We start from the raw sequence: 144,179 nt of genomic DNA on the forward strand, positions 1-144,179 counted from the left end.
TTTACTGTCTCAGCTACCAGCAGAGCCCGTAAGAACTACTTCTTAGGCCTATAAAAATAGACAGCCAAATCTTTAAAATATTTTCTTGTGAGAATAGAATTCACATGCAATTTGCCACAGAATAGTTATTTCTGCTACTGCTAACATATATAATTAAACCTGAGAGTTTAAAATGTTTAATATAAATTAAGCAACCACATTTGTCCTACAGTTATTCCATTTTGACAGTCAGCTCTATGGAAAACCTAATAATTCTACCATAAACATATATGATGCTTTAGTCTTCAAAGTGCTTTTATATATTTAATTGATAAACAGGCTATTTACATATAGTAAAAATAGTAGTTTTGCTGCCCATTTATTAAATAGAGTTGCATTTGAAAAATAAGATTTTGATTTTAAATATAAGGAGTGGCTCATAAATTGCTTTTTCTAAAAAAAATGTCTATTTGGTGCTTTAGAAGATATAATTATTTAATGTACTCCATTAATAAGATTGTAACCTGGATCACTCTGATCATGTTCTGGTTATCTTACAGCCAAGGGACTCCCAGGGCTGGCTGGGAAATTCCTGTAAAACAGGCTTATTCCCAGGGTTCTAGTGGAACAATTCAAATGCTGCCTAATCTGACAATTTTAATACTTATAAATTACCAAAATTATCAGTCAGTTGAGTTCAGATTAACTCCTCACTCCTTTTTTTGGTGGACAGTGATGCTCCACTGCAGGCCACAAACAAAAGTAAGTTCAGCCTCTCAAGGAGGGCTAATAGCTGATGGTTTGTAATCACGAATGGAAGACTTATTTTCAGTAGAAAAATTTAGGGATATTTTGTAAAGAAAAATTAAGCAAAATAGTTAAGTATTGTTTTACGAAGATAAATTCTGTAAATTCTGCCTAGAGTGCGTGCTTTGGGATACTATTTGTGGTTCTTTGGTGGTAACCATCTAAGTTTTATTCTTCAGTTTGTTATGGCCGACAAAATTTATCCAAAATACTTTCTTATAATTCTCTACTGAATGGCTTCACAATTTCCATGTTCAGTCTAGAGTGTCCTTTCACATAATCCTGAATAAACAATATTCATGAGGAGGAATTGGTGTAAAAACCGGGATGTGTCTATTTTCAAATGGCGAATTCAGTACCAACTTGAGTATTCTTCAGGGTTTAGAGACAGCCCATGATTGAAGTTAAGTTTGTGTTGTTGCAAGAGAGATAAAATATATTCTTTCAAAATATTTTTGAAAATTCCTTGCTGGCCTATGGAATGCTTTAAAATAAAGCTCTTTTTTTCTCCTGTTTTTATCAGAGCTTTTTGAATCCTGGAACTCTGGGGAGTGAGGGGTAAGTAAGCTATAATTTACCTATATTTTGTTGTTGTTACTTGGGGCAAGGTTCAAAAAGTGGTGGGTTTTTTTTGCCACGTTGAAAGGCTTGTGAGATCTTAGTTCCTTGACTAGGGATCAAATCCAGGTCCTTGGCAGTGAGAGCATGGAGTCCCAATCACTGGACTGCCAGGGAATTCCCAAGAAGGATTTCTTTTAAGATATCTCTCAGATCAAATAATTTCGAACAATATTTACCACTCTGGACTTGAAAAATCTATTTTGCTTTCCCTGGTGGCTCAGTGGCAAAAGAATCTGCCTGCAATGCAGGAGATTCAAGTTCTATCCTTGGGTTGGGAAGATCTGCTGGAGAAAGAAATGGCAATCCACTCCAGTATTTTTTCCTGGGAAATCCCATGGACAGAGGAGCCTGGAAGGCTGTAGTCCATAGGATCACAAGAGTGGGACATGACTTAGTGACTAAACAACATATACTGTAATAAGCTTGAAAACACAATAATACAGTGTGAAAATATTATTTCACTTCACTGATATATTGCTTTTGTTCTGCTTTAAGCACAAGTATTTTTAAATGTTTAGTTTTCTAGTCTTCTGTTACGAATGGTTTTGTTCCTTGGGCATATAAGGATCTTGCTTGTTATAACCAAGTATGAGATTGTTGTGTTTTTCTCTTCAGGTAGTACAGAGGTAACTCAGTAGTAGTGTGTTGTATAATAATTTACCAACAGAAACCAATACCTAAATCTAAGTCAATATATTTGGGTTCAATTAAATCACACTGCTAGCATTTCAAATAGTGGCTATTCTGTTGATGCATTGTGGAAATTTCTAGGAAAAGAGAGATTAAAAAGGGACAAATAAGAACTATGTAAAATATCAAAAGTCAATACTAAACATCAAGTTTTCCCAAGCTTTCTTTTTATAATTTCTCATCTAATTACTGCCACATTGGGGTATTTTGGGGGTCAAAATGAAAATAGCATTATAAAAATCAAACACTACTCCAGTATGTGGTGTCATGCATGCTCTGTATTCCAAAGCAAGGAATGGAAGTAGGCACCCCTGCTGCAAGCACTGAGGGGTACATTATTTGGAGAGAATTTAAAACCAATAAAACTTATAAAAAGTCAGTCTACTTTTTTATTATCAGCATCAGGGAAACAATGACAGTGATAAAATACTTCTCCCATTAGACCGATGCTCCCACACACACTCTTTGAACACTACTGCCCAGATGAGCTCAAAATACTGCATACCCAATGCATTTATCATGGAAGGATCTCACTCAGCTTCACTCTCAATTTTTGAAAATAGAAATGTTTTATCAGTATTAGTCAAGGGAGCCGGCTATAACTTATAATGTAAAATACACATGAGTACTTTAAAAGTTTCCAGTTAAGTTGAGAGAGGAATTATGTACATGAGTGGGCAATGAACTTTAATTATTAATACTCCAGTGTTTTATAAAAATCTTAAGTATTGCCTAAGGAAATAAATCAAAGAGCAAAACATGTCATACTTTAATGACATATGTCATGTCATTTAATGTGTTAAGAATTTGTGCCTACAGAACCTAAATCCCATTAAGGACTCGACTCCTTAGCAATTCATTCTAAGACTCTGTATAAGACCTTTTGTTTTAAAATATAAGACGCCCATCCTTAAATTAGCATTTATCACTTTATTGACCTGGGCTGTTACAAACAAGCCAATGGCAATCAAGTCCACATTACGGAAGATCATATATATATATATATTTTGCTGACTTCTTGGACCCTGACTTCATGAAGATATGAAGAACTGAGGGGGAAAAAAACATTAGCAAAAGAAAACAAACATTAAAGCACAAAAGCACCTTCAATGATGTTCTTGCTACTCTTGGTTCCCATATTCAGAGTTCTCCAACCCGTTATCTACAACACTCTGGAGTTAGGGAAGGAACTAGTACTTTATGGAGGCAAATATCTTTCTTTCCAAATGCTGTTATAGGTGGAAAAAATATAATGAACAAAAGAACCCCACATATTTCATACACATGCAAGAAGGCAAACACAATGACAAAATGTTCAGACTTAAGGACAGCATGTGAAATAAGAGTAAAATTTATTAGTGGTGTATGTAAGAAAAATTGTACTTGCTTTTGGGGAGGTGCCTTAAAATTTTGTTTCCTTTGTAAGTGCACTGACTAAATAGAAAGACAAAAGTTTCATTCCTAGAATATATTATTCAGGTCATTCTTAACATGTGTGTTTGAGTATGTACATGAAATCCATCATAGCACATAAAGGATATATGTTTAACCAAAAAGGGGAAAAATTATATATTTGTTATTTAGAAGTCAGTTCACATTTGCATTATTAAATCTACTCATTGTTGGTTTAATATAAATTTTATTGTTTTGTTAGTGAGCTGGCTTTTAGAAAATGCATTTGTATTTCCACAGGTAAAACAAGTATGTGTCAATTTCTTGGGCAGGCAGCAGAATTCCAAAGTTAAAATATATTCTTATATGAATTATTTCTAAGTAGTACTTAATCTTATAAGGAATTTAAAATTAGGACCTTCATTAATAAACCTGTACTTATTATTAAACATATGATTGATATGCTTTTTTAAGACACTGGCCTTGTGCCATTTTATACACATAGCAGTCTTCCCTGTGGCTCAGTGGTAAAGATTCTGCCTGCCAGCGCAGGAGATGTGGGTTCAATCCCTGGGTCAGGAAGATCTCCTGGAGAAGGAAATGGCAACCCCTCCAATATTCTTGCCTGGAAATCTCATGGACAAAGGAACCTGGTGGGCTACAGTCCATGGGGTCACAAAAGAGTTGGATATGACTTAGCAAAACAATACACATATATCACACATTATATATGGTATATATTAAGCATATATCATACAAACCAAAGACAAAAAAAAAACCAACCTGGCTTAAAACCAGTCTGGCTTCAAATAGGCTCTGTTACAAATTAAATTTCTAACTTCGTTTGTTAATTTGTTGGATGAAGCAGTTTCTAATTGGCCAACATTATATATTATGGTTCCATTCCCAGTTAAGTCCACAGAAGTCTATTTAATCCATAATTTATTTTTAATACCATACTTTAGAGATACAAAAACTATTCACCAATTTAGAAGTTAGTTTTGGTTTGATTTTCTTTTCCTATAGGAACTGGTTTTTACCAGTGGGACCAAGGAATCCTACTCCCTAGGGGCTAGAAATTAGAAGTCTTTGAGCACAGGACAACAGTTTGGGTGCCAGGTAAGATGGTCAGGGTCAATAGCAACAGAAGAAAGAACAAAAGAAAACATTAGCAGCATCAGATAAGAAAAATTGGAGTCAGTAAGAAAGTGGGTTACTCTAACGGAGCAGACTTCTGTAAATCAGGGTGATTTTGCTGCTGTTCCACTCAAACATTAGTTAGTTAAAGAAAAAGCTTTATTTTACAAGTGAAAGTTTGAAAAACTAACAAAAATAACATAAGTAACAAAATAATAAAATGGGATATTTTTTGTGATTGAAAAATATGAAAATGTACAAGCTGTATTTGTTGGGCAAATCAGTATTTAGTTCTTAATTCCAGACTGAAGTTTATATAATAATTAGAGCAAAACAATCTTGGAAGAAAACACACATTCACAGTATACAAAAGGATTCCTTCCTCTCCTTCTTCTTTATCCTGAGGGAAGAGCTAGTGAACTTAAAATTTAATTTTTAACAGGTTAGAAAAAGGAATCTTACACATCTTCTAAATTAAAGTTTTTCTTTTTAAATGCCTAGGTTTTTAAGTCACTCACTTTCCTAGCTACTTCAAGGGAATCAGCAGTCATAGATCCAACCCCAGCTCCAAGATTGGAACGTCGTAATGATAGTTCCAAGGCAGAAATTTGGCGTAACTCTTTGCGACACAACTTTACAGGTGTGACACCATGCAGCTGTCCGACATTTCTGACTGGCTGAATTTGGGTTGATGGTCGACTGTTAGATTTTGTAAACTGATTTTCATCTATTTCGGTTTTGTCCTCACTGCTTAACAAATGCCCACCAGTGGGTGCTACAGAGCTATACATTGGAGGTAATTCTGGGCCATCTTCCCAGAGCTTCTGAGGATTTGGCTGTGTTCTTAAACTGCTTGTGGAACTGTCTAATTGTCTTTCCCTTCCACTTAATTTCATACTTTCAGTTCTGGATGCCCATTTTAATTCTTCTGAAGCCAGGCCGGCTTTTTCTGGGTTCTGAACTCCATCTCCAGCATCATGATCTAAAAGTAATCAAAAAAGCAGAAAAATAATTAGAGGTTTCCTTAAAAACAGGTATTTTAATCATAGTATCATGCAATATAAATTATGTCTTCCAGCTTGTGTTGTTAAGTGACTTAAGTGTAAAAATGAATTATTTCACTTAGAGGCATTTGCATGTGAATAACTCAGAATTCTTTATTAATGGAACAAAACTGAAAGTTTTCTAGCAATTTTGGCACCCATAGAAACATAGGAGTCCTTTCGGCCTCTGTGGAGCTCTTTCACACCCTCTGCTGGGCTTGCCACTGGTGAATTACGGCCCAAATCCTGGTCATATTTCCAGGGAATCTTCTGACTTGGCATGAGTGAGTGAAGTCACTCAATCATGTCCGACTCTTTTCGACCCCATGGACTGTAGCCTACCTATCAGGCTCCTCCCTCCATGGGATTCTCCAGGCAAGAGTACTGGAATGGGTTGCCATTTCCTTCTCCAGGGGATCTTCCCTACCCAGGGATCGAACCCAGGTCTCCCGCATTCCAGGCAGACGCTTTAACCTTTGAGCCACCAGGGCAGCCGTATGTGTGAAAATCTAGTCTTGGTTGGGACTCCAAGCAAGAGAGCAGGGTTCTTCCATCTGAGCGTACTCTGGGGTACATACCACAGCTCCCACCATCAAAATGGAAAGGACAGCATACCCCTCAGAGGGGACCATCCCGCTGGAATGACTGATAGGAGTGAGTGAAGACAGCAAAGCTGGAGGCCGTCAAATCACAGAAACATCTAATATCAAAGACAAAACTTAAAGAAAGTCCATATAGGTACTAGACCTAACGCAAAGAAAAATGCCAACCTCCACGCATGCGGACGAGGCAATCAGCACACTCCTGGTCCCGCGCGTATCGAGCTTAAAAGCAGGAGGTGCACACTGGCAGCTCCAAAGCCAAACCCGGCCCTCAGGTCCGTTTTGCCTAGCCTAGGAAATGATATGTGACGCAGAGTTTAAAACGTGAAAAGTCTCACACGGAAATACAGATTTCTGGATTTTCTAGAAAAAGGAGAGAAACTAACAATTTCTGCCTGGCAACAGCAGCCAGAGAAGAGCTGCCCCTGCCGGTGTGGATGGCTGTTGTAGCCCCACGGCTCACTCTGGCTTCCTGGCTCCTGCAGCCATTTTAGTTTGTGAACCTGGTTTAAAATAAAATGGATTTTCTGTATAACCTTTAAAAATTGAGAATGACTCTGTTGCAAACCTGAAACTTACATAACATCATACATCAACTCTACCTCAATTTAAAAAAAAAAAAAGGATTGATTTTCTAGTTTTTAAAATTCTCAAAAACAAAAACCTGAACTGGCAAATGACATAGATCCTCAAATGGAATTAGCAGGCACAAAGTTGATCACAGTGGCTTCCAAAGTTTGCTGCACATTAGTGTCACCTGGAAACTTTTAAAACTCCTGATGCCTAGTAACCTATAACAGGAAGGAATATGAAACAGTGTGTGTGTATATAAGTGATAAGTGAAAGTCACTCAGTTGTGTCCGACTCTTTGCGACCCCATGGACTATACAGCCCGTGGAATTCTCCAGGCCAGAATACTGGAGTGGGTAGCCTATTCCTTCTCCAGCAGATCGCCCCGATCCAGGAATCAAACTGGGGTCTCCTGCATTACAGATGGATTCTTTACCAACTGAGAGAGAGAGAGAGAGAGAGAGAGAGGGAGTGTGTGTGTGTGTGTGTGTACACACAATACTGTAAATCAACTATATTTCAATGAAAAAAGAAATCCTGATGCCCAGAAGTCATAGTGTCTGGGGGAGGAAGCCAGGCATCTTAGTTTTTAAAGATCATAAGAGAAAGGGCAGGGATGGGCTCAATGGAAAGGTTCACTCCCAAGCCCACTTAGATTCCTCACAACACAGTTTCCCTTTTCCAGAATTTCACCACTAATGGAACAGACTAAACAGAGATTTAATTCATCTATGATTACACAGGCAGTAAAAGAAATTAGGATCCCAACCAGATCTTCTGACTCTAATATCCTAACACATAGTTTTATAAGTGACTTAAATTGATATGAGGATACTCTGTCAATATCAGTTGCACCAGGGTGGCCATCTCTTCCATGAAGCCTACCTCAGGCCTACTGAGGAAGACTATGGTCCTTAGATTTTAACCTCTGATAGATCATTTACTGGCTCTGCTCTGGTTTACAACTGACCCCACCATGAGACTATCAGCTCCCTGACAAGGACCTGAGTTCTACTCAGCTTTAGGTCCTCCATCACTCATAGCTAAGTCTATTAGATTTTTAATTAATGGGTGACATTTAAATAAATTAATTGATACAAGGATAGTTTTAAATAGTTAAACAAGTACATGGATTGCATGTCCATATTAACTGATTTTATCCTCACAAAATGTTAGAAAACAGATGCACTGGGCTGGAAGCATGATCAAGAAGTGACCAAGATATTTTAGTCAAAAGAGTAATTCTTTGCTACTTGGAAATACTAAAAATATTCAAAGCATATAAAGTCTGGCAGGCAGGCAATGAAAAGATGACTACTGAAACCAAATCACCTGAATACTAAAACTGTTATGTGTTAACTAGGATACTGATTATTAAGCATGTAATACTTCATTCATATAGCTTATATATATAAAGAGAGAGTTATATATATAAAACTCTCTTTTTTGTGGTATCTTCGTCAGGTTTTTGAATTATTAGGGTGATGGTGGCCTCATACAATGAGTTTGGAAGTTTACCTTCCTCTGCAATTTTTCTGGAAGAGTTTACTTTTGGTAGAATTCAGCTGTGAAGCCATCTGGACCTGGGCTTTTGTTTGTGGGAAGATTTCTGATCATAGTTTCAATTTCTGTGCTTGTGATGGGTCTGTTGAGATTTTCTATTTCTTTTTGGTTCAGTTTTGGAAAGTTGTACTTTTCTAAGAATTTGTCCATTTTTTCCAAGTTGTCCATTTTATTGGCATATAATTGCTGATAGTAGTCTCTTATGATCCTTTGTATTTCTGTGTTGTCTGTTGTGATCTCTCCATTTTCATTTCTAATTTTATTGATTTGATTTTTCTCCCTTTGTTTCTTGATGAGTCTGGCTAACAGTCTGTCAATTTTATTTATCCTCTCAAAGAACCAGCTTTTGGCTTTGTTGATTTTTGCTATGGTCTCTTTTGTTTCTTTTGCATTTATTTCTGCCCTAATTTTTAAGATTTCTTTCCTTCTACTAACCCTGGGGTTCTTCATTTCTTCCTTTTCTAGCTGCTTTAGGTGTAGAGTTAGGTTATTTATTTGACTTTTTTCTTGTTTCTTGAGGTATGCCTGAATTGCTATGAACCTTCCCCTTAGCACTGCTTTTACAGTGTCCCACAGGTTTTGGGTTGTTGTGTTTTCATTTCATTCGTTTCTATGCATATTTTGATTTCTTCTGTGATACCAAAACCTGACAAAAATGACACAAAATAAGAAAACTACAGGCCAATATCACTGATGAACATAGATGCAAACATCCTTAACAAAATTCTAGCAATCAGTATCCAACAACACATTAAAAAGGTCATACATCATGACCAAGTGGGCTTTATCAGAGGGATGCAAGGATTCTTCAATATCCGCAAATCAATGTAATACACCACATTAACAAGTTGAAAAATAAAAGCCATATGAGTATCTCAATAGATCCAGAGAAAACCTTTGACAAAATTCAACATCCATTTATGATAAAAACCCTCCAGAAAGCAGGAATAGAAGGAACATACCTCAACATAATAAAAGCTATACATGACTAACCCACAGCAAACATTATCCTCAATGGTGAAAAATTGAAAGCATTTCTCCTAAAGTCAGGAACAAGACAAAGGTGCCCACTCTCACCACTACTAGTCAACATAGTTTTGGCCACAGCAATCAGAGCAGAAAAAGAAATAAAAGGAATCCAAATTGGAAAAGAAGAAGTAAAACTCTCACTGTTTGCAAATGACATAATCCTCTACATAGAAAACCCTAAAGACTCCACCAGAAAATTACTAGAGCTAATCAATGAATATAGTAAAGTTGTAGGATATAAAATCAACACACAGAAATTCCTTGCATTCCTACACACTAATGAGAAAATAGAGAAATTAAGGAAACAATTCCAATCACCATTGCAACAAACAGAATAAAATACTTAGGAATATATCTACCTAAAGAAACAAAAGACCTATATATAGAAAACTATAAAACACTGGTGAAAGAAATCAAAGAGGACACTAATAGATGGAGAAATATACTGTGTTCGTGGATTGGAAGAATCAATATAGTGAAAATGAGTATACTACCCAAAGCAATCTATAGATTCAATGTAATGCCTATCAAGCTACCAACAGTATTTTTCACAGAGCTAGAACAAATAATTTCATAATTTGTATGGAAATACAAAAAACCTCAAATAGCCAAAGCAATCTTGAGAAAGAAGAATGGAACTGGAGGAATCAACCTGCCTCACTTCAGGCTCTATTACAAAGCCACAGTCATCAAGACAGTGTGGTACTGGCACAAAGACAGAAATATAGATCAATGGAACAAAAGAAAGCCCAGAGATAAATCCACGCACCTATGGACACCTTATCTTTGACAAAGGAGGCAAGAATATACAAGTGGTGCTGGGAAAACTGGTCAACCACTTGTAAAAGAATGAAACTAGAACACTTTTTAATACCATACACAAAAATAAACTCAAAATGGACTAAAGACCTAAACGTAAGACCAGAAACTGTAAAACTCCTAGAGGAGCACATAGGCAAAACACTCTCTGACATAAATCACAGTAGGATCCTCTATGACCCACCTCCCAGAATATTGGAAATAAAAGCAAAAATAAACAAATAGGATCTAATTAAAATTAAAAGCTTCTGCACAACAAAGGAAACTATAAGCAATGTGAAAAGACAGCCTTCAGAATGGGAGAAAATAATAGCAAATGAAACAACTGACAAAGAATTAATCTCAAAAATATACAAGCAACACCTGCAGCTCAATTCCAGAAAAATAAACGACCCAATCATAAAGTGGGCCAAAGAACTAAACAGACATTTCTCCAAAGAAGACATACAGATGGCTAACAAACACATGAAAAGATGTTCAACATCACTCATTATCAGAGAAATGCAAATCAAAACCACAATGAGGTACCATTTCACTCCAGTCAGAATAGGTGCAATCCAAAAGTCTACAAGCAATAAATGCTGGAGAAGGTGTGGAGAAAAGGGAACCCTCCTACACTGTTGGTGGGAATGCAAATTAGTATAGCCACTATGGAGAGCAGTGTGGAGATTCCTTAAAAAACTGGAAATAGAACTGCCATATGACCCATTGCTGGGCATACACACCAAGGAAACCAGAACTGAAAGAGACATGTGTCCCCCAATGTTCATCGCAGCACTGTTTATAATAGCCAGGACATGGAAGCAACCTAGATGTCCATCAGCAGATGAATAGATAAGAAAGCTGTGGTACAAATACACAATGGAGTATTACTCAGCCGTTAAAAATAATACATTTAGATCAGTTCTAATGAGGTGGATGAAACTGGAGCCTCTTATACAGAGTGAAGTAAGCCGGAAAGAAAAATACCAAAACAGTATAATAACACATATATATGGAATTTAGAAAGATGGTAATAATAACCCTGTATGTGAGACAGCAAAAGAGACACAGAGGTATAGAACAGTCTTTTGGATTCTGTAGGAGAGGGCGAGGGTGGGATGATTTGGGAGAATGTCACTGAAACATGTTTATTATCATATGTGAAATGAATCGCCAGTCCAGGTTCGATGCATGATACAGGATTCTCAGGGCTGGTGCACTGGGATGACCCAGAGGCATGGGATGGGGAGGGAGGTGGGGGGTTCAGGATGGGGAACATATGTACACCTGTGGTGGATTCATGTCAATGTATGGCAAAACCAATACAATATTGTAAAGTAATTAGCCTCCAATTAAAATAAATATTTATTTTTTAAAAAAGAGCTTAAAAAAAAACTCTCTATAGCTTAGGGAACTCAAAACTTGATATACTTAAACAGCTATATTTTATAATTCAAATGGTTTCATTTAAAAAAATCTCATGCCAGGCCGTTCCCATATCCGTAGCAGGTCTCCAAAGTGAACAGCCTCTAGCATGTTGGAACATGGAGAAGGGTTCCATTATATTAGAGCAGCATTTTGAAATACGATATAGTACAAGCTATTTCACCAATATGAATCCAAATGAATTTTTTTAAAGCATAAGGAGATCACTGAAAAGAATTACGCTGAAATATTAATAGTTGTGGGTAGAATTGTGGGTAATTTTTTCTGATTTTTTTTCTATATTTTCAAAGTTTTCTATAATGACTATATATTACTTTTTATAGCTAAAAATAAAGATATTTAAGATGATTCTAGGGGAAATAGCAAATTAGCTGAGATAACATCTTCAACATCATTAAGACATCTACCTCCAGGAATTCCCTGGTAGTCCAGTGGTTAGGACTTTGAGTTTTCAATGCCAGGGGCCTGGGTTTCATCCCTGATCAGGGAACTAGGATCCTGCAAGTTACAAGGTCAAAAAAAAGACTAGACTTCCCAGGTAAGTTGGTAAGATATGAGTTATCCTCACTTTACACATCTCCAAGATTATTTAACATTCTTTTTAGCTTTTTGTGTTTGTTTCATTAAAGAGCATGATGAAGATCTAGGTTTTTTAAGCCTGTTTACCACCATACACCACACTGTCATTTTAAGATATGTCTAGTGGACTCAGGAGTATAAAAATGGGCCATTTAAACAGTAAACAGCTAATTTCAGATATCTCAAATTTGAAAGTGTATTTTTAAAGCAAAAATGGCTTTACGCTAATTGCTTTGTTCCCTACTTAATACCTGTTTACACTTTAATTTTTTGCAGATAGCATTTCAAGTAAAAGGTTCAGCTATATGTCACAGGAAGAATTTCAAGTAAATGTTTTACTTATATGAGTAAATACCTCTGTATTACTAAACTGAAATCAGAAAGGTTGGTCTCTTTGGCAGAATCGGTATGTTTGTATCACATCTCTATCCTAAAATGACTTTTTACTAGAACACCGAACCAGGAGTTAGAAAACCAGGGACCTTAGACCATGTTCTATTTACTGGTCTGATTTTGAGTCACTGGGCCACGCTAAGCTTTAATTCCCACATCTAAAAATGGGGTTAGCATATACCAGTTTACTGAGTTTAGGACTAAATAGAACTGTTTGGGAAAATGCCTATAAATGATACATACAATAAATATAAAGTAGCATTAGAACTACTTTTCTAAAATATTACTCAGTTTTAACCACAATGACGTACCATCTCACGCTGGTCAGAATGGCTGCTATCAAAAAGTCTACAAACAATAAATGTTGGAGAGGGTGTAGAGAAAAGGGCACCCTCTTACACTGTTGGTGGGAATGCAAACTAGTGCAGCCACTATGGAGAACAGTGTGGAGATTCCTTAAAAAACTAGAAATAGAACTGCCATACGACCCAGCAATCCCACTACTGGGCATACACACCGAGGAAACCAGAACTGAAAGAGACACGTGTCCCTCAATGTTCATCACAGCACTGTTTACAATAGCCAGGAAATGGAAGCAACCTAGATGTCCACTGGCAGATGAATGGATAAGAAAGCTGTGGTACATATACACAATGGAGTATTACTCAGCTATTAAAAAGAATGCATTTGAATCAGTTCTAATGAGATGGATGAAACTGGAGCCTATTATACAGAGTGAAGTAAGTCAGAAAGAAAAACACTAATCCAGTATATTAATGCATATATATGGAATTTAGAAAGATGGTAATGATGACCCTATATGCAAGACAGCATAAGAGACACAGATGTAAAGAACAGACTTTTAGACTCTGTGGGAGAAGGCGAGGGTAAGATAATCTGAGAGAACAGCACGGAATATACAGCACCATGTATATTATCATATGTGAAATAGATCTCCAGTCCAGGTTCCATGCATGAGACAAGGTGCTCTGGGCTGGTGCACTGGATGGGATGGGGAGGGAGGTGGGAGGTGGGTTCAGGATGGGGAACACATGTACACCCATGGCTGATTCATGTCAGTGTATGGCAAAAACCACTACAATATTATAAAGTAAGTAGCCTCCAATTAAAATAAATAAATTAATTAAAAAACAAAATAACAGCAACAGAAAAATAAAATATTACTGAGTTTTAAGATTTAAAACTATGTTAATTCTGCTTACATTATATATTCAGCACACATCTTTTCATTATACACATATATAATTCTCTACTGGACTCTATTTTTTATGGTTTCAGTTTTTATAATTATCTTTTAAGTTGAAATATAATTGATATGTAACATTATATTAGTTTCAGGTGTACTATTTACCTCTTGTAATCATCTTTAAGTACTGGGTTGGGCAAAAAGTTCATTCAGGTTTTTTCATAAGCTGGTAGAGAAAAACCTGAATAAATTTTTTTAACAACCCAATAGTTTTCTTTACAGGTACAAAGTAGTTGTGTTTCTAAAAAAGACTGTAAAGTCAACTTTCAAAACCATTCTTAACTTATTAGAAGAATACTTTCTCTAAAGGAAGGCTAATTTTTTTTATAAAAAGAGAATATATTATTTTAGAGATATTGGTTGCTTTCTACTGGTGGGCTTAAAGACAATATGTTTTAATCATAGATATATCACCTTCATGGCAGTTTTTGCTTTCGCAAAGTTCTTTGTCATGTTTTATCATTTCATTGAGGAAGGTGGTATTTCTACATATCTACATATAATTATGCAAGAAAACATCCTAGTCTCAACAATGGTTTTATTATATTTTCGAATTTCCAGAGGTTACAATATGGAAAAACCTGAGTGATCTTAGAAATACATACAATATTATTTTATCTTTATTATTCTCTATTTATTTTACTTTTTATGATGATCAGAAGGCTTCAGTTCCTATAAAACAGGAAAACAACAGCTATCCTATATTTAGGGTTAGTGAGAGAGGAGAGCGAAAAAGTTGGCTTAAAGCTCAACATTCAGGAAATGAAGATCATGGCATCCGGTCCCATCACTTCATGGGAAATAGATGGGGAAACAGTGGAAACAGTGTCAGACTTTATTTTTGGGGGCTCCAAAATCACTGCAGATGGTGATTGCAGCCATGAAATTAAAAGACGCTTACTCCTTGGAAGAAAAGTTATGACCAACCTAGATAGTATATTCAAAAGCAGAAATATTACTTTGCCGACTAAGGTCCGTCTAGTCAAGGCCATGGTTTTTCCAGTGGTCATGTATGGATGTGAGAGTTGGACTGTGAACAAGGCTGAGTGCCGAAGAATTGATGCTTTTGAACTGTGGTGTTGGAGAAGACTCTTGAGAGTCCCTTGGACTGCAAGGAGATCCAACCAGTCCATTCTGAAGGAGATCAGCCCTGGGATTTCTTTGGAAGGAATGATGCTAAAGCTGAAACTCCAGTACTTTGGCCACCTCATGCGGAGTTGACTCATTGGAAAAGACTCTGATGCTGGGAGGGATTGGGGTCAGGAGGAGAAGGGGACGACAGAGGATGAGATGGCTGGATGGCATCACGGACTTGATGGACATGAGTCTGAGTGAACTGCGGGAGTTGGTGATGGACAGGGAGGCCTGGTGTGCTGCGATTCACGGGGTTGCAAAGAGTCGGAGACAACTGAGCGACTGAACTGAACTGAACTAAGAATTTTAGTGAGTTAGAAAATATATACGAATCCCTGGTACATGGTAGACAATCCAATAAATGATCATTTCCTACACACATATACATTTGTTCTTTTATTCTTTTATCCAGTGGTTCTGTCTTACACATAGACTAGACAACTATTTTTGTTACAGAGACAGGATTCTAAATAATCCAATCAGTTGAGAGAGGCTCCATGGCAAATCGTGCTATGGTGTTGGTGCAATAGGTAATGCTAAATTTCTTACTTTCTGATGGTACTAGTTGCCGCCGAAATGCTTCCCCTATCAGTTCCTTGAGTTTCTTCTTCAGATCTCTGCTGGTTTTCTTATAGAAATATAGATCTCTTTCCAGCTGCTGGATTTTATCTTCATAATTTTTTAAAGTTTCCACAATGCCTTCCCCATCTCGCTCTATAAAACAGAAAATTACATTTAAAATCAGTTTAAAATAAATGACTGAAAATCCTAACAGAGCTCCCAGACTCTATTTAAAAGATGAGATTTCTGTATGTTACATGTTTATCTGTTCCTTGAATGGATTTGTTTTCAGCTACAATATGGATTCTACTACCTGTAAAATGTTTTCAAAGTAGGAGGAGCCCTTCCCCATCCTAACCCTTAAAACTACGTATTTTTCATAATTCATAAGCACTTTTTGAGTAGTTACTAACTAAATTTATCCTCAGAACATCAGAAGTAAGGTCTACATTTGGAACTCTGTCCAGCTGCATCAGTGTCTTAAAAGTTTATATCAGGAATTGTGGATATATAAAAGTCATAAGCCTAAGGTTTATAGGCCCAAGAAATATATGACCAGGGAACTTCCCTGGTAGCACAGTAGACAGGAATTCATCTGCCAATGCAGGGAACATGGGTTCAATCTTTGGTCCAGGAAGATTCCACATGCCGAGAAGCAACTAACACCATGGCCACAACTTCTGAGCAGGTGCTCTAGAGCCTGTCAGCTGCCACTACTGAGCTGGTGTGCTGCAACTACTGAAGCCCCTGCGCCTAGAGTCTGTGCTCCACAACAACAGAAGCCATCGTGATGAGAAGCCTGCCACATCGCAATGAAGAGTAGCCCCTAATCTCCGCAACCAGAGAAAGCCTGTGCAGCAACAAAAACCCAGTGCAACCAAAAATAAATAAACAGATTAATTTTAAAAATAAATGCAATGCTTTAAGAAAAAAATGGAGAAGGCAATGGCACCCCACTCCAGTACTCTTGCCTGGCAAATCCTATGGACGGAAGAGCCTGGTAGGCTGCAGTCCATGGGGTCGCTAAGGGTTGGACCCGACTGAGCGACTTCACTTTCACTTTTCACTTTCATGCATCAGAGAAGGAAATGGCAGCCCACTCCAGTGTTCTCGCCTGGAGAATCCCAGGGATGGGAGAGCCTGGTGGGCTGCCGTCTATGGGGTCGCACAGAGTCGGACACGACTGAAGTGACTTTAGCAGCAGCTTAAGAAAAAAAAGACTGGGCGTGGGTTCCATTCCTGGAACTAAGGAATGGAACTAAGAATGGATCTCAGAATGGAACTATGGAATGGAACTAAGATCCCACATGCTTTGTGGCGTGGCCAAGAAACTTGAAAATAAAAAAGAAATATACAACCAGAAAAACCAGAAACCTGTCAGAAGAGGCTGAAAGATTAAATTACAAAGGAAAAATCACCAGGAAAAGAGACGAGGGGGAAAAGCCATAAGTAAACCTCTAGTTTATGCCACAATATAACTTAAAACTTCTAATATTTAGGCATGTTTACGACAGTCCCCTTTGAGTTATGTTCTACAACCAGTAAAATTCAGTTTACTCATCTTCAGGAATACACTTTCAGACCTACTCTCTCCTGCTGGTAAATCTAGAAAATGGTCCTGTGCTCAGTTGCTCAGTTGTGTCTGACTCTTTGCGACACTATAAACTGTAGCATGCAGGCTTCCTGTCCTTTACTATCTCCTAGAGTTTGCTCAAAGTTATGTCTGTTAAATCAGTGATGCCATTAAACCACCTCATCCTCTGTCACCCCCTTCTTTTTTTTGCCTTCAATCTTTCCCAGTGTCAGGGTCTTTTCCAATGAGTCAGCTCTGCATCAGGTGGCCAAAGTATTGGATCTTCAGCTTCAGCATCATTTCTTACAATGAATATTCAGGGCTGATTTCCTTTAGGATTGATCTCCTTGCTGTCCAAGGGACTCTTGAGAATCTTTGCCAGCACCACAATTCAAAAGCATCAATTCTTTGGCACTCAGCCTTCTTTATGGTCCAACTCACTCATCCATACGTGACTACTGGAAAAATCATAGCTTTGATTATATGGACCCACCCCTTTGTCGGCAAAGCAATTATCTCTGCTTTTCAATACGCTGTTTAGGTTTGTCATAGCTTATCTTCCAAGGAGCATCTTTTAATTTCGTGGCTGCAGTCACCATCCACAGTGATTTTGCAGCCCAAGAAAATAAAGTCTGTCACTGTTTCCATTGTTTTCCCACCTGTTTGCCATGAAGTGATGGACCAGATGCCACGATCTTAGTTTTCAGAATGTTGCATTTTGAGCCAGCTTTTTCACTCTCCTCTTTCATCCTCATCAAGAGGCTCTTTAGTTCCTCTTCACTTTCTGCCATTAGAGTGGTATCATCTGCATATCTGAGGTTGTTGATATTTCTCCCAGCAATCTTGATTCCAGCTTGTGCTTCATCCAACCCAGAATTTTGCATGATGTACTCTGCATATAAGTTAAATAAGCAGGGCGACAATATACAGCCTTGACGTACTCCTTTCCCAATTTGAACCAGTCTGTTGTTCCATGTCCACTTCTAACTGTTGCTTCTTGACCTCCATATAGGTTTCTCAGGAGACCGGTAATGTGGCCTGGTATTCCCATCTCTTTAAGAATTTTGCACAGAATGTTTCCTACATAAATATTTTCAGTTACAACTTAGTTATGAAAAACTTGTCCCAGCTATAGTAATGAATGATTTTTAAAATGTTCTCATTTGGCTAAAGCATGAGCTTTTTTGTAAGATGCCAATCACTTGAAAAAACATATTAAAAATTCTATTAAAAGATCACTTTTAGAGATGTAAGACAGAATAACATGATGTAAAGAGAACGTGTTTGAATGAAATAACATATGGAATCCAGTCAAGGAAGTCCTGTCATCAGGCAACTAGTTGCTAATTAATTGGTTATAAAATTTAACTTACAGGCAGACTGCCTCAACACTCCAATGCATAGATTTTCCAATTTTCTGCTTACTTGGGTTGCTTCTTCCGGATCCCTTTTACCACATTTCCAGCTCTAGATTCACGAGAATGAAGACTCAACAGCTAAGCTGCCTGAACTGAAGTATTCCAGGCACTGAAGTATCGCCAGGCAGTGATTTTGTTGCCATAAGAACTGTGTGTGTACCAGTCATAAGCCCAGGTATTGTGAAGACCAACTGCTATGGCAAGTCTTTCCATACCACAGTTGACAGCTGAACTAAACTACTATGTGCTAAGAAACAGTATGTGCCCATCAATGGTAGACTAATTTTGACCTAAGCTATAATCTTTAATGCATGAAATTTACAACTGATATAACTAAAAGGAGAACTATAACCAGAAATCTTACAGAACCTATTATTTTAATTTTATAAAGGTAAAGTGATTTAAATATCAAGGTTCAATATCCTAGAAATGGGGAACTTTTCAGCTATATATCACCAAGCCAGATGTCATCCCACATTCCTACATAGTAACTAGACAAATAACTAACAGGATTGCAGCAGTTCTCTGTGTGTTGCTGGAGACAGGCAGAGGAGATGGCATTTCAGGCATGAAGTACCTTACATCCATAGGGGTATCCCAGCATGTGGACCCAAACACACAAAGCACAAAACATGTGTTAGTAGTAATTATTTATGCATGTTAGGCTTTAACTGACCCAGTTCCTTTCCTGATCCCCCTCCTCTACATCATCTTCACACAGCTGATGAGAAGGGGCAGTTACCTTTGAAATGATGTAACAGCAGCTGCATTTTTTGCTCGTGTTCTTTTTGCTGGAGGATCAGTCTCCGGTCACACTGAAATTTCAGATGTTCCAGTGCAGATTCTAACTCACGAACCACATTATCCCGTTCCAGAACTTTCATTTTAATTTCTTCATTCTGTAACTTTAGTTTCCGTTCAACTTCTCGCAAATTAACCACCTAGCAAAGACATTTTTTGACCTTTTAACTGTCTTAGACAGCCTAATATAATAGATTAATTTACTTTTCCTTAGACTTCATAAAGATGAACGCCCTTAATCACCATGGTATAACTAGGCAAATGCTTTGTAACAAACCCACAAAATAACCTAACAGCCTTTTTAATTTGTTGGGATTCTGAACTGGTAACAACTTCATTTTAAATATATACCTGTGGTGAATTCATGTTGATGTATGGCAAAACCAATACAATATTGCAAAGTAATTAACCTCCAATTAAAATAAATAAATACATTCCCAAAATAAATAAATAAATAAATGTAATGTTGGTCTAACCATCACCCCTCCATCATTTCTTAGACATAATCTTTGTAGTTTACCTTTGTAATCCTATAACTATTTTCCCAGTCTAAAAAAATATCTAAGAATTCTAAAGACTCTTGTAACATCTAGATTATTCTCATTTTTAACTCCAAAGCGAATGTTATAAATAAGTGACAAAATTTTTTCAGCTGTAAATAGAGTTTGGCCTGAGACTGTACTTTTTAGTCCAGTGGGTTCCTCTCTGCACTGATATAAAGTAAAAACACTTCAGACAATATCTGTGTCACAGTACTTCTTAATAATGTAAAGACCTTCTCTTTAGAAAAATACTAATTTCTATCAAGGGTTCTTAAGATTAGAAAAATCCACTGACCTTGGCCCTTGCACTAAGACCACCACAAAAGAGTTATCTGTATCAAAGCCTCAGACAATATGTACCATTATTTCTGCCCTCCAAACACCCAGTGATGGGATGCACTCACATCAATGATAGAAGTATAATCATTCTGATAATCATTATCCAAGAGGAGGGCTGTGTATAACACTTCTATTAATTTGTTCATCTTTATTTCACGTGTCTCACAGAATTAGAACTTTATTTTAAAACTTCAGTGTTTTATTTTTCATTAATTGTATATTATCTTAAACTGAATATATTTTTCAGAGAAAAAAGTAATTTACTTGCTTAACATTTCATAATATATATATTATGAGAAGACACTGGAGAAAAGACGGATATAATTTTCAATGTTATGAATTTTCAATGTTATGAAATCAGTAAACTGTCAAATCTGTATAAAATACCTTAATTTATATTAAGCACACCCAGGTTAATGCTAAAATCGATCACTACCTTTGTCACTGATGTACCATTTCATCTCTATTTCAGTTCATAGAATATGATGAGAAAGTATAGGTACCCCTACCCAGCAATGAAGGAAAGGGAATCCAAACCTGGAGGGTCCCTTGATTTTTCATGAATGCTAAGTAGGAACAACCAAATCTAGAAAACATCCAACTAATAGTGCCTGAAGAATATATGGATTAAATTCTTTGGATTTTAAAACTATTTCAAAAAGCATCCTCCTTTCAAGTGACCCTTCAATTTTAAGAACCTCACTAAAATTTAGGCCTACAATACTTGGATAAGCACAAAGATTTCAGATGACAACATTCAGTACTGTAAAGTCTGCATATATGTGAGCTGTGTACCCATCTTGATCCCTATTTATAAGAAAACCCTCTGTCCCTGAAAAACAAACCTTATTGAAATATCTGAAAAGAACAGCTCTAATCTCAACAGGACTCAGGCAAATTAGTCTTTCTAAGACATTTGCTTCACTACGAGAGAGGTTTTGAAATGAAGCTCTGAGCAAGTTCTGGCGACTCTGGATACTTTCATTCTTGTATTCAATTGCGGCTTCCAAAGCTTCAATCCCTTCTTCAAGTTGGAAAAGAACATGTTCTTCCTAGATATAATACAATAGAAATCACTCATTTTAAATGAAATAGTATAACTTGGACTTCGTCATATTCTAAGATCTTACTAGCTCTTGGGTCTAATGGACATTACCATTGTTCTACCCTTCCCTCAAACCAATCCATGGTGGCTGCCAAATAAGTATCTTGCATTGTGCTGTATTTTCACCACAAAACATTACAGCGTTTTTAGTTACAGAATTCCTCATAAAATAGAAACTCAAATGTTTCTTGAAGATAAGAACTGACCCTCTAGAACTGCATATGGCCAACAGGTATATGAGAAGATATTCAACATCACTAGTCATCAGGGAAATGCAAATAAAAAACCACAGTGTGATACACACCTGTCAGAATGGCCATCATCAAATAACAAATGTTGGTGAGGATATGAAGAAAAGTGAATTCTCATACACAGTTGGTGGGAATGTAAATTGGTTACAGCCACTGTGGAAAACAGTACGGAGGGTTCTCAAAACACTAAAAAAGAACTACTATATGACCCAGCAATTCTACTCCTGGGTACATATCTGGGAAGATAAACTAATTTGCAAAGATACATGCACCTCAATGTTCATAGCAGCTTTATTTACAACTGCCAAGGTATGGAAGCGACCTAAGTGTCCATCAATAGATGAATGGATAAAGATGTGGTATATATACACAAAGAAATACTGCTGCTGCTAAGTCGCTTCAGTCGTGTCCAACTCTGTGAGACCCCACAGACAGCAGCCTACCAGGCTCCCTCGTCCCTGGGATTCTCCAGGCAAGAACACTGGAGTGGGTTGCCATTTCCTTCTCCAGTGCATGAAAGTGAAAAGTGAAAGGGAAGTCGCTCAGTCATGTCCGACTCTTAGCGACCCCATGGACTTCAGCCTACCAGGCTCCTCCATCCGTGGGATTCTCCAGGCAAGAGTACTGGAGTGGGGTGGCGGAATACTACTTGGTCATAAAAACAAAATTTTGCCATTTGCAGCAGCAACAAGAATGGACCTGGAGGGCATTATAGTAAGTAAGTCAGACAGAGAAAGACAAATGCTGTATCACTTATACGTAGAATCTAAAACTTACAACAAACTAGTGAATATAACAGCAAAAAAAGAAACAGACTCACAGATACAGAGAACAACATAGTGGTTACCAGTGGCAGGGCACATAATAGGGGTTGGGGAGTGGGAGGTACAATCAACTGGGAGTAAGACAGGCTACAAGGATATATTATACTACACAGGGAATATAGCCAATATTTTATAGTAACTGTACCTTTAAAAATTGCATTAAAAAATAAATAAAAATTAAAAATGGACACTCTACCACTCTGCAAACATAATTTGCTCATTCCTATCTCTATGCCTTATTTAACAGTGTTCTATCTAAAATGACCTTCTTTCTTATATCTATCAATACATACCATGTTTTTCATAATCCAGCTCAAGATTCTGATTCACCAATGCTGCCTTAATTCAATCTTCCACCAAATGATCACTGCATTGCTTTGGATAAATAATGTATTAAGTATAGCTTTATTAGGTTTCCCTGGTGGCTCAGTGATAAAGAATCTGCCTGCCAATGAGGAGATGTGGATTTGATCCCTGGGTGAGGAAGACTCCCTGGAGAAGGAAGTGGCAACCCACTCCAGTATTCTTGCCTGGGAAATTCCACGGACAGAGGAGTCTGGCGGGCCACAGGCTATGCGGTTGCAAAAGATTCGCGCATGACTTAGTACTAAACAACAACAACAACATAGCTTTATTACATTATCTATAACTTGATTTTTATATTCATCAAGATGTAGAGTTTTATCAACTCTCTGTCTCTTCTCCTCAGATGGAGTAGAATTCCTCAAGAGAAGCAAAATGTTTTCCACTTTTTTGTTTCTTCCATAGGGCCCAGGAACTGTCCTGGGCACTCAAGAATTCCTTAAATACTCAAACGTTTTGCTGAATTTTAGCCTCTCAGACCTTTAGATCTGCAGAACTGGGGGTTGACTTTGACAGCCTTGAGGGGAAAACCTCATTCTGGCAAAGCTACCCAAATTAAGTTATAAAATAGGGCAGTAGAAGCTCATGATGTCACATAACCTCCAGTCAAGTTTGTCTTTCTTTCATCAACTCAATGAACAATAATGTTATTAAACCCTCTCCCCTGTTCCTTCTTAATCAGCCCTTCAACTTCTTCTCATACTTGCTCAAATCTAAAACACTACAGAGATACAGCAAGGTGATTCCCAGCCACTTACTTTTTGTTAGTAACTTTCCCTTACTTTGGACATTGACCATAAATATTTGCAGAGAAAATCCAGGCTCAAAAGTTCATCTTTGTCTGATAAAATAATAAGTTATGGTTACCACTGCCAACTGAAATAAAATTTTGAAGAAAGACAAAGTCTGTGACAATTTGGTAGCCAATAAATGCAACATCTTTTACATAGTTAAAATAATGATGAAGAGAAGCCACATGTTCCCCTAAATGAAAACTCCTAAAAGGTATTTCTACTGGGGGCTGAATTTTGCATATTTACTTGGCTAGGACTTAGTGTGGAACAATGCTCCTGTACTTTCTAAAACAATTAACCCTTAATGCTCTAGGCCTTTGTTATAGATGATGAATTACCAAGTATCACCCAAGAAAGATGCATAAAGAAAAGGTACCTTCTTTAGAAGAAATGAGAAAAAGAGTCCCTCAAATCATTTTCTGTGTTCTGTGAAAACCTCAGCTGAGAAAGGCCATACTCAAGGCAACTGTGAGTCTCCCTATCCCTGGCAATGCTAGGAAGGGGCCACATTCATGGACCTCCATGAGAGGACATCACAGTCTCCAGTCAAGCCTTGCTTATGGCACCAAACAGGTGACAAGGAAACTCAGTACATCTGACAAAGTCTCAAGGAAACAAAGTTAATCAGGTTTATCATTTTTATGTTTGGGTAGCAAAGGTGAAGGAAATCATCCAAGTGATCCGTCATAGAGTACTTCCAGTTCCAAAGCATACTGACTTACTTCAGGTGACAACACGGTACCATTTTTAAGTTTCTCATCCACGCTGTTTCTTTGTCTCTGCAGCTGATCCTTTTCTCTCTGGAGGGCCTGTACTTGTTCTGAAATCTTTATTTTCTCCTCAGCTGTGCTGCTCTGGAGCTGCACATTCTTTTCAGACAACTCTTGGTCCAACAAGCTCAGGCGAGTTGATATTTTTAAACTGTCTGTGTTCAAAGCCTAAAAAGATAATCAACCAGACACCCTAAGGTCAGTTATTAGACATACAGACTTTTTCCTAAATAAATTAGGAAAAAACAGAGAGAAAACTACTATGTGGACATATTTTTAGCTCTTACATTATTATTTTCTCCCATGGATTTTTTTTGGGGGGGGGGGGCGGGCTTCATTTTCTAAGTCTTAAGTTGATGTCTTTTTTAAATGGAGATTTAAAAAAAAAGTTATTATTATTTATTTGGCTGTGCCTGGTCTTGGTATCTCATCAAAATAATTACATGTATATACCACCATAAGGTTTATAATTTTTTTAAAAAGTAGTCTCCTACGCCACCCTTTCTCTGATTCCTGCTCCCTAGAAATGACCGTCTTTAATCTTTCAAGCTATTTCTTCTGGTTTATGTCCATGTTTCTAAATAACATTACCAATTTTAGATACTGTCTACTGGTTGTCTATTATGAAAGATAAGATTTAGCACTCTTATGCCTCCTTGTCTGTATTTCCCCTCCTTATATTCTCCCAACTTAAGTTGTATTACAGTTTTTATTTAAATCAATAGTTTACATGACTTTGTAAATATTATTCATAACTGAACTATCTAGGACAAAATTATCATATTTCCATCTGGAACAGTTTTTTTTGGTTACCTTGTAACTACTTCTTTTCCAATAGAACTATAAAATTCCTCTCAACATTATTTTTTCAGTTAATCAAAACTTAATCAGGGAATATTTTCATTCTCTTCTCTTCTGGAAACATTTTGCCTAGAGTCTCCATCCTCCTGCTCCAAACTAGACTATAGTTGTTCCTGGACTTCCTTTGGTACTATTGAAAATTTCCAGTTAGAGCACATTTTCTGGGTCCCAAGTCTTTCTTTTCCATAGCTTGTATCCTCATTTTAAGGAGCACATCCTCTAGTAGTTTCATGAGACAGGTTGGGTTATAGATAATTTTTTTTACCTGAAAATATCTGTATTCTGCCTTCCCATTTAATTTATATTAGTCTAAAAAGAGAATATTTGTTTGGATACCATTTTCCTTATGAGTTTTAAGACTGCTTCACGTCTTCTAATGAAGAAGGTTGAGCACTCTAGTGCCATTCTGACTCTCAAGATTTATACAATGATATGCTTTTGGTAGTCTTTGCTATGCCCTTGATAAACTATTTCAACCCAGAGTTTCATATCTTCAGTGTTGGCAATTTTTTGTATTATGTCTTTGATAATCTCCTCTTCCCCTGTTTCCTCTGTTTTATCTTTCTGGAATTCCTGTTACTTGGATGATGGACTTTGTGGGTTTATCTGTTAATTAAATTTTATTCCTCTTATTTCCTATTTACTTTCTGAGATGTTTCTTAACATTATCCTTCAGAGCTTTTAATTTCTAAAAGTTCTTTCGTGTTTTTTACAGCCTGCAATTCTTGCTTTATGGATGGGAGTATCAGCTTTTACCACCTTGAGCACAGTAAGATTTTTAAAGTTTTTTCAACTCCTTGTTCTATCTCTAATTTCTCTGATCACCTTCTTCTTCTTTTTTTTTCTTTTGTTTTGGCCTCCATCTTTAATGTTAGTAGCATTCCTGAGATCTCCATCATACTTAAGAGTCAGGTATTAAAATGCTGATACTGTGGTGGGTTAAGATTTATGACAGTAGGATATACGTGGAACCTGGACACTTAGTTGGGGGCTCCCAAATGTAAATTTTTAGGGTATTTTTTCCTGGGACTGTTTCAGAAAAATCTACCAATCTTCTGCTGGGAAGTATAAGTCTGGCTGCCTGCATTTAGGGATGTATGAAGGGGTTAGGGAATGGATATCTCAGGATTCAGACTTTCATTCATTCCCTGTTTATTTTGACTTACCCCAGCCCTCTGCTGTACTTGGCTCAATCTTCAGAAAATAAATCATTTAGTCCAGAATTAGAAAAGGATGGTTTCCCAACCATGCCCTGTTTTCATTCTCAAGCCTCACTCCTCCCTTCTAAAATTCATGGTCCCTTCATTTCTGAGGTTTTTTTTTTTCATGTTTATGTGAATTATAGCTTGTGAAGCTGTTACTAAGAAAGCTAAAGATAAAGGCTTGACTCTCACTGGTATCCCTCATCTAGGCACTTGGATTTCAGCTTTTTCTGTTCTGCTAAGAAAGTAACCACTTATCTATCTCCTTTCCAGCTTACATTTTTTGGGTAACCTTTTGTCTTCTGTCATCTCCCCTACTATTTTTTCCCTTTATGTGTTTATAGGTTTTTTTCAGTAATAGCTTTACTAAAATATAGTTCATATACATCGATTTAAAATGTATAATTCGATGGTTTTAAGTATATTTGCAAACTTGTGCAACCATCACCATAATCAATCTTAGAACATTTTCATCAGTCTCTCAGAAGAAACTCTATGCCCACTAGCACTCACTCTACTTCCTCGCCAAGCCCTGATCCAGTTCTAAGTACCCAGTATTCTACTTTCTGTCTCTATTAAACTGTCTACTATGACTGACTTCTTTCACTTAACATAATGTTTTCAGAGTTCATCCATGTTGTAGCACGTATCAGTGCTTCATTCCTTTCTACTGTTGAATAATATTCCGTTATATGAATGTGTACCACATTTCGTTTACACATTGTCAGTTGAAGGACGCTGGGTTGCTTTCATTTTTTTACTATTATGAATAATACTGTTTTGAATATTCCTGTACAAGGTTTTGTGTGCCCTTATGTCTTCACTTGATTTGAATGTACACCTAGGAGTGGATGCTAGGTCATTTGGTAATTCTATGTTCAACATGTTATCCAAAGTAACTGCACCATTTTACAATCCCACCAGCAATGCGTAAGCGTTCCAATTCCTTCACACCCTCACTAAAATTATTTTTCTGATCATAATCATCCTAGTGGGTATGAAGCAGTATCTCATTTAAATCTTGATTTGCATTTACCAGATGGCTATGATGCTGAGCATCTTTCAACGTGCTTACTGGCCATTCACAAATCTCTGGAGAAATTTCTATCTGAATCCTTTGCCCATTTTTAAACTGGGTTGCCTTTTTATCACTGAGCTTTTAAAGAGTTCTACATCTGTTCTAAATACAGACTTAATGATGTACAAACACCTTCTCCCATTCTATGGGTTATCTTTTCAGTTTCTGGATGGTGTTCTTTACATTACAAATGCTTTTAATATTGATGAAGTCCAATTTATCTAATTTTTTCTGTTGTTTGTGTTTTAGGTGTAATATTCAATAAACCACTGCTTAACCTAAGGTCACAAAAAATTATACTTATGTTTCTTTCTAAGATGTTTATAGTTTTAGCACTTACATTTAGGTCTTTGATTCATTTTATTTGTATATGGTATGAATTTAGACTTTTTAAGATAAATTTTTTAAAAATTTACTTTTGGCTGTGCTGGGTCTTTATTGCTGAATGGACTTTCCTCTAGTTGTAGCGAAAGCAGGCCACTCTAGCTGTGGAGTGAGGGTTTCTCATTGCAGTGGCTTCTCTTGTCGTGGAGCACAGGCTTTAGCATGTGGGCTGCAGAAGTTGAAGTTCATGGGCTATGGGGTACAGGTTCAGTAGTTGTGGCACACAGGCTTAGTTGCTCCACGGCATGTAGGATTTTCCTGGACCAGGGATCGAACCTGTGTCTACTGCATTGGCAGGTGGATTCTTTACCAATGAGCCACCAGGGAAGCCTTAATATAGGCTTTTTTATACTGTGTTTCTTGTCTGAAATGGATACAATCGTATCTTATAGTATTTCTTAAATACTGAAAAAATATGTAATATGCTTTGTTTTATCTTTTGTAATATCCTTTGTTCAAAAAGAACCCTGAAATATGTCTCAAGTTTCTCTTCAGTTTAATTAAAACTATCTTCAAAGAATCAATTTTGCTATGATCTACTGGCTTCCCTGGTGGTTCAGAGGTTAAAGCATCTGCCTACAATGCAGAAGACCTGGGTTCGATCCCTGGGTCGGGAAGATCCCCTGGAGAAGGAAATGGCAACCCACTCCAGTACTCTTGCCTGGAGAATCCCATGGATGGAGGAGCCTGGTGGGCTACAGTCCACGGGGTCACAAAGAGTCAGACACAACTGAGCGACTTGACTTCACTTCACCGTGGGTTTCATTTATTTGCACTCTATGCTTACCTCAGTATGTTCTTACTTCCTAAATATTACATCTCGTTGAAACTAGAAAACATCTACTTTCTTTTCTTTGCTCTTCCTGCATCATAAAGTAAATGTATTTCAGGAATAAGAGTTTCCTTCTCACTCCTTTCTTTTTCTATTTTTTTCTTTTTTGATACAGAACATATCATAAAGGTCCCAGGTATTTTCTTCTGTTTATTCACTTGATACACTGATTTGTAAATCCTCTTTGCTGTCATTACATGTTTCTTTTTTGCGGGAAGGTGGGCAGCTTCTAAAACCTGACCCTGACAGCCAGTGTGGACAAGTTACCTGGATGGAGCACCAGCAACTAGGCTGGATAGAAGAGCTACCCCTACCCCAATGTCCAATAGCCTGCTGCTAAAAGCTATCTTGACATGTTTGGGAAACAGAAGACAGAGCAGAGGTTAAGTGCAGATCTTGTTCACATGTTACACTAAGGTGGAGAAGTTAAGAACATGTCAAAAAATCACCCCAGACCTAGTGGTACATCTATGCTGGATGAAAGGCAGGTTTTTTAATAAAGAGGCAGAGCTTATTCCATGATTCCACGACTGACCTCAGACTCAAGGTCAGCTGGAGGCAAACGTTGTGCAGAAAGTCTTTTTTTACAATTTTTAAAAATTGAAGTATAATTGATTTACAATGTTGTGCCAATCTCTGCTGTACAGTGACTCAGTTATATACATATATACATTATGTTTTATATATTCCATAATGGTTTATCACAGGACATTGAATATAGTTCCCTGGGCTATACATTAGGATCTTGTTGTTTATCCATTCTAATGTAATAGCTGGGATCTACCAACCCCAAACTCCAAGTCCATCCCTCCCCGACTCTCCCTTGGCAAACACAAGTCTGTGAGTCTGTTTCTGTTTTATAAACAGGTTCATTTGTGCCATATTTTAGATCCCACATACAAGTGATATCATATGGGATTTGTCTTTCTCTTTGTAGAGAAAGTTTTCTTAAAGGCTAGGGCAAGTCAGCTTTATTTTCAGATGCTACTGTTGCTACTGCTATTATTAAAAAAACTTCTCCTGGTCCTTATAATACTTCTACAGTCATTTTTCAAAACCTGAAACTGAGGCAAAGTCCTTCATAAAACCACTTATCTGAATGGCTCATAAAACCCAAGTCCTACAACAAAAATTTTTGTAAAGATACTCAATACTTTTGTAAAGATACTTCTTTATAAGTAGAAAAATAAACAAATCTGTATTATACAAAGTCTTCTTTCTTTTGTAGGAATTGTAAGTAGTAGTATCAGTTCAGTTCAGTCGCTCAGTCATGCCGACTCTTTGCGACCCCATGAATCTCAGCATGCCAGGCCTCCCTGTCCATCACCAACTCCCGCAGTTCACTCAGACTCACGTCCATCGAGTCCGTGATGCCATCCAGACATCTCATCCTCTGTCGTCCCCTTCTCCTCCTGACCCCAATCCCTCCCAGCATCAAAGTCTTTTCCAATGAGTCAACTGTTCGCATGAGGTGGCCAAAGTACTGGAGTTTCAGCTTTAACATCATTCCTTCCAAAGAAATCCCAGGGCTGATCTCCTTCAGAATGGACTGGTTGGATCTCCTTGCAGTCCAAGGGACTCTCAAGAGTCTTCTCCAACATCACAGTTCAAACACATCAATTCTTTGATGCTCAGCCTTCTTCACAGTCCAACTCTCACATCCATACATGACCTTAGGAAAAACCATACCCTTGACTAGACGGACCTTAGTCGGCAAAGTAATGTCTCTGCTTTTGAATATGCTATCTAGGTTGCTCATAACTTTTCTTCCAAGGAGTAGTAGTATAGTTGGATCATTTTCAAGTCTGTTCTTCCAGATTACCAATGTTCACTCAACCTTCACCCAATGTTCACTCTCTAATGGTACAGATTATTTTTAAAATATCCACTAAGGCTTCCATAGGAAATGGCAAGCAAGTTATTCTAAATGGTTTCATAGTTTCTGTTTGGGATAATAAAAGGTTTGGAAATAGATAATAGTGATGTTGTAAACACTGAATATAATTAATGCTGATGAACTGTACACTGTAAAAAGGTCAAAATGGTAAATTTTATGTTATGTATAACACACTACAATTTTTTAAATATCACCAAAAGTTAATAATAGATAACTCATACTTGGTAGAACACTGAACATTTTACTTCAAAACTGCCAATAGATTTTACTGATGGTCATTAAATAAGCACTAATAAGCCAAATACACTGAAAACCAGAAAAGTTTTCTTTTGGTTTCTAACTTCACAGTGGTTTGATTTACCTTATAGAAAAATAAATCTCAATTTATATGGCTTACAACCAGAGTCAAAGAGCATATTAAATAGAATACCTGACTAGATCGCAACTTCTTACTTTCCAGGTGGCTCTTCTCCTGTAACAGGGCCTCCTTCTTTGAAACTATGGCCTCCCGTTTCTTTAAGTCTTCTTCCAGCTCCTCTAATTCTTGGCGTTGATTCAGAACTTTCTCTACTTCTTCATCTAACCATTTCTTTTGTTTATCCAATTTCTACATTAAAAGTCCAAAGAAATGTTACAATTTGTTTTTCTTCACCATAAAATTTATATGGTAATAATATAGCTTCAGACTAACTAAACACCTTAAATGAACATTTAAAAGCTATCTGGAACACCGTAAATGAACAGTGAGAATAACAAAACAGTATCTGTCCAAAACTGTCAAGAAGTGGTTCTAAGTTAACATCTTCCTTTGTTGTTTTATAAGGAGTTCAAATTTATTCCTTGAAAATGCTTGAGTCTGGGATTTTTAAGGCTGTCAATTTTCTTTATATATACTGAGGGTCAGTTCTGAGAACACGTTGGAAATCTTATGTGTTCCAGAGGCGCTTACCTCCATCTCAGCACTAATGAATGAGCTCCTTGCTCATTCATTCTCCCTGACTGCAGGGACAAAGCTTTTTGCCTCTCTAGCCCCAGTGCCTGCTATACTGCCTTGCCTATGATTGACTCTCAATAGAATGTTATATGAATGACTGAATGAATTTCTGATTCAATTAACCAAGGAGGTGACTAAATGAATAGCCATAGTGGAAAGACATAGGTGATAAGGCATGAAAATCTACTCTGCATTGTAACCTGTCAACATCAAATAATTACAAAATAAATTGCGCTGTAAAGATTTTCAAAACAAGCATCTCAGTATTATCTTGAGCTAAGGGTACCTAGAAATAAGTACAAACAAAAATGTGAGTGGAATAACTGTCCAAGATGGACTCTACCAAGTGCCCACCTGCACTGGGACAGAGTAATGAGGCAATGCTTCCTAAATAACAAGAAAACAAATCAATACAGTATTATTTTCCAGTTCTTCTCAAACTTGATTAAAAAAAAACCTGTTCCCAGAAATCTGTATTAAGACAATAAGACAGTGAATATGCACGAGAAAAAATGAGCAAAGTGGCCAAGGCAAAGTGAGATCCAGAGTCCAGGGCTCTGTAGTTTTTCATCCAGACCTAGACAGTATGGTCCTATAAGCAACAGCACATGTGAATAATGCTAAACCCTTAAATGGCAGCTCTACAATTACTAGAACAGTAAGGATATCCCAGAACAATGACAGAAATACTTTAGTTTTGTTATATCCAGCTCTATCTTAGAAACGCCACACGAGACCCTATGAAGACTAGCAACTAAAACATATTCTACAAACATTTCTTGACTGAGTGGGGTTTGAAAGTTAAGTAAGAGATCTTCTGTAAGCTCCATTCCAATAAAAGAGAAACCAAAAAATGATGATTGTTGATAATAAAAGCTGTATACAGCTAATTCCTAGGTATATGTATGCCAAAATGGAGGGTGGGATCGGTTCTATCTGAGAAATGGAAGTAACATCAATGCCTGCCTCAGAGTAGGCAATACTTTAGCTGTGCTTTGAGGACTGGGTGCTGTGCTGTGCTTAGTCACTCAGTCGCGTTGGACACTCTGCGTCCCCATGGACTGTAGCCCGCCAGGTCCAGGGAAGCCCTTGAGGATTGGGTAGCAGTCTGCTAACATAATAGGTGTTTTAGAGAAACAATAATAAATGAATGAATTTTCCTGCGCTGGAAATAATAAAGTTATGATCTGTGCAATTCACAGTATCTTAGTTAGTTTTCTGAAAATTTCTTACTTTGTCTCTTCTCTCTTACAGTAAATAGTCCTACCACACAGTGCCAATTTTAAATACTTTCTTCTTATAAAAGAGTTTCATATCAAAACAAGGTCCTATTATAAGCTTTTTGGATAGTCATATTGATTAATTTACAATCTTTAGAGTCAAATTCTGGAAAATGTTGTTTTAGAACACTAAAAAGCAGGAAGGTTTTTTTTGTTTGTTTATTATTATTTTAACCCAATAAAGTCAATGCAGGCTGTGAGAACCTATTATTGTATTCATTTAAATTTAGATTCTTAACATTTTGTAAAGCGGCGCTAACTATTCTATGCTTTCCTACCTCTGCTACTCCTCCACATACCCTTCCACCCAGAAATAATATTACCAGGCATGTCAGAGAGAAAGCTCTTTAACTAATTTCTAAAAAGCACTAGTAAACTAACTGAGAACACATGCATGTCCTAAATCTTACTGTTAAAATATTAATATATAAGACTTAAGAAGAGCAAATAAAATTTTCAGAATTAGGTTGATGCATTTGCATTTGAGGGTAGTTAGTTTTAAGTACAGTAATTTTTAAGACTTTTAGTACTGTGATTCCTAATTTACATAAAATTTTATTTCTTGGAACTTTGATATTAATTTATTAATTTCATTTTTTAAATGTGGCATTTAGACAATAGCTTTTTAATATATGATATATGGTACATATACAATTTGGTTGTATTTGAGTACAGAGCTCTTTTTGTTAGAAATATATCTGTTTCCAGAGGAATAAACCAGTCTTGACATAAGGATAAACACAATCTAGTTTTCATGTTTACATTTCACAACATTCAAATAAACTCATTTCTACTGAAGTAAGAATACAGCATTCATGTTGATGTTTGGTAGAAACCAACACAATACTGTAAAGCAATTATCTTTCAATTTAAAATAAATAAATTCAAAACAAAACAAAAGTACAGCAAATTTCTGGATAAGAAATTAATTTTTAATAACAGAAATGTTTCAGGAGAAATATTAGAAATTTTGTACTCCAGTGGCAAAGTCTAGTGTTTGAAGATTTCATTTAGAGTCCACCTCTTTTTACCTCTACTTAGACAATCATCAAATCGAAAAGAAACCAGGAAACACTAAATAGAATTGACAAACCTGGAGTTGGTCTATACTTCCAAATGAACCTTTTCTCTTTTTCACCTTAAACGCATCAAGGTCCTCAGCTTTCAGTTTTAGATCTTTCTGTTCTGTTTTTAACTGCAGTTCCTATAGAAAACAGGAATTTAAATCACCTTATTGCTTTTACTACATGGCCATCATTAAATATTTATACAGATAATCAATTTAATATTTACTTTCCTACTTGCAAAGAGAAAGAAAACAAGTAGATGAAGCTTGGGGCTATTAAGGAAGAAAATAAGGTTAGCCCTTCATTCAAGCAATAAAATCTCACAGCAAAAATCAGCATTTACTAGGAAAGCTAGGTACTTTTTTCATTTTTCGCCTGTGTTACAAATTATAGTAACAGGGGTAAGAGTATGAAAATTATAAATCCACTTTTCTCTTGCCTTTCTGAGTTCATTACCTTCAGTGAGTCCACCCAAGGTACCCATATACAACAGGGATATTAGAATTTATCACAGGAGAAATGTAAAAAGAAAAGTAATACTCAGGTTCCAGCATTCAAAACTCAGATTTTGCAGCATGAGAATAGTCTTTCAAGACTGATCATGGTCCTCTGAAGAGTATTTTCCCAATTCCTTCAGTTTCCATTCACATCTTAAGAGTCAAGTCAAGAGGGCCCATGTGTTCTACTGGGGTTTAGAGACGATGTTAACTGTCCACCACCAAAGCTTAGCAGGAATCTGGAAGGAGGCCATGAACTCAAAGTGGGCTGGTCCACACTGCTATTTCTTACTGGTCCATGATGGATAAGTACAGAAATTAAAAGTAAGTGTTTAGAACCTTTTACAACAATTCAACAGAATAATTTTATGTCTATTGAATCTAATAATTAAAAGATAGACTTATTGCATATTTTAATTTTTATTTCATTTTTCTACTAGTTCTTGTTTTACAAAGGTATTGGGCTCTGACAAATTCATAATAAAGTGAAAATTGTCTCTTGTGTGTGTGTGTGTGTGTTAGTTGCTCAGCTGTGTCCAACTCTTTGTGACCCCATGGACTATAGCCCACCAGGCTTCTCTGTCCATGGAATTTCCCAGGCAAGAATACTGGAGTGGGTTGCCATTCCCTTCTCCAAGGGATCTTCCCCACCCAGTGATCAAATCCAAGTCACCTGCATTGCAGGCAGATTCTTTACCATCTGAGTTACCAGGGAAGACCCCCAAATTGTACATTTTCCATAGGGAATTTTTGAAGTACTGAAAAAAAGGAAGTAAAAGGGAAGTCTACCATTTTCCAGGTCTGGAAATGGCAGAAAGGAGGAAAAAGTGAGTAAGAAATATGTGTGTCCCAGTTTTCCTCTTGAGTTTTGACCTAGGAAGGGGATAATAAGTAAAGGTGTCACTGAGGGCAGAGAGAATGGGGACTGCAGTGCAGAGGCTTCACACCCACATAAGTCCATGCAGTCTTGCTGAAAGAACAGAACTATGATCAGGGAACAGCAACTAATTGGACTCCTTGCACTTGGAGAATGAGGACGACGAGGTAAGAACAAATAGGGAAAAGAGATGAAGCCAGAGCTCCTCTACACTCTACACTGAACGTGAGACCAGTCTATAGACTACATTGGCTTCACACCAGGGGCCAGGAGAGAAAGGTGGAAAGGGAGAGCAGATTACAGCCAGTCACATGCAAGAACCAACTGAAACTCAGGAAGTCCCTCCTCCTCAACTCCATGTGATGCAATAAAGCTGCACAATGGAACACCACATACACTAGAGCCTACCTTTGAGAAGCGTGGAGAGCAGGAAATTGAATACTCTTGTTCAAGAGAACTGAGAATTATTTGAAGAAAATGTCTAAACTATCAGAATAAAGTTTGAACAGATTGGATATTTGGTTAGTTCCTATGATATTTCCAGCAATTATTATGACATGGATTGGGCTGGTCAGGTTGGGAGGAGTGTCATAAAGAACACAAGGCTACTATAGATTCAATAAAGAAATTTTCTATGCCCACTTGAGTTGAATTATGGGTGAATTTAGACCCTCTTATATTTACTAACCATTAATTTTTCATGCTTCCCTATTGCTTGTTCACAGTTGTAATTCAGCTCCTGTCACAGTCACGGCGACTTTAGGATGCTGAAATAAAGGCACCTTATACCAGGGCTGACTCTCTACTATTCGTTTTTCTACACATGCTTTGAAAGTATGTAATAGGTGATCTAATCCCCTCTTCTGTATGTTGCTCTAGACATTATTACCTTTACCACATATTGTAATCTCTAACATAATATTAAAATAGCTGTCTACCAGGTACTATGCTATGCTTTTTACATCTATTTAATTATCCCATTTAATCCTCACAATAATCCTATGAAACAGATACCATTATAAATCCCATTTTACAGATGAGGAAATTGGTGCTTAGAGAAGTAAAAGTCCCATATCAGACATTGATCCACAATTTCAGGGGTTCCCATACCTCTTCTTTACTATTTCAGTTAAGAACTGCTGCTCTAAGAAGAACCTGTGCAGCAGTCCTAGTATTCACTGGAAATGGTTTAGTCACTTGAAAAATGAAATGTTAGAAAGCTAGTTCTGAACAAGATGTCCCTTAGGACTCTGAGCAGATGCTGTTTTTGCATGAAGTAATAGAAATTTCAATATATCTTCAGGGCAGACTGTTCCTTTTCCTGGAATACTGAGAGATATGGCTAGAAGGAACAAAATTACCCTAGATAAAGTGTCAAGTTTTAGTTACCAGAAGAGTTGCATTTCAGCAGACTATGTGTTCTACTCAAAAGCTTTCTTTTCCTTAAACAAAGATTTAGAGAGTGCTATGTCTTATTGGTTTAAGCCAGGATTCGTGAGAGATGAGGAGCTGAGACCCAAAGACCACAGGACTGAGAGGCAGGCCTGCTCCTCAGATTGGAGGAAGGACTGCAACACACAGACCAGGCTGTTGGCAATGAATGAGAACTGACCATCAGAAGATTCAGCCTGTGGAACTTTTTAGTTCACTGGATACGGGTAAGGAGGAAGAGGACACAGTCAAGAGTGATTGATAAATTTGTAGTTTACTCAACTGAATGCACTGAAACGTCATGTAAAGTACACAAGAAAACTTTACTTTCTCCCCCATTAAGGGAGCAGGGAGGAAGAGTAGTGAGAAGATAAGTAAGAAAGATCCTGAATTCACCTATAAGTCAGTCAGTTCAGTCGCTCCGTCGTGTCCAACTCTTTGCGACCCCATAGACTGCAGCACACCAGGCCTCCCTGTCTATCACCAACTCGCGGAGATTACTCAAACTCACGTCCATTGAGTTGGTGACACCATCCAACCATCTCATCCTCTGTCATCCCCTTCTCCTCCCACCTTCAATCTTTCCCAGCATCAGGGTCTTTCCCAATGAGTCAGTTCTTCACATCAGGTGGCCAAAGTATTGGAGTTTCAGAGTCAGCATTGGTCCTTCCAATGAATATTTAGGACTGATTTCCTTTAGGATGGACTGGTTGGATCTCCTTGCTGTCCAAGGGACTCTCAAGAGTCCTCTCCAATACCACAGTTCAAAAGCATCACTTCTTTGGTGCTCAGCTTTCTTGGTAATCCACTCTCACATCCATACATGACCACTGGAAAAACCACAGCTTTGACTAGACAGACCTTTGTTGGAGAAGTAATGTCTCTCCTTTCTAATATGCTGTCCAGGTTGGTCATAACTTTCCTTCCAGGAGTAAGTGTCTTTTAATTTCATGGCTGCAATCACCATCTGCAGTGATTTTGGAGCCCTAAAAATTAAAGTCTGACACTATTTCCACTGTTTCCCCATCTATTTGCCATGAAGTGATGGGACCAGATGCCATGATCTTAGTTTTCTGAATGTTGAGTTTTAAGTCAACTTTTTCACTCTCCTCTTTCACTTTCATCAAGGGGCTCTTTAGTTCTTCTTTGCTTTCTGCCATAAGGGTGGTGTCGTCTACATATGTGAGATTATTGATATTTCTCCTGGCAATCTTGATTCCAGTTTGTGCTTCATCCAGTCCAGCATTTCTCAAGATGTACTCTGCATATAAGTTAAATAAGCAGGGTGACAATATACACTCTTGACATACTCCTTTCCAAATTTGGAAACAGTCTGTTGTTCCATGTGCAGTTGTTACTTGCTTCTTGACCTGCATACAGATTTCTCAAGAGGCAGGTCAGGTGGTCTGGTATTCCCATCTCTTGAAGAATTTTCCACAGTGTGTTGTGATCCATACAGTCAAAGGCTTTGGTATTAAGATATTAAGAAGAGGTGGAAGAATATACACAAGAACTATACAAAAAATATCTTCATGACCCAGATAATCCCAATGGTATGATCACTCACCTAGAGCCAGACATCCTGGAATGTGAAGTCAAGTGGGCCTTACGAAGCATCACTATGTACAAAGCTAGTGGAGGTGATGGAATTCCAGCTGAACTATTTCAAATCCTAAAAGATGATGCTGTGAAAGTGCTATACTCAATATGCCAGCAAATTTGGAAAACTCAGCAGTGGCCACAGTACTGGAAAAGGTCAGTGTTCATTCCAATCCTAAAGAAAGGCAATGCCAAAGAATACTCAAACTACTGCACAATTGCACTCATCTCACACACTAGTAAAGTAATGCTCAAAATTCTCCAGGCCAGGTTTCAACAGTACGTGAACCGTGAACTTCCAGATGTTCAAGCTGGATTTAGAAAAGGCAGAGGAACCAGAGATCAAATTGCCAACATCCACTGGATCATCGAAAAAGCATGAGAGTTCCAGAAAACCATCTATTTCTGCTTTATTGACTATGCCAAACCCTTTGACTGTGTGGATCACCTATAAGACAACCCAATAAAGATGCCAATGGTTGGATGTGTGAATCCATAGCTCTAATGGCAAATCTGGTATTCAGGATTAAACCTGGGAGTTGTCAGAGTTAAACTGCAGTCATGGGAAAAGAGATGAGATGTCACCCAGGCCAAAGTATGGAAGAAAAAGAGGACATAGGCTAGAGTCTGGAGTAATTCCCATAAGCAAAGAAACAATAGTGTAGGATAAGCTAGCAAAGACAAAGAACAAGCAATCAGAGAAGAAAAAAAACCAAGGTAAATATAACTTTACAAATGCAAAGGGGAAAATATCTCAAGATGGAGGAAGTGGTTAATTATGTTGAATGCAGTGTTAAGGACTTCAGTCACAGAGAGAGCACTGATGTACTTCTCAAGAGCTTGAAGTGAATGGCACAGCCAAGACCCAGAAATCAGACTGGAGAAGACAAGAGAACAAATGAAAAGAAAAGAAACAGAATCAAATATAATAAACTTTTCCAAGCAGTTTGGTTATAAAGGGAAGAAGAGAGAGACAGAAGTATAAAGGTGATGAAGAATAATTTTCGGATGAGAATAATCTAAGCTGTTTAAAGAAAGAATCTAGCAGAAAAAGAAAAGCTGGAAATATAGGAACAGAAAAAGACATAAATGAGATAAAGTACTAAGTGCTTAGCACAGTAATGAATGAAGATAAATAATAAATGTTATTTATTTTCTATAATAATAACTATCACAATATTAAGAATGAGTAACTCAAGAATATTAAGAAAGCAATTCCATTTATAGTAACATCTAAAAGAATAAAATATCTGGGAATAAATTTAGCCAAGAAGGTAAAAGACTAGCACACTAAAAATTTTAAAATACTATGAAAGAAATTAAAGAAGAAATGAAAAGACCACCCCAGGGATTCTTCCATGACTAGGTGGTAGAGTCCACCTGCCAAGGCAGTAGACACCGGTGCAATCCCTGATCCAGGAAGATCTGACATGTTGTGGAGCAATGAAGCCCCTGCAAAACAGCTACTGAGCCCTTATTCTAGATCCCAGAAACTACAACAACTGAGCCCACACATTGCGACTAATAAGCCCTTGTGCCAAGAGCCCATGCTCCCCAATAAGAGAAGCCACTGCAATGAGACACCTGCTCACTGCAATGACGAGTAGCCCTTCATTTACCACAACTACAGAAAAAACTCCAGACCAATTAAGACTCAGCACAGCCAGAAAATGAAATAAATAAATAAATAAAATGGAGAAAATATTAAAAATAAAAAAAGACACCCCATGCTCCTGGATAAGAAAACTTAATATTGCCATGATGACAATACTACTCTGAGACCTACACAGTCAACAAAATCTGTATCAAAACTCCAATGACCTTTTTGCCAAAATGGAAAAGCTGACCCTTAAATTCATATGGAATTGCAAAGGTCCTTGAATAGCCAAAACAATGCTGGAAAAGTACAAAGTTGGAGGACTTAATTCCCAATTTCAAAATCTACTGCAAAGCTACTGTAATCAAAACAGTGTGTACTGGCACAAGGACAGACACAGAAACAAATGGAATAGAACTGAATGTTTAGAAACAAATTCATAGATCGATAATCAACTGATTTTTGACAAGGGTACCAAGTCCATTCAACAGAAAAATAACTGTCTTTCAATAGATGGTGCTGGAATTCCACATGCAAAAGAAAGAAGGTGGTCCTCTACCTCACACCACATACAAAAATTAACTCAAAATGGCCCAAGGACCTAAACACAAGAGCTAAAACCATAAAACTCCAGAAGACAACACAGGGGTGGTTAAGTCCTTATGACCTTAGATCTGGAAATTAATTCTTAGATATGACACTAAAAGCACAAGTGAAAAAAAGGAAACATAGATAAACTGGAACATCATAAAAATGTAAAAGTATGGCACATCAAAGAATATTATCAAGAAAATGCAAAGATAATCTACAGAATGGAAAAAACATATTTGGAAGTCATGTATCAAAGTTTAATGTCCAGAACAGAGTGAGTTCCCATAACTCAGTTACAAAAGACAATCCAATTTAAAAAGACAACTTCAAAAGACTTTTCGCCAAACAAGATACACAAATGGCCAATAAGCACATGAAAAGATGTTCAATACCATTAGTCAATATGGAAATACAAATCAAAATCATAATGACATTCCACTTCACATGTACTTGGGTGACTATAACAAAAAAGAAACAGAAAATAACAAGTGTTGATAAAGATGAGAAATCAGGCCCCTCAAACATTGCTGGTGATAATGTAAAATTGTGCTGTCACTATCAGAAATAGTTGGTGGTTCCTGAAAAAGCTAAGCATAGAATTAGCATATGACCCAGGGATTCCACATCAAGGTATTTCAAGTCCAAATTGAAAGCAGGGACATGAACAGTTACTTCTATGCCAATGTTTATCACAGCACTATTCAACAGCCAAAAGGTAGAAACAACCCAAGTGTCTATCAGATAAATGTAGAAAAAAAATGTTGTGTATGCATGTAATGGAATATTACCCAGTCATAAAAAGGAATGAAGTTCTGATATATACTACAACATGGCTGAACCTTGAAAACTTTATGCTAAATGAAATAAGCCAGACACAGGACAAATATTGCATGATTTCACTTTTATAAAATGTTGAGAATAGGAAAATTCATAAATATAGAAGTAGATTAAGATTACCAGGCGCTGGGGGAGAGAGGGGGAAAAGGACTCACTGCTTAATGGTTACTCAGGGTGATGAAAAAGTTTAAAAAAAGATAGAGACGATGGTTACACAACACCGTGAATGTAATCAATGCCATTGAATTATACGCTTCAGGTAAAAATGTTCAATTTCATATTATATTTTACCACAGTTTATAAAAATCAATGATGTAATACACCAAAACTCATTGAACTATATATACACTTTACATTGGTAAACTGTATGATACGTGAAGTATATCTCAATAAAAGTGTTTTTTAAAAAATAAAGAATCAGTAACTTGGCTTCAATGCTCTTTAAGTTCCCTTCCATGTCTAAATTCTGTCATTCTTTTTTCTAAGGTCTGAGAATATGTTACTTTCCTCAGTTTAAAATCTAGGAAACCTCCAATTATGTCCCAAACCTTGGGTTCGGCTTAACATTTCAATAGAACAGAGCCTGGTACACAGTGCTAGATAAGCGTTCGTTATTGTTGTTATTATGATTATTATCAGCCTCCTTTTCTTCAGAAGAGCCCTATTGAGGCAAGTATGATAAGGATATTTAAGAATTAACAGACAGAGAGGGTAAGTGATTTTCCCAATAAATGGTCCAGCCAAGAATGAGAGAGTTGGGATCTGAACACACACTAGCCAAGCTCCAGAGTCTGGGCTGATACCACTAGTTCCTCCCAGCCTACAACTGCTAGGCACAGAGGTCTGATCACTTTTCTGCATACTAGGGAATGAAATGGTACCATCATTTTTACCTTGTACTTTTTCCTATGCTGATACCTGGACAAGGCATGTCAAAGCACTTTGAAAATGGGAAATCCTAGTCAAATGTTAGATATTTTTTAGAAAGTCAGCTTCATAAATTTATGTTTTTGACAGCCTCAGCTGAAGTTAAGGTCCTAGTTAGAGAAATTATCATTGCACTTTCTTTTGGGAAGTCAAAGCCTTCAAGACAGTACTCAGAATTCAATAAATAGCTTTTACTATGTAGATCAACAAAGTTTTAAGGTGAATGGGAACAGCAGCCAGGGACAGGCCAAGGTTAGATACTTCACAAGCCAACTGAATCAAGACCTTGGTTTCATTAGCTCTGAGCCATTGAACATTTCATATTATGCTTAGCAGGAAAGTATGACAATATTACTTTGATTTTTTGTTGATCCCGCTTAATTTCTGCATCCAGTTGCTTCCTTTTTTCGTTTTCTTCTCGAAGTCTTTTTTGCAGCTGTACCTTTTGATATTTCATGTGATCTACATTCTGCTCTAGTTCATTAGCACGTTTCTCATTTTGGATTGACAGTGACGCCAATTTCTTACTATTTTGATGCTTTCTCTGTAAGACCTGGATCACATGGAATATTTAAAAATGAAAAACTGCATTTCTCATATCCTTCCAGTGAACTTAAAACTTTTCATTTAATTACGCATGTTGGCATTTCTTCCTAGATTTTAATTTATTCTTGACAGTTTCACAATTGTTTTCTATATTTCTACTTTTACAATCGGTCAACTATCATAATTTTCACAAGATGTAAAGAATGATGAACCTTCCTGGTGCTGGTAGCCAAACAGAACAAAACCAACATCACTGCTTCTTTTTTTGAGTGTTTTAATTTAAAAATACTTTATGTACATAATAAAAATTAAAACAATACAAAACTGAACTTATATTTAAAAAGACTCTTATCTCAGATGGCTAATCTACCTGTCCTGCTTCCTGAAGCAGTATTCTTTGAGAAATAATTTATATGCATATAAATAACTTTATGTATATATATTCTAGGTAGACTATTCTCCACCTCCTTTTTTTTCTATATAATTTATCTTGTTCTTTCTATGTGACTGTATAGTATTCTATTGTACTCATATTTAAAATCCAGCTAAAGCCTAAATCATTAATCCCTGAGTTAAAATGATCAGAAATGATACCATTTTCCCAGACAGTAACCATTATAATTATTTTAATTATCACAAATAAAGCTTTTCCTCTCTAGCAAAAGTTATCCATTGACAGCACTAAAAATCTGTGAACATCTGTGAAGAGCTTACTGTACTAATATAAAATACCAGTGTTTCAATTTAATCTTGATCAAACAAACATAGATTTGTATTACGTACTTTAGCATTGCACTAAGTATATCTCACATGAAATAAAGTTAAGGTGAGGTTATTTGTAAGTTATGCAAACTACAATTAATTATTTCCTTTATCTTGGCAATAAACTGCTGGGGAAAAAAATTTTGTTTTAATTAAGTATTCACAGATGCATTGTAGCTTAGGAGCAGGGCTATTCAAAGGGTGGTCTGTGGACCAGTACCAGTCACAGACTGCTGTCAGCCTGCACCATGAAGGACATTATTAGACTCAGCTGATGGTGTTTCTATGCAAGACTTTTTTTTGATGAGGGAAGCTGTGCTCCTATTTACCTTTATCCCACTGCAGACCAATAATGAACAATCTGCAGTGGACTACTTTGAGTACTACTAGCTTGGATGCCACAGGACTCTGCAGTTTCCCAAGCCTGAATTGGGACCCTGGTTTTGCCACTTATTTTTGACAGTAATTGCAATATTGGAGCAAAAATGTTAATATTAGTACTGTAGTGTCTTTTCCACATGATATTGAAAACATCAGTGTAAGTACTGATAATCTTATTTAAAAGTGAGATAGGTTGTCATTGTCTTGTGCTTATTCCACAGATGCTCAAATGTGGAATGTGCACTCTGTTAGCATTAAAATATTAATACAACATATAATGCTATATATATATCTAAAGGCAAAGAACACAGATTTCAGATTTTTTAATTAAAACAAATTTAAGTTTTAAAACCTAAAATAACTTCATTTTACCAATAAAACAACTAGTATTTCAATATTTTTAAATGGTATGAACTGTTAGTGTACCAAAAACCACTTTTATCATCACAATTATATGACTATGAGTAAGTTATTTTACCTTCATAAACCTGTTTCCCATTTGTAAGCGTGTAAAAATACACACTTTAAAGGATTAAATAATATATATGAAACATCTCGTGTGTATAGAGCACTTTGTAGACACTTAACTATCACCATCCTTCTTCTCCCTACCACCATCCTTGTCCTCTTGAGCATCCCCAGCTATGCATGCATATAGCAAAGGTACAGAAATTTCTAAAACTACAAGGGAAACTTATTTCAGTCCTTGGCCTATCAGAATTTCTTTTGAACTTAAGTAAGTTCTTTCCTTTCCTCATCAGTACTTTCAGCAGAAAAAGTTACACAGCAAGAAACATGGAAAACAAAAAAGGACATGATAATTCACAAACACTATAAATAATCCTTCATGTAATCTTTTAATCTCAATCATAAAAATAATCTTAGCTAAATCCACAAATAAGGCTTCAGGTATAGATTTATATGGCAAACATAATAACCTCCATAGAAAAATAATAAGTTTGGCTATAACCTACTTAGAAAAATAATAATTTTGGCTATCTCAAGAAAATTGGGAAAAAACACAGACACGTGAAGACTAAACAATGTGCTACTAAGCAACCAATGGGTTCACAAAGAAAAGAATCAAAAATACCTTGAGACAAATGAAAATGGAAACACAACTGTCCAAAATCTAATAGCCAGAACATGGAAACAACCTAGATGTCCATCAGCAGATGAATGGATAAGAATGCTGTGGTACATATACACAATGGAGTATTACTCAGCCGTTAAAAAGATTTCATTTGAATCAGTTCTGATGAGATGGATGAAACTGGAGCCGATTATACAGAGTGAAGTAAGCCAGAAAGAAAAACACCAATACAGTATACTAACACATATATATGGAATTTAGAAAGATGGCAATGACGACGCTGTATGCAAGACAGGAAAAAGACACAGATGTGTATAACGGACTTTTGGACTCAGAGGGAGAGGGAGAGGGTGGGATGATTTGGGAGAATGGCATTCTAACATGTATACTATCATGTAAGAATTGAATCGCCAGTCTATGTCTGACGCAGGATACAGCATGCTTGGGGCTGGTGCATGGGGATGACCCACAGAGATGTTATGGGGAGGGAGGTGGGAGGGGGGTTCATGTTTGGGAACGCATGTAAGAATTAAAGATTTTAAAATTAAAAAAATAAAAAACTAAAAAACAAAACAAAACAAAATCTATGGGACACAGCAAAAGCAGTTGTAAGAGGAAAGTGGACAGCAATACAGGCTTACATCAAGAAACAAGAAAATCTCAAATAAACAATCTTCTAACATTACACCTAAAGAACTAAGAAAAGAAGAGCAACCAAAGCCCAGAGTTAGTAGAAGAAAGAAAACAATAAAGATCACAGTAGATATAAATAAAATAGAGACTAAAAGAACACAACAGAAAAGATTAATACTAAGAGCTGGTTCTTTGAAAAGATAAAAAAATTGACAAGTTAGCCAGGCTCAGCAAGAAAAAAAGAGATAAAATAAAATCAGAAATGAAAGAGAATTTGTTTCTGGATTTGTATTCTGATGCCACAGAAATGCTGTGGTGTGAAGAGTCTTCAGAGTCCCTTGGACAGCAAGGAGAGCCAAGCAGTTCATCCTAAAGGCAATCAGTCCTGAATATTCATTGGAAGGCCTGATGCTGAAGCTGAAACTCCAATACTGTGCCTACCTGATGCCAAGAACTGACTCATTGGAAAAGACCCTGATGCTGGGAAAGACTGAACGTTGGAGGAGAAGGGGACAATAGATGAGATGGTTGGATGGCATCACCAACTCAATGAACATGAGTTTGAGTAAACGCCAGGAGTTGGTGATAGACAGGGAGGCGTGGCATGCTGCAGTCCATGGGGTCGCAAAGAGTTGGATACGACTGAGCAACTGAACTGATCTGAACCACAGAAATACAAAGGATCATAATGGACTATGATTAATAATCATAAACCAAAAAATTGGATAACCTAGAAGAAATGGATAAATTCCTACATACCTACAATCTTCCAGGACTGAATCATGAAGAAATAAGAGAATCTGAATAGACTGATTACCACGAGACTGGTTCTTGTAGATTTTGAGTATAAGAATTACTATCAGGACTAAAAGTAGGATATAAACCTAAGAAATTATTAATTTCATAATAATCACAAAGGAAAATTCTTAATTGTTTTGTTCTACTAATGTTTTGTTAGAATGAGTACTTTGTTAGATATCATAGCCTTAATTTAAATGGCTGAGAAATAAAAAAGAATTGATCCCAAGACTCTCTGAGGTGAATTGCTAAGGGAAAATACGTATTCAGAAGGAAAGTGCAAAGTGTCAAATCATGTTATTTTAACTTGGTGTTGACTTGAGGGCTACTTAAGTAAAAAGAACCTTTAATGGTGACATCCATATATTTTAGGTAGCATTAAAAACTCTAGAAGGAGGGACTCTTGCTCTATTCACTTTTGCATCCCCATCTAGAATAGAACCTGGTACACAGGAGGTGTACAATGAACACTCATCTTGTTTAAAGAAAATAACTGTGGCATAGTTAAAAAACAGACAACTAATGCGCTGACTAGGTTAACTACAATTTCATTCCACCTACAGTGGAAACAATATGAAAGCAAAAGATTACGAATCAAAAGAAATGGAAAAGGCATTTTAGCAAATTCACTATAAGCAGACTAACAAAGCACTCTGACCATACCAAAAGCATTTGGGAGTAACTTCATATACAGTAACTCCCTGTAACGGAGTATTTCTCATAGAATGTAAGTTTTTAACTCTAGCTATATTTGGGGTTATAGCAAAGTCCAGCATTAGGGAATTAAGAATAAGATGCAGTAGTGCTCAGTTAGTAACCTTTCTTAAACCAATCAGTTATAATTTCAGAAAACTATGTGAAAGTTATCATTGTTGAATGTCAAGAAAGCGCTATATACATACCAGATGTTTTATATGTGATTATTTAATCATTAGTTACTCTTTTATCCTTCAGAAAATAACACTATTTCTGTGGTTATCTTCATTTATAATCATATGGTTTTGATAAAAAGGTTAAAATACACTTCTTGAATGAAGAAATATACTACACAGACTAAAACCATGCAAACCCACCAGCATACTGGAAAAGAAAACTTGCCTTCCAGTTCTTCTAGTAAAAACTGAATCCTACTTCTTTCCTAACTAGGTATAAGAATCCTCAAAAGCAGGAAGCCTTATGTAAGTTTTCTCAATTACATTTTTTAAATTACCTGGATTCTTAGCTTAGCGGCATCCATCTTTCTACGGAATTCCTTCTGTAATTTTACCTTCAAAGCAACATCAGAAAGATCTTTGTTTTCCAGTTCCTGTAGTTGCTTTTCTGTTTCAGTTAATTCCACTTTTGCCTGTTCTGCTTCATGTTCAAGTTTTGTTACTTTCAGAGAATACTGCTTGCTTACTGACTTGGCATCATTACCTTCATAATAATAATAACAGTAATAACAATTATAAATTATGTTTAAAAGCTAAGTAAAACACCAAAAACATAAAATTTCCCTACTCTTAAAATGCTGGCCATGTAACTATTTAAGGCATGGCATTAAAAACCCAGCTGTCCCTTCACATCCCAGTCAAACACAACTTGTCATCTGGGCTCTTGAGAATTAGATCTTTAATGACTGTCCCCATTTGGTGTCATTCAATCTTCTTTCTGGTTCATCTTTTGTTCTGAATTTGCAGTTTACCTTTGCAGGCATCAAACTCTAGTTAGAAAGGTATGTGGGGTGACTCTCTGGCTCCTGGCTTACTATAATTTGTCTTCCTACTACCCATAATCTATCTCTGAATTCTCTTTTTTTCACTATTATGAAAATTTTTCAACATACCAAAAGTAGGGAAATAATCCTTATAATGAATCTCCATCACCCAGATTCAAGAGTTACCAAGATTTTGCCACTGCTTTTTCATCTAAGCCTTTTTTCTTCTTTTATTTACTTAAAAACTTTAAAACAATTCCAGATGTCATAACATTACCTATGTATATTAATACTTTAATAAGCATTTATATAGAATATGGAAATAACCAAAAGTCATTATCATACCTAACAATGTTAATATCTACCAGTCCCTATTCAGACTTTCCCAATGGTCTCAAAATGTCTTACAATTAGCCTATTTTTTTTCTATTAGTCTATTTTAATCACAATCCAAACAAGGTCACAATACATCTTATCGTCATGTTTCTTAAGAAGCCTTTAATGTAGAGCTGGTTCCCTCTCCTTTTTCATCTCCTTTTTTCACATTTTAATATCTCTGAAATCAGAGATATTTGAACTTGTTAAAGATAAATTTTTTTGAAATGCTTTTCTTATATTTAGAACATAGAGAAAAACAGAATATAAATACTGTTTCTGTATCTCTTTTCATTCTAAGCTCAGCTACTGACCCTGAAAACTTGGTTCTGATTTATTCTGAATAGTCAGCTATCCCTGGACTAGCAAACCCATGGCAGTGGAAAGTAAGAGTCGAGAGCTCATAGGAGGAATAATCATAGGGTCCAGTTGTTATACTGGTATACTGAAAGTCTCTTAATTTTTAATAAAAGTTTGTTAATTTTAATAAATTAAAATCTCTTAATTTAAAAATAAATCTGAATTTTAAAATTCTTTAACTTTTTAATAAAATCTTTTAATTTTTTATTAATTTATTTTTAAAGTAAAAAATTTTAATAAAAATCTTTTTAATTTAAAAATCTCAATTAATTAATTATAAATTAGTACATGTAAGTTGTTTTCTAGCTCTACAATTCTGATTCTGACTAACTGTAAATGTTTTAGTGACTCTAAGATCCCAAAATTGTTTAACACACCAATATTTTATGAACCACTAAGAAAAACTACAGTACCAATTACACCATGATAAAATGCTAAAATGCCACTGATTTTTAAGATGCATTCTGATTTCAGAGATATTAAAATGTGAAAAAAGTATATATTAAAACTGATGAAATACAGTATAATTGTCATTGTTATTCATTTTGGCTGAAGTAGCTACTGTTTGGGGAAGTCTTCAGTGAAAGGGCTTTGAAAAGGAAGTACACATTGACCCTTCCGCTAAACACCATCTCTAAGGGTCTTCAGTAAGCTCCAAATTGTCCTCCATTCTAATGAGCAAGAAGAGAACCTGCTCAGTTTAAGTGCAGATATCCTCTATTTTAAGGCAACCAGGATGGGTATACCAGGCTACAAAAGTGTGCTTGCTAGATATCCCATGGTGGGATAACCTATCTGAAAGAAAATCATTTATTTTAGAGCAGTAAATATCCTCAAGTTCTATGCACACTACCCTGAAATCATGGGAATGCAGAAGTTATTTAAACCCCTAAACTGTTTCCTAGATTCACCTAAGGGAGGTTTATTGGCATCGATCCTGCCTACGAGGAAGGAGCACAATCAAAATCAAACACATGGAATAACTGGAGCTAGAAGGATGCACTGCCAGGAATGAGAAATGAAAATGCTTTGGACAGCATCTGTGTGTGTGTGTGTGTGTGTGTGTGTGTGTGTGTGTGTGTGTGTATGTGTGCGTGTGTGTGTGTGTGCTCAGTCGTGTCTGACTGTAGGGGAAAGGAAGTTGAGAAAGGAAGACTGACAGCTAGAAAGCTAGACTGCAAGAAAGAGGTGGGAGAGGGAAGGCAAGTTTCTCCTTGCTGGCAGAGGATCTGGTACCCACAACTGCGTAGTCTGAGTGTGATTATAGTCCTGGGCTTGAAGAAGAGGAAGGTATTAATAGTATTTCCTTCAGTTCCCCTAAGAGACCAGAGAGTTGTTCTGAATTGGAACTGGGGAAAAGAAATGTTAGTGGTCTTATTCCTTCAATTCTTTACTGAATTTCATAGTAGTCAAGGCTTATACTTTGAGTATATTAGTTGGGGGAACCAAAAAACTTGAGGCGTGCATTTTAGAGTAAGCCTAATGGAGCTGGACGGTGAGGAAAGGTGGTGGTATATACACCCAACCTGGTAGAATTTGAGACTAAGGGGAGGAGCCGAAAGCCTGGCTCACTCAAGAGGACAGCTCTCAAGGACAAATCCTTACGTCTTCAGAAAAACAAAAGTTATCTACAGTTAAAGTACAAAGCTTGTAATTAATGTTAAAAACAAATTATTCAAGAAAGTAAAGACCAGTAATTTAAAATAGGTATTTACTAAAATGAGTTAGGAAAACATCTCGGACATCTTATTTCCAGAAGCCAAGTATAATGTTTCTTTAAAAAGTGACAAAAACCATTAAAGACCACAGAGGTTGGTTAGGACAATTCATAGATAAAAGCAAACATAATAAAGTCCTTTTGATAATTAACCTCCACGTATTGGCTTTAGAGCACACCTTGCTATACCAAATTCCAGACTGACGTGGAAAGTCCTGAGCATCAGAAATTAAAGTAAATGTTACAACATCAGAAGCACCTTTAGAACCTTTTCTTTCTCCTATAAGCTGGTTCACAAGATACTATTACCTGTTTTAATTAATTCTTTAATCAGATCTTCCTTCATCTTGATGTTAATAGTAAGTTCTCTCATTTTTTGTTTAGCTTCAGTAAGTATGAGTTCTGAATTTCTTAATTTTTGCAAATTCAACTCTTGACTCTCCTGGAGACATTCAATCTTTAAATCTTCAAAATAAAAGAAACAAAGCTGAGAAATAAAACTATCTGCTCAGAAACATTTAACAGAAGTAGAGTTTAAAAATGAAAAAAGCAGACACAGAAGCAGTCTAGAAGTACCAGAGGAAGGGACAAACAGAGAAGGAAAAAAATGGCAATTGTGATTTTAGTTTTCCAGCTTACAGTGAGTTTTCCTTTCCTTAAAACATGTATATGCTCTAGTCATATCCTGCAGGTTCTGACACAGTTTCTCATTGCTCTTAGATATTCTGCAATTTGACTTTTTCTCTAATCTGAGATACTTAAAAAAGCTATTAAATCTCCAGATGGGTAGAGATTTTCATTTTTTTCCTACTAACTTGTAGTTTTACTGTAATCAGAGAATGCATTCTATCCCAGACTAATCAGAACATGGTCCCATACTGTTTGTTACTGTCTTGTACCAGAATATACAATTACCTCACTGTTTTAGTTCAGCTGAGACTTTTTACATAATGAGACTTCCTCAATGAAGGAACTGGTGCACCGATGATTCACATTCTGACAAAAGTTTCTTACCTGGTTGTAGACCAGTAACAAACGGTTCAAGGATGGTGACTGTAGCACTTATCTATACTATTATACACTTTAAAAATCTATTTTCATTTCATGTTTTAGTATCACATGCATAAGCTCTTAAAAAAGATGCTATTTTCACAGTGTAGGACTTATCATGTTATTTATATTCTCTGTACTCTGTGTTTTTACCACTCATAAGCCAAGAGAAATGAGCTAAAATCTCCTCATACAGTTTTTGCAACATAAACATCTTTTATGCCATTTTTTAATGCATAAAATTTTCATCAGTTGTAAACATTACAAGCTGCTAGATTAAGTTGGCGCTAATGTCAAATACATCACTAATGGTAGGCATGGGTGCCAGTGAAGCAGTGAAGAAACACCCAGTAAATTACTTAAGATGGATTTTAAAGAAGGCAAGAGTGGGAAGTCAAACTCAAGTTTGAATATAAAATCCCCATTCTGAGAGATTTAGCCTATAACTCTATCTAGAATTGACTGGTGAAAAAGCTTTACTAAGGAGTAAAAAAGAACAAGAAATCAGAGCACAGAGCAGAGAACATAAAGGAAAAGCCAGGAAGGCACTCCAAACCAAGTTTCTGTCTCTGAGAATACCTAGATGCTTCTTAAATTATTGCTTGAAGAAAACGAGAAGTGTCTTATAAATATTAGATCTAAAGTACTCGAGAGAGTCTGTGTACCTTCATTCTCCAATCCTGACTTTTGTGTTTGATCCTGAATATCATTCAATTCAACAAGTGAACAAACAGAGCCTGGCTTCTGAATCCATGAACAACTTCTACGTCTGAAAAAGGAAAAGGCCAGGACCAAAGGTAACTTGTCTGTTAGTCATTTTTAATCTGCCCTCAAATTAGTTTTCCTCCAAATTACTCTTTAAATTATGGCTTACATAAAATAAATGGAATTTACTAATATTTCAGCAAGTAAAGAGATACCCCCCACCATGTTGGACCCAGTGGAAAATTCATCATGTTTTTTGCCACTGTGGCAGCAGAATTAGGAAATCCAAAATCTTTTTCTCTGAAAATTAAACTCCAATAACCATAAACATTCTAAAAATACAATTATTTTACAGATGTTAGACTGACGTGTTCAAAATACTGGTTTCGTAACACATTAGTTGATAGTACATTTAGCAAAAACCACTTAACTCTTCTACTAAAATTTTTTTAATGTTAAAAAAAACCTATTTCTGTATATATTTACTGTATCATGTAATTATGCTTATAAAATCAGTCAATATTAATATATATATTAACATACCTAATTTCAGATTTCTCTTGGCCTTCTGACTCTTCATCATCACTGTTATCAGAAAATTGGCATTGGAGGACTTCATCCTGTTCTTCTAAGTGACCCAGCAGCATCTGACTTTGTGTTCGAAATCCCGCAACTAGTCGATCCAGAGAGTATACAGAAGGGCTTGTGTGGACCTTACAAGTGATTCCCCCACCCAACAACAACAAAAAAAAAAGTGATTTTTTAAAGGGTCTATTTTTATCATATTGCTCAAAATGTGTTTTCTAAGAGGTTATTAGACAATAACCAATCACTAAGAGCCAATCACTAAAAACATACATTTCCCCTCCCCGCACTGCCTACAAAAAAGTCAAAACTCATTTCACAATACTATTGTGTCTCATGGATATACACTGCTTTCAGAATCTACACAGTTCTCCCTCTTCTAGAAAGCTCTTCTGGTTTCAGTTATAGCTTCAGAGAAAACCAGCACTCAAAAAGAATCATGAGTGAAAACATCACAGCTCTTGAACATAGCTCAGGCACTCCCCAACCCATGTGAAGCCCATACACAGTGTAACAGGGCACAACTGTTGCCCTGCCCCCAGCCTTCCCAGTCCTGAACGCTTGGAGAATTGCAGTGTTGTTAAGGATCTGTAATTTTCCCCTAATCAAAATCCCACCACATGAAGAAATCCAGAACCACTGCCACTCGCTCTGCCAGGGTAAGATATTCCTGATTTGGAAATTCAAAAGTAACTCAGGCTTCACCTGTGGTAGTCAGGGATAGTTGATTAATGCCCTAGTAACATACTTAATCTGTATCATGGGATAAGGAGATTTTCATGGGCTGCCTGCAAACTTTCTATATTATAACATGCTTCTATTGGCCTTAAGTTCTCAAAAATTTACCTTGGAAAACAACTATGAATTAGAAATTGCCTTTATTTTCATTTCTATTACCAAATGTTTCCTTTCTAGCCATGTCTCTATAAGTGAAAGTGTTAGTTATTCAGTCATGTCTGACTCTTTGTGACACCATGGACTGTAGCCCACCAGGCTCTCCTGTCCAGGGAATTCTCCAGGCAAGAATACTGGAGTGGGTTTGCCATTCCCTTCGCCAGGGATCTTCCTGACCCAGGGATCAAACCCAGGTCTCCTGCATTGCAGGCAGATTCTTTACCATCTGAGCCACCTATCTGTCTCTATAACCAAACCTCAAGGTAATTTACCCAAAAGGGTAAACAATAAGATCTCAGGGGAAGCATTCAATTTATTAATATAAATTATTATAAGCTACTAAATTACAACATATAGTAAAAATGTATATACCATATGGTGTTCAAGATTCAATTGATGGAGGTTTCTTCACATCCCCTCCCAGAAAAGCCTATCTGATACTGGATATTTCTCAATACCTGATTTTTGTGCCTCCACTGTTGGTCACCTAATAAGGCCATGTGTCATATCAGCACCATGACGAATAGGGGTAAAGTTTTCTAGGTGGCCTCCCAATTCTGGAATATGGGGGAGGGCAAGGGAGTTTATTTACAGAAGAACCAACTCAAGAAGTATTTATCTAACAAGCACATTGTACCAAGCATGGCCATTTGCATTATAACCAACAGAATTCAAGGTTTCTCTTTGCTGGCGGTGTGGGTAGGGGGCTGAGGGGTTTATTTCAGGAGCAAATAAAACTTTCTGTTTAGAATCAAGTTTTGTTCTCCAGGATTTCAACTTGCTTTCAAATGTTCTTTTTACAAAGAAAATCAAATGACCCAGCTTAATAACGAAACAGGTTTTGCCACAATGAGTAAACATTCAGAAAATTAATTCCTTAGCAGTCATTCCACACAAAAGAATGGCTTTTAACCTCTTCTGGCTCATAAAGCCTTCTATAATCTGTCCCCTTGCTACCTTAAGTGTTCGGTCCTGCTTTCTTTAGTTGCTTCTGCACTCCCTGCTCCCCAGAGAATATGCTTGCATTTTCAACCATATCCTAAATGATACTGGTCATAATGTAAGTACTCAATAAGCTGGGTAATAATTCAGATAATTGAGGTGTATCCAACTAGAAAACAATTTTTTTATTCTAATTGTGTTTTCTGAGAATTACATAGCAACAGGACTGGACAGAACTTTAAAGATTAGAGTTCAACTCATCCCAGGTTTAACTCTTCTCTGTAATACTGCAAATTATCATTTAGCCTCTGCTTAAACAAATTCACTGTGGGGACCCTATTAAGCCCTGAGACCTCTAATATTATTTTGAGAGTTTTCACTAATAAATCCCTCTTTATTTTCCCTTAGCACTGCTTCTCACTGGTCCTAGTTCTAGAGACAAAGTCTAACAATAATGATAAGCCTTCAAATACCTAAACACAGTCAATATGTCCCTTATAATTCAGACTAAATCTAGAGCTACTTCAAGATTTTCCCCAAGGTTCTATAATAACTTGGTTGTTTTCCAAAAATAATCTAATTTGACTTAAGGTGTTATACCCAGACTTGAACGTAATATTCTTGATCATCATACATTAAGATAATCTCTTCTCACTAGTGATACATTTGATTTTGTTTCATTAGATGTGCTGCAACTCATTTACCATAGATTGTGGCTTTCACCTATTTAATTTTGTAGTTGAATTTGAAAGTTCCACAAAGGTTCATGAGATGCAATTTGTCGTTTTGCTACTATGAAGTTGGTGTGTTTTGTTGGAATGAGTGTTTGGTTGGCAAGGGAACCTTCCAAGAGAACCTCTGCAGACACATCTCACAAAGCTCTGCTTCATCATGAGCAATCATGTATGCAAAAAAGTGATTAAAAAGCAAAATTAATTATTTGGGGGGGAGGAAATGGCCATTGTGTGAAAGATAAAATCTTAGTGAAAACTAAAAAGGCAGCTGACTTCAATGTAAGGGATTTAATGCACAAGAATTTTGTGACTCAATAAAAATGTAATTCATTCAGGAAAAAGAAAAGATTATACAGGTATTACCACTTTTGTGAATTTGAAGATTCCATAAGGTTTTAAAAATATATCCCTTAAGAACATTCCAGTTGGTTTTCTTACTATACAATAATGTCAAGTACTGAAAGTGATATTATTTACCTACTGCTTTTATTTCCTTTTTCATAATGCCATATTTCATCAAATCTAAAATGTCATCAACTAAGACACATCCCTATTTTTATACCATCAAGAAAGAAGAAAAGCTATCATCTATGAAATACCATCAACTGTAAAACATATCCTACCATCATAGTTGATAAAATGTGAAAAAAAATGTGAGGCTTATAATCAATGAAAAATGGTAGCATCATCAGCATATGTGGTGCTATTTTAAACTTACAAAATGACTGGTACCAGCTTCGTAATTTTTTCCTTCCAAAGTACCATTTTGGTGTGTATAACAGTAGCATTTGGCTTTAATTATAACATTAAGAAAACAGAAACCTCTGTTACATTTTTGCCTTAAGTTTAAGGTCAATTTTGCATTTCATTAGATGAGTTTCCAGTATCTGTTAAAACAAATGAGCCCCTTACTCTTTTTTTCTATTAATTTGATAAGTTATATTATTATATTTAGTTGTGAGGGGCAATTTCTTTAGGATTTCTACTTAAGTAGATAAATCCCAAAATTCCATTTTGGTGTTAAACCTTTTAGATTAAGAGATAGTTGAAAACAAATGTGTGACAATAGGAAAAAGTACAAAATGACATTCACTTAGAATGTTATTACCCATCAAAATCATGATATATTCCAGAATATTTAATGATTGTCAAGTGTTCATGATACATTAGGTAAGAAAAGCTAGCTATAAAAGTATATATACAATCATCCTTCAATTAAAAAATAAATTTTAAAAAGTGTCTAAAGTAGCTGGATCTAAATAGCAATTAAGTATTAACAAACAAAAAATGTGTGTGTGTGTGTGTATATATATATATATATATATATATAAAATAGCACTGACATATATACACTGCCATGTGTAAAATAGATAGCTGGTGAGAAATTACTACGTAACACAGAGAGCCCAGCTTGGTGCTCTGTGATGACCTAAGAGGGGTGGGATCAGGGGAGTGGAGGGAGGTTTAAGAGGGAGGTGATATATGTATAGTTATGGCTGCTTTGCATTGTTGAACGGCAGAAACCAACACAACATTGTAAAGCAATTTTCCTCCAATTAAAAATAAATGTAAAAAGTACATATATATGTATACATACAAACATAAGTAGTATGTTTTTTAAAGAAATATTTATTTATTTGGTTGCATTGGGTCTTAGATGTGGTGTGGGATCTAGCTCCCTGACCAGGGATCGAACCCAGGCCGGGGGGCCTCAGAATCTTAGCCACTGGACTGCCAAGGAAGTCTCAGTAATATGCTTTTAAAATAAATAAGATCCTTTCACTGTTTGCCTCCAATATATCCCTTGTAGCTCAGTCGGTAGGCTTCCCTGGTGGCTCAGACAGTAAAGAATCCATCTCCAATGAGGGAGACCTGGGTTTGATCCCTGGGTTGGGAAGATCCCCTGGAGGAAGGCATGATTATCCACTCCAAGATTCTTGCCTGGAGAATTCCCATGGACAGAGGAGCCTGACGAACTACATCCCATGGGGTCGCAGAGTCAGACACAACTGAGCAACTTAGCACAGCACAGCACAGCTCAGTTGGAAAAGAATCTCCCTGCAACACAGTAGACCCAGGTTCGATTCCTGGGTCGAAAAGATCCCCTGGAGAAGGAAATGGCAACCCGCTCCAGTATTCTTGCCTGGAGAATCCCATGCACAGGAGAGCCTGGAGGGCTACAGTCCATGGGATCCAAGAGTTGGACACAATTTAGTGACTAAAGCATAGGAAATAAAATCAAACTTTTTTTGTAATCAATTTAAAAACTTATTCAAGGACTTCCCTGGTGGTACAGTGGATAAGAATCCACCTGCTAATGCAGGGGATATGGGTTTAATCCCTGGTCTGGGAAGATTCTACATACCAGGGAGCAACTAAGCCTGTGCACCATAACCACTGAGCCCACACTCTGGAGCCCACGAACCTCAGCTACTGAGCCTGCACGCTGCAACTATTGAAGACCATGTGCCAAGAACCTGTGCTCTGCAGTAAGAGAAGCCCTGCTCACCGCAATTAGAGAAAGCGACTTAGCAGCAGCAGCAGCAGCAAGTACAACAATGAAGACCCAATATAACCAAAACCAAATATTTTTTAAAAACTGATTAAGCCATTGTCCCCCTTTGTCTTGAGAGAATTTTAAGTTGAGGAAATATTTCCCTTGTCAGATTGTTTTTACTTCAAGAAAATATTAGAGCTGAATTTCAAAAGAAAATATTAGAGCTGGAAAATATTAGCCCACCTTCTGCCAAGGAGACAGAAATTCGGGGAAAAAAATGAAATGGTATTTCAGATGTCTTCTTTGGCTTAATTTAGCTAGTTTTGGTATTTAATATGAAATCCTCCTCTCACTCTAGAACAATGTAACAGGAAACAATACTTGAACAAGGCTTGGTGTGCTTTGTATCTTCCCATACAAGCCTTTGTGTCTGCTGCAGCAGTCTAAGCAAGAGAGGGGCCTAGAGTTCTGGACACACAACAGGAGAAAGAGAACTCTCAAAACTGCTGGTTATATTACCTTTGCATTTTCTCCCTTTTCCCCTTCTTTTAATGGCTGGAAGCCACTAAATTTTAAAAGCAAAACTAAGAATTTGCTCATTTGAATACATATGTCCATCCATAGAGAAGGAAACAGCACTGGGAATAAGGGTTTCCCTTTATCAACATAAGGGGCTGTCTCTGGTCAGGATCTTTTCCTTCTGTGTCATAGCAATCTTTTGGAAAATTCACTAGTTCTTTCTTCCTGTTACATTTTAATTCCACTTGGTCACAAGCAAACTTGGAGATCACCTGTAACCACAGAGGAGCTACAAGTCTTATAGCGTATCTGCCCTCTTCTAAGCTATGGTAATCACACAATATGTTTTCCAAACTAGAACCCTTTAAAGTGAACGGGGGTAATAAAATTAATTAAAATTAAAAAAAAAAGAATTTGCTAATTTGAAACAATAACTGTGGAAATCTTTATTCCAATCATGGCTGTTTCAGATCTAATCAAACAACTAGAGATAAGAACAGAGGGGCCTAGCTCCTTCTCAATACCCTGTGGAGCTGTCTCCTCAAAGAATATGTGTGCGAGTGTGCGTGTGTGAAAGTCTAGTAAAAAAGAGAAAGAAACAGACACTGAGAGAGATAGTAAATGTCTAACTTTATGATCAGAAAAAAAATGTTATTTTTATAAAATAAGAGAATGCACAGAAACCGGAAATTCACATTACTAACCAAGAGTAAAAAAATTAAGTAGAATTAACAGATATCTAATTTCAACTCTATAAAGAACTTATCTTTCTTCTTAAATGTTGTATGAAAATTTACCATACATTCAACCAAAAGAAAATATCAATAACTCTAGAAAGTTCAACTGAAATTAATAGCAGCAAAAGTTTAAATTTTAAATCCAACCAGTCAAAACTGAAAACTATACAGTAATAGTAGCATCTGTCTTACTCACTCTGAGGCACAGAGCCTGGGACACAGGAGAGGTATCCCATAAACATGTATGTTATAGGACGCAGTGTGCCAGGCACTTTTTGAGTCACCATCTCATGTAAGTCCTCCCTATACCCCTCACAGGTCCCCCCCTGACAGATAAGGAGCCTGGGGTTCACACAGGTTTAGTCATCCCTCCAGGCCTACATCATAGAGCTGGTGTTCACACCCAAGCTTGCCTGACTGCAAAGTCTATGACACCTCTCACATTTCTTATCCCTTGGATTGTATCCAACATATCTCAAATAAATCATTTCCTTTCCTAAAATTAATAAATAGAAACCAAAATTCACGAGTCTGTTAATTAGTCTTTTCCATGGTGGAGATTCCTTGATTTTGATTTTTCAAGAGAAATCTGTGCATCCACATATATGTATACACATTTTATAAATAAAATTTATAAAGTAAAATTTAAAAATTAAATGAAACTTCATACTGATTTTTATACAGTCTTAATTAATTGTCAGAAGGAGAAGGAAATGGCAACCCACTTCAGTATTCTTGCCTGGAGAGTCCCAGGGACAGAGGAGCCTGGTGGGCTGCCATCTATGGGGTCGCATAGAGTTGGACACAACTGAAGCGACTTAGCAGCAGCAGCAGCAATTATATCAGACAAGATTGACTAATACATGGATATCATTTTGAAAATAGACCAAATAAGTCAAAATAAATATCTCCAACCTCATCAACTTGGTGTGATTAAAGAAAGAAAAAAATTTATGAAGATATCAGTCATATCTGAAAATATTAATATGATGGCAAAGAGTAGCTTTTTTTTCTCCTTGATAAATCTAAGCATTATCTTCAACTCTTCCTTTCAAATATAACTATACCTTTTCTTAATCATTAATTTTATTGAAAAGAAGCATGATTTTAAAGAGGGTATACATAACAGAAAAAGTATACACAAAAGTCTATGAAACCAAACAGAAAAAAAGAAAGCCTGCTAAGACTATATAAATACACTGTGATATTATATTGTATACAACCTCAAAAGAAAGAAACTAATGCTTAGACTTTACCTTCCTGGAATCCAATCTTGCTGGACTATAAATATAATGCCCCAAACGAGTATCAAATGGTACAGTGTATGGTCTCTTTTCAAGTATCCTGGTATCTGGCCCATCTCCACAAGTTTCCTTTACTGAAGAAGTCATTGACAGGTTAAGTTTTGTTAGTTCTTCACTCAGTTGATCCACAAGAAGTTGTTGTTCTATTATTTTTTCATTCTTTATAGAAGAAAGAGAAGAATTTAAAAAATGGAGAGACTCAGTATGGGTTAATGATTAAAAATAAATTGTACATTGATCACAAAATCACAACTACCTTAACAAAACAATAAAACCTAACTTATCCAGGGACTAGCCTTCTGGGACTTCCCTGGTGGTCCAGTGGCTAAGATTTCACAGTTCCACTGCAGAGGGCATGGGTTCAATCCCTGGTCGATAAACTAAGATCCCACATGCTGTAAGGTGCAGCCAAAATAAAAAAAATTCTAAAAACCAACCAACCAACCAAACAAACGAAAAACCCCAAAGACTAGCCTTCTGCTGTTCATAAGAATTTAGGATTGTCCTGAGTGTTAAAAGCTTTTGAATAGTAAGCAGGAACAAATACAGCTAATGAGTTAGTACAAGACACTGCCCCATACACTGTGATTGGTTAGCTTGCCCACCTGAAGCACTATGATTAGCTGATCTTTATAAAAGTCTGAACTTTCAGAGTGAAATCCAAGAAGTAACAAAAGACTAGAAAGTTGAAAAGTATAGAAAACGGCAAACAGCTAAGATGACAGCAAAGGAGACAGAAAGTGGTAACAGGTGCAGTGAAGTGAAAGCCTTTACTCAGTGAAAAAGAAAGCCACAAACACAGAGACAGAAGACAAGCAATTGAGAGCCGTGGGAGAACGAACTTGGAAATCAAAGGCAGAATGTGTTGTTTATGTGTGCTTGGGGGAGAGACATTGTGTGGTTTAGCTTTCTGTGTATCCTCTAAAGAAAAAATTTGAAGTACATAAGCTTTGTTTTATAAGCACAAAATTATATAAAAAAGAAAGGTCATTCATTTTAAATACTTCACATGTACTATAATGTTTAGATAGGGGAAAAAAAGGCAAACCCTAAAGTTTCACTGTGTTAATGCTGAACTATAAAATGTAACTTTATTTTAAAAACCACATATTCAGATAATTAAAATATAAAAAAATAGCATATAAGTTGAAGGGAGATACTAAATGGAGTCCTTTTATTCTCCAGGGAAAGGGTAAAAATACCAGTTTAACTGTTTTAAGTCAAGAGTGAATGGTATATACTCTCAAGGATAACCACTAAAAACAGTGAAAGTACAACTTTTAAAGCAATTAAATCCAAAAAATCTAAGAAGGAGAGAAAAATTAATATAGAGCAGATAGGATAAGTAAAAACCATAATGGTGGGATTATAACCAGAATATAATAGTAATTATATTAAATTCAGAAATGAACTCACAATCCAATTAAAGGATAAAGACTACCAGAAAGAACTATAAAATTGTCTAACCTGCTAATTGCAAGAAACATAACTAAAATCAATAAAGAAAGATTAAAGGGAAGATGGTAAAAGAGATACCATGTAAATATTAATCAAAAGAAAGCTGGTATAGCTATGTTAATATAAAATAGACTTAAATGCAAGAACCGTTGGGAGATAAAATGAAGTTAAAAAAAGATTTAAAAAAAAAAAAAAGGTCAATTCACCAGGATGCTGTAACAATTCTACATTTCTAGGTACTTAATAACCCAGCTTCAATATATATAAAATGCAAAAATTATATTTGCAAGACAAATCCAAAAATTATAGTAAGAGATCATAACATCCCTCTAAAATACTGATAGGACAAAAAAAAAAAAGACCAAAAAAGTGAGTAAAAATATAATTTGAATAAGAGGATTAACAGAATTGGGAGAACTCAATGATTACAGAATACAAATTCTTTTCAAACATATCTGTAATATCTACAAAAACTGGCCTTATGCTGAGCCATAAAGCAAATCTCAACACAAAGAACTGAAGTTATACGGACAACAATGCAATTAAGCTAAAAATTAATAAAAAGAAATCCTTCATGTGTTGGAAATAAAATAACTAACTATATAACCCACAGGTCAAAGAAAAAACTCACAATAAAAATCAGGAAAAATTTGAGCCAAATGAGGAATGCAGACAAAGATAAGCTTAGGAGGAAACATATAATTTTAAATGCATATATTATAGATGGTTAAAAATATATAGAAAGGCTAAAAATCAATGAACTGGGCACCCATCTAAACAATTTAGAAGGATTCTATGCCCCTAAAAAAGGCAGAAAAAAACTAAATAATAAAGATATGGGTGGAAACTAATTAAAGAATAAACAAACATACCACAGAAGATCATCAAAGTCAAGAATGGCCCCCTGTGGGCTTCCCCAGCGGCTCCATGGTAACGAATCTGCCAGCCAATGCAGGAGATACAGCTTTGATCCCTGATCAGGGAAGATCCCACATGCTGGGGAGCAACTAAGCGCATGCAACGTAACTACTGAGCCTGTGCTCTAGAACCCGGCAACTGCAACTATTAAGCCCAGGTGCTGCAACTACTGAAGCCCATGTGGTCTAGAGCCTGTGCTCGAAAACAAAAGAAGCCACTGCAATGAGAGGTCTGTGCACTAGAGAGTAAACCCCACTTGCCACAACTAGATTGAAACGCTGGAGCAAAGCAACGAAGACCCAGAACAGCCACAAATAAGTAAATAAACAAAATTATAATTTTTAAAAAAGAATTTAGTCTCTGAAGAGACTAAAAAAAATTGATAAACCTCTGGTGAAGTTGATCAAGGAAAAAAAAAAAAGAGAGAGAAGGCACAAATAACCAGGAATGAAAAACGGGATATCATTACATGTCTAAAAGCATTAAAGAGGTAAGACTGTTATAAACATTTCAACATATTTATTGAAATATGAAACAGCTGTTACATTCTTAGAAAAACAGACCTTACCAACAAGGGGGCAAAAGGAAAATGTGACTGAATTCATAATTAAACATTCCACAGAGAAATTTTCCAGGCCCAAATATTTTTCAAGTGAATTCAACCAATATTTAAGGAAGAAATAATACCAATTCTTCACACACTCTTCCCAAGTATAGAAAAAGAAGGAATGCTACCTAAACTATATTATTAGGTTAACCTAATAATTATTGCTATTGCTAAGTCACTTCAGTCGTGTCCGACTCTGTGTGACCCCATAGACGGCAGCCCACCAGGCTCCCCGGTCCCTGGGATCCTCCAGGCAAGAACACTAGAGTGGGCTGCCATTTCCTTCTCCAATGCATGAAGTGAAGAGTGAAAGTGAAGTTGCTCAGTCATGTCCAACTTAGCGACCCTATGGACTGCAGCCTTCCAGGCTCCTCCATCCATGGGATTTTCCAGGCAAGAGTACTAATAATTATCAGGTTAACCTAATTTGTTACAGTATCTGACAAGAGTATTTTGAGAAAAGAAAATATACACATGAATAGACATGCTAAAATCCTAAACAAAATAATTACAAACCAAATCAAGGACATTTGTAGAAAAGAGTAAATTAACACAGAAGACTTGACTGCTATCCTTTGAAGGACCTGCATACGAGGTTGTTCATTGGCTGGTGTCTGGGAACTCGGATCCTAACAGGGTTCCTAATACCCTATCAAGTAAGAGTGGCTCACTGTGCTCAAAGTGTTTGTGCAGACAAGGTGGTTTATGTTGAACACCTGCTTTCCTTTCCTTCTGCTAGTCTGGAATTCTGGTATATGGTGGTCAGAGAATGCCTTCATGGCCAGTTCTCAATAAAACCTGAGTCTCCTCAGTAGACAACACTTCACGTGAGTTGCCTTTGCTGGGGGAGTTAAGTACATGTGGGTGACTCCACTGGGAGACAGTTCTTCGAAGCCTGTGCCTGATTTCTTCTGGCCTTCACTCTATGTCCCTGTTCCATTTGCTTTCTTTTATTAGGTCCATGCCTAGTAAGTCTAGTCAAGGCTATGGTTTTTCCAGTGGTCATGTATGAATGTGAGAGTTGACCATAAATAAAGCTGAGCACCGAAGAATTGATGCTTTTGAACTGTGGTATTGGAGAAGACTCTTGGGATTCCCTTGGACTGCAAGGAGATCCAACCAGCCCATCCTAAAGAAGATCAGTCCTGGGTATTCATTGGAAGGACTAATGATGAAGCTGAAACTCCAATACTTTGGCCACCTGATGCGAAGAGCTGACTCATTTGAAAAGACCCTGATGCTGGGCAAGATTGATGGCAGGAGGAGAAGGGGACAGCAGAGGATGAGATGGTTGGATGGCATCACCGACTCGATGGACATGGGTTGGGGTGGACTCCAGGCGTTGGTGATGGACAGGGAGGCCTGGCATGCTGCAGTTCATGGGGTCACAAAGAGTTGGACATGACTGCGAGACTGAACTGAACTGATGAGTACAACTGTATGCTGCATACATAACAGTATAACAGCATAACAGTACATCATAACCCCCCACCAAAAAAAGGTTTATTTCAGGAATATAAGATTGGTGCAAAAATTGGAAAAATCAGTACAATTCACCACATTAACAGAATAAAGTGGGAAAATCATGATAAAGAAAAATCATTTGATAAAATGTAATATCCATTCATAATAAAAATTCTCAGCAAAGAATGTTTCCTTGGTTTGATAAAGAATAAATTAAAAAATACCTACAGCAAACATGATACTTATAATGAAACAGTGAAAGCTTTTCCTTTATAGTTGGAAACAAGACAAGAACATTTCCTATCACCACTTGTATTCAATACTGTATTGAAGATCAAAGTCAATGAAGAATGGTTAAAAAAAAAAAGGCAGCATAAAGATCATGAAGGAATAAAAATGTCATCATTTGCAGATGACACAATCATAAACGGAAATCCAAAAGAATTTACATAAAATATCAGAATTTAAAAATGAATTTTATCAAGTTGCTTGGTATAAGCTATCAATATTCACAAACCAATACAGTTACACATACCAATAAACAATTAAGAAAATGGAAATCTGAAGAGATTCCATTCATAGTCACATAAAAAAATACAGCATCTGGGAATGACTCTAACAAAAGATGTTCAATATATAAACATAAACCCAAAAAAGTCATTACTGAGAAAAACCAAAGAAAACGTGAGTAAATGGAGGAATATACCAAGTTCATGGGTTACTGATACACCTAGACTTATCAGGAACCTACAATAAATAAGAAATGTGACACTGGTCCAAAGACAGGCAAGCCAATGGGGTACAACAGAAGACCCAGAAATACACCATACATTCATGCATGAAGGAACCCTGACTTGTGACAAACAGCACTCAGAATAGTGGTGAAAAGATGGCTTTTTCAATAAATAATCCTGGAACAAATGGATATCTACCTGGAAAAAAACTGAAATTTGACCTTTACTTTATCCCACATACAAAAATCAGTTTTAGGACTATAGAGCTTAAATGTGAAAGGCAAACATAATAATGGAAGACTAAGTCCAATAGGAAAACAAGCAGGAGACTTGAAAGAGCATTTCACAAAAGAAGGTACCCAAGGACTTCCCTGGTGGTCCAGTGGTTAAGAATCCACCTTATAATGCAGGGGATACAGGTTCGATCCCTGGTCTGGGAAGATCTTACATCACATCTCACACTAAGAACGTGTGCCACAACTACTAATCCCAAGTGCCTAGAGCCCATGCTATGCAACAAGGGAAGCCACTGCAATGAGAAGCCTGCTCACTGCAACAAAGAACAGCCCTCATTGCAATGAAGAGTAGCTCCTGCCACAACTAGAGAGAGCCCAGGTGCAGCAACAAAGACTCAGTGCGGCCAAAAATAATTTTAAAAAAAGAAGGTACCCAAAGACCAAAAAAAAAAAAAAAAAAAAACATGAAAAAGTGCTCAACTTCACTGGCCATCAGGGAAATGAAAATTAAAACCACAATAAAATAACATTACATACCTGCCATACACAACTACTGAGCCCACACACCCAAGAGCCCAGGCTCTGCAAAAAGAGAAGCTACTGCAAATGAGAAGCCCACACACTGCAACTAGAGAGTAGCCCCCACTCTCCACAACTAGAGAAGCCTGTGCACAGCAAAAAAGACCCAGCCCAGCCATACATAAATAAATAAATTTTTTAAATCAAGAAATAGATTTTTAAAAACACAATAAAATAACCTTACATACCTACCAGATTGCCTAAGATCTAAACAATTCACAATAACAAATGCTGGCAAGCAAGTGCAATAGCAGGAATGTTCATACAGTGCTGGTGCAAGTTTAAACTGGAAAACGAGTTTGGTATTATTTACTGAAGTTGAAGATTTGCCTACCCTATGTATGACCTAGCAATTCAGGCACAAATGCAAAAGAAATGCATGTGTGTGCACCAGGGGACATGTATGAGAAAATTCATAGGAAAAAAATATATATCAACAGTAAAAAGAAAAATAAATTGTGAAATAGTCATACAATGATATCCTATACAGCTATAAACTAACCAAGCTACAGCTTCACACAAAAACGTGGATGAAGCAGAATAGACAAAATGTTCAGTAAAAGCAACCAGATACTAAAGAATGTATATTGAATGATTAAATTTATAAAAATTCCAAAACTTAAATTGCAGAGTTCAAGGATACATAGTAAAACCACAAAGTAAAGCAAGGAAATTATCACTATCAAAGTTAGGAGAGCAGATCTCTCCGAGGAGAGACTAAGGGCTTCTGGGGATGCTTTATATATGTTTTCAGACAGTAAAGAATCCGCCTTCAATGCAGGACACTTGGGTTTGATCCCTGGGTTGGGAAGATCCCCTGGAGAAGTGAATGGCAACCCACTTCAGTATCCTTACCTGGAGAATCCCGTGGACAGAGGAGCCTGGCAGACTCTAGTACATGGGTTGCAGAGTCAGACACAACTGAAAGACTAACACTACTTTCCCTATGTTTTTCAATTAATACAGAGATAGAATGGTTAAAAAAAAGAAGAAGAAAGTAATGTCAAAGTCTAATTTTTCCTGGATCAGATCATTATTCAGGACAGTAGTTACTCCCTGATAGGAAGCTAAAGGCTTTAAATGAAATGAACTGTATGGGGGACGGGAGGGTTCACAGCCAGGGTGTATAATATTGGGTTGGCCCAAAATATCTTATGGAAAAATCCAAACTAAATTTCTAGCCAATCCAATACTTAGGGACATACCATGTTACACTGAAGGCACATCCATGTTAATACAGAAAACCTAAGATATAGACTTTGAAAGATTTGGCCAAACCGAATGAGCAAATCATTGATGGAGAATAAAACAGTAATCTAACAAATGAAAATTTTAAATGATGTGTTTACCTTCCAACACTTAACAATATCCCACTGCCTATTACTCAGGCAAAAAACAGAAGGGAAAGTATAAAGAAAGGATAACTACAACATGACTTGCAAATTAAATTCCTGGGTATTAGGCTCTATATTTGTGAAATATAAGTCAAGCTAACAATAAAAATGTTTTCCCTTCACACCAATTTAGGGGAAAACTGTAATAACTCTTTCAGGTGCTTGTGTTCAGAACTCTTCAACTGAAACCTATTTTTGCAAACATTCCTACTTATCATTTAGAATGCTATTTTAGTCAGGTACTGTTCCAATGAAATACACAGAGCAAGGTACATTAACTCTACCTGTAATCTATTCACTTTTTGTGCTTCTTTCAAAGAAACAACATGTCCTTTGTTTTCCTGCACCATCATTTGCACTTGATTCTTTAGCTCCTTCACCTCCAAGTCCTTCTGATTAAATACTACTTCATCAGCAGCAAGAGCACACTGGGAGGGGGGAAAGAAAGCACAAGAGAGAGTCACCATGGAAAATATTCAAGAGAAATCACCTAATACCACAAAAACTGTGGTTTAATGATAGCCTGACAATGACTCTTAAAATCTTCTTACCCTTTTTTTCTTGTTTCTCTATTATAAGGAAGGCAGAAACAGCTGAGAGGACCTATCACTGGTATAATGTAATAATTAGTCACCAAAGAGATAGGAAGACAGTCCTTATTTTTATTTCTTGTATTTTAAGACTGAAGCCAGTTATTCAAAGTCTATAGTACATTCAATAAGGTGTTTACAAGTTTTCTAGAACTGCCGTGAGTTTTTTAATGTGGGTCTTCAGAAATCAAAAAGGTCACATTTCCCAAATTGACCTATATAGTATAAGAATGCTCTATATTTATAATGGATATTTAAAAGAAGAACATTTGCTAACTTTGCACCCTTTCACTACAAAGAGATATATCTTGAAGATGTTTGGAAATATGGTTAAACATGTAGTTTTCTTAGTTCCTGGTGAATTATTCCTGTCACCAAATAAACTTGAAATATGCAAATAATACTTTTAAATTTTGAACTAAATAAATAGAAAATCAACATTGGTCAAGGGCTTACTTTATACTAGATTGTAACATGTGATTTTAAAAATATCTCATTGAAGAAATTAAACATTTTCATGAAGAAACTGAAGTTTAGTGAGTGAACACCATTCCAGGACAACACAGTGGATAAACCAAACTCCTGACAGTCAACCTCAGGGCCTGTCTGGATCCAAAGCCTGTGCTCTTTCCACTAAGACACAGGAAAAGAGAAGAATGAGTAGCTGATTTGCAAACAAAATTGCATTCTCAAAAACACAGCATGCACATGACTCCTCAGGTGGTGGCATGGAGATGGACAGGCCTCTCCACAGGGAACCCATGGACTGAGGCCAGCCTTGATTTTGCCACAGCCTTCCCTTGGGGCTTTGGGAGAGTTTCTTCTTTTTTCTGCTCGGGATGTTGAATGACCACATAGGACAGGATGCATGACCCTGATGGTTCTTATAACCCTGTTTACGTGACCTTTATGACTTTTCTTTTTAAAATAAAATATTCATTAGCCCATATCCTCTGCTCTGGGCAATTAACTGTCAGTCTGAGAGCTTACAACGTGGTTGTTCTCCCAGTGCTGCATACAGTGTTGTTACATGTACTTTATAAATTACAGCTTTATTGTTTATTTTTTATTTAAAAGTGTTTTTAAAAAGTGTTTATCTGTAGAGTATATTCATGTTCACATACTGCTCCTGTGTTCAAATTATGGAGGAAAAAAGCAACAAAGTCCCTTAAGAGGTATTTATGAGAGGATGGAGAACCACTTAAGAATATCCTGATGAAGCAATAAAAATGATTTTATTAAATCTCAGCACATGAGCATATTTTTTTAGTATTCTATGTGTCAAAATGGGCAATCATAAAGTAGTTCTTCTGTATACTGAAGGAGGAGAGTTACCTGGTGCAAAAAATCTTGTGCAACTGTTGAGTTACAAGCTAAAGTAGCCACATTTTTCATAGGGTGCTATTTTTACTCTAAAGAACAACAGATAAGCTATTCACATTTGGGTGTGTGACATCATTTCAAGGAAAACAACTAACAGTATTTACTGCAAATGATAAAATTCAAGTTTCGTACAAAAATCAGAATTTTGGAAAACATTTCTGCTACCATAAACTTGACAGCTCCTAATACTTAAAGATTTTGCAGGAGGTGATAACAGAGGTGATATTAATAAATGTGATTTTTTAATATTATATTGTGAATATGTTAACACTGAAAAATCTTCATAACTTAGTAAACAAATATTTCTCAAGTATCCAATGCATGCTGATTCAAAAATCACATGTGGATAAAAGATCCATTCAAAATGTAAGATAAAAATCAGTGAACTATAATGTAACAAAATGGTTTCAAATCCCACACAAGTAACCATTAGGAAATTTCTACTTGTTGAGTTTTGATGTAATATCAAAGGATATTCACAATTACCTGAAAAAATCACTAATATATTCTTCCCCTCCAACTACAAATCTAGATGAGTCTGGATTTTCTTCACACACTTCAACTAAATATATTGCAACAAACTGAATGCTGAGCTATATGAGAATCCATCTGTCTTCTATTAAGTCAGACATGAAAAGATTCGCAAAAATATAAAACAATTCCACTCTTACTAAATTTTTTGTTTTGGAAAACAGTTATTTTTCATGAAAAAATGCTCCTTATGTTAACATTAATCAGGTTATTATTGTTAGTTCTGAGTGAACTAGTAGTTTACATTTTCTGTTTTAATTCTAATACAGTAAATATGAATAGATACAAACTACATCAACAAAAGGTCTCTAGGGGACCTCAATTTGAAGAAAGTAGCCTTGTGAGAAAAAAGTTTGAGAATTGCTGTAATAGAGGTTTCTTTCTAATACACATTAAAAAAGATACTGAAGAAAGATTTCTAACTAGAAAGCTATCTTATTACCTATATGTTTTCCTATGTTTAAAAAAATGGTGGAATAACCATTTGCCTGCTGCTGCTGCTAAGTTGCTTCAGTCGTGTCCAACTGTGCGACCCCATTGACAGCAGCCCACCAGGCTCCCCCATCCCTGGGATTCTCCAAGGCAAGAATACTGGAGTGGGTTGCCATTTCCTTCTCCAATGCATGAAAGTGAAAAGTGAAGTCGCTCAGTCGTGTCCAACCCTCAGCGACCCCATGGACTGCAGCCTTCCAGACTCCTCTGTCCATGGGATTTTCCAGGCAAGAGTACTGGAATGGGGTGCCACTGCCTTCTCCGATCCATTTGCCTACCAGAACGCAAATGCCACATAAGCATAAATAGGTATGTCTGTTCTCCATTATTTCCCCAATGACACATAATCTTTAAATAATCTAAATGTCTTTATGAATGACAAGTAGAGAAATGTAACTCTTAGTTTAACATATATATAATATGTATACATGTACATAGCTACATTCCTTAAATATTATCAAACATGATGATTTCTCTAAAGAATCAAAACTCCAATCTCAAGAGATGAAGTATTTTTCTTTCAAAAAGCACTGACCTAAAGAGGGATTAAAAACAATAAAATGTAACTTAATATTGTTTCTGAAACTGTGTTTCTTTTCATTTTCTAAATTAATAACCAGGTTCACAAGAGTCTACTTAATAAATACAACAAATTAAAATATCAGGAGAAAAGAGAAGGAGCTAAAAAAACGAGGAGAAGAAAACAGAGAAAAAACAGGGTAACAGGAAAAGAAAAGGGAGAAAAAAACAGAAAAGGCAAATGAGATTTTACATATAACTCTTTAAAAAAAAACAAAAAAAGACTAAAACTTCTGAAACCCCAAAATGACTCTTACTTGCCCAAATAAATTTAGTCTTTAAACAAGTTACCTACTAAGGTGGTGTCTAAGTACCTGGCATTTCTTAAGCTCTCGCTTCAGCTGGAGAACTGTAATATGCTGTGGTCCTTCTTCCAGGTTTCCAACGGCCCGGTGTCCTCTGAACAAGGTGACCTCCTGGGTCATGTTAAACCATTCCTGCAGTTTGTGTTGCTGCTTTTCATTTAGTCTCACAGAATCTTTTAAATCCACCAGAAAGGTAAAGGCTTCCTCTAAACAGTTTTGGTAACCCAGACATTCTCCTTGTAGCTGAGTGACTTGCTCCTCAAGAGAATGGATCTTATTTTTATCAGGAGTTCCCTCCTGATGGATCTGGCTAGTTTGGCTGCCACTAGCCTGCTGGCTTTGCAAAGCTTCTCGAAGCAACTTAATCTCAAATTCCATTTCGTCCATACGGTCTGACTCAGGGCTAAAGTTTAAGGTGGGTTTGTTTCTAATGTTGCGTGCTCTGTTAGCATATTTGAGAGAATTTAAGGACTCATCAAAATCTGAGGAGGATGGGCTGACACAAGTGATCATGACGGTCTTGGCACTGCCTCCCAGGGAGTCTTTCAGAAGCCGGGTAATTTTAGCATCCCTGTATGGAATATGTGAACTCTTCTTGCGTGGGTCTCCAAGAGCACTTATTACATTTCCTAAAGCGAGCAACCCACTGTTGATCTGAATGGATTCTTTGAAACGTTCACCAGTATTCCCCGTTTTGGTTACTCTTTCTGATCCAGCCAAATCCACAAAGTGGAACTTTGAGACAATATGCCGATGGGAATGCCATGATCCATCTTCAGCTGCCTTTCTATTTTTGTCCACTTGACAAAGGCTGATGGTGAAAATTGCGTGTGATCTACTGGAGTGCTCATTCATTTGGGTCGTACCCGTATGCCTGGCTGCATTTCCCATCTCCAGGAGACTCATCACTTCATCTGCACTCTCCACCTGGCATTCCTTGGCCCCAACAATCACTTAAAATAGCAACAGCAAGTTTGTAAAACAAGTTTTAATCAAAATGCAGTAGAGTTAAGTTAACCACACAACAATTTTCATTTGCTAAGCTGCCCAGCTAAGACAGGCCCTTTGGAAAAAAAAAATCAGTATCTGTATTTAAAATGGATAACCAACAAGGACCTACTGTAGCAGATGGAACTCTGATCAATTTATACGGCAGCCTGGATGGGATCCAGGGGAGAGAACAGATACATGTATATGTATGGCTGAGTTCCTTCCTTGTTCACCTAAAACTATCATAACATTGTTTATTAATCAGTTATACTCCAATACAAAGCTTTTCTATCAATAGCATTAAAAGAAAAAAAGTAACATCAGCAACATCATTAAATAATTTTAGATAACCTTCTAACAGGATTCTTTTAATAGATGGCATTCATTTTGATGTTTAAATTCTAAAAGATGTAATATATGCATATATGTTTTAAACAATTTAGGGTGTTTTTTTTGGAATCACATTCAATTCTTTAAGATGGCTGATAAAAGAAAAATTCTTGATTCCAGTATTTTGATTTGTAGAGCCTAACATACTGATTAAAAGATTATAGATTAATTATCTATATAACTCAAAAGAATAAGTAGTAAATTAATTGAAAGAAATTAGCCTCTTTTGAGTTTCTTTAATATTCAAGGCATCCTAATAAGGTTTTTTTTACCACATACCCAGTGATAAATGAATATTTCAGTATAAATAAAGCTGGTTATTCATTCCAAAAAACAGGTTTCCCCTATGTAACATTAGAGTGCAAGGCAACTCAAAAAAAGCAAAAAAGCTTCTATTTCAATGGCAGAATAGAACCAAAAAAACCTGAAGCTTACTACATGCATTATCCGTTTATATCCAAAAATATTTCAAAAAGGAGTAGATAGATTTGGGATTTGAATCACAGCAATAAATCTGTGCTCAAGTTACAGCATCATGCTTCCTCTTTAATCATATCCTAACATGTCACTCTTTCTTGAAACAATATTCACTTTTTTGCCTTGTTTTCAACATGACAACTCTTCTTAACAGCCCAGTTCATTTAAATTTCTAAAGTACCTGTACTACAACAGGGAGTGCTAAATTATGGTGATTATAAAATATGACAATGTAAACATAAATCACAGCATGACTTTTAAAAAGTTTTCTAATGCTAGGCTATAGCTTGGCACTAACTATGGTCCTCAAACCCAGCTGAAAATCACCTGGGACCTTTATAAAAGGGAAAGTACCAACACCCATGCCCTATCCTATACTACTTCATCAGAATTTATGAAAAGTGGGGCACAGAAATCAATATTTCTTAAAAAAACTTCCAAGGTGGGACTTCCTTGGTGGTCCAGTGGCTAAGATTCTGCATTCCCAATGCAAGGGGTCCAGGTTCAATCCCTGGGCAGGGAACTAGATCCCACATGTCACCCCTGCACCATGACTAGAGAAGACTGCATGCTGCAACGAAGATCCAGCACAGTCCAAAAAAATAAAAATGCTTAAAAAAAGGAAAACTTCCAAGGTGATGCTAATTGTGTAGCATCCAGGCTGGATACCAACTACCACTTGACACAGAGAAACTCAATACATATGTCAAACAAGTGCATGTGGGTTGTGAGTGAGACATTTTATAAGGTAAGCAGCAATTTGTCTTAAGACTTACATTCTACTAAAATTTTTGCAGGATTGCTATCAGTTATGAAGTATTTTGATCATTAAGCTTATCAGGAGTGACAGTGTACACTTCTGTACTTTCTATTTTACAACAAACATATTATTTTTGTAACTTTTAATAAAAGATAAAAACATTCAATAATTACATTTTATAAGATACAGAAGCTCAAAACATCAGTCTGAATTTTGTCTAGAAAAGATAAACTATACAAAATTATCTAATAAGGCCACAGAGTACCATGTATGTTTTCTTTCTAAAAAAAAAAAAACCAAAACCCAATTCCTTCAAACACTCAGGAATGCTAGGGCTGCAAAGACAGGGCCTATAAGGAGACAAGCTTTACTGCCCCCTGCAGGCCAATGAAGGAGCTAACAATCTTATTTTCCTAACCACTAGGAAACGCCTCAGGCATGATCATTCCTCTGGCAGGATCCTTTATCTCCAGCAAGATTCTACTCAATGAGTTTTCTAGAAGAAGACATGCAATAACAGTCACTGTTACTAATAATCGGGAAAATCCAAAACCTAAATGTAAGGTCCAACAACGGACTGTTAGTCAAATAGATTATATATTCAGAAGATAAAACTACCACATAAAGTCATAAATTTGAAAAATATTTAATGATGTGGAAATTCTTACAATATAAATATTAAGTAAAAATATAATATATAATATGATACGTGGAGTTGCAAATCTAATTTTTTAAAATCAGAGGAAGAAATAGAGAAAGAAATGTGGAAGAAAACACACCAAAATTGAGTTCTGAACTTTAACTTTCTTCCTTATACTTTACTATGTTTTCTAAATGTTTTATGTTGAACATATTATCTTTTAAAACAAAAAAGTGGAAAGTGTTATTCTTTAAAATACTTGTATTTTGACCTTCCCATTCTCACCTTCTCCTATTTCCAAACATTTAATGATATTAACAAGTTGACAGTACAAAAAGTCAAACCTTGAGAAGCACAACAGAGGACAGATATTAAATGTCAGTATGAAGGAGCAAACACAAAAACTCTAAATTAAATTCTTTTAAAAAAAGAGGAAGCAACAGGTGTGCTGGGACCAAATCAGAAAGGCAGAAAGGACAGTTCTGGATCAACTTGGATGAACACAAAAGGGAGAAGCCATCCCCATCTCAGGGTAACTCTGCGAGAAAAAAAAAAAAAGTGCCAAACTAATTTAGCCTATGTCATAGTCTTTCTTAAGGTCAGACCAGGAAGGGGGCAGATTATTGGAAATAAATACAGTTGATCCTTCAGCAACATGGGTTTGAACTGTGCAGGTCCACTTATACATGGCTTTTTTTTTCAATAGTAACATACTACAGTAATACACGATCTGAGACTGGTTGAATCCACTGATGCAGTACCATTGATACAGAAGCCGACTGTAAGTTATGCTTGGATTTCTGACTGCATTGGGGGTCAACACCCCTAACTGCCAACCCCCTCCACATTGTTCAAGCGTCAGCTATATTGTGAATTACAACTTAATAACTTCATCATACCAAGTGGTCTGAACTTCTACTTTTTATCTAGGTGAATTAGCTGCTACTGGTAATCAGTAAGTTACTCTATTTAAAAGCAAAAACAAATTCATTTTGTTTCTATGTCTATTTTTAAAGAATCCTTGGAAAATGTCCAGAAACTGAACTAGATCATATTCATTTGCTAATGAAGGCTATTAATTAAGTAGGCTACTTCACCTGTGTTTCCCTTTTCATCTTCTCGGATGTGAAGATCTTTTACTGATGTCTCCAATTCTAGAAGATCTCTTAGGTCTTCCTTGTATACTTCTATATAAGACACTTTTATATTAAAGTCAATGCTAGGCTTTCCAGAGATGTTTTGAAATATTTCTTGGATAGCACGAGGAATGATACCTTTTTGACCCTCCACAACTGAAGCTGAAAATTTAGAAAAAGAAAGCCCATCTGAAACTTAAGATATAAGAAAAGCTACAAGCAATAAATTTACAATCAGGGAGCTCAATCTAGAGCTCTGTAACAACCTAGAGGAGTGGGAATAGGGTGGGGAGAGTGGGAGGGAAATTCAAGAGGGAAGGGACATATGAATACTTATGGCTGATTCACACTGCTGTATGGCAGAAACCAACACAACACTGTAAAGCAATTATCCTCCCATTCAAAATAAATTTTTAAAGATTAAAAAAATTATCATCAATAAATTTACTTTCTCAAATTTCTATTACAAATTTTTAAAAACCGTAACTATAAAATTCAGGAGCAAAAGTTTTCACATGCGTGCGCTTACTCAAACTTCATTCATGCATTCATTAAATATTTATATAGTACCTACTATGTGCCAGGCAGTATTCTAGGACCCCAGGAACCATCAGTGAACAAATCAGGGAAAAGATCCCTGCCCTTATGGAACTGTACTAGGAGAGACAGACAACAGCAAAAGAAGAATAAGTGAATTATATCATATATTAAAAGGCATTAGGTATGCCTGGAGAAAAAAATAAGGCAAGGTAAGGGGGACTGGAGGTGTAAGGGTATTTGGGTGGAAGGCGATTGCAACTTTAAATTGGAAAGTCATAATGTGGGCATCACAGAAAAGCTGACATTTGAGGAGAAACTTGAATGAGGTGGCAGAGGAGCCATGTATATATCTGAGTGTCCCAGACAGAACAGCAAGGGCAAATGTGCTAAAATAGTGTGGTCCAGAAACAAAGGAAGCCAGTGTAGCTGGAGCAGAGGGGCCAAGGGGAGAGAGGCAGGGTCCAAGGTCAGAGAGGTGACAGAAATCAGAGCATGCAGGTGCCTGCAGACCACGATAGGCTTTAGGTCGTATTCTGAGTGACATGAGTCTCACTGGAGCAGAGCAGTAAGCTGGAATTTGAGACCACTCCATCTGCTGGGTTTTACATCGATCATAGAAGGGCAGGGGTAGAAGTGGGAGACCACTTAGGAGACCAGTGCACTAACCCAGGAATCTAGAGAGTTCAAGGGAGAGGAGGACATGATGGTGACACAAAGTTGGCAGCAGAGAAAGATGACAAGTGACCAGATTCTAGATTTATGTTGAACGGAGAGCCATTAAGATGCCCTGACAGGCTGGATGCAGAATGTGAGGGAAAGTGATGAGTCAAGGACAACTCTAAGGTTTTGCCTTCAGTAAGTGGAGCCGTCATCAACTGACAAGGGGAAGAGTGTGTATTGAGTTAATTTAAGGGAAAAATGGCAGAAGTTCATTTTTTGATTTATTAAGTGTGAGATATCTACTAAGGATACAACTAAGAGGGTGTGGTTGGATATACGAGATCAGAGTTCAAGACAGTAGTCTGGACTGGAGGTTAAAAATTGGAAGTCAGGTAGCTACATATAGATGGTATTTGTAAGGTCGGACCCCGGGGCCCATGATGGGCCGCCCCTCCTCTCCCTCCCGCCGGCGGGAAAGTCCCTAACGGAGGATCCGCCCAGATGCCAGGGACTAATGACAGCACACTCTGCCAGCTAAAGCCGCCCCGCCCCAGCCGCAGAGAGAAACCTATCAGCTCGCGACGCCAGGAACCAGCAGCCTATCCAAACCTCCATCCGCTAGCCCAGCCATCCCTCGCAACTTGCATATATAAACAAACTTCCAACGCGGTCTGGGCACGCAGATTTCCTCGACCTGCCCCTTTCGGGTCTGGGAACCCCGCCCGGGAGCGCTTCGCCATTACAGCCCGTTAAACATTTTTGGGGTGTACCTGGTCGTCTTTTACCTAACAGTATTTAATATCATGGGGCTGGTTGAGATCAAGAGGAACCGCTGAGAGCCAGAAGAGAAGAGCACCAAAGAGTGAGCTCTGGGCATTTAACCATTTGTGGGTTCACTTAAGAGGAACTACTAGCAAGAGAGTAGGAGGAAAACTATGAATGTGGTGACCTGAAATCCAAGTGAAGAGTATGTACCAAGTTTGCTGAAAGGCCAGTTTGACTGGAATGACCAACACATTTAATAAAGTGAAGGTCATCTGTGATATCTTGACAACTGCCGTGTCAGATGGAGAGAACTGACACCATGAGTCACAGATGAATGACACTTTCAAAGTTCTGCTACAAAGAGGAGCAGAGACATGGGATGGTGGATGGCACGTGGAGTGGGTAGAGAAAGGGGAAGTGGGCAATGCTATTAATTATTTTAAGATACAGTAAAGACTGAATTAACCAGCATTCTCTTAATTATTAACACTAAAATACTATTAAAATCACACTGTTGTAACTGATGAAAGACTGTGTTCACAATGATCTGATCACTATGATTATTCACTGTTTAAAATACCATGTGAGCAAAGATTTTTAAAATTGATTATGCCCCATTTCCTCAAGGTGAGCAAATTGGTCCTCTAAAACACAATGAGAATGTAAACTCAGACAGCTTTTTTGGAGAACCATTAGTTTCTATAGTATCAAAAGTTGAAACCATAATCACTCTCTGACTCAGAGATAGTTCTACGGAAATACATGCACATACAACCAAATGTGTTATATAAGGATCAGCAAGGATGTTTTGTTTCTGCTTTACTGACTATGCCAAAGCCTTTGAATGTAGGGATCACAATAAACTGTGGAAAATTTTGAAAGAGATGGGAATACCAGACCACCTGACCTGCCTCTTGAGAAACCTATATGCAGGTCAGGAAGCAACAGTTAGAACTGGACATGGAACAACAGACTGGTTCCAAATAGGAAAAGGAGTATGTCAAGGCTGTATATTGTCACCCTGCTTATTTAACTTCTATGCAGAGTACATCATGAGAAATGCTGGGCTGGAAGAAGCACAAGCTGGAATCAAGATTGCCAGGAGAAATCTCAATAACCTCAGATATGCAGATGACACCACCCTTATGGCAGAAAGTGAAGAGGAACTAAAAAGCCTCTTAATGAAAGTGAAAGAGGAGAGTGAAAAAGTTGGCTTAAAGCTTAACATTCAGAAAACGAAGATCATGGCATCTGGTCCCATCACTTCATGGGAAATAGATGGAGAAACAGTGGAAACAGTGTCAGACTTTATTTTGGGGGCTCCAAAATCACTGCAGATGGTGACTGCAGCCATGAAATTAAAAGACATTCCTTGGAAGGAAAGTTATGACCAACCTAGACAGCATATTCAGAGAAGGCAATAGCAACCCACTCCAGTTCTCTTGCCTGGCAAATCCCATGGACAAAGGAGCCTGGAAGGCTGCAGTCCATGGGGTCGCTATGAGTCGTACATGACTTAAGCGACTTCACTTTCACTTTTCACTTTCATGCATTGGAGGAGGAAATGGCAACCCACTCCAGTGTTCTTGCCTGGAGAATCCCAGGGACGGGGGAGCCTGGTGGGCTGCCGTCTATGGGGTCACACAGAGTTGGACATGACTGAAGCGACTTAGCAGCCGCAGCAGCAGACAGTATATTAAAAAGCAGAGACATTACTTTGCCAACAAAGGTCCGTCTAGTCAAGGCTATGGTTTTTCCATTAGTCATGTATGGGTGTGAGAGTTGGACTATAAAGCTGAGCGCCAAAGAATTGATGCTTTTGAACTGTGGTGTTGAAGACTCTTGAGAATCCCTTGGACTGCAAGAAGATCCACCCAGTCCATCCTTAAGGAGATCAGTCCTGGATGTTCATTGGAAGGATTGATGTTGAAGCTGTAACTCCAATACTTCAGCCACCTGATGCGAAGAGCTGACTCATTTGAAAAGACCCTGATGCTGGGAAAGACTGAGGGCAGGAGGAGAAGGGGGTGACAGCAGATGAGGTGGTTGGATGGCTTCACTGACTCAATGAACATGAGTTTGGGTAAACTCTGGGAGTTGGTGATGGACAGGGAGGCCTGCGTGCTGCAGTTCATGGGGTCACAAAGGTCGGACACAAATGAGCAACTGAACTGAACTGGAAGATGTCTTGTAATTGAGAAAAAATTCCGAACACTAACAAATCCATTAGTAGGAGAATGGTTAACAATGGTATATCATGCATCTATTTTTAAACAGATGTCTAAGATCCATAAAGTGAAAAAGAAACTGCAGAGCAAATTTCACTTGGGTAAAAGAAAACACACATATAGATCTATGTGAAGGGTACTTCTGAAAAAATTCACAAAAAAATGGTTACCTCTGGGGAGTTAGGACAGGGAGAGAAAAGAAAGGAAAACTTTCACAGTTGTAATACTTGAATTTTTACCTTCAGAAGTACATATATAATCTAAAAGTTTTAAATATAGATTACAAAAATAAACTAAATATGCTGTATAGAATTGGAAAAAGCACAAAACAAAAATGCTGACAATCAAATGACAAGACGACAACAACAAAACGGTTTAAGGCAAAAATAAAAGATTTATAAAGAAACACTAAAAGCCCCAGGAATGCAACAGGCATTACTGGTACCAATGAAGTTCAAAACAGACAGAGGTAGTAGAAACTGAGCCCAGGTTAGGTCAACTTATCTCACAGTCCTATGCACTAAAATATCTCTCTTTAGACCATTTATTACAATGCAGGTAGACTATTATTGTATTCCAAATCAATGGAATGCAACTCATTTATGTTAGCAAGAACCCTTAAAAAAATATATTGGTGTCATATTTCTTGACACTTAGCCAAAAAGCACATTTTGAAAAAAGCTTGAGCTTTTTTCCCCTGGTGGTTCAGAATCCACCTGCAATGCAGGAGACCTGGCTTCGATCCCTGGGTTGGGAAGATCCCCTGGAGCAGGAAAATGGCAACCGACTCTGGTATTCTTGCCTGGAGAATTCCATGGATAGAGGAGCCTGGCATGCTATAGTGCATGGGGTCGCAAAGAGTTGGACACAACTGAGGAACTAACACCTTCACTTTCATGGAAAATACATTCCAAGCTACAAAAAAAATGGCTTACAAATGAACCTTAAAAACAACTCGCTTTCAAGTTGAAGATTATCAATGTTCAAATTTTAGGCAACAGACATTCTGAAAACCTGAGCCTTATTAACCTGGACAGTCATTCACTTAATTCAAGATGCAAGACAGGGGAATTCCCTGGTGGTTCAGTGGTTAGGACTGCACTTTCACTGCCCAGGGCACCACCAAAAAACCAAAAAAAGATGCAAGATCACCATCGTGTGGCAAGTGAAGGAAGCTGCAGGTTTTCCCAGTACAAGAAAGTGAAAATGCCTTCTAGAGAGCTTCCAGGAACTAGCCAATAGCACTATTTATAAACTCCAGCATTATATATGCATTCTAGCTTAGTCAGAATATGAGGCTGATCAGAAACAGCTCATTCATTTCCCATTTCAACAGATAAAGCACAGCAATTCAAAAGATGTAACAAAAAGCTGAATTACAAATAATACTTATAATTAAAGCTTCAAACTGTATTCTGGTAACCAAAAGATCCCATTGTAAGGTCGGACCCCGGGGGCCATGATTGGCCGCCCCTCCTCTCCCTCCCGCGAGAAAGTCCCTAATGGAGGATCCTCCCAGATCCCAGGGACCAATGACAGCACACTTCGCCGGTTGCCATGACGAGCCGCCCCCTCCTCTCCCCCGCCTGTGGGCGAAGTCCCTAACGGAGGGAGCCTCCCAGATCCCGGGGACCAATGACAGCACACTCCGCCAGCTAAAGCCGCCCAGCCCCAGCTGCATGAACTGCGCCGCCTCAGCTGCATAAGCCACCCCGCCCCAGCCGCATAGAGAAACCTATCAGCTCGCGACGCCGCGAACCGGCAACCTACCCAAACCCCCTTCCGCTAGCCCAGCCATCCCTCGCAGCGTGCATATATAACCAAACTTCCAAGACGCCCGGCGCGCAGATTTCCTCAACCTGCCTCGTTCGGTCCAGGAACCCCACCCGGGAGCGCTTCGCCATTAAAGCCTGGTAAACATTTTTTGGTGTACCTGGTCGTCTTTTACCTAACACCCATATTCAATGTCACACTTATATTCCTGAAACAGACTATTTCAGAAAGAAACTATAAAGTTTTATACTTGAACAGCCATCATTTAGCTTTTATACACTATTTAAAGAGTATGCAAATGAAAGTTTTTAGACATTACGCTTGGTAAAAGTTGGTAAATTCAAGGTTCTGAAAAGAAGGAAAATGAGTGTGACTTTCAATATGTATTACACTGAAAAAAAAATTTTTTTTTCATTTTACCCCAGTGCCTAACATGGTACCCTGTGCTGTGCTTAGTCGCTTAGTCCTGTCCGACTCTTTGCTACCCCATGGACTATATAGCCCTCCAGGCTCCTCTGTCCATGGGGATTCTCCAGACAAGAATACTGGAGTAAGTCGCCATCCCCTCCTCCAGGGGACCTCCCAACCCAGGGATTGAATCCAGGTGTCCCACATTGCAAGCGGATTCTTTACCATCTGAGACACCAGGGAAGCCCTAGCCACTGCAAATGCAATCGTTTACTGGAGAAAAAAACATTATTTGCATGGTCAATAATCAAACAGTAGATGGCTGACCTAGAATTGGTGCTCTGTAGGTAGCCTGGGAAATTGAAAATGCTATTTTCACAAATACATCAAGAAATGCAACTTCAAACAAAGTGTAATTTTTCACCTACCAGATGGTGAGAGAAATATTTTGAATTTATGAGTTCCTGTGACTGGCACGGATAAGAGCAAATAAATGGCTTTCATATATTGGTAGTGGAAATATACACAGGGACACTGTTTTTGGAGAATAATTTGTCACTATCTATTCACATTTTAAATGTGCACACACGTAGCACTAATGGTAAAGAATCAGCCTGCCAATGCAGGAGACATAAGAGAGGTAGTTTCGATCCCTGGGTTGGGAAGATCCCCTGGAAGAGGGCATGGCAATCCACTTTAGTATTCCTGCCTGGAAAATCCCATGGACAGAGGAGCCTGGCAGTATGCAGTCCACAGGGTCGCACAGAATTGGACACGACTACAGCAAATTAGCACACACCCATTACTCAACAAATTTACTTTTAGGAATCTATTCTACAGAAATACTAGCACATGGATCCAAAGTTAAATGTACCAAGATACACACTGCAACTTTTTGGGGGGGCACTCCGAAGCTTGTGGGATCTAAGTTCCCTGACCAGGGACTGAACCTAGGCCATGGTGGTGAAAACACCAAATCATAACCACTAGACCACCAGGAAACCCCTTGCAACTTTTTATAACAGTAAAAATCAAACCTAATCATTAATACTGTCCCTTAATGCTGAAATGGATGAACTATGATCCATTTAAACTATGGAATATTATATGTGCAGTCAAAAAAAAAAAAAGGTGAAATCCTATGACCTAAATGGGAAGAAATGAAATGATACTTTATACTGTTAAATTTAAAAAAAAGTTACAGAATTACAGGCATAAAATACCTCATTAAATAGACAAATAACAAGAAAACAAAAACTACATGTGTGAATACTTGTAGTAAGCCTAGAAAATGTCTAGAGGACTCTAAACAGTAATGTACACAGCAAGCTGTTATTTCCTAGGAATGAAAAAAGCTTTCATTTGTTCAATTTGATTTCTTAAGCATCATATGCAATTCTTTTTATAATTCACATTAATTTTTTTAACTGGGTAGGGGGGAATCAAAAATTATTCCTAATGGTGATATTTCTTTTCGAATGAAGTATTTAGACCAATTAAAATGTTTTAGGACAATAGATAACTTTAATAACTTTTCCCTTAAGGAATTAAGATTGGATTCATGGCCTTTTAAAAAACAATTTAGCTGTATGTCACCAAGCTGTGAAAATTTTATAACTCTTATTAGTATAAGGCATATACTGAGTCTTAAAGAACATAAAACATTTGCCAATCAAAAAAACAAAGCTAAGTGCTCAAGAAAACCCACAACTTGTAGTAGAAAAAAACTGAACTATTTATCATGAGACCCTAAAATAATCTAGTATCTTTAATCTCTTAATTGTATATCACTGTGATTCTAAAAAACGGGAAGGGGTAGGAGATATTGGGCACTTATGACTCCTCCATTTAATCTTGGAATGAGAGCTGCATCAGACAACACAGCTGCCCTCTAACTCCCTACCAATCCCTGCTTATAAAAAGAGATGTTCCTGAAAGTCACGTATTTAGTGTTTGAGAAGCATCAAAGCAAACACACTGAGAATCATTACACATAGATAGAATATTAACAATAATTTTAGACCATGATACATATGCACAACATTCAAAGTTTGTTTTTAGTGGGGGGGGGGGCGGGGAAACCAATACAGTAAACGATCTCAGCAGAGAACCTAGCTCTCAATCTCAGCTCCATCACGAGCCACCTAACTGAATAAGCCCTTCATTGCTCTTTGGCTGGAGCCAAAGAAAGGAAGAGAAACTACTTTCAAGGTTCCTTCCAGCTCTAAAGAAAATCCTATGATCCCGCCTTTCTCAACTAGAATTACAAACAACAGAATTTCTATCCAAAAATATTGTTATAAAAGTAAAAATTTGCTTATATATGAGGTGATGGATATGTTAACTGGATGGGAGGAATCCTTTCATACTGTATACGTTTATCTAATAATGACGCTGTACACTTTAAATATTTTACAACTGTATTTGTCAATTATACCTCAATAAAGCTAGAAAAATAAAATAGAAATCTGGCTAGAAAATGTTTAAAAAACACTTTACATAATACATTTCTCCTACTGCCTCTAAGTTTTGTACACTTTAAATATTTTACAACTGTATTTGTCAATTACACCTCATTAAAGCTAGAAAAATAAAATAGAAATCTGGCTAGAAAATGTTTAAAAACACTTTACATAATATGTTTCTGCTACTGCCTCTATGTCTTAGTTGCAGGGCTCTCAACATTTATAATACTAAAAGATGCAAAATCTGATGTTAACTCATTTCTCTCTTATTTGAAGTTCTGTTCAAAATGAGAAAGTGTTGCCAGAGACCAGGGTTGGGAGGTGGCGAAATGGGTGAAGGTGCTCAAAAGGTAAAAACTTTCAGCTATGAGATAATTAAGTTCTGGGGATGTAATGTACAGCATGGTGATTATACTTAACAATATGTATTGTATATTTGAAAACTGTTAAGACAGTAGAATTTACAAGTTCACATCACAAGAAAAACATGCAGTTATGTGAGGTGACTAATGTTAAGCTATATCATTCTGCAATATATAGATATATCAAATCATTACGCTATATACTTTGGACTAACACCATGTTACAAGTCAATTATATCTCAGAACTGTGAAAAAATGACAAAGAGCTGAACACTGAATATTGTCTTAAAGGTCTTTTCTCAAGCAAACATCATGATAAATTAAACTGTTTAATGAAACTTCAATATTTAAAAACAAATCTTTCAAAAATGATCTTATGAACACATCTAATTATCCTATTCATTATTTCATTCAATCAATATGCTAAGCACCTACTATGTGTCAGGCACTGTAGTATTTCAACTTCTTTCTATTATCTCAAATAAAAGTCAAGAGTATGAGAATCTTACCAACATGGCCTCCTCCGATGGTGTATGTCTTCCCAGATCCAGTCTGTCCATAGGCAAAAACGGTTGCATTATAGCCCTCAATGAGTGACAACACTAATGGCTTTATACAGGTATTATAAACTTCATCTTGAGTGGAATTTTTGCCAAAAACAAAATCAAAAGTAAAGATTCTATCTCTCCCAATGATAATTTGTTGGGTGTTTGGAATAACTCTCACACAAGCTTGATGATTATGAAGAACTTCTTTGCACAGCAGAGGTCTAATTCTTATAGCAACTTTAACTGGTATTTCTTCCATAGCAGCTTAGATTTTACTAAATAGATTTTCTACTTAATATCCATCATCTAGTGTGAGACACATCCATTTTACGTAAGATCTGGACCCCTGTGTATCAAAATAAAAACAAAATTTAGTTATTGACTCTTCTTTCCTAATAAACTAACCATCTTCTAAAGCGAAGTCAATTAGAGCAGGCTTTATTCCAATATAAGATAGCTACAAAGAGTAAATCTGTCTAGAAAAAGTATACCTATATAATTTATAGATGAAACAATACAATGTCCAGCTTTGCAGCAAAATAATTTAGGGGGTGGGAGCCATGAGTTAGTAAATGATAAAGCAAAGTGGTAAGTGAATGGGATTCAATCATGCCATTCTTTCTATAACAGTAATATGTTTCCCAGTTCATTTATTTAAATATTGAATAACTGGGGAGTTAGAAACATACAGCAAGGAAATAACTGGTAATTGTACATATGTACACAAGTAGTACAAAGCAAGCCCTTATATTATACTTTACAGCTATGTACTGAAAAATAACATCTCCCGTTTGTCACAAATGTTAGAAATTAATCCATGAAAACAGTTTAAAGGATTTCCATAAGTCAATGTAAATTTAAAATGAATTTTTTTATTCAAAGATAACCAAAACTAACAGAAAAACTGTTGTTTCATTCATAAATTATGTGGCACTTTTTCTAAAATTCTCTGGTGGGATTAATACACTAAAAATTAAGTTGGTAGCTATATTTACAATGAACAACCTGAAAAATAAATTAAGAAAACAATTCCATTTACAATAACATTACAAAGAATCAAATGCTCAGGAATATATTTAACAAAAGACATGTAAAACTTACACTCTGAAAACTACAAAATATTGTTGAAACTAAAGAAGATCTAAATAAATGGAAAAACATCTCATGTTCATGGACTGGAAAGCTTAAAATGGCAATGTTCCTCAAACTGCTCTCAAGATTAAACAGAACGCCTATCAAAATCCCAGCTGACTTCTTTGTAGAAATTGAAAAGCTGATTCTAAAATTCACATGGAAATTCAAGGGACACAGAATAGCAAATAAAATGCTGAAAAAGGACAAAGTTGGAGGATATACTTCCCCAATTTCATAACCAGGCAACAGTAATCAAGACAGTATGGTACAGGCACAAAAACAGAAATATAGATCAATAATTGGATAGACTGCTCAGAGATAAACTCACCCACCTATGGTCACCTAATTTCTATGACAAAGAGGGCAAAAACATACAATGGAGAAAGACAGACTCTTCAATAAGTGGTGCGGGGAAAACTGGACATCGAATGTAAAAGAATGAAATTAGAACACTTCCTAACACCATACACAAAAAGAAACTCAAAATGGATTAAAGACCTAAAGGTAAGGTCGGACACAATGAAACTCTTATTAAAGGAAAACATAGGCAGAACACTATGACATAAGATCTTTTCTGACTCATCTCCCAGAGTAATGAAAATAAAAACAAAAATAAAGAAATGAGACCTAATTAAAGTTAAAAGCTTTTGCACAGCAAAAGAAACCATAAACAAGACAGAAAAAACAACCCGCAGAAAGGGAGAAAGTATCTGCAAGTGAAGCAACTGACAAAGGATTAATCTCCAAAACTGTATACAAACAGTTCCTGCGGCTCAATTAAAAAACACACACAACCCAACCAAAAAATGGGCAGAAGATCTAAACAAACATTTCTCCAAGGAAGATATACAGATGGCTAAAAAACACATAAAGGATGCTAAACATCATTAATTAGGGGAAGTGCAAATCAAAAACTACAACAACATATCGCCTCACACTGTCAGAATGGCCATCATCAAAAAATCTACAAACAATAAATGCTGGAGAGGGTGTGAAGAAAAAGAGAATGTTCTTACACTGTTGGTGGGAATGTAAATTGATATGGTCACTATGGAGAACAGTATGGAGGTTTCTTAAAAAACTAAAACCAGAAGTACCATAGGTGATCCAGCAATCCCACTCCTGGGCATACACTTGGACAAAACCATAATTCAAAATGGTATATGCACCCCTATGTTCACTGCAGCACTATTTACAACAGCCAGGATATGGAAGCAATCTAAATGTTTATCAACAGAGAGATGGATAAAGAGGATATGGTACATACAAAATACAATGGAATATTACTCAGACATAAAAAGGAACAAAACTGGGACATTTCCATAGACATGTATGGACCTAGAGACCTACAGAGTGAAGCAAGTCAGAAAAATAAATATCATATATTAATACATATATGTGGAATCTGAAAAAATTGGTATAGACAATCTTATTTACAAAGCAGAAATAGAGACACAGAGAGAACAAACATATAGATACCGGGGGAAGAGGGGTGTGCTGGATGAATTGGGAGACTGAGATTGTGATTGACATATATACACTACTGAAACTATGTATAAAATAGATAATTAATGAGACCCTACTGTACAGCACAAGGAACTCTACTAAATGATCTGTGGTGACCAAAATGCGAAGGAAAGCTAAAAAAGAGGGGATATATGGCTTCCTTGATGGCTCAGCGGTAAAAAATCTGCCTGTAATGCAGGAGATGCAGGTTCAATTCCTGAGTTGAGAAGATCTCCTGGAGAAGGAATTGGCAACCCACTCCACTATTCTCACCTAGGAAATCCCATAGCAGAGGAGTTTGGCAGGCTACAGTCCATTGGGTCAGGAAAGGGTTGGACACAATGTAGCGACTAAACAACAAAGTAGCTGATTCATTTTGCTATACAGCAGAAACTAACACAACGTTGTAAAGCAAGTATATACTACAAAAGTCTTAAAAGAAAACACAAGGGTAATTCATTGTTGAACTGGATTTAGCAATGGTTTCTCATTTACGTCACCAAAAGCAAAAGCAATAAGCGGTAAAAGGAAAAGCAGATAAAATGAACTCAACAAATTAAAAGTTTGTACCGCAAAGGATACTATCAAGAAAATGAAAAGATATTGGCACTATTCACAACAATCAAGACATGGAAATAACCCAAATGTTCATCAATAGATAAATGGATAAAGAAGATGTGGTATGTATAGACAATGGAATACTACTCAGCCATAAAAATGGAAAATAATGCCGTTTGCAGCAACATAGATAGACTTAGAGATTATTATACAAAATGAAGTGAGACAAATACAAGTACATATGGTATCACTTGTATGTGGAATCTAAAATATGACACAAATTAACTCATCTACAAAACAGATAAAGACTCATAGACATAGAGAACAGATCTGCAGTTGTCAAGGTGGAGAAAGGACGAGGGAAGGACAGAGTGGGAGTTTAGGGTTAGTAGATGCAAACTATTATATATAGAATGGATAAACAACAAGGTCCTACTGTATAGCACTGGAACTGTATTCAATATCCTGTGATAAATCATAATGGAAAAGAATGTGTGTGTGTGTATATATATATATATCTGAATCACTTTGCTATATAGCAGAAATTAACATAACATTATAAATCAACTATACTTCAATAAAAATTTTTAAAGGAATATAAAAAGTAAAAAAATACAATATTGATAACAGAAAGAAAGTGAAAAGACAATTCACTGAATGCTACTGTTATTTAGTCACTCAGTCATGTCTGACTCTTCTGTGACCCCATGAATTGGGATTCTCCAGGCAAGAATACTGGATTGTTGCCATTTCTTTCTCCAAGGGATCTTCCTGACCCAAGGGTTGAACCTGCATCTCCTGCCAATGGCTATATCTCCTGTGGCTATACTGCTGAGCCACAGGAGAAAATACTTGCAAGTCATATATCTATTAACCATTTGTGTCTAGAATACATAAAGAACTATTACAATTCAGAAGGAAAAAAAAAATTTTTAAGTGGGCAAAAAATCTGAAAAGAGAGTTTCAAGGATGATATAAAAATGCCCAGGGGGCTTCCCTGGTGGTCCGGTGGTTAAGAATCTGCCTTGGAATGCAAGGTACGCATGTTCAATCCCTGGTCCAGGAAGACCCCACATGCTGCGGGGCAACTAAGCCCATGTACCACAACTACTGAGCCCTTGGCCTAGAGCCCACAACAAGAGAAGCCACCACAATGAGAAGCCCGTGCACTACAACAAAGAGTAAGTAGCCCCAGCTCACCGCAACTAGAGAAAGCCAGGGCAAATCAACAAAGACCAAGCAAAAAATAAAGAAATAATAAATAAATAAAATCATGTAGTGTAGTGGTTAGTTGCTCAGTAGTGTCCGACTCTTTGTGACCCCAAGGACTGTAGCCCACCAGGCTCCTCCGTCCATGGCATTTTCCTGGCAAGAATATCGGAGCGGGTTGCTGTTTTCTTCTCCAGGGGATCTTCCCTACCCAGGGATCAAACCTGGGCCTCCAGTTTTGCGGGCAGATTCTTTACCATCTCAGTGACCAGGGAAGCCCATAATAAATAAATTTTATTTATATAAAATTATATATACATAAACACAATCAGATATCACTTTATACACTGACATAGCTATAAAAAAGATCACATAAGTGTTGGCAAGAAGGTAGAGAATATGGAACCCTTATGGGAATATACAATGATACAGCCACTTTGGAATAGCCTATGTGCGTGTGCAAAGTTGCTTCAGTTGTGTTCGGCTCTTTTCGACTCCATGGACTGTAGCCTGCCAGGCTCCTCTGTCCATGAGATTCTCCAGGCAAGAATACTGGAGTCAGCTGCCATGCCCTCCTCCATTGGGAACAGGCTGGTAGTACCTCAAAACGTTAAAAACGCAGTTATCACTTCACCCAGCAATGCTACTCTCAAGTATATTTCCCAAAGAAACAAAAATATATGTTGACATAAAAAGTTGTAAATGAATGTTCACAGTCTTATTCCTATAAAAGTTAAGAGAAAAAGGAAGTAACAATCAAGTAATCAGTAACAAGTAAATGCAGATGAAAAGTAATCAGTTTGGGGTGGGGCTAAGCCCTATGGAGAAGGGCTCTCTAGTAACTGAGCAGACTAATGGACTAAAATAATATTTTCAGCACTACATGCAATGAAAATGTTAATTAAGACACATTTAGTATTCACTAGCCTTTAAAAAGAACTCTGCAGTAGTACTGTGCATTTATAATTTGGGGAGTGGACAGTCTGAAAAGGATCACAGTAACAAAAACACATTTACATCACTGTACTAAGAGCCCAGTGAGAGTTAAAAAAATAGCAGCTCCCCTGGGCTATAAAATCCCAAAACAGAGTCAACAAACTATCTTTAATGGCCAAAGAGATGCACTTAACCTTGGCAGTTTTAATCATTCTAGTGAAATTCTGCACTGAAAAAACAAATGGTCATAAATTTGGTGAATCTTTTCTTGGATAATAAAGGACTATACAACATTTGGTATTGGAAACTTTTCCAAAGAAACCACAGGGATGTAGTATGATTTAGTTCTTCCAAACGTCTCTGAACACCTATATTAGTAGTTTCTATCACACAGATTAGTTTTTTTTAATACCATCACATTAAAACAAAACAGTCTATGTTAAGCTAAACCTAACTACTTCCAATAAAATTGCTAACAAAAGGTACAAGTGTAATTGAGATGTTTTCACGTTATTGATTTTTTAAATAGGATTATCTATAAACAATCTGAATACAAAGGCAACAGAAATCCACCTACTCTAATCACTAAAAACCAATAAAGGCCCATAAACATATAGCTAGCAAAAAAAAAAATCAGTATAAAAGAATTTATTTTTCTTTTTTTTAAATCCATAGTACTTATACTTCTTTAGATACTGATCAAATACAGCCATCAGAAGCATATATATTATCTAACCAATAAATTTGAAGAAAGGTAAAATATGATTGGTTGGTGATATTTACACCCACTCAAAGGAGGTCTGAAATCTGAGCAAAGGAATGAGAAATGTTTGATTACTGATGCCATTACTGATTAGAAAAGTGTCCCAAATACGGAAGTCATCTTGGGCCTCTGGCTTTTCAATAGTAGTGATTATCTAAAAATTGTAGTTTGTAAGTAATAAATATTTTCGTAAGAAACTTTCTGGCAAATGAGTAGTGAGCCCCAAATGCATAAAGAACTAGACGAAGAAGACAGGAAGCAAAGTTAGGGAAACTACGAAGCTTTTCAAACTGGGAGGGGGCGAAGTTTTATTTTAAAAAATGTTTCAAAGAAAGAATTTGGGCACCCTAACTCTCTCAATTATCTCCTGCTGTAAGGGAGAGGGCTTTCAGACTTCTGCAGAGCTTAGAATGCAGCAAAGTTCCAACATCCGCAATGGAAAAAGGAGGCCTGTGACAAAACGAAACCCCCATGGAGGGTGGGCCTTTCCCGTCCCTCTTCAGATCCCACAGCTGGAAGTATGAACACAAGATAATACACAAGATCCGACTTCGTGCGGCTCGGTCCGGGGTTCCCGCGCGTCCCTATTCCTCAAGCCCCTCTATCTCACGGGGCACCCAACTTCCCGGCCACTCGCCGGGGGACCCCAGCAACGACCTCAGGCCCCTCGGGCGCCCTCCTCCGTCCTGCTGACGCCCCAACCGCCCACCCCGCCAGCCAAGCCTCGGCGGGTCCCAGTCCCCCGGCCCGCACCCTCTCCTCCCAACGGCCTGCCGAGGACGCCGGCGCAGAGGACGCGCTGTCGCCGCACCAGACCCGGACCTCCAGCCCGGCCCGGACCGCCTGCCACTCACAGACCGGTTCGAGAAAGCCCGTCTCAGGCGGCCAGCGCAGCGCAGGACTTCTCGGCTTCACTTCACTCCGCCGCGCCGCAGCCACCGCCGCCGCCCGCGCCTTTTGTTGTTATGGGTTCTCCCGGCAACCGGCGAAGCTCGTGCTGACGTGCCCCCGCCCGTCAGGGCGTCTGGCGGCTCCCGGGCCCCACCCCTGCCTGCCAAGCTCCGCTCCTGGACCCGCCCCGTGAGGGAGGAGCCAAGAACCGGCTGCCAGATTCGCTCCAAAGTAAAACCCGGGGAACCCTCTCATAGTGCTCAGCCGAAGTAACCCTCCACGAGTTTGTAAAGTGATTATGAGAAAGATTCACATTGCTTTCAGTATTTTAGCTACCAATTCTATTTATTTTTATTGAAGTTAATTAAGTTGATAAAATGAACAATTTTAAGGTGTACAATTCAATGGCATTTTAGACATTCACAGTGTTGTACAACCATCACCTCTATTTCCAAAACATTTTCATCGTTCCAAAAGGAAAACCCCATGCTGGTTAGCAACATTCCTCCTATTCCTCTCTCCCCCAGCCACTGGAGACCACTAATCACCTTTCTAAGGATTTACCTGATTTGGGCATTTCATAGTCTTAGGATCATACAATTTGAGGCCTTGTGCTGGCTTTTTTTTTTTTTTTCATCCTAAAAAACAATTCCCAGATTTACTCCTGTAATAAACAGGACTTTAGTTCCTTATTATGGCTGAATAATATCCCATCATGAGGACATACTACATTTTATGTATCCATTTATCAATTAATGGAGACATGGTTTATTTCCACTTCAGGAATACTATAAATGATTCTGCTATGAACATGATATACAGGTATCTGTTTAATGTCTTTTTTTCAGTTCTTTAAGGTATAAACCTCACAATAAGAGGTGAGGTCTTAAGAGGCCTCTTAAGACCTTCTCTCTCAAGAGGCTGTAAGAGGGACCCAGAGAGTCTAGGGAAATGGCACCAAGGGGAAAGCGGCCTTCTGGTTGGACATGACTGGAAGAGGAAGCTGTCTGTATCTCTAGCCTGAAGCAAAATAATTGAATGGCAGCACAGGGAGGGCCCTGGAGTGGAACAGCCTACACTACCACCATCTGCTAGGGTAAGAACCTGTGATTTTCCTGGTTTCCATCTTGCCCTCACAAATCCATCCTGTACATCTGCTATGCAGGACACAAACCTGACCACAAATCTGCCTTTTGCCTATACTGTTTTTGCAGTGTTATGGAGAATATTACTACTTAGCAGCTGGAATGAGAAATCTATGTATGAAGAGGCACAATTTTGCTGAGAAGATGCTTTGTTAGCCTACACCCAGGTGGAAGTTAAGCCTCCTGAGAGTGACTTGGTAGGTATTCAGGCTTCAGAGAAGAGGATGGTGATGCTCATATGAACCTAGAGAGGAATTATTTGACTGTTCTTGAGAAGGAATGAGAAAGACAGAGGAAGCCTGAAGTGTCAGGAAGAGGCTGAGAGGATGAATCAGAGAGGAAGGAAAGGCTAGCTGATAAAGGAATTCCAGGGAGAACAGACATGTTAGCTAAAGGGGATCTTTAGGTTGTATAACCCCTTCATCACTCTCCCCTGCAAAATATTCAGTAAAGTCTACATCACTAACCAAAGTATTTGTGACACAAATTGTTTGTAACAGCTTGAAGATCTGCCAGCCTCTAAGTCAAGTCTGGTGCTGGACAAAAACCACATGAACCTAGAAGGCAGAGAAGAAAGCTGAAATCTGGCTTACATGTCAATGATGTTTTACTTCACTAATAAACCAAAGCAATGTAAATTAAAATAATAAACCATTTTACCTATAAAATCGGTGACAACTTTTTATAATGTAACAGGCAAGCATTCAATGAGACAGACTTTTTTTTAAACCTTTGACTATGCCGCATGGCTGCCCCACTCGACATGTGTGATCTTAGTTCCCCACCAGGAATCAAACCCATGTCCCCTGGATTGGCAGTGAGCAGTCTTAACCACTGAACCACCAGGGAAGTCCCCAAGATGGATTTTTATACACAATCCCACCTCTTGTCATCTCTCCAAAGAAAATCAAAATATAAATAAAGAATCATGTAGAAGGATATTCATTATGGTATTATGTGTAACAGCAAAAACTTTTAAGTTACATGTATGTTTTATGAAAGGTATCCCTAAATTAACAATAGTACATTTATAAAAGAGAATGTTATACATATTGAAATTCAGTTTTACAAGAATTTGGTATAGGAAAATGCCTACAAATTAAGCATATAAAATACTATCTAGTGTTCTCATCTGAAGAATTGGAATAGAAGTCATCCCTACTTCATAGAGTTGTTATAGTTTGAAAGGCGGAACTAATTGTAAAGCAAGGACTCAAAAATTATTAGGTACCTAGAATGATGGTGGCATCTTTCTCAAACTTGTTCAGGGGAGAAACTCACACACACACATATATATATGCGTAAAAGCAAGAAATAGTTAAAATGTTCAACAAAGTTCATCAAAATAACCATCATTAAAACTGAGTTAAAGGTCATTTTATAATTTAATCAACTAGGGTCTTTATTCAATGAACAAAACCCAATTCTGGAATACTTAAGATAAAAAACAGACTTCATTGAAAAGTGTATCATTAAAATGCTTTATGTTACAAGTAGTGGCAATGCCAAGTCATATTTTGACTAAGAAAATATATTTCAGTTCATATAACTTGAAATGAAATCTGAAAAATCAGTCTTAGAATTGGTAAAATAGAACATATTCCTACATATTCATGAGGGCCTCTATTCTGTGGCATTAATTTATTATTTCTGCACCAATACTTTACTGCTTTAATTACTATAGCTTTGCCCTATACTTTACTGATAGGGCAAGCTGTTCCTCATTATTCTAACTTTTTTTGACTATTCTTAGCATTTCTTTTCCAGAAGAACTTTTGAATCAGTTTGACAATTTCCAGAAGAAAGTTCCATTGAGATTTTTTAATTGGAATTGCAATTAAATTTTAAAAACCTGTAAGTTTACTTTTATAAATGGCTCTTTATGGAAAAGATAAAATGCTTCTCATGATAAAGTCCACTCTTCTCGACATCATATACAAGGCCTTTCATAATCTACTTTTTTCTTACCTTTCTAGATGCCCTGCTATTTCTAAATTTCTTTCAAGAAGATATAGTAACTTATTTATTTTTATTTTTAAAATTTTGGCGGCGCTGGGTCTCCTGTTGTAGCACTCAGGCTTCTCTAGTTGCAACACAGGAACTCACTTCCCTCTCAGCATGTGAGATCTTAGTTCCCCAGCCAAGGATCAAACCTGCATCCCTTTCATTGGAAGGTAGATTCTTAACCACTGGGTCTCCAGGGAAGTCCCCCTGCTATTTCTTGCCTCACATTTTAATTCTCCAGCATCAGCAGAGACTATATATCATTCATTTCTATGGCATTTATTTTTATCATTTATTTATATTTTATCATTGTTGAGCATCAGTTCAGCCGCTCAGTCGTGTCCGACTCTTTGCGACCCCATGAATCGCAGTGCGCCAGGCCTCCCTGTCCATCACCAACTCCCGGAGTTCACTCAGACTCACGTCCATCGAGTCTGTGATGCCATCCAGCCATCTCATCCTCGGTCGTCCCCCTCTCATCCTGCCCCCAATTCCTCCCAGCATCAGAGTCTTTTCCAGTGAGTCAACTCATCGCATGAGGTGACCAAAGTACTGGAGCTTCAGTTTTAGCATCATTCCTTCTAAAGAACACCCAGGGCTGATCTCCTTCAGAATGGACTGGTTGGATCTCCTTGCAGTCCAAGGGACTCTCAAGAGTCTTCTCCAACACCACAGTTCAAAAGCATCAATTCTTCAGGGCTCAGCCTTCTTCACAGTCCAACTCTCACATCCATACATGACCACAGGAAAAACCATAGCCTTGACTAGACGGACCTTAGTCAGCAAAGTAATGTCTCTGCTTTTGAATATACTATCTAGGTTGGTCATAACTTTTCTTCCAAGGAGTAAGTGTCTTTTAATTTCATGGCTGCAGTCACCATCTGCAGTGATTTTGGAGCCTAAAAAAATAAAGTCTGACACTGTTTCTACTGTTTCCCCATCTATTTCCCATGAAGTGATGGGACCAGATGCCATGATCTTTGTTTTCTGAATGTTGAGCTTTAAGCCAACCTTTTCACTCTCCTCTTTCACTTTCATCAAGAGGCTTTTTAGCTCCTCCTCACTTTCTGCCATAAGGGTGGTGTCATCTGCATATCTGAGGTTATTGAGATTTTTCCCGGCAATCTTGATTCCCGCTTGTGTTTCTTCCAGTCCAGCGTTTCTCATGATGTACTCTGCATATAAGTTAAATAAGTAGGGTGACAATACACAGCCTTGACATACTCCTTTTCCTATTTGGAACCAGTCTGTTGTTCCATGTGCAGTTCTAACTGTTGCTTCCTGACCTGCATACAGATTTCTCAAGAGGCAGGTCAGGTGGTCTGGTATTCCCATCTCTTTCAGAATTTTCCACAGTTTATTGTGATCCACACAGTCAAAGGCTTTGGCATAGTCAATAAAGCAGAAATAGATGTTTTTCTGGAACTCTCTTGCTTTTTCCATGATCCAGCAGATGTTGGCAATTTGATTTCTGGTTCCTCTGCCTTTCCTAAAACCAGCTTGAACATCAGGGAGTTCACGGTTCACATATTGCTGAAGCCTGGCTTGGAGAATTTTGAGCATTACTTTACTAGCATGTGAGATGAGTGCAATTGTGCAGTAGTTTGAGCATTCTTTGGCATTGCCTTTCTTTGGAATTGGAATGAAAACGGACCTTTTCCAGTCCTGTGGCCACTGCTGAGTTTTCCAAATTTGCTGGCATATTGAGTGCAGCACTTTCACAGCATCATCTTTCAGGGTTTGAAACAGCTCAACTGGAATTCCATCACCTCCACTAGCTTTGTTCGTAGTGATCCTTTCTAAGGCCCACTTGACTTCACATTCCAAGATGTCTGGCTCTAGATTAGTGATCACATCATCATGATTATGTGGGTCGTGAAGATCTTTTTTGTACAGTTCTTCCATGTATTCTTGCCACCTCTTCTTAATATCTTCTGCTTCTGTTAGGTCCATACCATTTCTGTCCTTTATCGAGCCCATCTTTGCATGAAATGTTCCCTTGGTATCTCTAATCTTCTTGAAGAGATCTCTAGTCTTTCCCATTCTGTTGTTTTCTTCTATTTCTTTGCATTGATCACTGAGGAAGGCTTTCTTATCTCTTCTTGCTATTCTTTGGAACTCTGCATTCAGATGCTTATATCTTTCCTTTTCTCCTTTGCTTTTCACCTCTCTTCTTTTCACAGGTATTTGTAAGGCCTCCCCAAACAGCCATTTTGCTTTTTTGCATTTCTTTTCCATGGGGATGGTTTTGATCCCTGTCTCCTGTACAATGTCACGAACCTCATTCCATAGTTCATCAGGCACTCTATCTATCAGATCTAGGCCCTTAAATCTATTTCTCACTTCCACTGTATAATCATAAGGGATTTGATTTAGGTCATACCTGAATGGTCTAGTGGTTTTCCCTACTTTCTTCAATTTAAGTCTGAATTTGGCAATAAGGAGTTCATGACCTGAGCCACAGTCAGTTCCTGGTCTTGTTTTCATTCACTGTATAGAGCTTCTCCATCTCTGGCTGCAAAGAATATAATCAGATTTTGCTGTTGCCCATCTGGTGATGTCCATGTGTAGAGTCTTCTCTTGTGTTGTTGGAAGAGGGTGTTAGCTATGACCAGTACATTTTCTTGGCAAAACTCTATTAGTCTTTGCCCTGCTTCATTCCGCATTCCAAGGCCAAATTTGCCTGTTACTCCAGGTGTTTCTTGACTTCCTACTTGTTGAGCATAGTCAGCATTCAATACACAATAAATACTAAGTTCGTCTCAGACACGCAGTAAATATTTATGGGAATTGGAAAAAAAAAAACAAAACAGAGAACAACTAATTTGCTCAAGGCTACATGGCCAGTAAGTGGCAGAAGCGAGACTGAAGTCTATATGTGTCAGTTGATAAAGTCATCACTGCCTCCTCAGAGACTGAGGTCAGCTAGAGCTTTCTGCATAATGCATTGCACGCCTCTCTCTCTCTCTCTCTGTGTCTTTCTCTCTCCCCTTATTTACTCAAATCAGGATCCAAATATGATCCACATGTAGTATTTGGTTGACATGTTCCTTAATTCTCTTTTAGTAAGTCATTTGCCACCTTTTTAAAACTTATGGTAAAATACACAATAACATTGGGCTTCGCTGGTGGCTCACAGGGTAAAGTGTCTGCCTGCAATGCAGGAGAGCTGGGTCCGATCCCCGGGTTGGGAAGATTCCCTGGAGACGGAAATGGCAACCCACTCCAGTACTCTTGCCTGCAAAATTCCACGGAAGGAGGAGCCTGGTAGGCTACAGTCCATGGGATCACAAAGAGTCACACATGACTAAGCAACTTCACTTCACACAATAACATAAAATTTATCATCTTGACCATTTTTAAGTATGCAGTTGAGTAGTCTTAAGTCCATTCACATTGTTGTTCAACAATCTCCAGAACTTTATATCTTGCAAAATTGAAACTCTATAGCCAGTAAACAATTCCCCATTCACCCCTTTCGCCTCTGGAAACCACCGTTCTACTTCTGTCTATATGAATTTGACTACCCTAGGTACTTCATATATGTGGAATCTTGTAGTAGTTGTTCTTTTGTGACTGGCTTATTAACTTAGCATCATATCCTCAAGCTTTACCCATGTTGTAGCACATGTCAGAATTTCTTTCCTTTTTAAGACTGATATGCCCTTGTATGGATGTAGCATATTTTGTTAATACATTCATCTCTTGTTGGACACATGTTGCTTCCAGTTTTTGGCTATTGTAAATAATGCTGCTAAGAACAAAAATGTACAACTATTTCTTCAAGATCCTGCTTTCAGTTCTTTGGGGTATATACTCTGAATGGAATTGCCGGATTGTGTGGTAGTCCTATCTTTAATTTTTTGAGGAACTATCAAATTGTTTTATAGCAGCTCTACCATTTTACAATCCCATCAACAGTGCACAAGGGATCCAATTTCTCCACATCCTCACCAACCCTGCCACCCCACTTCTAAAAATCACTTATCTGTTGAAGAAACTATGCCAATTGTCCTTTAGAATGTCTCACATTCTAGATTTGGCAATTGCATCTTTGTGTTACCATTTAACAGGTTCCTCTCTTTCCTACATCTTCTGTCAACTACATTTCCTGTAGATCTAGATTCTTGATTAGATTCAGGCTCAATTTTTCTGGCAAGAATAATTCATAGCCAGGGCTGTGTAATTCCCTATTCAACACACCAGGAGGCATATAATGTCTGAGTTTCCCACTTCTGCTGATGTTAAGATTACTAGTGAGTTCAGGTGTTTTCAGCCTAATCCATCCATTTAAAATTTCCCCGTCAATATTTTACCTAATGGTTTTAACAACCATTGATGATTATTTTACAGATCCATTATTAGGAGTTCATTAGGAATTCCAAAATGGTAATGTTCTAATTCTAATATTATTTTTTGCATTTATTAGCTAGAATTGTTCTACAAAGAAGTTTCCCTCTATTAAATTATCCTAAAATGCAGTTAGTAGAGGACCCATGCTTGATTTTTTTTCTCTTCTATTTATCCATTTTGAGAATAATGAATTGATCCCTACCAAAGTTGAACAACAGGGTTTCTTCTTTTGGATTCAGTAGGAGTGATTATGAACTCATAGAATTTTATACTTTTTATTTGCTTTCAAAATACCATTTTCACCCTTCAAAGTATTTCCAGACTTATAAGTACCACTGTGACTGTTTCTTTTCATTTTAATCCAGGATTCACGAATATTGTCAAATTTTAATCACTGAATTCCATTCCTACAACCAAAGAATACTGATTAATTCATATGCCAACCAACCCTCAGTCTTCCTGAGAATGTTGAAATAGAAATGGCAAGGGAAAGGAGAGAGTTACTAGATTTTTTCCAACTCCATTAGGAAATTCATTCAGTTCTTTCCTTAGACCAACTCAGCTAGCTCTTTGATGGTTCCCAAATTGAAATGATCCCCACCTGGTGAAGAATTCTGATTACACAAAGGTATAGAAGATAAAGTTGTTTGGACTGCCTACCATCCCTTTTCCTTTCTATAAGCAGACCTCCTTTATTTATTCAAGAACTACCCCTATTCCTTGGCTCAGACGGTAAAGAATCTGCCTGCAATACAGGAGACCCAGGGTTAGAGAAGGTCATGGAAACCCACTCCAGTATTCTTGCCTGGAGAATCCCATGGACAGAGGAGCCTGGCAGCTACAGTCCAGAGGGTTGCACAGAGTCAGACACGACAGAAGCGACTTAGCACACACACATGTACCCCTGCAAATTCATTGGAAGGACTGATGCTGAAGCTGAAACTCCAATACTTTGGCCACCTGATTCGGAGAACTGACTGATTAGAAAAGACCCTGATGCTGGGAAAGATTGAAGGTGGGAGGAGAAGAGGACAACAGAGGATGAGTTGCTTGGATGGCATCACTGACTCGACGGACATGAGTTTAAGTAGGCTCCAGGAGTTGGTGATGCACAGGGAAGCCTGGTGTGCTGCAGTCCTTGAGGTCACAAAGAGTCGGACACGATTGAGTGACTGAACGGAACTGAACTGAATGTACCCCTGCTCCACCTGCCAGGCCAGCCAATCACTTGGCTCTTACCCCAGGCCCCAGGCAGGGGACCTGGGACTCAAGCCAGGCTAATTAGCCAAGCTACAGAGTTTTTTGTCTGGACTATTGGCAAAGATTTGCACTCTGTTGCCTGTAATCACTAGCTATTAGGGTCATCTCTTCCAACAGAGCAAAAATGTGTAATCTTTGTGCATTTTAATCTATTGACTGTTAACTGGGCATTGCTAAGGCCAGCTCTTTCCCTGGATTTATTTATTTTTTTAATCATTACATTTCCTTTTTCATTAAACTAGTTTGAGTATGGTTTTTTTCACTCAAAACTAAAACATCCTTAACCCAATGGGAGAAATCAAAACAGAAAGGAAAAGAAAATAAAAAGGAAAAGAAGGTATATAGTGAATGGGAAAAAAGAGAAACTTAGATGAATGCCACTATAACAAATTCTCCAAACTTCCAATTGCTTTAGTCAGTGAGTCTTATACCTGAAAGGAATCATACAAATTACTTAGCCTCATTATATTTTATTAATTTCTTACTTTATATTTGATATCCCTAAGTTAGACAAAAATTACTTTGCCATAATATTTATTCATGCTTGTATTAGGGTCCTCCAGAGAAACAGAGCCAATATGATATATATATATAGATAGATGTAATAGAAATTTAGACCTATAATCTATATCTGTCTGTCCATCCATCCATCCAATCACTCATCCATCCATTCATCTATCTACAGAGAGAGAGAGATGTATTTTAAAGAATAGGCTCATGTGATTGTGGGGGCTAAAAAGTCTGAAATTCATAGGGCAGACTAGCAAATCGGAACTTCAGATGAATTGATGTCTTGAATCTAAAATCTTCAGGGCAGAACAGCAAGTGGTTTCTATGTTTCAGCCTTTACAGGGTTTCTATGTTTTAGCCTTGAGGCAAAGTTGTTCCTTCCTCTGGAAAGCTCAGTCTTTGACCTGAAGGCCTTCAACTGATTGGTTGAAGCCCCCACATTATGGACTGTAATTGCTTTACTCAAGTCTATTGATTATTAATTATATCTGAAAAATATCTTTACAGCAATATCTAGACTAATGTTTGACCAACCAGCTGGGCACCCTTGCCTAATCAAGCTGACATAAAATTAACCAACACAGTGTTGTCCTACCTCAACTGGTAAATAACTAGAGACATGCATGTATCATAAAATGATACAAAAATAAAATTAGAACCAGAACCAGAGACTCAGACTATCCTCCTGCCTATGTACATCAAATAGGCATAAAGATTTTAAGTGATTTGTTCAAAAGCTGATGATAGAACCAAGACAATGAGCATATGATGATTCTCCTTAGGACAGCCCAGACCCTTGGATCTTAACACTAGGCATTTTATACTGTGGAGAACTCACAATTCTGGACTTCCTTACTTTGAGGGTGATTACCTCCCATGGTTTGAGAGCAAATAAAAATGTGACCTATGCCATGACAGCCTTTTTTGTTCCCAGTAAACACACAAGCACAAGCACAAGAAAGGGCTGATGATGAAAATGTTGAATTTTGGCTGAGCTCTGTACTTTTGAAAAATAATGACAATAAGAAACTCCCTGAACTTTGTTTTATGAAACCCCCTACCTTTTGTGTTCCAGGAAACAGTACACCCAACAGGATAACCCTTCTTTGTGTGACTTAGATAGGACTGGCAACTCTGTCTCATGTCTCCCTTGTTGACTTTACCGTGACAAGACCAAACATAGATCTTTCCCCTTTCACCTAAACCTGCTGACAAGGCCAGTCACAAATTCTCCAATTCCTCCTTGTCTCATGAATGATTAGCTGAGATCAGAACTGTTGGTCTGCCTCAAATTAGCTAGACACAAAGGTAAACATTTCCTGTTCAGCCAACTTACTGAGATGCCTCATGACTGCAGAACAACCGCCTATGAATCCCTCACTGGTGTACTCCTCCCCATAAAACAGTAGGGTAATACCACCTGCCGAGAAGCTCTAATCTTGGCATCTGGGGTGTTCTCCATATTGTAATTAACTGGATGAGATCAATTTCCTTACTTGTTCAGGTTTTGTCTTCGGCAATAACATCCATCAGAGGGTTGAGAATTTAAAAAAAAATTTTTTTTTTTTTTAAAAGAAGAGGGACTTCCCTGGTGGTCAAGCAGTTAAGACTCTGTGCTCCCAATACAGGAGACCCAGGTTTGATCCCTAGTCAGGGAACTAGATCCCACATGCCATATGAGATCAGGGCAACCAAATAAATAAGAAAAAAGGAAAAAAGGGAGTCTAAACACATGGGGAGACAGCTGGGTCACAGAGTTACAAGGAAGGAGAAGGTGTAGTTGCCTCAGTTCACATACTGTGGCTCATTAAACCTGTACCTCCTCAACCAAATTATTAAACCACTACCCATTCAGCTTCAGAGGACCAGTGAAGGAGTTCATTAACTGATTTCTAGATTGAAATTAATGAAATCCATTCATTTCTTTAGTGCTAATCAGGGGAAAGTTAAAGGTTGAAAAAGGAACGAAAGCAGCCCCTGACACAAGCTGGCCTGGCATTCACAGCTATGCCAGGGTATTCTCCTGTATGTGTGTGTATATATATACACACAATCTCAGGAGACCTTAAAGTGAGCAAAATAAGGCCACCTGTTAGTTTGGCCTAGGCCACTGTGCCACACACACAGTACCAAACAACCTGCTATCTTGGTTAAAATGAGTGATTGCTGCTTCTTAACCAATTTCAGCTTTTCCTTGCTCTAGTCTGCCCTCCTTATAGGTAAGATTTGAGATAGCCAAAGGAAAAGCTGCTAGAGCCTTTCTGTCAACCCTTGCACTCTTCAACTTCATATCTTCTTCAATCCTGTTGCCTAGAATGCAGACATCTTAGATCATGAGTCCAGGCTACCCTCAGTGGAACAAGAGAAAAGACAGCTGTGTCTTGGACATCAAAGAGCACCATACAGTGCCTGAACTGCCTTCTCTGTCTTTTACATGATGAAGTAAATGCGGAAAGCAGGAAGTCTAGAGCTGACCGAACCTGGAGGAAGAGAGTGGGGCGGAAGGAGAAAAAGGGAAAGACAGGAAAGAAAGAAAAGGGTACAACATTGCTCAGGAGAAGGAAAGGAGTAGGAAGGGACAGGATGAGGAGTTGGGTTAGTGCCAAGGTCTAAGCAACTCTTTTGCTTGTTGTTCCTAGAGCCTTAAAAGAGCGGGTTTCATTGGAAATTATTAACTATGATACTTTCTACAGAACACTAATTCAAAATGATGGCAATAATAAGGTGCTGTGTTCCTCATCTCAGGGATGAAAGCCAGAGCTAAGTTTGACTCAGGCAGGGCAAGTACTGGAGGGCTCTGGCTTCACACAGTGGTTACTACAGCTTCAGGTATCACATTTAGACAGAACATTGCTCAGGGGAAGAAAAGGGATCTCTTTCCATGGCCCTTTCTTAAAAGTGAAGAAACCTTTTGCCATAAGCCTCCCTTCAGACTTGCCCTTCAGTGTACTAGCCAGAGCTAGATTATATATCCATTACTAGAGCAATAACAGACAGAGAATAGGATTGCCATGAAAAATAAACCATTCTTATTAACTTGGGTCCACCTCCAGAACTAGGGACGAGATCATCTTCCTCTTAGTCACAAAGGGGGGAGAGAGATACAGGACCACTACTTCTGGGGGTGCAAGCTTTTTAACTCAGTCACAAAAAGGAACAAAACTGTCCCATTTGCAGAGACATGAATGGACCTAGAGACTGTTATACATAGTGAAGTGAGTCAGAAAGAGGTAACAAATATTGTATATTAACACATACATGTGGAGTCTAGAAAAGTGGTACAGATGAGCCTATCAGAAAAACGGAAACAGACACAGATGTAAAGAACAAAAAAATGTATGGACACCAAGGGGGGAAGGAATGGGATAAACTGGGATTTATGTATATATGCCACTATGTATAAAATAGATAACCAGTGAGAACTTACTGTATAGCACAGGGGAGCTCTACTCAGTGCTCCGTGGTGACCTAAAAGGGAAGGAAATTTAAAAAGGGGATATAGGTAAACATATGGATGATTCACTTTGCTGTACAATAGAAACTAATACAACATTGTAAAGCAACTACACTCCAATAAAAAATTTTTTTAAAAAGGGCAGTATCTGATTCTAGGGTACCCCATTCACATTCCCACACATTGTAATTTGTAAAGTTACTGACAAGTTTCCAGCAGATGGCAGTAAAGTGCTTGGAGAAAGGACTCCTGCTGCTGCTAAGTCGCTTCAGTCTTGTCCGACTCTGTGTGACCCCATAGACGGAAGCCCACCAAGTTCCCCCATCCGTGGGATTCTCCAGGCAAGAACACTGGAGTGGGTTGCCATTTCCTTCTCCAATGCATGAAAGTGAAAACTGAAAGGGAAGTCACTCAGTCATGTCCGACTCTTAGCAACCCCATGGACTGCAGCCTACCAGGTTCCTCCGTCCATGGGATTTTCCAGGCAAGAGTACTGGAGCGGGGTGCCACTGCCTTCTCCGAGCTTTCCCTAATTTACACACAGTGAGGTGACAAGGTAGATAATTAACGAAAGTCAAGATTACGTCAGATGAAGGGCTTCCCTGGTGGCTCAGACAGTAAAGAATTCCCCTGCAGTGCGGGAGACCTGGGTCTGATTCCTGAGTTGGGAAGACCGCCTGGAGGAGGGCCTGGCAACGCACTCCAGTATTCTTGCCTGAGAATCCCATGGAAAGAGGAGCCTGGCGGGCTACAGGACATGGGGTCACAAAGAGTTGGACATGACTGACTAAGCACATTAGACGAAAGTGGTGGTGAAGCTGAGAAATGAGAGTCCTACAACATAGATAATCAAATTCAATGTAAACTTTAAAAATATATATGTGGTAAATTCTATTTAATGAAACAATTCATTCCATATTTAAGAAATGTTTAAAAAATCTTTATTCAATAAATTCCAATGTAGTTACTCTGAAAAAAAAAATAGTATCCTAAATTGAAAATCATTATTTTAATCAACAAAAAGTTTTTAAATATCTGTCAAGATTGACTTCTATAAGAGTGGCAGCATTCAATACAGCAAAGACCCTACTCTCTCTCATATCAAATGATTATGGTACACAGAAAATTACTATACCGTGAAAAAAGATACTGATTGAACGGATGAAATATTATCACTAAGGATCATTATAAGACATGATTAATTTTAAGAAATCTGATATTTAAAAAAAGCATTAAATTTTCTTCATTATTTCTCTCATGTATCTATAGAAAGGGAAAATATAGTTAAAATTAAACAAGCAAACATAGGATAAAATTGGGAATACAGGGTGATATGTCAGGAAAAGATTTTAAGAGAGTCTGGCTAATTAATTTTCTTGTTGCTGTAACCTCTACCACTTTCTCTTAATATCAAAGCAGAATTGTATAAATAATTATGATACAAAAATGTAAGGAATTTCTTAGGATCAGTTTACACTATGGGTCAATAATATATGCAACGTGTACGATGAAATGGAATTCCTTTCATATCTTCCCTGTGATCACGGGCATAGTCCCATAAGTAATAATCCAGAAGAATGGAATTAATCTCTCCAGTAGTTTTTTCACCCTTTTTTTCAATAAGCTCCAGAAGACAATCCCGGATCAGCTCGACACACCAAACTGAGCACCCTCTGATTTCCACCTCTTGCCTACTCCCATAAAAAAGCATTTCTCCTGCAAGGAGGAAAAAGAAAAATAAGCACTAATAGTCAATGAAATAAAATGCATTCAAAACTTTACTGTAGGACAACATGCAGTAAATAGTACTCATTTTAAAACTGTAAATCTCAGACTTTACTTATTTTTGGTAATTTAAACAATTTCTAAACTCTGGCATTAATTCAAAATTGCAAGTTAAGTTCCACATGGTCAGGGATTGTGTCTGACTTGATTGTCTCAATATTCATAGGACCTAGCATAGCCCCTTGCATATACCAGCTCCCCAATAAATATCTGCTAATTGAATATGGGTGAGCCATATATTTTAAAATATGACAGCAAGATTATTAAATTATTTAAAAGACAGGATTTAAAATTTGGGTTTGATGTTGGAGAAAAAAAAAATTACTGCAAAATGTGGAGGACTCCCAGGGGGCCAAATAAACAGCACCTCCCTTACCCTTGAGAACTTAATGTTGTCTTGGGGACACTCCAGATACATCAAGAAAAACCTAGGAGATCAAAGTTCTTAGCTTGAGCAAGGAAAACCATGCTTGTTCTTCAGAGTCAGGATCCCTTTGTCAGCTCTGCCTGAATACAGAGCCGCTAGATCCTACAGGTATTCAGTGCTCATCTCCAGAGTATATCTGATCCTGCAAGGTGGACACTGGTAGTGCTCTGCCAGGGAGACCCGAGTTGGGCTCAGCAACTCAACAGATAGAGGCAGACAGAGTAAGTGGATGCAGCAGCTGGGCGCAAAATGTGGTCAATTAGAGAGCATATGCTGCCCCATGTCAAGGCAGACAGACCCCAGAGTTCGAGCATTTTTCTTCTCTTGGAAATCAGAAAATTGAATTTCATGTGAAATCTAATTGTTAAGTGCTGATAACTAATTACAAATTGCTTAAAACACTGTTCAAGCCAAACAAAACACATCTGCAAGCTATATTTGGCCTTGGGCCACCAACTGGTACACTTACACAGAGCTTCAGAGTAGCTGAGAAGCCCTGTGATCCACTGAGACCTAGAGGAAATGCCCTATTTTAGCCCCACTGGTTCCATTCTGTCACTTGGGATCTTAAATAGTGTTACTTGTGTCCCTTCCATATGTCTATCTCTGACCCTTGGGGCAAGTGGAGGAACAGACACTGACTTAGCATTTGAGTTAAGCTTTTTTGGATGTGTAGGATTTGAACTGAATAAAAGAAAATTTGGGTGGGGGAAACCAGGCAAGAAAGTGTTTATAAAGATAGGAATGTGTATCGCATACACCCAAAAAAAAAAAAAAAAAGACCAACTGAATATGGCTGTATGTAGAAGAAGCCCTGACTGCTAAAGGTTGTCCCTTTAAAGGTAGTCAACAATTAATGATCCCAGACATGAGTATTATGACATAGAACAGCCTGTTATTTTTCAAATGAGGAAATGAGCAAAATGGATTGCCCAAGGCTACATAAAAATCTGGTAGAAGCAACCATAGGAATAATGGTACCTTTATATTCTGTGTCATTCTTATTTTGAGTGACTGAAATATATTTCACGAAAAAAAATTACTCAATCATAAAAACAGCTTCTTTTAAAAATAAAGAAAAAAGTAGCTGAAAGTATTGCCCCTAAAAGAGAAAATAACATGAAAATTGTACAATATAATTATTTTTCTTATGCAAAGGAATATTTAAAAAGAGAAAAGTTACTTTTCATATAAACACAATTATCTATACTCATAATAAGACTCTCATTCTTGAGAATTAATATTCAAACTCAATAATGGCAAATAAATAAGCCTAGAAAAGTCAGTGACTTGTGCAAGATAAACCAGCGGCAGACCCTGGAGCCTCCTCACTCAAAATCCAGTACATATTATTTATCTCTCAGCCCACTTTTTATTTCACAGTGCAGTATGCTCTTAAGCTTAATTAATAACACTTTGAATACAAACCTGAACTGTCTTAGTGTTGCACACCTTCATGTGACATAAATTTAGGTGTCATTTTAATGTAAGACTCTGAAATGATGATGTCCAGACAGTGTGATTTCCAGCAATAACCATATTCCACAGTGTAAAAAACAAAAACCAATTTTCTCTATAATTTAATTGCCCTTGCATTCTTTACATGTGCTTTTAACAATAATAGTGTTTTGTTTTTTTTTTAAGGGAAGACCTTTCGTGAAAGAAATGACAAAGACTGAACAAGTCACAGTATAACAAAGAATGTCTTAATTAAGCTAGCAAACCTTTGAGAAGCTTCTCCAGTAGTTCATTGGAGTATTTCAGGGCTCCCAGGTAAACAAGAACCTGAGGTAATCTGTAGTCGGCAAACATGGTGATACTGGAGATGTCCTTAAAGCAGCCATCTCCTTTCCCCTCTAATACACTCCACGTATCTGCCACCAGGATTTGGGCCCTTTTGTAAAAAGAAATTCTTTTCCCCTGATGAATGAAGAGAATATGAATGTTACCTGGGTATCTGAAAGCCTTATGTATGCTATTAAAAAAAGGTACACATCGGAAACATTTTTTCAAGGGTAAATAATCTTACTCTTTGGTAAGAATTTATAGACCTTTTATAGAAAAAAAAAAAAGGGAGTCTATAGATACTAATTCATCTCTATCACTCCAGGTTTACTTCCTTTATTTTTCAAAGCACATAAAATACAATTCATGTCATCATGGTACTACTCAGTGTTCTTTTTCAATGACATTACTTTATATACATATTTCTGTGCCACTATAATTTATCTGCTTACTATGTTTAAGGGCTAGATAGCATTTCTTTAGAAAGTTTCTTAAAATATATATATATGCTTTTCTGAGTGCAACATAATTCACATTAATTATATTAAATATAGAAGCATATGGAAGAAAAAATAATCATCCCTGAACTCACTTTTGAAGAGAATTACAATATCCATTTTTTAACTGTTTCCTTTCAGATAAAATGATTAACTTATTTCAGAGATAAAGACACAACTGATCAACAGCTAGAATTTATCAAGTCAACCATTTTTGGAAACGGTCCAAGTCAATTTTTAAGTCCATATAACAAAATAAGCTACCAATTATATTTATACATGTCAGAAACAAATTTAACCAAGCATTATAAGACAACGGGTCACAATTTAACTCAAAAATTCTCTATAAAACTACAAATGCTCATTAGCATGGACTATGGAAAAACATAATTAAATCTACTCCTAGTCTTAATACCAAGGCTGATGACCTCAAATCATCTTTTATAACTGTGAGTCTGCTAACCATTAAAAAGTATCACTGGCTCCCAAAACACATTCTGACCACCTTGGAGAATGTTTAAATAAGTAAATGACATAAAGAAGTAAATAAAAAATGAAATTAAATTCTTCAAGGATAGACTCCATATAAAAATTCTTTAAGATGATAATATAGATTCCTTTATTTATTAAAAAACTCTATTAAAACTACTTCTTTTAAAAATATTGCTATACTATCCTAATGAGAAATAACTTAATATTATTTAACCTTAAAGAATACCCCCTGCAATCAATCCAGAAGTACTTTTTCTAAGTAAACTAAGTTTTCCATCTTTTTTTTTTAACTAAATTTTCTAAAGCCACCACTAAGAAACTGAGTATTTTGTTTTCTAGGGCAAACACATACACTCATTTTTTGGTGTAAAGTCTGTAAATTACATTGAGTGATGGAGGAAGAAATCACCATTAAGAAATATTTCTATATCATCTGGGAATAATCTATATTCCCAAACCTACCAAAATATGACAACCTGGAAATTGTTCCTTTATGGATGCTGGACTTGTAGATGGTAACTAGATTTCTAATTCAAGTAAACTTTACTGAACAGCAAGCATAAACTTAATTCACAAAATAAAACTGTTCGAAAAAGAAGTATTAGTCATAATATATATTATAATAGAAGCTATTGTCTCCTATTTTTAATAAGATTCATAGAGCAAGGGCTTCCCAGGTGGCACTAGTGGTAAAGAACCCTCCTGTGAATTCAGGAGAAATAAGAGATGTGGGTTCAATCCCTGGCTTGGGAAGATCGCCTGGAGGAGAGCACGATGTCTAGAGATTCCCATGGACAGAGAAGCCTGGCAGACTACAGTCTATAGGGTTGCAAAGAGTTGGACACGACTGAAACAACTTAACATGCATGCATGCATAGAGCAAACAGGAAAAATCTAGGAGCCAGACTTATATAACAAAATCAGTGCCAGCATCTAACAAAACACAAATTGTCACATCATGAGCACTGTTTCCATGGTAGCCAACTAGGATATCATGAAGGTTAGATTGTAATACCCTAAAACGAAAACAAAAACAAATTCAAGTGAAGAATCTAAAAATAAATTCAAATCACCTATAAAGCATTTTTTAGCAAGCTGATATGTTTTTTAGTAGTCAAATAATTTTAGTAACCAAATCTATATCTCTAAAATATTAACTGATATCACTGAAAATACCAGTAAATCCTCTAGTAACAATTCCCTATATGTTCCATAGGGCTTCCCTGGTGGCTCAGGTGATAAAGAATCCTCCTGCAAGGCAGGAGACCTGGGTTCAATCCCTGGGTTGGGAAGATCTCCTGGAGGAGGGCATGGCAACCTACTCCAGTATTCTTGCCTGGAAAATCCCATGGACAGAGGAGCCTGGTGGGCCATAGCCCATGGGGTCGAAAAGAGTCAGACACGACTGAGCAACTAAGTACACAACACGTGTTCCATAATATTGCTTTGCAAATAAAATATTTTCAAAATAGTACCTTTATAAAATAATAATCAATGTAAAACACTATAACCATGAGTTGATTTTCTGCAACAAACTTATTATGAACAAACTAGAAAGGTCAAGAATTACAAATGCTTAAGCATAACGTAACATGTTATCAATTATGCTTAGTCACTCAGTCCTGTCTGACTCTTTGTGACCCCATGAACTGTTGCCCACCAGGCTCCTCTGTCCATGAGGATTCTCCAGGCAAGAATACTGGAGTGGGTTGCTATGGCCTCCTCCAGGGGATCTTCCTAACCCAGGGATCGAAGCCAGGTTTCCCGAATTGCAGGGGGATTCTGAATCACCAGGGGAGAAAAGCTCAAGTTTTTCATGTATATTTATCAGTATGTCAGCATATAGGAAGTTGATTTGTTAATTAGGGCTTTTATATAGTTACTGAATGGGCTTCCCTGATGGCTCAGTGATAAAGAATCCACCTGCCAACACTGGAGATGCAGGTTTATTAATCCCTGGATTGGAAGATGCCCTGGAGAAGGAAATGGCAACCCACTCCAGTATTCCTGCCTGGAAAATCCCACGGACAGAGGAGCCTGGTGGGCTACAGTCACTGGGGTTGAAAATGACTCAGACATGACTTAGCAACTAAACAACAGTAGTTACTGAATGTTCTAAATCAGAGTCACTTTAAGATCTTTAAAAAATAAAGTTATTTTACCCAGAGATCAGAATCTTTGATGGTGGTGCTTTGGGAATGTATCTGAATTCTGAAGTCTCCTGATTCTGGGGCACAGCCAGGTTGAGAAATCACTCATCTAAACTGTTTCATTTAGACAAATTCTCTAACTTCACTAACTTGTTCACAATGTCTAGAAACAAATGATAATCTCAGCAAATAAGTGTAACATGAAAAACAATTATAATTATTTTTAGTAACTTGCTGAAGATTAAAAAATACGGCAATTGATACTACTACCATATTATGAAGGAGTAGGGAAAAGGACACTCAAATATGCTACTGCTGATCATCTTTGTTATTGTTTTCCTAGAGAAGAGTAACCATTTTTATGTATTATAAGTCTGAAAATCCTGGCCACACTCTCAGTAATCCCATTATGGGGAATCCATTCTAAGGAAATAATTACGGGTGTTAAACTGCTGGGCAATATTGCTTATTTTTACATAAAACTGGAAACAATAAGATATAAACTTTAATTTAAAAATAAAACTATATATCACAATTATTGTGGTAAAATAGTTTGGGCAAATAATTATGGTAATGTACATCAATACAGTGGAGTACTATGAAGCCATTAAGAGTAGCATGGAAAAAAACTGTGCTGTGAAAGAATTTTTACTGACATAGATGCTCATAACATATTAAATTTTAAAACAGTTTATATAGCATATTTCTTTCCAGCTCATATATATATATATATATATATATAGTCACACAGAGAAAAAGACCAAATTGTAAACAATACTATCCAAATTCTATAATTAATTTGTTTTACTTTTGCAATTAGAAAATTTTTTAAATATGGATAGAAAGTCATTTGAGGACTTCCCTGGTGGTACAGTGGATAAGAATATACCTGCCAATGCAAGGGACATAGGTTCGATCCCTGGCCTAGGAAGATTCCACATGCCTCAGAGCAACTGAGCGCATGTGCGACAACTATGGAGACCACGAGCCACAACTACTGAGCCCAAAGTGCAGCAACTACTGAAGCCCACACACCTGGAACATGTGCTCTGCAACAAGAGATGCCAGCACAATGAGAAGCCCTGCACTACAACTAGAGAGTAGCCCCTGCTTGCCACAACTAGAGAAAAGCCTGAGCACAGCAACAAAGACCCAGTGCAGCCAATAAATAACCAACTAAATTTTTAAAAATACATTTGATTTTATCACTTTCTGAATTCAGCAGCAGTACCAAAAGTTCATTAGAATTCCTTTAGACTTGGAATTGAGCTGCTGCTGCTGCTAAGTCACTTCAGTCGTGTCCGACTCTGTGTGACCCCATAGACGGCAGCCCACCAGGCTCCCCCGTCCCTGGGATTCTCCAGGCAAGAACACTGGAGTGGGTTGCCATTTCCTTCTCCAATGCGTGAAAGTGAAGTCACTCAGTGCTTTATTTTTTTATCTTTTAAATGAATGTGCAGAGTCACAGATGTAGAAAACAAACTTATGGTTACCAGGGGTGGAAAGATGGGGGGGAGGAGATCATTTGGAAGATTGGGATTGGCATATACACACTGCTATATATAAAGTAGATAACTAATAAAACCTACCGTATAGCACAGAGAACTCTACGCAATATTCTGCAATGGTAAAAAAAATCTAAAAAAGACTGGACAAAAAAATAAATAAATAATAGAGTAGACATATGTATAACTGGTTCACTTTGGTGAATTATTTATGTCACCAGAAACTAACACAACATTGTAAATCAACTATACTCCATAAAAATGTTTTAAAATAAATAAATATGCAAAGCTAACTTAAAATTAACTAATCAAAGATTAAGTGAGTCCTCACTATACACTCAGTGTTATGTGAGGAATCACAGGGATTCAAAAAATATAGTGCTTTGGGGTAACAATAATGATAATCTTATGAAAATAATAAATAAAAAATGAAAAAATGTAGTAATACTTCTTCAAGAAAGTACCAAAATGTTTAAATTTGATTTTTGTTACATTTTGGGGAATTTTCGTTAAGAATCTATTTTAGAAATGAGTAGTGATGGGAAATGGCTCAGGTACTAATTTTCATTTTAAAATGTATCAGTTTCAGACTTCCCTGGCAGTCCAGTGGTTAAGACTCTGAGTTTCAAATACAGGGGGCACAGGTTCAATCCCCAGTAAGGGACTAAAAACCTACATTCTGCATCTTGTGGCCAAAAAGGAAAAAAAAAAATGTGTTAGCCTTAAAATTAATCTATATCCTGGTACAGTTTCTAACTGAACTTCTCAGCATATACAACAAATGAAAAGAAAGCATTCTGCTGTAAATAAAAGAGAATTTCAGCAAATGCTTACTAACTCAATCTTGTCTACCAAAAAAATTCACTCCTTTTTCTCACAGAAACAAAAATTCAGGACAACTTGAAAGTAAGCAACTACATGGTGTCCTGAATTCATTCCATCCTAGTAAGGGAGTAAGCAACTGAAAGTCGCTCAGTCGTGTCCGACTCTTTGCAACCCCAGGAACTACACACTCCACGGAATTCTCTAGGCCAGAATACTGGAGTGGGTAGCCTTTCCCTTCTCCAGGGGATCTTCCCAACCCAGGGATCGAACCCAGGTCTCCCACCTTGCAGGCAGATTCTTTACCAACTGAGCCACCTTCCTAAAGTCATGTTAAATTTAATCTTAGCCCTTCTTCTACAACAACCATGTTGATTCTGGAATACACAGATTCCAAGCAACATGAATGACAGTTTGATTACTTTTATACACTGTTTAATATATTTAAATGGCCAGCATGAAATAAAGAACTTGATTCAAATTTCCTGAAAAACAAGGCTGAAATGACATACCTTGAAGGCTAAGATAAAGCTCACAGTAACCTCTGCATTAATGAAATGGCTCCTCAGAAGAGAATGAAGTTCAACAGTGGCCTAGGGTCTCTTTCCTAGGAACTGCCTGTGTCCCATCCATACTACTCTCCACAGTCACGCTTAACTGGTCATAATCCATGCCAGGTCAATCAGTCCTTGTCCAGGAGTTTTAGAACTGGAAGCAAGAGAGCTCCTCCCTCTCTCCCTGGTGGCTAAAGTGATAAAATGGGAAACTCTTTTCCCATTATAAGAGTATTGAGTAGAGTTACAGGGTAGGCTATTACAGAGTACTGAGTAGAGTTCTCTGTGCTATACAGTAGGTCCTTCAGTTATCTGCTTTTCTACTTCATGGAGAAAGTTGGTCTGCGGTAAGAGAAAAATGGAGTCAACAGAAACAAAGAGAGGACTGAATCCCGATGGCTTTGAGTCCCTGATCCTGGATATTTATCTCCATATCTGATTGTTTTGTGTCTGTCACTTGCAATTAAAAGAATCTTAACATACATAATCAGGCATCTTTCACTTTACAGTAGAACTGAAAAGCCAGCTATTTCTTGACTAAATGACCTAAGATATTGTACATTAGCTAACCTTTCTATTTTTGAGACTGTGGTTCCAGGTCTACAAATAGGATTATAACACTCCTTGTCCTTAGCCCTACAGAATTGTTCCGTGGATCAAATGAGAGTGTGTGCATGTAAATACCTTGTGAATCATCAACAGAGATTTGAACAATATTACCAGTCATTTTAGTTGTTGTGATTACAAAAGGGTAAAATTTCAAGTTAACATAAGTGCTTATTAACTTAGTCAAGAGATTTATATATACAGTCCCTCTTAAGTTACTTTCAATTCTATTTAACAGTTAAAATACACAGTGACAATGAATTCTAAAAGAATTATACAAAAATAAAATCCAGGTGTATACTAGGAGAGTATACAAAATGTTCACCATTTAAAAAGTATGCCTACTTAAATTTTTTGTACCATAGAGCAAATAATACTATTAAACTACCCTGTGCATGAAAAAGAAAATACACAGTATATATACATTAAAACTTAGCAAGAAATTTTTTAAGAGAAAATTTAGTATACATTCTGATTCTTATCCAATGAAGTAAAGTTTTTGAAGTACTAAAAGGACCTCACTATCCCCAAGTGACATCATGTTAAGTCTAGTGTTTTCTTAGGTTTGAAACATTGTAAAGGACAAAACAATAAAGGAAATACACTGATTAGAAAGCATTAAGAGAAGTAATGTCTTTGAAACACTGCTTAACAATTTTGTTACTGTTCCTTGGTTCCATTAGGAAAAAATTTCAGAATGTAAATTTTTATTCTCAAAAGGAGTTCTGAAAGTAAAAGAGTTATCTATGAGAAGATAATTAAGAACTCTAAAATCTCTAGAAGGGGAGCAACTCACCTCAAACTGAGTCACATCTCTGTAAGAAGGAAAGTTTTCAACTACCAGGTGCAATAACTTCTGAGCACTTTTATCACTTTTTTGGACACAATTAAGAAAAGAGCCTCCAAACTTCTCAAGCAGAATTTTCCCTGTTTCATTGAGAATCCGATGCCTCTCTTCTATCAAAGGCATGGGGACATCTGTGTCAGACCGGAGTATATGCCGGACCTCATCAAGGGTCACTGTGGCATAGTAGGAAGCACTAGTTATTGGGATCCCTTAGGAAGAAGAGCACAGGCAGAGGAACAATGTCATACTTTTATATTTATTAGGCCTTTGCTTTTACAACATACAATTAAAATGAAACCACTTAAGTATTACAGGAATGAATTAAAAGTAGATGAATAATTAAAAATCAGAAACAGATCCCTCATTCTGTATTTGCTCGTCTGTACTTACTCATCCACTTCTAATAATTGTAATATTACATCAAATGTAGTTTGACTGTGTAAAGTGTGGGATAATATTTGTCCCTTTGCTCCTCAGATGTCATCAGAGTGGCATTCCTAAGAAGACTGACTTTCAGTCTTAGCTGCGACAGTGATAAGTATTAGAATCATTTCACACTGATCAAAGATTTCATGCCAGCTTCTTCTCTTACTTTTATTTTAAGCAGAGGTACCGGTAATAAATTTGGCTTATCAATACATTATTCCATGTCCCAACCCACTCTGTGGGACCCTCCCAGTAAAATGAAATCTCAACGCCACTGGGTCTGACCGGGAGTAGGGGTACCAACCTTCGTCCAGAGCTCTGTTGATCGCGGCGCACAGGGACCAGTACCCACTATACGTCTTTCCCCCAAACCCCACCAGACATTTATGGTCGTCACTCTCCGACCAGAAGGAGAAGTTGAGCGTGTCTGTCACGAACACCCAGTTAACGGCGGCCTCGTCGGTGCCCCTAGGATTCAGCTCGTGAATCGCCTTCCAGCCCCCAATGCGCAGCTCGGGCCCCGTGGCCTTGGCCAGCAGCAGCTCGGCCACCCTCCGCACGCCTCCGTCGTCAATGAACACATCTCGACTGTTCTCGGCAATGAATTTTGCAGACTCCCTGGGAGTCAGAAGCCTGTCCATCCTGCACTTCTGTGGGACAGGAACCGACACTTTTGCCCGCGGGCTGGCCAAACGCCCTTCCCTTTCTAGCAGGGACAAAGGCCAGGGTCCCCTACGACTTTCCCTCCCTTCCAACCGCGGGATCGTTGCCCTAACAGGCTCCCGCCCTCTCAGAGAGGATAAGAGAACCGACGGTCCCCAAGCTCCTAAGGCCCCGCGCGCACCATTGGGGCACAGCCAAAACCAGCCGGAGCCTGCAGGCACTTCCGGGAGGGTGGCCCCACCCACTCGGGCCCGGGCGCGCGCCCAGACCCGCTTCCGGTTCTGAAGGTCCGGAAACCGCCCGGAAGGGTCGGTCGCGCGCCTGCTGGGAGTTGCCCAACCTAAGACCTGAGGGCTTAGCTGATTTGCCCGTGCACCCACCCTCCCCCGGGAAGGTGGGCCTGCGAGACCGCTGTGGCGCGAGTTTCAGCTACTCCAGCCGATGTACTGTGTTGCCCTCACTCGGCTCCCGCGCCTCTCCTGCCTACTGAGCGCGAAGTCTGGGCAGGACACCGTCGGCGACACGCTGCAGCCAACTTCCTGGGACTCGAGGAACTTTATGGCCGTGGGTCATCGTGTCGGGGACCGAGCCACCCCAAGACTGCGACACGGGTTGGAGGTCCCCCCAACCCCTATCCCCCAGGCAGTCCTCTTCATTTTGCTGTATTCCTGGCCCCTTTGGTGGCTCAGAAGGTAAAGGATCCGTCAGCAATGCGGGGAGACCTGGGTTCGATCCCCGGGTTGAGAAGATTCCCTGGAGAAGGAAGTGGCAACCCACTCCAATATTCTTGCCTGGAGAATCCCCATGGACAGAAAAGCCTGGCGGGTTACAGTCCATGGAGTTGCAGAGTCGGGCATGACAGCATATAAGCACACCTGGCCCATTGGGAGATTTAGGACTAGTTGGAATGTTTGGAGAAATGGATGAGGAAACATCCATTTAAATGGTTAAATTAATATTGTGTGTCTGGATTTGTGCTTAAATACTGAAATACTGAATCCAAGTTAGTCTTGGGCCATGTCAAAAGCAGCAACTGTAATCGCCATTTTTCCAAGAGAAACTGAGTGGTTCAGTGTTTAGTCCCTGGTCACAGCAGTGGTCTAGGCTGAGATGAGATCTCCAAGTCAAAGGCACTTTCTGTGAACCAAGCTTAGCAATGCCAACTGCCCTGGTCACGTAGGGACTATGTCAGTGGCTCTAATCAACTGAGGAGACTTTATTAGAAGATATAAGTATCCCCTCACAACCCCAAGCTTTAAAAACAACAAAAAACAAAACACAAACTTTCTAATAGGATGAGGAATGAATTTTAGAAATCAGTGACCCAGATTTGCCTAGTGATGAAATTTAGAAAGGAAACAAATATTTTTTTCTCCTTTAGAGACTTACATTTCCATGGATCATATTACATGTTCACATCTTTGAAAATAAACTATTAAAAACAATCATCAGTAGTCATCTCTAGTTACTGAATTTGGGGAGGATTTGGAAGTTTATGTCTGACAACTGTGCCCCTAGAAAAGCAGAACATCTTCATCCCTCTAGTTTCTCCATTTGGATGAGAAAAAGGAGCTTTAAGAATTTCACTACCATTTGCTGCTGCTGCTAAGTTGCTTCAGTCGTGTCCGACTCTGTGCGACCCCATAGATGGCAGACCCCACTAGGCTCCATCGTCCCTGGGATTCTCCAGGCAAGAACACTGGAGTGGGTTGCCATTTCCTTCTCCAATGCATGAAAGTGGAAAGTGAAAGTGAATTTGCTCAGTCGTGCCCAACTCTTAGTGACCCAATGGACTGCAGCCTACCAGGCTCCTCCGTCCATGGGATTTTCCAGGCAAGAGTACTGGAGTGGGCTCCCATTGCCTTCTCCAACAATTTGCTCTCCCTGAAAAAGTAACTAATACAGTAACACAGTTATTGAATAAATGTCGACCTATTGACTATCCCAGCAGTTCTAAGTCTTGGGAGTCAAAGAAGTTGATTAGTCAGAGTTCCCTGGTGGTCTAGTAGTTAGGAGTTGGCACTTTCACTGCTATTGTCCCAGCTTCAATCCCTGGTGGGGAACTAAAATCCTGCAAGCCATGTGGCCAAAAGAAAAAAAATTTGATTGATTAGCAAGAAGTTCTAGCAATCTACAAAAAAATCCAAGAGGTTAAATAATTTAGGCTATTTTCCGAGGCTTGTTGACCGAAAAATCAACAACTTGAATTCTACTATGTTTGGGCTATTGAGTTAGACACAAGAGTAGCATAAACAGAAGTAAAACATGCTTCCTTCTCTCAAGGAACTTGTTGAGATAAAGTGTAAACTTTGCATGTGTAGGGTGGAGTTGTTTTTTTTTTAAGGTATGTTTGCAAGATGCTGGGAATACAAAAAGTGAGTTCTTTACCTACTCAACATCCTTGCCTTCCTTTGTCAGAATTTCTTCCCAACAGAATTCTGATGTTCAGAAATCCCTCTCTCATTCACAGTTGATGTAGTACAGCATTCTCAGCTGCAGAGGTCTGGACTGGTCTAAGGGTAATATTACCCTCTTGCCAGAGATTAGATTAGGATCATGTATGTTCCCCAGTCAATTCAGTGAGTTGCAAGAATAGGTTTGAAGGCTGTTTCCAGAAGAACTTTTCCAGGAGAACTTTGAGAATTGATTCACAATTCTTCTGGATATAGTTATTCTTGGATGTGAGGCTTGAAATTGCTACAGTTCTTTTAAAAATAATAAATTAATTTTTGGCTGTGCTGGGTCTTTGTTGCTTTGTGAGGCTTTCTCTGGTTGTGGCAAGCAGGGGACTGCTCTCTAATTGAGGTGCATGGGCTTCTCTTTGCAGTGGCTTCTTTTGTTGCCAGAGCTCAAGCTCTAGAGCACAGGGTCAATAGTTATGGTGAACAGGCTTAGTTTCTCTGCAGCACATGGAATCTTCCTGCATCAGGGATCAAACCCATGTCTCCTGCATTGGCAGGTGGATTCTTTACCACTGAGCCATCAGGGAAGCCCCCACTACAGTCCTTTTGATGGTAACTGGAACAGAAGTCTACATATAGGCGAAGTCAAAAGAATGGCAGAGAGAGAAATGGAACTGGAATCATGGGATTATGTCTACTCTTAAGTTTGTCTTACTTCTAGATCTCCAATTATCTGAGTTAATAAATTTTCTATAGTTAAAGACATTTTGAATTGGGGTTTCTATTATTTTCTATGAAAGCATCCTAGCTTACACAGGTAGCAGATCCTATCGGACATCTTATGATCTAGTGGGAAAAGTGGACAATCAAATGTCTGGGTAGAGTTATACTTGAGCAACAGAAAACCAGACTCCAGTGACTAAATGAAAAAGAGATTGTTATTATCATATAGTAAGAACTACAGAAGTAGACACTCTAAGGCTGGTGCAGCTATTTGAGAATGTCAGCAAGGAACTAGGCTCCTCATTTTCAGTCTATCATTAGTATGTGGCTTTATAGTTGTAAGATGGCTCTAAAGGGCCAAGGAAACATACCAAGTGAGTGTGTTTCATTTGAAAACCTTTACCAGAAGCTCTACCCCTTAGGCATAGGCTTTTGAAGAGAAGATCAGAGAGGGAGGCATGATCAATAATGTTGTGTCCCTATCACTTTTCCCCCTCCTGACCAGTAATCAAGTTTGATTATTCCAATTATCAGGAGAACTGTCAGTCTGAATAGCTGAATTAAATTTCAAGCATTGGCAACAATCATTGCTACATCTGCTATTTTCTATCATGATTGATTATGACAGATACTTAAAGAAAATGAGTTAAAATGCATTCTTGAGCATAAGTTGCAAAAGTTGGCTGGAGCAATGGATGGACAATAGACTAGATGGGAGTAGTGGACAATGGCTAGATAGGAGTAGTTTCTGATATATGCAGATGGAGGAAAACAAAGAAGTAAAGAGGACTTTGTGAAGGTAGGATATCTGTTGTTTTCATTTCTCATGACTCTCCCAAAGTGATCATCAGACTAAAGCCCCAAGAAGACTTAACAGAAAAGAGATATAGTTCACTACTGTGTAATTTTCCAGTTCAGTTTTTCCTTGATTTAGCCATATATAGCATTTAAAATTGACTGCATGTGTGAGTGCTAAGTCGCTTCAGTCGTGTCCAACTCTGACACTATACACTGTAGCCTGCCAGGTTCCCCTGTCCACAGGATTCTCCAGACAAGAATACTGAAATGACTTGCCATTCTCTCCTCCAGGGGATCTTCCTGACCCAGGGATAGAACCCCCACTTCTTACATCTCCTGCATTGGCAGGTGGGTTTTTTATTTTTTTTACCACTGGTGCCATCTGGGAAGCCCCTTAAAATTAACTATTTTCTTAAAATTCACCCTCAACTTCTAGGGCATTGTGAAAGTGAAAGTCGCTCAGTCATGTCTGACTGTTTGTGACCCCATGGACTGATGGAATTCTCCAGGGCAATATATTGGAGTGGGTAGCTGTTCCCTTCTCCAGGGGTCTTCCCAACCCAGGGATCAGACCCAGGTCTCCTGCATTGCAGGCAGATTCTTTACCAGCTGAGCCACAGGGGAAGCTCAAGAATACTGGAGTGAGTAGCCTATCCCTTCTCCAGTAGATCTTCCTGACCCAGGAGTCAAACCAGGATCTGCATTGCAGGAGGATTCTTAGCTATCAGGGAATTATCCTAGTTTTCTTAGTAACATTAAAGGCTCTTCTCTTCCTATTCTATTTTTATTGTATGTAAAATATCACACCTCCAGGCTTGGATTAGGGACAGAATGGACTCCTTCTGATGAAAACTCTTGAGGATAACTATATCATTTCCATTATAGATCATTAACATTCTTACTATTGTTCAAAACCAATTAGAATTTTTTTGAACCATAGTTTACTTTTAGCTAGTGAAATATTATTATTTCCTACTTTGGAGGAAGAAGTAAGTATTATTAACAAAACTAAACTAAACAAAACAACAACTCAGTTCAGAGCTTCTAGATTGGTGAGATTCAGGGAAAGTAACATGATGGGAGAGCATGAGCCCTCTACATCCCTTCCTACATACCTTGCCCTATCCATCTCTTTCATTTGGCTGTTCCTGTGTTGTATCCTTTTACAGTAAACTGATAGTCTAATTACTTTCCTTGCTGTGTACAGATTACACAACAAAGTTCTGGAATAAGCTAGACAGTCATTGAGAGGTTTGCTGAGTTCCAGTGATGTTCCTTTAGCAGATTACAAACCAGACTTAAATGTCATTGAAGAAGTGATTTGAATGATATTAGAGATCATCAGTTCCTGCCTGCCTGCCAGATTCTCTTCACCACCATCCAGACTTGGTGTATGCACTGGTTTGCACGTGCGGTCTCTTTGAACAATTTTGAACTCACCGCACTTCATTTCAGGATATAACACAAAATATTGGTCTGGTAATCACCGTTAGCTCAAGTTTGCTACAAGCTGGAGCTGAGCTGTCAGTGGAATAGAATCTGGAAATCATCAAGAAAGGGGTTGTTGCACTGCTCAAAGACAAGCTAAAGAAGTTTCCAGAACTGATATTCAAATATATGGAAGTGCGGAGTAGAAATTGAATGAAGGCAGCCAGAAGTTATGAACTTCCAGTTATAAGTACTATTTTACTGTACAACAAGCCAAATATAATTAACATTGCTGGATGTTACATATCAAAGCTGTTAACAGAGTAAATCCTAAGAGTTCTCATTGTAAGAAAAACACATTTCCTTTCTTTAATTTTGCACCTATATGAAGTAATGGATGTTCAACTGAACTTATGATCATCATTTCACAATAAAATTGATGTATGTAAATCAAAGCATTATGCTATACACCTTAAACTTATACAGTGCTACATATCAATTATATCTCAATAAAACTGGAAGATACCAAACAACCAAAAAAAAAAAAAAACCACCGAAATATTCGGGAGAGACTCTGAGAAACAGAAGTAGACAGATTGCCTGGTGTATTTTTTAGTAAAGGATCACACAATTGTGTTTGCAATGCATACTTTGATTTGGAGAATTGGTGCCAGTTGGCAGTAGATCACTTAGATAGTAGTGGGGGAAGAAAAGGTGTGGGCAGAGAGGAGATTCACAACGCTAACATTTGTGAAAAATCTTCTTTTAAAAAGTGCAAAAATAAATAGATATGAAAGAATACTATGGTGACAGAACCTGAGGCTGGGATTAAGTGCTAATGTTTTATCTATGAGGTGTAGTCTGAGGGCATTGACAGCGAGGGAGAGGGAAAGAGGAGGTTTGGTTGGCAAGTAATGTGTGCTGGCTACTGCTTTGTGGGGAGCCTGGAAGAGACGCAGCTTCGTAACAGCCTACACCACACTAGACAAACCACTGGAAGAAATTGTACTCAGGCTTGTGGAGGGAGAAAAGGAGGAAATTCTCCTCTCTTTCTCTCTTTTTTTTGATGTTTTAAGATTTTAATGTTCTTCACCTTTCAACATAAATTTCTGCCTGTGTCTAAACAATAGGGGAAAAGATTCTTCAGGAAAGATCTTCCAGAATTCACAGTATTCCTCTTCAAATACTATAAAAAGAACGTTCAAGTGAACAAAGGATAAGAGAGTTTAACAGAGAATTTTAGTTCAATGGCTTAACTAAAAAAGAGCCAACCAACCAACCTTCTTTTTCTACTCTTGCAAAGGACAACAAAAGTGAACCTGAGAATTTCTAAATCTTTTTTTAAAAGGGAGGAAGGGTGGAAGAGGAGAGGGCCACAACTGTTGCTAAGATAATACTATAACACAAGAAGTCAAGGATTCTATCAAATTCTAAAAATCTCTAAATGTATTACAGAGAACCACATTACTGGAAATATAAATGCATAGGGATATAAACTATTTGGTAGTAAAAAGACTTTGCTATATAAACATGTAGGATGTCACTTTAATCTCTTGATGAGAATAACAGTACAGAGAACAATCTCCAGTTTGCCCTTTAGTCTGGAATTCCTGAACACTCAGCATGCCGTTGGTGTTGCCCTGAACTAACAGCTTTGGAACCCAGAAGACCCCACTGCTGTCATTTTGTAAAGGATCAAGAATCACACTCCTAGAGGACACCATCCACCCTCCCCCCCCCCCCGCCACACACACACACACACACACACACGCTTTGTGTTTGTGTGCCTTGAGATACAAATAACTGTAATTTGCATAATTAAGTCCACAATCAAGTCTGAATACTGAAATCTAGCTAGAAAAAGTAGCAGCAAAGGCAACCTAAGCTAGTTTGTTAGAAAAGCAAGAGGAAGATTTCTAAAACACTTCACTTCAAGTGGGGAATCCCTGGTGACTCAGTGATAAAGAATCTGCCTGCAATGCAGGAGATATGGGTTTGATCCCTGGGTTGGCAAGATCCCCTGGAGAAGGAAATGGCAACCCAACCCACTCCAGTATTCTTGGTCTGGGAAATCCCTCAGACAGAGGAGCCTGGTGGGCTATGGTCCATGCGGTTGCAAAGAGTTGGACACGATTGAAGCAACTGATGACATGCATGCAAGTCCCACCAGCTGTGGATGTTTTGCTGTTGTTTCTTGAAAAAGAAGAATCTATATCTTCCTGGCCCAGAGACAGAACGTTTCTCTTCTCCATTGTCAGGCAGATTCTTTACCACTGAGCCACATGGGAAGCCATAATAAACATGTCCATTCAAGAAAAATGCCATGTTTGTTAAGGTTTTTTTGGAGCAATTCCCAAGTTACTTTAAACTTGTACGTTATTCAAGGACAGAGTGCATATTGGTTAGGATGTGTTCTTCACTGATACATCTCCAAAGAGTTTTTCATGGAGACTATCAACTTCTGAACATCTTCTATCCTGCCACCATTATTCAAAGAAGTCATGATACCTCCCACAGACCCATGCCCTTTCAAAGAGATTATATTGAATTCAAGAGCTTTATCAAGAAATCTTTTATTCTAAAGCAGCATCTCCATTGGCATTGCCAATGCAGAGTGAAATATTCGTCTTGCTTCTATTCTGGGTTTCACTAGATATACACAGAATCCTTCAGAATTATCAATAATATGATAAATCATTAGTGATTTGATGGAACTAAGCTTCATGGCTGCTTCGCCACTGTTATTCTTTTTTTTTTTTTGGTGGGGGTAACTTCCTTGACCAGAGATCAAACCCGCACCCTTGTAGTGGAAACGTGGTGTCTTAACCACTGGGTCACCAGGGAAGTCCTTTGCCACTGTTATTCTTTTTCTTATGCCACTGTTATTCTTGATCTACTCCAAGACCAAGCTGATGCTGTAGAAGCAAGGTAGGGAGCTGTTTTGTTGTTTCCAGCCTACACTTTGTATTCCACAATGGAAGGGCACTCTCTGAGGGCAAATCCCAGCAGGATATCTTGAAATATCACCACTGTGACCCCTACAGAGCCAGCATTCTTCTGGGCACCATCAAAAATCACACCAAACTTTTAAACATCAAACTGGTTTATATGGGAAATTTGAGTGAGCGAGTGAAATTGCACAGTCGTGTCAGACTCTTTGCAACCCCATGGACTGTAGCCTACCAGGCTCCTCTGTCCATGGGATTTTCCAGGCAACAGTACTGGAGTGGATTGCCATTTCCTTCTCCAGGGGATCTTCCTGACCCAGGGATCAAACCCGGGTCTCCCTCATTGTAGACAGATGCTTTACCGTCTGAGCCACCAGGGAAGCTTTGGGAAATTTGAGGACATGCCAAAAAGCAGCCACTGCTCCTTTGACATCAGGAATAAAGTAAAATTCTGCTCTGGGCCTGGTCTCATTTGTGCAGTAATACATGCAGGAGGTGACATGATTGAGGTTCCATGGTCTTGGATTCAGAATTTTCCTGTAACTTCTAAGTTTAGAATAGATGACATTCACAGTTCCCAAACTTCAAGGCTTCTGGGGCCTTAGCTGACCAAGCTCTCATCATCAAATGGCTGGCACACCTTCCTACTTTCAGGTCAATCAGGTTTAAGGGGATAGCATGGAACTGGCTCGGTTCCATGGTGGCTCAGAGGTTAAAGCGTCTGCCTCCAATGTGGGAGACCCGAGTTCGATCCCTGAGTTCGCTCCCTGGGTCGGGAAGATTCCCTGGAGAAGGAAATGGCAACCCACTCCAGTATTCTTGCCTGGAGAATCCCATGGTCGGAGGAGCCTGGTAGGCTATAGTCCACGGGGTCGCAAAGAGTCGGACACAACTGAGTGACTTCACTCACTTATGGAACTGGCTCAGCCAACTCTCCGCTTTGCACAAAAATCATTGTCTGGAATGGCTAACAATTTCTGCACAAGATTCTATATGTTATTAATAATCTTAGCTAAAGCTGATAGTCTGTAGCTCATTTCAAGAACGTGAATGCCAGCTCCTTTGTGGCCTAATAATTCTTTCTATATCTCTAACAACACAGAGCTCAGTAGCTTGGTGGCCTGAGCTGAAACTGACCACCTACCTCCAAGTGTCTTCAGGTAGCAGCATGGGTGGAGTTGGCCAGAGAGGATCTGTCAGTGGGCAGTGAGCATCTCTCTTCTATTTCCTTTTGGCCAGAGGTTTCCCTGCTGGGCAAGTGAGAGTTGGACTATAAAGAAAGCTGAGCACCGAAAAATTGATGCTTTTAAACTTTGGTGTTGGGAAAGACTCTGGAGAGTCCCTTGGACTGCAAGGAGATCCAACCAGTCAATCCTAAAGGAAATCAGTCCTGAACATTCATTGGAAGGACTGATGCTGAAGCTGAAACTCCAATACTTTGGCCACCTTATGCGAAGATCTGACTCATTTGAAAAGACCCTGATGCTGGGAAAGATTGAAGGCAGGAGAAGGGGACAACAGAGGATGAGATGGTTAGATGGCATCCCTGATGTGATGGACATGAATTTGTGTAGACTTCGGGAGTTGGTGATGAACAGGGAAGCCTGGCATGCTGCAGTTCATGGGGCTGCAAAGAGTCGGACATGACTGAGCGACTGAACTGAACTGAACTGAACTTCCCTGCTGGGAGTTAACTCCACTAGCATTTCAGACTGAATCATCCAGCGCTTCGGTGACTGTTAGGGAAGGCAGATCCACTGCCTGTGAGGTGTAGTATTTTATCAAAGTCTGAAAGTGAAAGAGAAAGCCAGAAACTCGGGGCACATTGATAGTTGCTCTGTATGTTCAGTGGCAGCCTTGAGATAGGGCCCAGCACTCTCCTAGAAAATGACTGACTTATGCCCAAAATGGCATCGCTGTGAAAGCCCAAGTGACACTGGTTGCAGTAGTGGCAGCTGAGGTGGAACAGGAAGCTCTCACCCATACTTTGTGGCTCTCCTCCCTGAAATTGGGCTTCCCTGGTAGCTCAGAGGTTAAAGTGTCTGCCTGCAATGCAGGAGGCCCGGGTTCGATCCCTGGGTTGGGAAGATCCCCTGGAGAAGGAAATGGCAACCCACTCAAGTATTATTGCCTGGAGAATCCCATGGAAGGAGGAGCCTGGTAGGCTACAGTCCACGGTGGTCGCAAAGAGTCGGACATGACAGAGCGACTTCGCTTTCACTTCCGTGAAATTAGCAATGCTTAAGAAAAGCTCCTTAATGCAACAACACGGATGGACTTGGAGAAATTATGCTTAGAGGAATAAGACAGACAGAGAAAGACAAATACTGTGTGATATCACTAACACATGGAATCTAAAAAATACAACAAACTAGTGAACATAATAAAACAGAAGTAGACTCATACAGCACAAATTAGTGGTTAGGAGTGGGAAGAGAGAAAGGGGGAGAGGCAAGACTGGGGTAGTGGATTAAGAGGTACCAACTACTATGTGTAAAATAAATAGGCTACTGGGATATATACTATACACACAGAGAATACAGCAAATATTTTATAATAACTATAGAGTTTTAGTATAACTAAAAATTGTTAACTCACTATGTTATACACCTGCAACTTATATAATATTGTACATCAACTATGTCTCAATATAAAATTAATTTAAAATCTCTTCATTTGATGGGCTGCATACATTAGCAAGTGATCAGCTAATTAATTTAAGGAAAATTAATTTTTAAAAAAGTCACGAATGGGACTTCCCTGGTGATCAAGTGGCTAAGACTCTGCACTCCCAAGGCAGGGGGCCTGGGTTCAATACTTGGTCAGGGAACTAGATTTCCCAACTAAGAGTTTCACATGACTCAACTAAAGATCCTATGTGCAGCAACTAAGATCTGGTGCAGCCAAATAAACAACTACAAATAAATATAAAAAATAAAATGAGAAAGTTGTGAAAAATCTCTTGGGATGGAAGGGAAGGCTGGGGAATGAGGTATGTAAACAGAAATCAGGCAGTTCTAGAATATTGAGAGCAGAAACCACCCAAGGTTCTACTGATGCTGCTGGAAAAATATTATAATTTTACCTTGTTTCCATTATTTTGTTCAAGGTACAAATTCCCAGGACAAAGTGCATTGTTGGGCAAGCCTGGGTCAAATGCCTATACTTTTGGGTGATAAGGCATCTCAAATGACCAAGATTTCTATCTCATGAAGTCTATATACAACTGGGAGAGAATAAGTCTAAAAAGAAACCTGGGTACTATTAGAAAAGAAAAACTGATGCTGTATTATTTAACAAAATTCACCTTTATGGCTGTTCAGCATCAAAAACAATTTTATTCCCATATATATACCTTCAAAAATACTCCTGCCTAATAGAATGCAGCTATTCCTCATTAAGTAAAAAAAATTCTCACTCCTTCTTCAGGAGATAATTCATCTCATGACTTACTGCATCAAAATCTATGTCAAGGATGTCTAAGTGAAATAAATTTTTGCTCTAGCTCCAGCTCAGCTGTCTTAGATCAAGTCCCTAGAAGCAGAGCCCAACCCAGGGATTCTTGCACCAGGGATTTGCTGGGGAATTGCTCTCACATAAAGGGAGTGAGGGCAGCAGGATTAGGCAGGGAATCAGTCAAGTCATGATGTGGTCTCAGTCTGATTCCACAGAGTTCTGGCTTCCCTGGTCGCTCAGAGATTAAAGCATCTGCCTGGAATGCTGGAGACCCGGGTTCAATCCCTGGGTAGGGAAGATCCCCTAGAGAAGGAAATGGCAACCCACTCCAGTACTCTTGCCTGGAGAATCCCATGGAGGGAGGAGCCTGGTAAGCTACAGTCCATGGGGTTGCAAAGAGTCGGACACGACTGAGTGACTTCACTTCACTTCTGAAGTCCAAACTGTACACAGATTTGGTGCCAGTTTGAAACACAGGTATGAATAAATGATCTTGATTTAAAAAGTCACATGATCTTACCGAATAAAGGCTCTAACCCAGCTGGGGCCACCTCCACCTGGAACATATGTAGGTAAGGTCTGCTTTTAAGAGATTTCTAGAGGTCTCAAATTCCCTTTTACCCTCTTCCTTGGTAAGTCTGAATTCCCATTGACTTTATTTTTATTTTTATTTTTTTTTAAGATTTAAAATGTTTTATTTTTTATTTTTTATAGAAGAAACACATAAACTTGCCAAGTAAAAGTAGGTTGATCTCTTCCAGTTTAAAATGATCTAATTCAAGGTAGATAATTATTCAGTTCAAGATCTGACCTTTAAGGCTGTTTGCACTAAAAGCTCTTGACTTCCACCTTTCCAAGACTTTTTGAGGTCTGATTGCAGGTTTAGGTTTTCTGATAATGAAAGTGAAGGGCCTTGTCTGGTGTTTTGGCATCTACTCTCCCTATGGTTACCACTGAATAACCAAACCTAGTGTAACTGGTAGTCTGGTTTCTCCAGCACTCAGCTCAGTGGTTTTCCTTGACCAACTTGATCTCATTTGGGTTTCACTGGTATTGACAACCCTTTGAGATTCTGCTCTGTCTCCAACCAGTCCCCGGTTGAGTTGTCTAGTATATGGCTCCCGCTATGCAGTAACTGTCCCCTTTCATCATGGTAGCCCTATGGAAAGCCCCTTAGCACTTAATTGGTGTTCTTCTCATGCCACATAGGAAGCAAAGGGAATTCTGAGGAGAGAACAAGAGAGAAATCTCAGGTTCTCTCTGCCAAACGTGATATGCCTTCATTCTGCTGTGCTTTACTAGTTTATGTGGTCATAGGAACACTTAGCAGGGTTCCAGATAGAAGCCAGTCTTGTGTTTGGCTTCTCACTTAACCTATCTGAAATTTCTGCTCTCACTTGCCCTGCCCCAGGCTAGGGAGGTCTTGGAGGAACCTAGCTGGCACTTTCTACTCTGTTTCTGCCAAATCTGCCTCATTACTATCAAAATCAGTTGTCCTCCTCTGGTCTGAGAAGCAGGTATTATATACTTTCCCTCCCTACTATATATACCCTTTCTTAGGTAAACAAGGCGGCCCTTCCTTTCCAATGAAGCCTGTCTTTAATGGTAGCAAGACTTCAGGGTAAAAAGGAGCAAAGGGAATAAGATATCCTAAAGGGGAAAATGGAGAATTCCCTGGTAGCCCTGTGGTTAGGACTCTGAGCTTCCAATGCATAAGCATGCAGGTTTAGTCCCTTGTCAGGAAACTACGAGCCCGCCTGAACGCCTATGAAAAAAAAAAAAAAACACCAAAAAAAACAATGGGAGGTGGGAGAGGTGGAGGGGGAAACTTTTGAAAAGCATGAGGTTTTGGTGACCAAATCTTTATTCCTAATTACAGGTTCTTGGGTTATAGGCTTGAGTTTGGGGAAGCAGGGAGAAATAGCGGGGAGAGCTATAGAGAGGAAGGTTAGGAAATTCTTACTGGTTCTGGACAGTGAGGTTGAAAACAGAAAGCTCTGAGGTCATAGGGTAGCTAGTATATCATTTCACCCCAACCCTGTTGCTTGTCCATGTTGTTCAGTTAGCAAACAGGGAAGCCCAACCCCACAAAATGTTTGCATTTTACATTTTCCAATGTGTACTTACACATTCTACCACCTTGATTCAGATTAGCTCCCCATTCTAAATATAGACAAACGTATACATGTCTGGACTTTAATTTTCCAGGTATCCTCTCACAAGTCAAATGACTGGAAGTACTGAGGTCTGGGCTTGGGTAAATGATGTTAACCTGTGTATACAATGCCCCATTTTTTAAATCTAAGGATCACAGGGTGTAATTTTATTCAACACACTGTGATTGCCCTAGTTTGATGGTTTAAGCAACATGCTTGTTAATGTATATACATTCACGTGCATGAACAGATGTTGGTTTCTGCTCCTTAAACACATACAGTACTATGAAGCTTCTTGCTCCATCATCTTTACTGCTGTCATTATTGGTCTCTCCAAATATATTTGCTAACCACTGCCTCTTCAGGAGCTGCAATATAAACCTCAGGAATTAAATATTTGATAAATTAGTAAAAAGATACAGAAATTTATGGTTTGCTTGAACTTGTTATGCAGATTCCTGGCACCTCTCTATAGAACAGGTGGTTCAGTAGAGCTCTGCTGCTGCTAAGTCGCTTCAGTCGTGTCAGACTCTGTGCGACCCCAGAAACAGCAGCCCAAGGCTCCTTCGTCTCTGGGATTCCCCAGACAAGAACACTGGAGTGAGTGGGTTGTCATTTCAGTAGAGCTTCAGTGTGATCCAAAAATTTTCATGTTTAACAAGCACCGTTGATTTCAATGGTGGTCCTAGAATAGTTTGAAAGACATTGCAAAACTGCTTCCTAAGGGTTCAGTGCCTCCGTTAACAAGTTAGGCTGGGACTTTCTTGGCAGTCCAGTGGTTAACACTCTGGGCTTCCACTGCAGGGGATGAATTCACATCCCTTGTTGGGAACTACAATCCTGGCTAGTGTGTGGCACAGCCAAAAAAAAAAGCCAGGTCAGTTTCACTTCAAATTTGCCAACAATGGGCAAACCTTGATAATTAAAATATAGCATTTAAGGCTACTTTAATTTACACTCAAAACATCAAGACTGAATCTCCCTTTATGTGGAATAGTAATTCCCTTCAGAGTACCAACAATGTAAGGTATTTTACACTTTAAGACATTCATTGATAGGGTTAAGAGAAAAACTCCGATTTTCCTAGAAGATTCTGTGTATTCCAGTGGTTAGACTTAAGAGTAACGGCTGGTTCATTCAAAAAAATTTAAAGTACTGTGCACAGACTCATTGTGCAAACTATTAACATTTGAATAGCAGGTAAAATTTTTAAATTCCCTTTCTCACTTCTGAAAAAATTTTGGTGCAATCTGGTTTACAACATTGTTGTTGGCATATTGATAATTTACAAAATTAAGCTAAAACCACTTTTGGAAACTACGTTTTAAAAGTTCAATGCATCAGCCTATACAACTCGTTTAATGTTCCATTTTATTCAGTGCTTCAAGCTTGAAAAATTTCTCATAACTGCCAGCTCACGTTCAAACACTATTTATTAGTTAAGAATGGAAATGACAAAGGCCTCTCCCCCCAAAGTTGTATCCCACATTTACCCTTAAGATATCCTTCAACCTACTTTTTAGTAGGTTGTGTTCAAAGTCTGACTTTTCAAAGGCAAAAACAGGAACACTGTCACCAGTCTATTTATATAATTAATTTCTGAATGACAAGTGAAAACTGAAAGCCTGTATTCTATCCAGATACTTTCCTCCAATAGGAACTACAATTTGACTAAAGTATCATTACTGATCTTTCTCCAGAGGAAGGGCTCATTTCAACATGAATAGGTTACACTACCCTCAGCAACCCAAGCTTACTCATGCTTAAAATACAGAAGCGGAAAGCTAACCAACACCCAGGTGGCAACTCAGACTAATTTCATCTTTGAGGAAACCTCATCACAGGTAGCATTAAGTAATGTGATACCACTGTCACTTAACACTCATCCCCCACCACCTTAGCCCTTGAACTAAGAGGGCTATCACTAAAATATTAAACACCTTCGTGTGTACTACTCACACTATTTCAGAAAATTCTGCTCACTTCAGCCTATCATGTTTTCTCGAAATTCAGAATTGCATCCATGAATTACTTCCCACATAATTGCTGCATTGTTCTCAGGCTTTCTAGACAAATTCGAAGTTAACTGGTAGTACTTGATTTATGAGCCAAGAACCAGGGGACAAAAAAAAAAATTCTAACAAACCAGAACTATTTTAAAGATAGAAACCTAAGAAATCTGCAAGCATATCACAGGTAATATGAGAACAGGAAGACTTGCAAAATTGGTATGACTCAGCTCTATGCTCAACTCTTTAAAATTAAGAGCCCATCTACTGAAGTTTTAACTTACCACCCCCATGAAATCTGATTTATAAATGCTAGAAAAACACTTCACACAAAAAATACATAATTTAAGATTATTGTATTTCCTTACAAGAGGAATGTTTTAACAAATTTTACAGGTGTCAATCAACCCTTGTTCAAAATTGGGCACACATCAAATCTAGCATTATGGGAGTTTTATTTGGAAGTGAACTTTTAACTATTAATACAAATGCCAAGAGATACTACACAAAACATCCACAGGAATTTTTTTCATCTTTTTTTTTTTGAATTGTTCACAAACATTTCCTACATAATCCAACATACAACAGAGAAATGGTACATCTTTTTCTTTCAATTTGCATACAATGGAAAAACAAGTATATATATATATATTTTACAAAGTTTAACTAATAGACACTACCAAGCTGACAGTTTAAGTCTATATGTGAGAAATTATCTAATAAAAAATAATCAGAATTTATTTAGCATCAGTCACTTCCATAACCAAGTATTATTCTGATTGATAAAACTTGTCATTAAGCTTCTGGTATAAACTTATACCACTATTCCATCGGTTGTGTTGCTCCCCACCTTGGTTCTTCAGAATCATGAACAGAAAATTGTTGCAAAGTAGGGGCAAGCATTTGCAAAAACAAACAAAAATCCCCAGCTTATTATAAGCATGAATGTGTGGTGGAATTTCCTCCCAAGCAATGGACTTCAAATCATTAAGAATCACCAGAACTGAGTATTGTCAAGATATTTTGCCTAAGTCCAAGAAGAGATGCCATTTATTTATATCCAACAGAGGACTGAAAATTAAACTTAGTGTTCCGTTCGGGGGGTAGGTTGGAGGGAATTCAGCCATTTGAAAAATGACCATCTTAAAAAAAATGACCACCAAAAATAGGTTCACTAAATTTATTTTAAAAATCATAAAACGTTTCTTACAAAAGAGCATTACATTCTGCACACTGCTCTGAATAGATGCCAGGGACATATGGACTACTGTTACTTTTCCTCCCTGTCCCACCACCCCAAATGTTACAGTGACCACAAAGCAAAGTGTTCACAATAATTACATGGGGGGACTTCTTTAAACCACCAACAATGAACAAAAATTAAAATTCACTCACTCTGCTGCTGTTTCAAAATTTCAATGTTAGTTTTTGCACACCCTCCCCCACCCCCACCCTGTTTGTAAGGAACTAAAACATTACATCTGGTGAACAGCAAAGATTTCACTACACCTCAAATGCAGAACACCTATGAAGCAGAGGAATGTTGGCTTTTTAAACAGAAGCAGATAAAAAAAAAAAGATGCAGGACTCCTTCAGTTCTTCACTAGTCTTAGAAAAACTTTCCAGAATACTGCTTCACACTATAAAAAAGAAAAAATATCTTGCATTAGAATCCTTCAACATCTGCATACTGCTTCACACTATAAAAGAAAAGAAAAAAAAGTACGAATTAGAATTTTTGTTCGTAACATCTTAGTCAATCTTAACATTAAGACAATTTCAATGCTAAATTAAAATGATAAACATGTCCATTACACAATTAGAGATAAGAACTAAAACATTAGTAATTACAAATTAGAGCAACATAAAATCCAAGAAAAAAGATTAATAGTAAATCAGACATTAGTAGAGCAGAATTGTTAATATATGGTAGAAAAGACAAAGAAATGCCAGTTAAGGTGTGAATTGCTGCATTTTACAGCACCAATCATTTGTCCTGTAGAGGCATGGCCTGTGCCATATGGCAGACTGTGATTTGTTGTCGATTCAGTTATCTAAAAACAACAAAATCACTAGTCTTCCACACAGAACTAGACCAACATCCACTGAATCTTCTACATTTTCTACAGGCTCTGTATAATTTGTAACAAGTGGTTTTGGCAGCAGTTTTCACCAGAAAAATGAGAAGTTTGCTTGGTTAAGGCTTCTTCCAGTAAGATTAGTATCGAATGTCTTCATGTTTTAGCAAGAAGGCAGAAGAAAATTAAAGCAAAGCTATTAGAATGTTTAGAAGTTAGGTCCCCAAAAGGTTGAGACACCATGTCTTCTAAAAGAAAAATTAGCTGAGAAAGAGAAGCTTTTTAAGGTTTTAGTATGTGTAGGCTAATAACATAAAGCTAAACAAACTGACCTGTTCTGCAGCAAATACTGTGCATTCTGTATCTGGTCCTGTGTTCCTGTAATGGTAATGATCCGATCTTCGGATCCTTCTAAAGGCTCATCAATTTTGATCGAAGCTCCTGACTCATGACGGATTTGTTTAATCCGCTGACCACCTTTGCCAATAATAGATCCAGCCAACTGCAAAGATTTTTAAAAGCAAGTGTTTATGATATACTTAAAAAAAAATTATCCTGTATGTTCAGTGACCATCAAGAACATTCTCGTACAACTTATTGACTATACTTTGTTATTTATTCCCTCCAACCAGTCAGTCTGAATTACAACCTATTTACATCACCCACTGACATTTCCTTTAAAAAACGAACCAGGGGCTCTAACCCCTGATAATTGCTTTTAATAGCACTGAACACTTTTTGACAAGGCTTAAACTGGAGAACACTTCACTGAAGTCCTTGAAACACAATTTTAATCCTAGAAGGGAATACTTTTGTTAAAACCTTCGTTAAGCCAGAAAACTCATAAAAATGACTCAGTAAATGTCTTTTATAGTATTAAAAATACTTACATCTTTGGGAATAGTTACTTGTGTAGTAATAATAGGTCCACCAAGATCACCATATGAGCCACGACCCCCTGCATAGGAATAATCTGATTTAAATAATGAGTATTAAGTTCATATACAAAGCATGAAATAATGTTTGATTTCAGAAAGAAGAAAACTTACCATATCCAGAGCCACCCTAAAAAGAGAACAGACAAAAACAGAAAATTACTTTGCCTTCCAAACTTTAGGTAATTAAACACATTCCTAAAAACCCCCCAGTTATTATTAGTAAAAAAGCCCTCCCATATATTCCCTAGTAAGCCAATTTCAGAAAACAATCTTCAGGGGAAGAAACCATTCAGGTACACAGCGTTCCAAGAAACAAAAATGTTATATGGGGGAAATAAAATATTTAATTGGTGAGTAAACAAGCACTTTAAGATTATTACTAACATAAACACCCGTGATACTCAACCTGTGGTTCATAAGCCATCTGCCACTCTGATGGGCTCCATGTATCTATTGCAGAATCCCAGGTTTCATCAGCACTGAAACCAACCTGTGTTAAAGAGAGAAAACTATTAACATGAACCTGCAGAGTATTTGTCAGAGCCACCATTTTTATACATCAATTTCTACTTCTGTATGTAAGTTTTCAGTAATCATGTATTTCGGGGGCAAAGATGGAACAAGTACCTAACATCCCAGCAAACAAACAGCAACAATGATTTAAGTGACTAACAGAGTCTATCTGTAAGACAAGTTCTTCAGTTAACACATTCAATAAAATGTTAGCTATCTGACTTTTAAACCCTTCAGCTCTCATAAAATACATCAACGAAGTATCAAAGTTCTTACCATGCCATCATAACGGTCTCCAGGTCTTCCTCTTCTGTCATAGGCCATTAGATCTCTGCAAGCATAATAATTGTAATCTCAGCTGGTCACGTATTTGAAATGAAAACCTACCCCCTTCTATCTGTACCTACCCCCTTCTATCTGTTAAGTGCTGCTTCTTGTATATCAACGTGCGGATGAAAGACACTTACCCTCCTCTAGGTGGTGGTGGTGGTGGAAGAGGAAGATTCCGAGCTCTACTACCTCCCCGGCCACCTCGTCCGGGAGGGGGTGGAGGAGGTCCTCGACGAGGGCTCATATCATCATAATCTCTTCTGGAGGGAGGCATGGGACGCCCACCCCGACCAGGCGGCATTCTGTCAAAACCACCTCTTCCCCGCATGGGAAATCCCACAGGACGTCCACGGCGGTCATCAAACATCATTGTAAAACCACCATAATCATAGGTTTCATCATAAAAATTGGGATCATAAGGCTGAGCGCGTCCTTTGATGGGAGACTGAAAGAAAAACACAGCAACTTTATAGACTGAGGGAAAAAACCTTAGTTCACAGTAACAATTTTTTTAACAGAAATCTTCAAGCACTTTGTATTTCTCTTGAGATACTTGTGGTTAAGCATAGGGACAGGAACATATGCAAACATAGTAAATGGAAAGAATTTTAAAAAATGCGTTTCTGGTGAGTTTGAAATAAAAAAATTGGGAGTTTTACTGCTCGTGAGGCAACGGTTTAATTTTACCCTTAGCGTTAACAGACCACAAATTCCTTTCAATTTCACAATGGGGATTATGAAGAAGTTACTACCCAGAGGGGATCACTATCTAGTACTGTAGAAGAACCATAAAAACTTCATTTGAATGATCAAAACTTATTAAAAAAAAAACAAAAAAAACCTCACCAACAGTCAAAAGACAATTGTACAGATTATCTCAAAGTATTTCTAAATTAAATTGATGGGAAAGCAGAGTGATATAAAATTGTTAGGGAAAAGTAATTTGTCTTTGCCTTCTGAAATTACTTTTGAATAAGATGTTTTGTGAAATTAAATGTAAACAAAAGTGTTCTGAAGGTACCTCTGATATAAGATCAAGGATGATCTTTATGCACTCTACAACCCTATCAGGTTTTCCTCCGATAAGAACGACTCTGTCAGTAGATTGAGGACAACATTCCTGGAAAAGCTTGATTGTTGTCTGAGTGTTCTGCAATAGGTTTAAAAATAATCAGCATTAATCAATCAGAAAAAAATGAAATGCACTAAAGAAAAAAAAAGTTCTAGGCTTAGACAGATTTAATTTGTATTTTAGTAAAATTTCCCCCCAATGTAAAAACCTTGTTAGTAAGGGTTGGGCTTTGCAATACACTTTTGGCAAATAACTTGTCTAGTATGGCCAAGCCATTCTGCTATATTTTAATTAGCAAACTATGTAATCTTAGGGGAAGGAAGCGCAAAAGGAGAAATGAGAAATGCCTACCAAATCCTTATAAACAACTATTTTCCAATAATTCAGCAGAAGAAAGCACTGGCTTTACCTCTCGAAGTTCTTTGATTTTAGCACCTTTGACTCCAATAATTCCTCCTGCCAGACTCTGATGAATCAACAGTCTCAACTCGCAGTCAAAGTCGCTTCCTTTATAGTGTTGGTACTGTGGAGGGAGTTACAGAATTTCAGTTCCAAATCAAAGATTCCCCAATACACACTTATCTGCTATAAGCATACCAATATACTGTTGCAGTGAGCAACCTGAATTTATATTTCAATAACTTTACCAGTTATGTGCTATTATCCTCAATAGCCAGGCCCAAAAAGGACATTCTGCACCACCTTAAAAAACTATTTTATTTTCAGGTCCTGCAACACCATACCCACACTGCAGCCATTTAGCATGTCGCTGTTACCACAAAATTATTATTAACATTCAAATAACACCATAATAAAAATGACTGCAAAGCACTTTGCAAATGTATTTAATTCCCACTGCAGCATGGAGCAGGGTCAACAGTGAGTTGTAAGACCATTCATTTATCATCTTTTTAAGCCTTTTTCTATAGAGACGGGAAAAGTACACTATGTTGAAAATAAAATCGATCCTATGGGCCAGGCTCCATACTTCAGTGGGGTTCAATGGCACTATGACATACATTTAAGCATTCCACAGCATCAGATTCGAGCGGGAGCTGGCTGGTTGCAGTGGGTGATGGCAACTGCAGGCCCTGAAAGTAGAAAAATAAGAGTAATAGGTTAAGTGTCTAGTGTGATCAGGCTATTGTCGCATATATTGGTAAAGCTACTACAACATATTTCATGACTATCATTAAATAACAAGAAATTGCTTATCTACACTAACAATGAACATACAATGCTTTTCTCTGTACACCTAGCAAACATTACACAGAATTTAAAAATACTCAAACTAGATCAAACATAGTCCTTTCCAACATAGTCTCAGTCAGTAGTCTAACTCAAAACCTCTTCTAAAAATAAAGCCCATAATATACATGCTAAACTCCATGAACGTGCACGACCAGAGTTCCTTCCTATCTACTCCAGAATGGCTAGACTACAGTTTTAAACAAGTAATGTGGGATGTAAAACAATCCTGCACTTTAAGCAGCAGAGTGTAACACATTGCTGCTAAAAAACTATTATAACCAGTGTCTTTCCACCTCCCCCGTTTTGCCCCATTAAATATATTAAGCACCCCCCATTGCGAAATACATTAAAAAAATGAGCCTACCTCTTCCAAGGTAGGGATGATTTTCTTCAGAATTTCTCCAATCGTTTCAATATCAGCACTGATACTCAATATGCTGTCAAACACCACAAATACCAGATAGTACAAAAAAAGGTGGAAAAGAAAAATGAGTTTTGTGGTCATCACCAGTAGTCAAACTTTTACAGAGATGAACATACAATTATTTAATAGTCCCCATTTAAAGTAGCCTATTTATACATTTTTCACATGCATTTTGTTTTATGCCCAATACAAACATGGTAACAATATTAGGAGACTTGCAGAGAGACAGAGAGAATGGGCTCTTGGAAGGGCTCAGATTAAGTGGGCAATAAATTGACCAGAACTGAAGCAGAGTTGAATATTTATGTTCCCCGCCACCACTAAGTTAATTAAGGATACCCTCGCTGTTACATTGGAAAAACTGGCACACCTTCTCTCAGGCAAAGTAGGGGAATATGCAAGTGGTAAACATTGTATTTGGAGTAAGGTTATGGATACCAGTTAGAAATTAGATCACTAATGGGCTCTGCAAGAAAACAAATACAAATGCAAGACAAAAACAAAGACAACACAAATGAGAAGTGAAGGAAAGTGAACCAGAGTTAGCATTTCATCAGAAAAAATTATGAACAGGCAATGTTGGGAAGCAAGGTGGGCCACAAAGACAGAGCGAGAGACTGTTTCGGTAACAATTTGATTTACAATGCAGCAAATATGCAACACTTGAAGCTGTGCTCCTTCCATTGAAATAAAATTAGTGGATCGTTTGGGTGGGCAACTCACGGTAAAAGTTCAGTGACAAAAAGACTTAATGGGGAAAATAAGACAGAAACTTGAAAAACAATACACCGTCTAAAGGGGATACTATTTAATTATATAAAAGGCAGGTAATAAAATACATTTCTCTCTTTCTAATCAGGCAGTGAGGCATAAACTGTTGGGACATACCGCTCGGGGCCACTGCTGTCTGGGACTGAAACACTGGCATTGTACTGCATTGGTCATTGGCGTTCGTGGATGTTGGCATTGGGCATGGGCATTCAATCAGAAGTTGTCAAGTATGGTACCCGTTTGGCAACGAGCACATTTTTGGGCATAGCCAACCAGGGTTTTCACATGGGCGTTCAGGGGCGGATGGGCCAACGTCATGGTGGGCAACGCAGGGGTAAGTCGATCCAGTACATGGGCAACGGAGATATATGGCCAAAAAAACAAGGAGAGGGAAAAGGGGGAAAAGCAATAAATTTTAATTTAATACAAACTATACTCATACTCTCAATTAATGAAACAAGCTTAAGTTGTTCTGAAGACTAACACAATAATGGACTTCTCTATATCTGACTGTGGCTTAACATTTAAGGACCTTTAATGATGGTACTTTAAAAAACAAACGATGTTTCAGTAGCAGGCTGGCTCATGAGGGTAGACACAAAACCTGTCATGACTTGAATTCTTGAGGAAATGGGGAAATTATTAACCCAGATAATTATACAGAACATCTGGATTAAGAGGAAAGAGGTTTATAAAAGACAAAAATTCCCACACCATCAAAAATCCTAACTTAAATGACTAATTTGGTTTCTTGGAGGTTTAAAATGCATTCCTAGATCCTAACAGGCAAGTTTGTAAAATTTAAAATTTTAAGTTCAGTTTACAGTAATCAAGAGGAACATACAAAGATCTGCGACCAAGAGAGAAATGAAATACTATCAAATAAGTTTTCAACACAAAGTTCTTATTTGCCTCAACTTCAGCAAGGAAACATCAAGAGTGTGTAAAATGAGAAAAAAAATTAAGAAATTTGGTGTAGCCAAGTCCTATAAATATGCTCACTTCTGGTGATACCAACATTTAATGTGTCTAATCACAAGAGTCAACCCACTATAAAATATGAAGACACAAATTATCAGCATTGACAGACGGTCTCCCAGTTAAAAAATTAAGTGCCTACTCTATTCTTTACCCATATCTAAATCATGCAACCTCAATTTCTTTGTGCTCCATGTGTAAACTGTTCAAGAACAGATGGGCAAATTGGGGGGAAAAAAGGGGAATAAAAATATGGAGTTTAATCAGCCACCTGCAACGGTTTTCAGTACTACTGTACTTGATTCACACATGGGAAATGGTGCAATTAAAGGGTTTTATACTGTTATTTATAATTAAGATGTTATCTTGAAATGAATAATTTGGTGTAAAGTTATTAGAAAGTGAGGAGGTTTAATACAGACCCCCCCCCCAACTCAATCTGGGCTTTGTTAGGAATGGCAAATCTTTAGAATTATCTATGTATTCAATTATTATAAAAGGCTTGTATCTAGGCTATTAAATGATTTCTATGATGCAAATCTTTAAATTTCTAAAAACACATAAACTGAAGCTGCCTGTGTAGTAGTTTAAACTCTTTAATACTTACGTCTGTACGGAGAGCCTTAATATTCTTGCCTCCTTTTCCAATCACTGCCCCAGCATTCTGAAGAAGATAAAAAGATATCTAAGTGTGTCTTCTTAACCTTTTAGTCAAAAACAAACACCACACAAGTCTAGTGTATCTAACCTCTTGTTTGGTTATAGCGATGGAAATCTATTTGTGGATATTACAACCACAAGTTTTAAATGAAAACCAAGAGTCTATGTTACATGCTCTGGAGACTAAATACCTAAACAGAGCTTTGAAATATTCGGGATGCCAGAAATAAACTGAGTGTAAATCTTAAGCACTGGCACCAAATTTACAATACCCTTTTGCAAGTCAATTAACTTAAATTCTAGCAGATTTCACATTTTTAGCTATATTATCAGTTAAGTAAGCTGCCAATCAGGATATCTAATGAACCCACAATGAAATAGAAAATACTATCTTTAAGGCATTAATGCTATAAGGACCATCCACACCCATCTCCTAATTAGGCTTGTAGTTCACTGTGTTAAGGGCTTTCATTTTAATCATTAGCAAAATAATTATCATGGCCTAAAAAGTCTGTTTAGAAAGAGCCAATTATTTTACATTCTGTAGCCTTCTGAAGGCTTCCCAGAAGCTCAAACATTTTCTTAATTTCTACTTTGAGTAAGAACCAATTTCAAGAATAAATTCTATACCTTGCTCTGAAGCAGAATGCGTAATTCAACCATCTCATCAGTGTTTCTAGATCTTTTAAAAGCTTGTTCCTCTTCCATATCTTCAGCAGGGCGTTTACCTAAAAATTAACAGTTTAGGTTTCAGAGAGCACCAGCATCTTCAAGAAAGGGTACCCTTAATCACATTTTAGTTTTAACCTACAGATTTAACATTTAAGTACATTCCCTTTGAAGGGATTAGTTGTTAAAGCTTGTTAAAAAAAGGCAC

At 37.8% G+C, this 144,179-nt stretch overlaps 3 protein-coding genes, 2 non-coding genes and 1 pseudogene across 15 annotated transcripts in view; 1 reads left to right on the plus strand and 5 right to left on the minus strand.

Moving 5' to 3' along the window:
- Positions 3,007-93,242, minus strand: KIF27 (kinesin family member 27). Of its 2 annotated transcripts, XM_018052416.1 has the most exons (18): positions 93,050-93,242; positions 86,047-86,431; positions 76,298-76,498; positions 71,953-72,896; positions 68,348-68,491; positions 60,626-60,832; positions 53,005-53,174; positions 52,422-52,525; positions 51,016-51,171; positions 47,769-47,974; positions 42,701-42,898; positions 34,016-34,126; positions 31,079-31,255; positions 24,347-24,562; positions 21,133-21,339; positions 19,348-19,546; positions 15,603-15,767; positions 3,007-5,608 (listed from the first exon to the last, which is right to left on the minus strand). In XM_018052416.1, exons 2-18 carry the CDS (start codon positions 86,342-86,344, stop codon positions 5,124-5,126), a joined length of 4,188 nt encoding a protein of 1,395 aa, XP_017907905.1. In that variant the 5' UTR covers positions 86,345-86,431; positions 93,050-93,242; the 3' UTR covers positions 3,007-5,123. The 2 variants fall into 2 exon arrangements, with proteins under 2 accessions (XP_017907905.1, XP_017907906.1); XM_018052417.1 differs by lacking the exon at positions 68,348-68,491 and having other exon boundaries at positions 5,124-5,608.
- On the minus strand, positions 106,727-118,597 carry C8H9orf64 (chromosome 8 C9orf64 homolog). 2 transcript variants are annotated; one of them, XM_018052418.1, is made up of 4 exons: positions 118,549-118,597; positions 117,228-117,487; positions 109,745-109,940; positions 106,727-107,524 (listed from the first exon to the last, which is right to left on the minus strand). In XM_018052418.1, the coding sequence occupies exons 2-4, from the start codon at positions 117,399-117,401 to the stop codon at positions 107,292-107,294; spliced, it is 603 nt and encodes a 200-aa protein (XP_017907907.1). In that variant the 5' UTR covers positions 117,402-117,487; positions 118,549-118,597; the 3' UTR covers positions 106,727-107,291. The 2 variants fall into 2 exon arrangements, with proteins under 2 accessions (XP_017907907.1, XP_005684165.1); XM_005684108.3 differs by having other exon boundaries at positions 118,009-118,592.
- Positions 126,135-127,365, minus strand: LOC102186690 (annotated as a pseudogene).
- Positions 128,682-128,753, plus strand: TRNAC-GCA. Its single transcript has one exon. It is a non-coding gene; the product is annotated as a tRNA-Cys (tRNA).
- Positions 134,629-144,179, minus strand: part of HNRNPK (heterogeneous nuclear ribonucleoprotein K) — a 12,225-nt gene continuing 2,674 nt past the window's right edge. For 4 of the 9 annotated variants that reach the window (XM_018051770.1, XM_018051771.1, XM_018051768.1 and 1 more), the window contains 14 exons: positions 143,933-144,030; positions 143,250-143,306; positions 141,782-141,825; positions 140,834-140,906; positions 140,238-140,309; positions 139,628-139,741; positions 139,168-139,296; positions 138,284-138,591; positions 138,093-138,147; positions 137,710-137,793; positions 137,415-137,430; positions 137,256-137,338; positions 136,698-136,867; positions 134,629-135,987 (listed from right to left, as the gene is read on the minus strand). In XM_018051770.1, coding sequence (XP_017907259.1) covers positions 135,954-135,987; positions 136,698-136,867; positions 137,256-137,338; positions 137,415-137,430; positions 137,710-137,793; positions 138,093-138,147; positions 138,284-138,591; positions 139,168-139,296; positions 139,628-139,741; positions 140,238-140,309; positions 140,834-140,906; positions 141,782-141,825; positions 143,250-143,306; positions 143,933-144,030 — 1,337 coding nt within the window. In that variant the 3' untranslated portion in view covers positions 134,629-135,953. 9 annotated transcript variants of the gene reach the window in all.
- MIR7 (microRNA 7) lies at positions 136,281-136,427 on the minus strand. Its single transcript, NR_129791.1, has one exon. It is a non-coding gene; the product is annotated as a microRNA 7 (primary transcript).

Source organism: Capra hircus, chromosome 8, assembly GCF_001704415.2.
Source record: "Capra hircus breed San Clemente chromosome 8, ASM170441v1, whole genome shotgun sequence".
Taxonomy (NCBI): Eukaryota; Metazoa; Chordata; class Mammalia; order Artiodactyla; family Bovidae; genus Capra; species Capra hircus.

Excerpts from the sequence above, each read along its gene's own strand:
- KIF27 (XM_018052416.1), bottom strand. The coding sequence starts at position 86,344 with ATGGAAGAAATACCAGTTAAAGTTGCTATAAGAATTAGACCTCTGCTG. Across the intron at positions 52,526-53,004 it reads CAAGAGAAATCTGAAATTAG|ACGTAGAAGTTGTTCATGGA; the intron begins GTATGTTAATAT and ends TTCCTTTTTCAG. Across the intron at positions 51,172-52,421 it reads GTCAGGATTGGAGAATGAAG|ATTTAAAGATTGAATGTCTC; the intron begins GTACACAGACTC and ends TTTATTTTGAAG.
- C8H9orf64 (XM_005684108.3), bottom strand. The coding sequence starts at position 118,345 with ATGGACAGGCTTCTGACTCCCAGGGAGTCTGCAAAATTCATTGCCGAG. Across the intron at positions 109,941-117,227 it reads GAGATGTGACTCAGTTTGAG|GGGAAAAGAATTTCTTTTTA; the intron begins GTGAGTTGCTCC and ends TTCATTCATCAG. Across the intron at positions 107,525-109,744 it reads ACTGGAGAAGCTTCTCAAAG|GAGAAATGCTTTTTTATGGG; the intron begins GTTTGCTAGCTT and ends TCCTCCTTGCAG.